Source organism: Lutra lutra, chromosome 7, assembly GCF_902655055.1.
Source record: "Lutra lutra chromosome 7, mLutLut1.2, whole genome shotgun sequence".
Taxonomy (NCBI): Eukaryota; Metazoa; Chordata; class Mammalia; order Carnivora; family Mustelidae; genus Lutra; species Lutra lutra.
The window spans coordinates 88,171,998-88,316,176 of NC_062284.1; the positions used below are offsets into that span (position 1 = coordinate 88,171,998).

Consider the following 144,179-nt stretch of genomic DNA (forward strand, 5'->3'; position numbering starts at 1 on the left):
TGGCTCAGTGGGTTAAAGCCTCTGCCTTCGGCTCAGATCATGATCCCAGAGTCCTGGGATCAAGCCCCACATCAGGCTCTCTGCTCCGTGGAGAGCCTGCTTCCTCCTCTCTCTCCCTGCCTACCTCTCTGCCTACTTGTGATCTCTGTCAAATAAATAAATAAAATCTTAAAAAAAAATAAATCAGATCAAAAGAACTCTACAGCTGAGCCCATACTGCAGAACTATAAGAAAATTAAGGGGTTTTTTTTTTTAATTGTTTTAAGACACTAAGTTTTGGGATTTATTATGCAATAATGGATAACTGAAACAGGTATTTGGGAAAAATATTTGTTGAGGGTGTCTGGGTAGTTCAGATGGTTAAGCATCTGCTTTCAGCTCAGGTCATGATCCCAGGGTCCAGGGATTGAGCCCCGCAGGGAGCAAGGAGGCTGCTTCTCCCTCTGCCTCTGCCTGCCCCTCCCCCTACTTGTTCTCTCTCTCTCTCTTTCTCTCTGCCAAATAAATAAAATCTTCATAATATATTTGTTGAATGAATGAACAGAATTCATTTTTTTATTACTTTTGCTAAAAAACTACCATAGCAAATGTGACATTAAAAACTCATAAAGAAACAAAACAAATGAACAAACAAAACAGAACTCATGGATACAGAGGACAGACAGGTGACTGCCAGAGAGGAAGGGGGTTGAGGGTGAAATGGGTGAAGGGGATCAAGAGGCACAAACTTAAAGTAATAAAACAAATAAGTCACGGGGATGTAATGTATGGCATGGTGACTCTTGTTAATAATATTATATTTCATATCTGAAAGTTGCTAAGAGAATAAATCTTAAAAGTTTTCATCACAATTAAAAAAATTTAAATTTAGATTTTATAACTTTTGTGGGGATTGATAGTAACTAGAGTTATTGCAGTGATCATTCCACAGTGTGTACAAATATTGAATCATTATGTTGTGCATTTGAAACTAATATGTGAGTTGTCAATACCTCAATTTTTAAAAAGATTAAGTACCATTCGGTCCATCTGAAAAAAATTTTAAAAACTCAAAAGAGTGGATTGAAAAGAAGGAGAATGCATGGAGAAAGAGAAAAAACACATTTCTTGAGAACCTTCTATGCCCCAGGTGTTACATACACCAAGGCATTTTCACATTCACATTTCGTTTTCTCAACAACAACCTAATGAGATAGATATTATTTTCCTGCATTTTCTACTGATGAGAAAACTGAAGCTCTTACTAACTTGGTCAAACGGTTGTGAAGTGTAAAAACTTGGATTCAGGGGCACCTGGGTGGCTCAGTGGGTTGAAGCCTCTGCCTTAGGCTCGGGTTGTGATCTCGGGGTCCTGGGATCGAGCCCCGCGTTGGGCTCTTCGCTCCGCGGGGAGCCTGCTTCCTCCTCTCTTTCTCTGCCTGCATCTCTGCCTGCTTGTGATCTCTCTCTGTCAAATAAATAAATAAAATCTTTAAAAAAAAAAAAAACTTGGATTCAAATACTAAACTTGGTACTGCCAATGACCTTGTTGTCCCTACTCCATCACGCTGCCCACATCAAGCGCCGCATCATCAACAGCGCCAGCTTCAGCAGTGGTTTTCCACCGGATCTTGATCTGCTTCCGTGACCCCATACACTCAAATTTCAGATCCCCATGCATGACACTCCTGTACTGACACTGCCTCCTCTTTCCTAAAATCCATCCCAACTCCCAGAATTGTTACAAAGTTTCAACAATTCCTTCTCGAAAGATAGTCGCTTTCCCTTCAGGACAGTCTGGGTGAAAGGGGCCCTTGGGACCAGGAGACTAGACCCAACAATCCCTCTGGGCCAGATGTAGTTGTAAGGACAGTGTCTCGGAATCCTAGAAAAGCAAGAAGAGAGACTCTATGCCCCAGTGCAATGCATAAAAGTGCATACATATCCTGGTACCCATGGCTATGCCGGCTCAGTAAGTCTGGGTGTGACAGTGAGTAAGTCTGCATTTTTCACAAGCTCCCCAAATGATTTTGATACACAGTCAGGTTTGAAAACCACTGTCCTGGTCCATTTAAAAATATAACTAATTGAGGAAAAACTGGTAGTTTTTACTCCTCAGGGTACCACCTGTCCTACTAATGGTATGTGAAAGATGATACATTTTTAATTACGTGGACTGTCTATCTTGACATCTTCAATTCACTAGATGTCATCAACTATCTTCTTTAATGCTGAGGCATAAAACCAATTTAATATCTCAAAAGGTTTTAAAAATCTCAGTAGTCATCCTAAAATGGGTACCATTACCCCATAAAATGACAAGGTAGATTTAGATTTGATTCTTTCAACAGGTCTTCATGCATCCTTACTATAATGTTTCCAGCTGATACAGTTCAGTAGATTTAAGAATATATACCTTGCCTTCATATTTTCTACTTTGCTAATTAAATGTAATGTTATGGCTTCCAGGTCAAAGTAGAATCTGGTTAACATTTTCCCATAGAGCTGCTCCTATGTTTGCACTGCCGAAAGAGCCATGAAAATATAAGACAAAACCCACCACACATATAACTTAGTGATCAATAACCTCATGGCTGACTCTTAGTGGAATCAAACAAAGCCCAAGGCATGTGAAAATGCATAAACAGAAAGACCTATTTGTTGTTCATCACACCACATACTCTGATTTGCATCATGAAAAAGAAGCTGCTTGGGGAAAATAAAATACAGATTTTTTTTACTGAAACAAACAACAAGATTTTTTATTAGAGTATAATATAGATACAGAAAAGCTCACGTATCATAAGTTATGCATTGGATTTTTACCAACTAAACTCCTCTGTGTACAGACCACCCACATCAACAGATGACCAGCTGCCCAAAGGGTGCCCTCAGGCCCCTTCCCAACCACTACCCCAATCCCCCAACAGCAGGCTTTGCCCTTCAGTTAAAAAGAAAGATCTTTCTATTCCCCCCACCTTCAGTTCATTGACTCAGAGTCCAAAAGAATGTAACAACTGCATTTGTGTCCTCCCTTCTTGCCTGTCACTGTGAGGGTCCCTCCTGGAGGTGCCGGCTGCGTGCCCCACCACCACCCCGCACCCACTGCTCCCTCCCTCCCCAACCCCAGACATGCCTTGCAAAACCGAAAACATCAAGGACTTTCGGCTCATACCCTGGCGAACCCATCAAGACTGATAAAATAAGGATAATGTGAAGCTTAAAGTTCGATAAGCAGCAGATAACATTTATACCCTGGTCATCACATACCAGAAGAAGGTAGAGACACTGAAGCCGTCCCTGCCCCCAAGTCTGGGAGTGATGGGCTGAAATGAACCTGGCACAATGATTTGAACTGTATTAAATTTTTAAATATTCCTGGGGTGCCTGTGTGGTTCAGCCATTAAGCAGCTGCCTTCAGCTCAGGTCATGGTCCCAGGGTCCTAGGATCAAACCCTGCATTGGGCTCCCTGCTGGGCAGGAAGCCTGCTTCTCCCTTTCCCACTCCCCCTGCTTGTGTTCCATCTCTTACTGTGTCTCTATCTGAGAAATAAAGTCTTTAAAAAAAATTTTTTTTAATATTCTTTAAAAAAAAAAAAAAAGAATGTACCAACCAGAGAAAAAGGCAGCTGCCCTCTCTGTTCCCCTGGGTGCTCCTCTGTGTGCCATATACAGTATCACACAAGCCTCTCCTTCCCTACCCTGCTACCCCAAATCTCTGTACCCAGGCAGAGACTGCAAAGGGCAGGCAGAGCTGGGTGGTCAGTATGTGTGCAGAGCTGTGAGAAGATGCAGTGAGGGACTGGGGGCAGCTGTGGCTTCTGCTATAGGAAGCCTGACGGCTGGGAATTGTAGTTTTTACATATCATGATGCTTCATGTATCACAGAATCAAGCATTAGAGATAGATGGTGTGTCAGTGAAACAAATGCCTACTTAGAAATGGGGAGCTAGGGGCACCTGGGTGGCTCAGTGCTTAAGCCTCTGCCTTCAGCTCGGGTCATGATCTCAGGGTCCTGGGATCGAGTCCCACATGGGGCTCTCTGCTCTGCGGGGAGCCTGCTTCCTCCTCTCTCTCTCTCTCTGCCTGCCTCTCTGCCCACTTGTGATCTCTCTCTGTCAAATAAAAAAAAAAAAAAAAAAATCTTAAAAAAAAAAAAAAAAGAAATGGGGAGCTAGGTGGAAGGCTCAGTGCATTAACCTGCCCTTCTCAGAAAGAGAGACCAGAAAAAACATTAATCTCCTCTGAAAAAGAGACCATATCAAAACGTCTTTGGGGGCGCCTGGGTGGCTCAGTGGGTTAAGCCGCTGCCTTCGGCTCAGGTCATGATCTCGGAGTCCTGGGATCGAGCCCCGCATCGGGCTCTCTGCTCTCTCGGGGAGCCTGCTTCCTCCTCTCTCTCTGCCTGCCTCTCTGCCTGCTTGTGATCTCTCTGTCAAATTAAAAAAAAAAAAAAAAAAACACGTCTTTGGACCGTATCAATACATCAACACATTTTTGTGGGAGATACAGGCAAGGGGAAAATAATAAAAGGCCTCCTCACCGGCCTGATGACAAATACACAGTCTGGATTCATCTCACCTTATTCAAGGGGGAAAAAAGAAGAAAAGCCAACATGAGTCTATGGGAAGAAATTACAGGATAAAGCAAAAGAGAACCATATGGAAGAGACCAGGAAAAAAAGAGCGAACCTCCGAAAATAAAATCTTTTTATATTCCAGAAGAAAATTTCCCAACTCTGACTAGCCTTTTAAGGACAATGTAAAAAGGCACAGGGTTAACAAGAGAAGAGGGACAAGAAAGGAGCAGGCAGAAATGAGATGGCAAAATGATGAATGATCTGAAAGAGACTGAAAGCACTCTGGCCCACGGCACTGTTTTGGTGAAGAGTTTGACAATATCTACGGGGTTGATTATATGCATGCCCTATTACCCAGTAAACCCTGTCCTAGATAGAATATTTACCCAAAGAAATGTCACAGGGACATCAGGATACACATTTCAAGTTAATAATACTATACTGAATATTGGAAATTTGCTAAGAGAGTAGATTTGGGGGGCTGTAATCACATACAAAAAACTGTATGTGAGGAAAAGAGATGTGGATTAGGGGCACCTGGGTAGCTCCATTAGTTGGGCAACTGACTCTTGGTGGCAGCTCGGATAATGATCTCAGGGTTGTGGGATTGAACCCTACATCAGGTTCCACGATGAGCACAGAGTCTGCGTGGGATTCTCTCTCTCCCTCTCCCCCTACCCCTCTCCCAAATAAATAAATAAGTCCTTTTTTAAAAAGATATGTTGATTAGCTTGACTGAAGTAATCATTTCACTATGATATCTCAAATCACCATGTTGCATAGCTTAAATATATACAGTTTTATTTTTAAAAAGTTTTTAAAGAATGTTTGTAGCAGCATTGCTTGTAGTAGCAAAAACAAACAACCCAACTGTCCAACTGTAGATGGGATAATATGGTAGTATACACAAACGATAGAATACTCTTCAGAAATGAAAATGAGCAACATAAAACTACTCACCACGTCACACATGAACGTCACAAGTATCCTGCCTTGTGGAAGAAGCCAGACAAAACCTTCATATTGATCGATTCCGTGTATATAAAGTTCAAAAGCTAAACTACAATATTTAGGGATACATATATAGACAGTCAAACTATTAAAAAAGAAAAAGTAAGGCAGTGGTTATCACCAAAGTGAGAAGTACGTGATCTTTGAGGAAAACAAAGGCTTTGTGCTTGGAATGAGGTCTGTGGGCTGCCTGGGAGTGTTGCGGTGTTGTATTTCTGACCTGAGCTCGTACACACAGTTCATCCTCTTATAATTTCTCCAGCCATACATTCAGGATGTAGATACTCCTCTATATGTGCATCATAGTTCACAACTTTAAAAAGTGTTGCAAACATATTAGCAGAATTAAATCTAGGTTGACAGAAAAGGTAGGTTTGATAAGAGAAAAAAAAGGAAGGGAAACTTGTATCCTCTTATAAAATACAGAGGTAGAGACCAAAGATAAAAACAATGAGAGGTGAGATGATGACCATGGAGGAAAAAGAAAGAGGTTGAAATTTAGACAAATGATATCACCAGGAAAAAAAAGTCCAAAATAAAACAGAAGGGGAAATCCAATAAACGGTAACTGAGTAACGTAAGAGGTGCTAGGCCAAGTACTTTAGATAAATAGCCCACTGAATCCTTACAATATAGGAGGTTAAATATCAACATCAGTTCTCTTCTTGATGATGGTGGGAAAACCAAGACCCAACTTTCCTATGATCTTGTGGCTCGGAAGCTGTAGGCAGGTAAAAGGTAAATAGAAGACTTGAGCCTCTGTCTGTGAGGTACCGAAGTCAGGCCTATGAAGCATTACACCAAGCCATCTCCTATTTTCCCTGCTCTGGATTAAAACACAATGTACCTCAACCTCAAGGCCAGAGGTCAGTGGAGAAAATTGTTTAAAAGATTTAAGGAGGGGCACCTGGGTGGCTCAGTGGGTTAAAGCCTCTGCCTTCGGCTCAGGTCATGATCCCAGGGTCCTGGGATCGAGCCTCGAATCCCGCTGTCTGCTCAGCAGGGAGCCTGCTTCCTCCTCTCTCTCTCTGCCTGCCTTTCTGCCTACTTGTGATCTGTCTGTCAAATAAATAAATAAAATCTTTAAAAGATTCAAGGAGAGGGGCGCCTGGGTGGCTCAGTGGGTTAAGCCTCTGCCTTCAGCTCAGGTCATGATCCCAGAGTCCTGGGATCAATCCTCGGATCGAGCCCCACATGGAGCTCTCTGCTCGGCAGGGAGCCTGCTTCCCTTCCTCTCTCTGCCTGCCTCTCTGCCTACTTGTGATCTCTTTCTGTCAAATAAATACATAAAATCTTTTAAAAAAAGAATGCTTTTGGAAAACTAAGTACCACTAACAGAATTTAAATATGTGTGCGAGTACCTCCAAAAGAAGATCAAAGCAAAGCAAATGAGATCCATACTTCAAAACAATGAAAACGCAAAAAAGGGGGGGGGGGGGCGGGGGAGAATAAAACATGAAACAAGATGAAAAGTAAAACCAAATGTCTTATAGTCAAATGGCTTGCAGATTGTGTTTAAAAGTCCCATCTAATATAAAGTGACATAAAGGGATAAAAGAGGGAAGAAAAAATGTTGGAAAGACAAAGGCAGGTATAAAAGAAGCAGCGATCGGAGCACCTGGGTGGCTCAGTCCTTAAGCATCTGCCTTCAGTTCAGGTCCTGATTCCAGGGTCCTGGGATCGAACCCTGCATCAGGCTCCCTGCTCAGTGGTGGGAAGCCTGCTTCTCCTCCTCCCACTTCCCCTGCTTGTGTTCCCTCTCTCACTGTGTCTCTCTCTGTCAAATAAATGAATTAAATATAACTAAATAAATAAAGCAAGGAAGCAAGCAAGCAGCAATGAAAATACTAATATCAAATTAAAAGGGGAACTTAAGGCCAAAAACCTCACACGGGGCAAATAGGATCATCTCATATTAGTAAGTAAGATGGCCCTGAGTACCAGCACAGCAGTCAAATCACTACATGCTGACTAGGATTGCACTGAAACCCATACAGGGAATATGTCCTCAGAAATACAAGAATACATTTTCATCAACTCCTTAGTAGCAGGGGACTTTGACACAATCTCTATCCTGACAAATCAAGTAGATAAAAAATAAACAAGGACGATGTTTCAAGAAATCCACAATAAGGGTGCCTGGATGGTTTAGTCAGTTAACTGGCTGCCTTCAGCTCAGGTCATGAGTCCCACATTGGGTTCCCTGCTCAGCAGGGAGTCTGCTTTTCCCTCTGCCCCTACTGCTGGTGCTCACACTCTCTGTCTCTCTCTGTCTCTCTCTCTCTCACACACACACACAAAAATAAATAAATAAAATCTTTTTTTTTTTTTTTTTTTTTAAGGAAATTCATGGGGCACCTGGGTGGCTCGGTCGTTAAGCTTCTGCCTTAACCTCAGGTCATGATGCCAGGGTCCTGGGATCAACCCCACATCAGGCTCCCTGATCCTCGGGAGGCCAGCTTTCCCTCTCCCACTCCCCCTGCTTGTGGTCCCTCTTTCATTGTCTCTTTCTGTCAAATAAATAAATAAAATCTTAAAAAAAAAAAAGAAATTCATAATAAGATCATGTTAATAGGTATGTATATCAAGTTACATAGCCCATAAACCAACACCACCCCCTTAAAAACCTACTACATAAAAGAAAAATTTGAAAAATCATCTACGATCAGGATCAATTTAGAGATAACCAAAATGAGAACACCACATATAAAAGGATATACTACCAATGAAATACTCAGATGAAAAATATTAATAAACATTTTAAATATTAAGCAAGAAAACATTAAAATAAATGAACTGAGGGTGCCTGGATGGCTCAGTTGGTTGAGCACTGTCTTGGGCCCCGGGTCATGGTCCCGGGGTCCTGGGATGGAGCCCCACATCAGGGTCCCCCTGCTCTATGCGGAGCCTGCTTCTCCTTTTCCCTCTGCCTGCTACTCCCCCATTTGTGCTCTCTGTCTCTCTCTGTCAAAGAAATAAATAAAATCTTTAAAAAAATAAATAAATAAAATTTAAAAAATAAATGAGCTGAGCACTTACAAGAAAGCAATAAAGCAACTCAAGGGTAAACACAAAGAAGGAATTAATAAAGGAAGACAATAATGAATAAGAAAATGGAATTGATAAATAACCCCAAAGATGATTTGTTTGTTTGTTTTTTAAGATTTATTTACTTATTTGAGAGAGAGCACGCAAGTGCATGCGTGAGCAGGGGGAGGGGCAGAGGACGAGAATCTTGAGCAGACCGCCCCTGAGCGGGGAGCCCTATGCAGGCTCCATCTCACCACCCTGAAATCATGACCTAAGCCAAAGCCAAGAGTTGGACACCGAACTGACTAAGCACCCAGGCGCACCCCAAAGATGGTTCTTTGGAAAAACCCATAAAATGGATAAAATTCTGTTGACTCTAATCAGCAAAGACAGAAAGTACTCCCAGAGGATCAGGAATTGAGAGATGAGAACTTCTTTAAAATACAAGATTAAAAGTCTTGAAAATCTCGCTCAAACAATAAAATACAGTTTCACACTGGTGAGTTTGGCAAAAAATCAAAAAAAATCTAACAATAATCAAGGCTGCACATGGGCAGTGGCTGCACTAGGCTAGACAATTTTAAAGTTGCTTTTGTTTTGAGGTGAAGGTAACACTGAAGATTTCCAAGTGGCTTAAGTTTTTTTTATTTCGGTCTAGTCCCAACACAGCAAACAGTCAGGACAAAGGGTATGTAGGTGGCTAGACGCAGCTCCCCAATACTTCCCTTGATTTTCACGGTGGCACACTAGAACTTTAGCTCGGCGGGTCAGAGAAGCCTAGAATAGATGTCTCCCTGATTTGTTAATATCCCAAGCACATTAAAATCCAGAAACAGCTTTTGCTCCTCCAGAAGCCAAGTTGCCTGTCCCTACTGTTTAGGTTCCGCGCCTTGACATTCTTGCTGTGTCAGCTCTAGAGCACTGCCCTTGTCTGCACTGCAGGATCCAGGTGGTTTTCATTTATGTCTGTCAGGGAATTTATGTACCAAGTGTTGGCCATAACTTTTCACAGTGTAAGACCCACTATTCTGGTACATCTATTCATTTGTTCATTCATTTATTCAACAGATATTTGATAGCCTTTCATGAGCCAAGCAATCTAATAAACCCTGGAAATAGAGAAACTGGCAAAAATTACTGCCCTCAATAGGGACAGCACATTCAAGTGGGAAAGAGACACAGGTAAAAAAAAAAAAAAAAAAAATTATAATACCAACCATGTACCAGTATCTACAGGAGCAAGCCATGGGAAGTCAGGGAAGATTTCACTGGGAAAGCATCCTTAAGAACAAGTATGCAGAGGGGCTCCTGGGTGTGGCTCAGTTGGTTAAGGGTATGCCTTCGGCTCAGGTACTGATTCCGGAATCAAAGGATCAAGCCCAGCATCTTCCTCTCCTTCTGCCCCTCCCCCAACTACCCCCCAACATTCTCACTCGCTCACTCTCTCAAATAAATAAATAAATAATTTTAAAAAGAGGGGGGGACACCTGGGTGGCTCAGCTCTTAAGCATCTGCCTTCGGCTCAGGTTGTGACCCCAGAGTCCTGGGATCAAGCCCCACATTGGGCTCCCTGCTCTGCAGGAAGCCTGCTTCTCCTTCTCACATTCCCCTTGCTGTGTTCCCTCTCTTGCTGTCTCTCTCTGTGTCAAATAAATAAATAAAATATTTTTTAATGAAGAATAGTTAAGTATGCATTATTTGTCTTTCTGGGTCTGGTTTATTTCACTTAGTGTAATGTCTTCCAGATTCATCTATATCATTGAAAATGGCAGGATTTCCTACTTTTTTAAGCTGAATAATGTTCGATTTTATACATATATTACACACACACACATAACAAATTATTATTCAGCCTTTGAAAAGAAGGAAATTGCAACAATACTGCTTGTATACTTGAAATTTGCTAAGAGGATAGATCTCAATTTAAATCTTTCACCACACACACAAATACAAAATGGTAACTACATAGAGATGATGGGTAAGTTATTTAGCTGGGTTGTGATGGGTTTTTTACAATGTGTACATATATCGAAACATCAAGTTGTACCCCTTAAACACATACAATTTTTATATATCAAACATACCTCAATAAAGTTGTTAAAAAATAAAGAACACGGGACGCCTGGGTGGCTCAGTTGGTTAAGCAGCTGCCTTCGGCTCAGGTCATGATCCCAGCGTCCTGGATCGAGTCCCACATCGGGCTCCTTGTTCTGTGGGGAGCCTGCTTCTCCCTCTGCCTCTGCCTGCCACTCTGTCTGCCTGTGCTCGCTCACTCTCTCTCTCTCTCTGACAAACAAATAAATAAATAAAATCTTTAAGAAAATAAAAAATAAAAAAAAAAAATAAAGAACACAGGTGAATTTTCTAGCTACCTCTAGGTACAGTGAGATACCTCCAGGCACAGGCTGTCTGTCTCCTCTCCCTCCCGCACCAATTTCCAGGTAGTCCTACTACTTCCACTACCCTCCTCCAAGCATCACCGGTCTTGCCTAGATGACCACAAGTCCTTCCCATGTGCCCCTCTGTTGATTACATCCAGCCTTACCACCCTTCAGACTTTTCTGCTCTGATCATATATTGCCCTTCTGGATCGGACCCCCGTCTATCTCACCAGTTTTATCTACTGTATTTTCCCAGGGTATTAATTGGGAGCAGAAATTACCCAAATGAAATGAGCCCCTACAGTCTTCTAGAGAATTTCTTGTTAGAGTTTCTTGCAGGTCCCAACATTCTCTTTGCTACACATGTCTGACATAGTACCAGGGCCCGGGAATATGCTGTTATACTCTCATTGGGCCTGAAAACACTGATGGCAGCGATAGTGGGGGAAATAGACTATATTTCCATTAAAAATAGCAAAATTGGGGCACGTGGGTGGCTCAGTCGGTTAAGCGTCTGCTGGCTCAGGTCATAATCTCAGGGTGCTGGGATCAAGTTCCACATTGGGCTCCCTACTCAGTGGGGAGTCTGCTTCCCCTTCTGCCCCTTCCCACCACTCCAACCCCCCACCACAGCTCCTGCGTGCACGTGTGCATGCTCACTCTCTCTCTCCCTCGCGTGTGCACAAAAATAAATAAAATCTTAAAAAGAAAAAAAAAAAAGGAAATCGGGAGCTTCGGAATTGAGGAAGTGGAAAGTAGGAGATGGGTAGTAGTAAAAGAGGGAGATTTAAGACATGAATGGGAAGCCTTGGCTTTCAGCCCAGCACCAAAGTGGTTGGTGGAAGGTATAAGTATTAGAGATCCAAGTAAGTATAAATCCCCAGTCAAAAAAGCCTTGAGTCTTTGTTCTATTCTACAGGTGATTACAGTAAAGTAGATAGGGGTGTGGAGAAGGCCTGAGAGAACAGAGCTTCAGTCCTGCTCAGGTGTACCGGGGTTCAGGCAGGGAGCTGGAAAGAGGTTTCAAACCGCTTAATGAAAGGTGCAGAAGGTGCTTGAAAATCAGCACCTGAGCAAGAGGTCATCTCCGCTTAGAGCGGCATTGGCCTGCAGCCAGTGGCCAGTGCGGACTGGCTGGCTTTGGGACGGCCAGGAGGACCAGTGTGAGCAGGTGTGGGAGGGAGCCTGATCGGCAAGGGGTCACAGCCGGACTTTCCCGGAGCACCACCAAGAGAAACAGCCCAGAAGTGACAGGAGCGACACCCAGCAAGGAAAAGGCAGAGGGCCAAAGAACAGATGGGACTGCCTTCCAGCCAGAAGCCAGTGGCGACCAAATGACCGTTTGCGGGGTTTGTAAACTTGCCCCCCTACACCAAGGGCAAGGAGAGACTGAAAAAAGAGGCAGGCCACTCCAGCTAGGGAAGTGGCCCTTATAATAAGCAAGAGAACTTACTTATGAAGCTCGTCTCTAGCGGTCTCGAGCCAAGGAGATCTCTGCACCCACTCTCCAGAATCTTTTAAGTTTCTACAACCGCCTTAACTGGGTTCAGTTAACACCAATCAAGGCTGTGTTACAGAAACCGGCCCAAAAGAGAGAATGGCGGGAGAAATCCACATTATAAGGACAAGGAGGATGAGGAGCCTCCAATTGCCTGGGGCTAGCTCACAGGTCAACTGGAGGTCACATCCTCCCAATGACCTCTACCAACATACTTCCCTGATCTCTGGACCACGACAAAGCTCCACAGGAATTTTAACCACCCTCAGGGAACTGAACAAAGAAGGAGCATGGATTCTGGAGCAAACTCTCTGGACGTACATCTCTAGTCTACCTCTCAGCAGCAATGTGATCGTGAGTAAGTTGGTTAACCACTCTGTGCCTTAGTTTCCCCTTTGACAAACTGGGAATTATAATAGTGCCTGTCTTAGAGGTTATCCTTAGCACAAAGAACACTGCCTAGGGGGCACCTAAGGGGCTCAGTCCCTTAAACACCTAACTTCTGCTCAGGTCAAAATCTCGAAGTTCTGGGAAGAGCCCCACAGGGCTCTGCACTCAGTGGGGAGTCTGCTGTTCCCTCTCCCTCTTCCTCTCCCTGGTTCATGCCCACTCATTCACACTCCCACAGTCTCTCTCTCTCTCTCTCAAATAAATAAAACCTTTAAGGAAAGGAAAAAAAAAGAACACTGCCTGGCACTTACTAAATGCCCTGCAATTGTTGGCTGTCATCATTGTCATGGGAGGCCTGACTCTGCATGTTACAAGCCCTCAATCATTTATTCCTCACACAACACTATATGAGGTAGGTAACTTGATTTTAGAAGGATGTGAAACAAAAGTTGTCAAGAGACGGGCCATCTGGGTGGCTCAGTTGTTAAGTACTGACTCTTGATTTAGGCTCAGGTCATGATCTCAGGATCGTGAGATGGGAGTCTAGCATTAGGCCCTGAGCTCAGTGTAGAGTCTGCTTAAGATTCTCTCTTCCTGGGACTCCTGGGTGGCTCAGTTGGTTAAGCAGCTGCCTTCGGCTCAGGTCATGATCCCAGCGTCCTGGGATCAAGTCACGCATCGGGCTCCTTGCTCGTCAGGGAGCCTGCTTCTCCCTCTGCCTGCCATTCTGTCTGCCTGTGCTCGCTCTCTCTCCCTCTCTCTCTCTGACAAATAAATAAATAAAATCTTTAAAAAAAAAAAAAGATTCTCTCTTCCTCTTCCTCTGCCCCCCTCCCAATGCATTCTCTCCCTAAAATAAACAAATCTTTAAAAGAAAAAAAAATGTGATCACATCTAGAGATGCCAGGATGATACGTGACCTCAAAATCCCAACCCAGCCTCTCTTATTGTATCACAATTGCTGCTTTTAAGAGAATTGATTTACAGAACAAATAAAAAAGTCAAGTATTTATAATTTTCTTCTGAGAACTCAGATTTTGAAAGCTTGTCATGCATGATGTGGAATTAAAGTCATACTCTCCAATTTTGTACCCTTTCAACAAACTATGTTTTTCTTTTAGGGTCCAATTATTTCAGACAGTAATAGGGATTAGGTTTCAAAAAACAAATACTAAAGCATGGGTGTTGATAGAAAAAAGAGTCACATAAAAATTAGAAAAGTTCAGAATTGAAGTTGAAAGAGAAAGATACTGAAAGCAGTATTTGAGTTTCCAGTTATGTAGTAGCTACTGCCCCCCTGAGGTGAAAAAGTGTTAGGGCCTTCAAGCTGTAGTCCTCTTGATTGAAATTTATTTTATCCTTAGCATTTCCTAACCTGTTTCTCTGAAATGCTCTCTTTGCTATTTTTATTATATTATTATTTATTTCTTCCTTTAGTGATTCTCTTCTTCGTTCACTGGAAGCTTAACATAAAAACTCAGAGTGAATTAAAATGTTCACTCAATTCAAGAGCTAGTTCAGCAATTTCATGAATAAGTAGAAAATGAAAATAATAGAGAAATGTAATAACACATTCCTCAACAGAAAAAAAAGCACAGAATAATTTTTTTTGCATGTCTAGAGGTTTTTTTTTCAGTGTTCCAATATTCAATGTTTATGAACCACACCCAGTGCTCCATGCAATACGTGCACACTCCTTTTGTCTCTTGACAAGTTTTTTCTTAAGATTTTATTTATTTATTTTAGAGAAAGATAAAGAACAGGAGCAAGGGGAAGAGCAGAAGATGAGAGAATCTCTGAAGCAGACTCCCAGCTGAGGGCAGAGCCCAAAAGGGAACTCGATCTCATGATTTAGAAGGATTGTTTCACATCCTTCTAAAATTTATTGGCTAGAAATACAAGTTTATTAATTTTGTAAAATTGCAGGATTCAGAAATAAATGACAAATATACTCTACTATATGAGTCATCGAACACATAGCAAATCTTTCATTGATAGGATAAATGACTAAATATGCCTTCCTCCCTGAAGATACCTGACTGGCAGGTTAGTTCTATTTCTAACTTTCTAGAATCATCAGCAACTGGTATTTTTAGCACAAAGCACTGCTCTATAAATCATTTCTATCTCTAGTCTCTGAGCACTTAGGTAACCTACATACTATTGCATATAAAGTGATTGAAGGGTAATATCTCTGAGCTATTTTTTAGCTACAACTGCCAAGAAACACTGATGCTACACAAGGTGTCATAGAGTTGTGAGAAGGAGTGTCCGTTCTTAGTCCTGACTCCAGGCAGGGAGGGACTCTCGTCACCAAATACACTTCCCAGGGTTCCAGCCCACAAGGAATCCCCACCCAGCAGGACAGACCCAGCACACAGAAAAGAACATAACCGCACAACATTCTACAGAAAGCTGCTGCGTTGTGTCACCACCATTCTCATTAATAAGAAAAGCAGGCTGATGGCTTTGTGCCGAGTTTTAGAGGCCAGCATAGTTTTTCGTAAGAAATGGTTGGTGAAGATTCAGAGCTTAAGGTTTACTCTGAGCAGTTTATAAGCAATTCCTGTAAGTAGGAATAAAGGTTCTACAGTCAGAACTTATATATCACGAAACAGACTGTGGAGGAAGAGTTGAGTGGGTGGGACCCGGGAGAAAATCTGGGCAAAGAATGTGTCAGAAAACAGAACTATTTCCAACACATGCTGATGAAGAACTATCTGTGAGAGAAGAACCAGAGACTGACCATGGGATTCTCTGTGCGTATACCGCTCGCGCCCTTCTTATGGATAAGTATGCGGTGAGTGGCTTGGACTAAGATGTCAAGATAACATAGACAGCAGGTTCCAAAGGGAGCTGTAAGGCCATCGGGCAGAAATATAAATGAGGTGATACATATTTCCCACCTAGCATAGGACCTGGTCACTAGTAAGTGGGGCTATGTCTATGACTTAGAGTGATCTTTGAGTCTATTTGGTGAGAGTCACCCCAAAATGATCAGTCTCCAACAAGGGGCTTAGGGGTGGGAAACTACATATGTTGAACAACTTTAAAGGGACAGAGACAAAATACAATAGCTTTCATACTTATGGCTCACAATCCTACTCATTCAATGCACTAGTTACAAAGATGTGGAGTGAATCATATGTAACTCCCATTACTCATTGATACTAAGGCTTCTGTTGTCAGAAAGCTGTAAGTTAGGAATCCTGCTGGGTAGTGTTAGACACCTAAACCAGGTGCCTGGACAGATAAAACACTGCATCTTCTGGGACTGTGTCCAATGTGCCATACTCTTGCTTCGTCTGATGAGTTTCAGGAATACTGAATCCCTATTCTTTGCAATATCAGCTCCAAAAGGTAAATCACTGTGGCTACCGTGATCTTTGTTTCATCAGTAATTTAATTCTTCTCAAATAGTGGTGATTTGTTGTAAGGGCACATTTGGCAACCAGGGTGAAAGGATTCCAGAAATAGCCATTGCACAGGATTCAAGGCAATCTAGGAACAATTTCCCAGCCAGAGTTCAATGAATCTTCGCCCTAATGTTCCACTGTCAATGTGCCTCTTCCACTTATTGTTTCTTCTCTATCATTTTTTTCTCTCATTACAGAATGGCTGCTGTTCTCTGGAGTTTTCTAATCAGCTTTTAGAGGAGGAGAGTATAATTGGTCTAGTTAGTTACCGTTATCCTTACAGAGGGAAGTTTTTCACGCCAACTCACTTCATAGCTCACCAGCCAGTCCGTGGTTTAGGTGCCTTTAGAAAATTTGATCCCATCTCTTTGCTTAGGAAAGAGACTGGGGCTGGCTGCCTAGCTCAGCAGAAGGCTGCCACCAGGAAGGCATCCTGAATGTAGCGGGCGCGATGATTGACGTGTCTCCAGTACTACGGTAAGGATTTGATTTTCTTCCTCTGGAGTGGTAACTTTAGGTTTTCTTTATAAAAATGGGTTTTAACATCTATGACAGAAACAGAGCTTTATAGAACACATATCATAGCTACATCATTATTAAACACGTCTTGTGATTATGTCCTTAATAAATAAAAGTATTCTATGGACATGTTTAAATATATCTGTTTGACAATCACGGCCTCATCATCTACTTAATCATAAGAAATCCCCACATCATTCCACAGAGCTGTTATTTTATGGAAGGTCCTGCAGAGAAGTGGAGACTTTTTTTTTCAATCCAGTTAGTTTCCTAACTGGATTGAGTGCATTAGGTACACTCAGATTCTTAAGTGCATTAGGTACACTCAGATTCTTAAGTTTTACAGACAGCTAACAATAGTGACTCAGAACTGCAAGGTGCAGATGGAGAAGCAGATGCAGGTGTCACCAGTAGAAGCTGAGTAAGCACAGTGGGTGCCGTGAATGTTCCAGCCAGAGGACCGGCAATAATGAAACATCAGTTCCCTGAAACCGTGCTGGACTTTAGACTCCAAATAGAAGCTAATCATTAGAGTCATTTACAACAAGCCATGTCAAAAGCGTGTGTGACACTCAATAAGTAAACATAATTGAAAAGACTCACTATAAATATATAAGCAGATGAGAAGACACAACACACATGAATCAGTAGCCTGTTGGTCTAAAGTCTGCTCAGGCTGTCAAAATTTATTTTTCTAATTCTAGAAAGATCCGTGTCTACCCTAATCCATAATGGTTCTCTAAGCAACTAATAAACATATCTAATTAAGAATATTTCATAACAGGCCTTGGCAGTCTATTTCATGGTCATAAAAAAAAATGGGATGTATCTTCTTAAAATAATTAAAGGTGGGGCTTCTGGGTGGCTCAGTCGGTTAAGCGGCTGTCTTCAGCTCAGGTCATGATCCTAAGGTCCTGGGATCTAGCCCCACCTCGGGCTCCCTGCTCAGTGGAGAGCCTGCTTCCTCCCCTCTCTCTCTGCCTGCCTCTCTGCCTACTTGTGCTCTCTCTCTGTCAAATAAATTAATAAATAAACCTTTTTTAAAAAAATAATAATAATTAAAGGCAGTTGTTAATTAAACCATTTCATAGTATATTAGTCAGGACCTGATTTTTTTCAAAACCCCTCTTAAAATACAGAACCTAATTCTGGGTATTACCAAAACTCAGGATTCAATGAAAACATTCTCTTTGATCATATGATATTGTACTACTATTAATATTTTAGTAACCTGATAGCCTTTTTAATAGAAATACTTCCTTGCTGAAAAAGATATATTTGATAAATCAGTTGGCTTAATGTTCTCATTAAAAATAGAATTTTAGAATTAAACACTGCAAGAGACCATACATGATGGCATAATCCACACTCAGCTGAGGAAGACTGTCTGATGTGCTCCCTATATACCTTGTTAGCACTTCATAAATAATTAATAAAAGCGACTTCATCTAATCTCCTAGCTTCAGCTATCAATTCTAGGCTTATGGTTCCCAGACTTGTTTCCTGATTCCAGAATGCACATTTCCAACCAACTGTTGGGTTTCTTTGTATGGAAGTCCCAACACATGGTGAAAATGTTGCTTTTAGCAGAACTTGCTATTTAAATTGTGGTCCAGAAAGCAGCACTGGTAACCTGGGGAACTTGCTAGAAATGCAAAATCTCAGACTCCATCTCAGACCTACTTCAAAATCTCCATTCAATGACCATCGGTAGGTGATTCCTATGTGTGTTCAAGTTTGAGAAATACTGCTCAGGGATTCGTCTCGGTTGAATTTTACTTCTTCACAAATGTTTTCAAACATGCAAACTATTTGACCTATCAGCATTTCACAGGGATTTTATGGAGATTAATTTTTAAACCTTTGCAGATTAAGTTATTTTTACACTTCCTCAAAGGCAGGAACTATCTGCTCTAATGCACTCAATAAAGTGAAATGTGATCCTTCACTTTTGGAGGGTCTTTAATCAGTAGACTTAGCACTTCAAAATGACATCCTGACTGTAACTCAAAGGTAATCTCCAGATTTGTTTCTCTTAGAAAAATCTCTAGCCCCTAGAAAAACTGTTGATTTTATGGATCTCCCTACTTTGCCAAAACAAATAGTGCAGTCCCCAGAACAGGTTAAGCAACTACATAAGGATCGTTCTGCGGCTGCTTCACTCCAGGGAAGCAGCTGAGCGAGATCTTGACACAGATCAGAGAACAGCATTTTCCCCAGCAGAACAAGCCACATTTCCTATAGGAAACAGATTCACGCCACTTTTCTCTGCAATGCACGCTTCTTTACCTAAATACTCTTGCTATTGCAGTTGGAAAATACAGAATGCTCTGTTAGAAAGTGAGTGCACGATGTCCTGCTTAGAAGTGTTTTTCTAAATTGGCAAACACCTCCTGCATTATGGGCTGCCCGCTTTCTTTTAATGACAGTATCAGAGAGTGCCAGATGGCTTTGTAGGTCAATGATTATCATCCTTCAGAATGTGTTGTGTAAAACAGATTTAAAAGTTCTCCATCAAATTCTGGTCAGGGCTTATTTTGGTAGGTGGCATGTTATTCCTTCCCAATTCACTAACATTATCTTTTCTCTAAAAGGGTTAAGTCATCTGTAGCATTCAGCAATTTACAGCTATCTTGTTTTACTTGTCATTGAAAGTGTTCTGTATACAGAGGTCAGATGATCAACCATCCAGAACAGTGACAGAGAATTCTTAAATTGGATGAAGAGATAGGGCTTGACTTCAATGGACTCTTTGAACTCCAAGATTCCACAATTTCTCTAGTTTGAAACTACTTCTACATTTCTGAGTAGTAAACACATGATTGTAACATCTAATATTCCCTGAGATTCACTGGAGGAAAAATTTTAGATGGCTTGGTCATTAAACAACTAAACAATTACACTTCTTAATTGGCCTGAACAAAAATTTTTAAAGGATTATTAAGTCTTCCATTTTTTAAAAAAATACCATTTTACTATTCAGAGGATGAGCAGATACTCAATTTCCTTCTCAGCTTTAAAAATGGGCTTAGCACTTTAAAGCTTTTCTCTTTTGTTTTATGGAAAATCTCCATTGATTTTTGTTTTGTTTTCTCATTAAAAATCAGATATCATTATTTCCTTTCTTCTTTTTTTAGATTTGTTGTTCTTTATTTTCTTGAGTTGAATGCGAAGTTTATTTCCAATCCTTTTTCTCTGGTTGCATTTAAAATAACATATATCCCTCTAATAACCTTTTTTCCCATACCACAAGTTTTGATACATAGCATTTTTATTTTTCAGTTCTAAATATTTTATAATCACTGAAATTTCTTATTTAATTCGTGAGTAAATCAAACTTTATTGTTTAGTTTCCAAACACAGTGGTGTAACAAAGACAGTTTTATCATTCTATGCCAGCAATTACAAATAATGTCAGTGACAAAATATTCCAAGCTGAAAAAAGGCTTTTATTGGCCTAAAATCTAAAATCTAAAAACTTGGGAAGAAAAAAAAAATCTGTACATTTTCTATGGCTACTGCTGAGTTTTATTTTTTTTTTTTAAGATTTTATTTATTTATTTGACAGAGAGAGATCACAAGTAGGCAGAGAGGCAGGCAGAGAGAGAGAGGGAAGCAGGCTTCTTGCTGAGCAGAGAGCCCAATGCAGGACTTGATCCCAGGACCCTGAGATCATGACCTGAGCCAAAGGCAGCGGCTTAACCCACTGAGCCACCCAGGCACCCCAACTATTGCTGAGTTTTAACATGTTTGTAACCTTCCAATTAGCACATTTTTATTACTTACCCTTTCATAAACATTGTGTTCTGTATGGAACTTAATTCAGAGAACTTCCAGTTAGATAGAGTCCAGTCCCAACATACATAGACACCCTTAAACTTGGAGGGTAAGTTAATAACACATTTTGAATCATTTCAGCTCCCTAGGTGGGGGTGGGGAGAGTTTATTTCTTCAATACCCATGGTAGTAAATATCCCACTGCTTAAACAATAGGTTCAAGTAAACCACACTAGCCTAGTAATCACAAAGACAAAGAAACAATTCTCTCAATCTAAACTTGGGAGTTTTTGTTTGTGGAGTTAAAATAGCAAAACGGAGTGTGAACTTTGAAGTGTAATTTTTCCAAGTGCACATTTGTAGTGCCTGCATGGAATCTTTTACTGAATTTGAATATCTTTACAAGCCAAATTTGTCTTTTTAACTGCTGCTTGTTTTTTTTTTTTTTAAACTAAAAGACCAACAAGAAAATAAACCATTAAATCAGTGGCAAAATTTAGAGATTTCTCTTGGTGTAAAGTTTTAGATGAGGTTAATCAAAACTCAAAGTAGACGCAGTCTAAATCAGGCTTGTACGATGTAGAGTAAGACACTAGGCTTTAGATCAGCACATAGAAACTGTAGAGAAGGCAATTAAATATGCAATAACAAAATGTAAGGGAATAGACATTTACACTGAAGAATCAAATTTCAAAGAACACATGTAAAGTAACATAAGATGTTTGTCTTACATGGCCTGAAGAAATTAAAACAGCAATATTCAAATGTCTTGATCTATAACTGAACATTTTTTCAAAACCAATTGATCAAATAATGCCAATGTGCACCATCATTCAGCCATTTGCACTCATTTTTGCAAGACCTTGGAGGGTTTTATCAAGCATAATAGGAATTTATCTTGAATTGTCTAGCTTATATATCGCAGTGGAAATCTACTAAGAAACTTTTTGAAAGCCGCTAGCATCAGTTTTGAAGAAAGTTTTAAGAATTTAGGAATTCATGAAATTTGTGAAAATAGTTTATGAATATATCAAACCTACCTTTGAGCATTTTCCTATTTGGGTATCTTTTGCTTCAAATGAAAAAAAAGCTTTTGAAATGTATTCTTCACAATCAATGGTGAAAAAAGATTGACAAGTCTGACTATACTCAGTAAAGCATGGATACATGAACAGATCAATTTTTATGAAGTCTTAAGACAAATTTACAGAAGGTTCAAAATACTACATATGATTTTGTTCATTACAGTGAAAGACCATTAAATATTCTCAATTTTATATTCTCAAGTACAAATATTCTCATTTATATTCTCAAGTATTAATCCAGGATGCCTGGGTGGCTCAGTCGGTTAAGCCGCTGCCTTTGGCTCAGGTCATGATCCCAGGGTCCTGTGATCTAGTCCCACAGGGAGCCTGCTTCTCTCTGCCTGCCTCTCTGCCTGCTTGTGCACACACTGTCTCTTTCTCTCTCTCTCTGACAAATAAATAAAATCTTTAAAAATAAGTAAAAAGTATTAATTCGGGTGTTTTTTTTTTTTTTTTAAGATTTTGTTTGACAGAGAGAGAGAAGAAGTGAGAGCAGGAACACAAGCAGTGGGAGTGGGAGAGGGAGAAGCGTGCTTCCCGCCAAGCAGAGAGCTCAATGTGGGGTTCGATCCCAGATCCTGGGATCATGACCTGAGCTGAAAACAGATGCTTAACGACTGAGCCATTCAGGCACCCCTCATTTTTTCTTTTTTATGTCTCTTATTTACCATGCTTTTCTTTTGCTGCCTTTTTCACCTTTTTTGTTTGTTTTTTTTTTTTAAGATTTTATTTATTTATTTGTCAGAGAGAGAGAGGGAGAGAGAGCAAGCACAGGCAGACAGAATGGCAGGCAGAGGCAGAGGGAGAAGCAGGCTCCCTGACGAGCAAGGAGCCCGATGTGGGACTCGATCCCAGGACGCTGGGATCATGACCTGAGCCGAAGGCAGCTGCTTAACCAACTGAGCCACCCAGGTGTCCCTTTTTTTTTTTTTTTTGATGAGATTGCTTTTATCGCTTCTTTTCCTCTACAGGTTTGGAAGTTATATATTCAGGTCTGAAAGTTTTATATCCTGGTTTGATCTTTGTTATCCTTCACTTTTAAAAATACATAGCTAGGAGGGCGCCTGGATGGCTCAGTCATTAAGCATCTGCCCAGGGTACTGGGATCGAGCCCAATGTCCGGCTCCCTACTCTGTGGGAAGCTTGCTTCTCCCTCTCCCAGTCCCCCTGCTTGTGTTCCCTCTCTGGTTGTCTGTCAAATAAATAAAATCTTTAAAAAAAAAAAAAAAAAAGCTAGGGGCACCTGGGTGGCTTAGTTAAGTGTCTGCCTTCTGCTCAGGTCATGATCCCAGAGTCCTGAGATGGAGTCCCGCATTGGGCTCCCTGCCCAGTGGGGAGCCTCCTTTTTCCTCTGCTTGCCACTCCCCCTGCTTGTGTTCTCTCTGATAAAATCTTAAAAAAAAAAAAAGATGTAATAATAAAAAGACAAAAATACATATCTAATTCTATGTTAATTTAACAAAGCCTAAAATTAATACTTCTTTCAGATGCTTAGACATTTTACAGTTTTGGGGGGCTTTTTTAATGTTTCCTTAGAGGAAAAACTTCCCCAGTGTCACATTCGCAACCCAAATAATTGGGCTTTATGTCAGTATAATCCATAGATGGGGAAGAAAAAAATTCTGAATTTATTTAGTAATGTGACTTCATTATTCCATATCTAGTATTGCATACCGATTATTATATTCACCAGGTATTAATATATTAAGCCTAGACCAAAGTTTGTTTCCCTATTAAAGAATGGAAGAATGAACATAAGGAAAATGTTTTAATTTCATAAGGTAAGCTATTAAAAAGCAAACAAGAGAAACATCTGAATTACCTGATAAAATGCTCAAGATGAATACAAATCAAACACATAAAAGTACAAAATGTATGCATATATATTGGAAAAATGAAAAATGAAAATACAAATGCAAATATAGGGATTAGAAAGCAAATAATCCTAATTTGTTGGTAGTGTTTGAAAAGTAACTGAATAATTATTTTCATTTAAAATAAAATCAAGTTCAGGGGCGCCTGGGTGGCTCAGTGGGTTAAGCCGCTGCCTTCAGCTCAGGTCACGATCCCAGGTCCTGGGTTCGAGCCCCACATGGGGCTTTCTGCTCAGCAGGGAGCCTGCTTCCTCCTCTCTCTCTGCCTGCCTCTCTGCCTACTTGTGATTTCTCTCTGTTAAATAAATAAATAAAATCTTAAAAATAAAATAAAAATAAAATAAAATAAAATAAAATCAAGTTCAATAAGCCACAGCATTTAATTTGTAACAGCCAGTGAAGAATGCATTTGCTTTTGTCACTGTATTAAATCCCAAATGCCACACCTAAGACTAAATGCTTAGGTAGAACTAGAGACCCCTCTCCAATACTGTACCTTTTCAACTGTGTCCTTTGTGCTAATTTTCTAAGTGAGATCTAAGATCCGATTGATTTGGTAGTATCCAATGCTACCATGTCAGAGTGTCTGGATTTCACTATGAGGGCAAAGGGAATGACATAATCAGATCTGTATTTCAGTGAATTGAAGAGAGGGCTGGAGGAGACTGGGGAAAACATACTGGTTAGAAGGCTGTTGTACCAACCACGTGCGATCTGATGAAGGTAGAAGAGCAATAAAATGAAAAACAGCAAATACAACAGGGAGGTGTTAGAGAGGCAGAACTGGTAGAGTCTGGTCATTAAAGATGTTGTAAAGAGTAAGAAATGAAAATGATTCAGTGGTTTCTGGCCTGGACAGAACAAGAAGCATTCATTAAGTGCAGTCCATGGGTTAGGGAATGTAAGAGGGAAGTTTATCAAGTGGGGCACTGGATAGAGAAAATATCAGCTCACTTTTGGAATCAGCCAATAAAAGAATAATTTTATCTTGTTATAACAAAATATAAGTGTACACAGATGACGTCTAAAGTTGCTTTTAGAAATAAGGCCACTAGGGGTAGTAGGTTCAACAGTGAATTCCAAAATAGTTGTGGACATACCAAAGCTTCTCCGTGCTGCTAACAATTTAGCAAATACTCTTTATCCACTCTAAATTTTATTAAAAGGGTTAAACATTTCTTTCTTCAACAATCTAAATAGTTAGCAATTTAGTAATAGCTAAATTATACACAAAGATCTCAGGTGCTTTCTTTCAAAAGGTAAGTTAAAAGGGTATGATGCTCTCTTTGTTCCTCCTTATCCTTAAATACAGAGGTACTTTAGCAGCTTCAGCTGTAATTGATTTGGAAGGAAAGCACAGTGTGGGGGCAAGTACTGACTTATCACTCAAGAATAGCAATGTGTTCTTAAAGAGCGTAAATTAAGGGGCCACGCAAATTAAACATGTATCACCATCACGGGGGCTTAATTCAATTCAAAATATGCTAACTCCAAAACACAATTTCCTTATAGCAAAAACAACTACTTTGGGGAAGATGAAAATGCTCTAAAATTGATTGTGGTGATGATCACACAACTCTGAGTATTCTAAAAACCACCGAGCTGTACACTTTAAATGGGTGAACTATGTGGTATGTGAATTATATCTCAATAAAGCTGCCATTTAAAAAAAATGAACACTTTGTAATCTATTCATAGCAGGTTTTATAACTGCTCTAATTCCACATTAGGCTTCTCAGGCTTTACTAGACTTCGAAATAAGCAGGAAAACACAGAAAAAGTATATTTTATTGGTTATTTAGGCCTAGCACAGTTCAAATCAAATAAAATGGAACAGAGCAATTTAATTGAAAATAACATATAAACATTTTTTTAAGTTTCTGTTTTATCATATGATTGTGTTCATGCAAGTACAATCATCAAACTGTCCTTCTAAGCATTTATCATAGCACCACCTTTTATTTGCAGTACTTGATATAAATTTCATTGTCAAACATCTGGCTTTAGCAATGTAAACATTTGCTACAAGTAAACTTTAAAAGGTAAAAGTGAATGATACTAATGAATAAATCAAAATAAAACTGAGCATCACATGATATCATTCAACAAAATATTATATAATACTGTTTCAATGAGAACAACTTAATACATTTCACAAAATGGAAGCAAAAATAAGAAGTAATATGTAAACTCCCAAAATAGTGTTAAAATACTGTAGGATATAATGTAAAATTTACCTCAGAAAAACAAGGGGAAACAACATAACCATGCAGTAAAAATCAATTTTGGTTTAGTAGTGACAACAGTTATTTTACTGCAGACTTCCTAAAATGCATTATGACAAAATGGTTTATTTTCAATCACCCTTCTTAAAAAAATTATCATGTTTAATCATGTAAGTTGGGTACTTTACAGGAATTCCACATTTTTTGTCAGTTATGGAACTGTTACCCCAGAAACTTTTCATCTCTAAACTATTTTTCCAAATGACCAAAAACATTAAATTATCTTCATGAAAATTACCTTATATAAAGTCAAATAATTCCTAAACAAATCATCATAAAAATAAATCTGCCTTAACAGAATAAGTACAGAAAAAGTATATGCATAAGTGCTTGAAAATCACAGATATATTTCAATAAACAGGCAAAAATGTTCGCATTTATCACTACTGTTGATGATTTTGTTTACTTTCTGGTTAAAACCAAGAAACAAGTTTTCAAAAAATCAGCAAGGACATTCAGTGCCACTTTGGATTTTTCTGCAATACACAAATGAGTTCTATCTCTGTAGTACAAGGCCAACTCTATTTTTACTCTTTAACATAATTAAGTTATAAAGATCTCAGATTTCTAAACCCAGTCATAATACTGTGGCAAGCAAAATAAATTTGTTCTTATTGCTCTTATATTCCAGCTTAATCTACAAATGTGAACATTTTTCCACATGTTGTCTTAAACCATAGAGTCTAGAGAGATACCTCTGTTGGTTTCCACAGATAAAATGAAAAAGGAAAAAAAGGAAATTGAAATATTATTTCATCCTCTTAAGAGTCCTTAATATGTTTAGCACTTCAAGCAGCACTTGACACAGCAAGTTTCTTCAAGTGATCCATAAACACTTGTAAACTAACATCATCTGTAAGAATAGGTGCTCCAGACTCCTAGAGGAAAAGAAAGATACTTGCTATGATTAAAACGTCCCTTAAAATGTAAAAGCAAATGTTTGCAACAGACAAGGAATCACTGTAAGCAGACTAATGCCTATGCTCCTGTTGTAAAAATAATCTGACTGGCCTTTGCCCCTGGCTCCTCTGAGAAAGTCTCTACATCCTTGGAATGTCCTAATAGTGTCTTATTATTCATGAGCCCCTCCGATCACACCTGAGTTCAGGCTTTAAGATGAGATGAATCAGGATGGGGGCCAGTCACCAGAAAGATCAACATGTGATCAAAGGGTTGGGGATTTAAGATAGCCTGACCTTTAGGGAGAGAAAGTGAGGTCAAGGGAAGGGAAAGAAGAGGAAGGGAACTGGAGATTCAATCAATCAGGCTTGGTAGTAAAGGAACAAACTCTGGATACCAATGCTCAGTGGAGCTTCCTATCTAACAGATTTATCAATATGCTAGGAGGATAACACATTCTCATTCCATGGGGAAAGAACACAGAAGCTCTGTATCTGGAGCCCTCCTAGATCTCATTCTGTGCGATCTCTTTGCTGGTCTTTATTTGCAATCTTTGTAATAAAACTGTGATCATAAATACAGTGCTTCTGTGAGTTGTTCTAGGGAGTTGTCAAACATGAGGTGGGGGGAGATGTGGGGAGCACTAATAACCCCCAAACACACACACACACACAATTTGTAGCTAGTTGGTCAGAAGTGCAGGGATCCCACTTGCAGCTGGCATCTGAAGTTGGGGACAGGTTTGCTGTGAACCATGTCCATTAACCTGTGGAGCGTGCACTGCCCCAAGGGGTCACCACCAGATTTGCACTACAGAATCAGAATAGCTATGTAACCAATTTAATCTTTACAATAGTAAAGTGTTCATTTGTCTTGAATGTATTGGAGCTTTATCACTACTAAGGAGTAAATACATGTCTTGGTGAGATTACTGCTGCTGACTACTAAGTAAAATTGAAATTGCACATATTTTGGGGTGCCTGTGTGGCTCAGTCGATTGAGCATTTGACTCTTGAATTCTCGAACTCTCTGAGTGGTTTCCACCCAGGTCATGGTCTCCGAGTCTCGGCATTGAGCCCCATGTCCGGTTCTGTGCTCAGTGAGGAATCTGTTTAAGAGATTCTTTCTCCCTCTCCCCAGCCCCATTGTTTCTCCTCCTGTTCATATGCTCTCTCTCAAATAAATTCTTTAAAAAAAAAATAAAAACAAAGAAATTGCACATATTTTAACAGACATGCCAGCTGGAAGGAAGCATATTTACAGTATTTTTTAAATAAACTATGCTGGGCACCTGGGTGGTTCAGTTGGTTAAGCGACTGCCTTCAGCTCAGGACATGATCCTGGAGTCCTGCATCAAGTTCCACATCAGTCTCCCTGCTCAGTAGGAAGTCTGCTTCTCTCTCTGGCCCTCCCCCTTCTCGTGCTTTCTCTCTCTCTCAAATAAATAAATAAAATCTTAAAAAAAAAAAAACTATGCTTATTTTCATTCAAGTCATTTTAATTGATCTCTGTAGGTTCTAAGTAATTAACAAGAGTTAAGGAAAATTCCTAACTTCTATTTTAATAAAAACTATGTTGGTAGGATGACTTTGGTAATCCAAACCACTAATAGTGAAATCTATTGTAGCAAGAAAAAAGTTTTCTGAAAGATTTTCTATGTGGATTTTTAAATTTTTCACCTGATACTCAAGTTCTCATTTATAAGTAAATATAAAAAAATCTAAAACAAGTAATTTTCAGAGATCAGCAACTAAGTAACAAATAGGAGACTAGGATTTATATCTTTCGAAAATTCTAGTCTGGTATTGCCACAGACGTTCCATAACCTCTCCTGATTAAAGAAAAATCAATTTTATTATGTTTTTTCAAATTCAAAAAACTTGAAAAACTAGACAATGAAGGGAGACAACAGCACTGGGAATAAGAATTTGGAGTTCGGAGACAGAGTGCATTGGCTCAATTCTTTACTCAGCCACTTACTGCCTATATGACTTTGAGGAAGAGAAGTGACATAACCTCCGTGTGTCTGAGTTTCCTCATTTGTAAAATAAGGATAACAAAAGGACCTATTTCATATGGATGTTATAAGGATTAAATGAGTTCAACTGTGTAAAGAAACAGCACAATGCCTGACATACACAGCAGGAATAAACATGTGTGAGCTATTATTACCTCTTCTGAGAAATATATTATAACACTGAAATATTTTTCCTTATTATACATTCACAGTTAACACAGAGAAGCAAAAGGCCTCAAAAATATAACCTAGACTAATAATAAGCTGGTAGCTCTTCCTTTTTTTTTTTTGTAACTATTCCTGATTTTCTTTCAATTTACATTTTCCACCTCAATTCACCCAATCCCAGATCTATTTCAACCAGTCAAGACAAAATACACATCAATTTTCTAATTTATATACTGTAGAGATCTTATTTGAAATTACAAATACTAATGCTCAACTCAAACTTATCAAAAATTTCCAGCTGATCTTAATTTTTCAACTGCACCTTTTTTCTTCTTCAACTATATCCATGATTGGGCAGTAAGATCCAAGCTTTTCTATCTCTCAGTGTATGAAGCGCAGCAGCAGTGGGGAAGCAGTGTTGCAGTGGTGCCCTCTTCAGGCCATCTATGGATAAAACTTACCACTGGGTACTTGATTTCTGACAAAAAGAAAACTAAAGTGCAAGATTGTATAATTTTTAGTAAAATGCTTGGCTACCAAGTTAACTCCCTAAACTGCAATCATCGATTTAGCTTAATGGTTAAAAATTCATATTCTCCAGTCAGATGGCCTATAGTCAAGTCCAGACCCTGCACGGTTTAGCTATGTGATCTTGGATAAGTTATTTACGCTATTTAAGCCTAATTTCCTCTTCTGAAAAATAGAGTTAATAGTTACCACCCCATGAGAGTGTTTTAATGATTAAACAGAAGTGCATAAGAAGCTCAGCATGGGAACTAAAATAGTACGGATTCAGTTTATCAATTATTATTATCTATAAAAATACTAACACTGGGGCGCCTAGGTGGCTCAGTTGTTAAGCATCTGCCTTCGGCTCAGGTCATGATCCCAGACTCCTGGGATCCAGCCCCACATCAGGCTCCTTGCTCAGTGGGGAGTCTGCTTCTCCCTCTCCTACTCCCCCTGCTTGTGTTCCTTCTCTCGCTGTCTCTCTCCGTCAAATAAATAAGCAAATAAATATTAACATAATTTCTCTTACAAAAAGCATAGGCCAATAAAGACCTTAGGGCTCTCATTTATGCCTCTAATGCCTCTACTTGTAGGTCATAATAATTAAACTTCAAAGTTTAAAATAGGTTTTCTTTCCTATTTTAAAAAATCTTTGGGCCACCCAGGTGGCTTTAAAAATCTTTAAAAATAAAATATCTTGGGGCATCTGGGTGGCTCAGTTGTTAAGCGTCTGCCTTCGGCTCAGGTCAAGATCCCAGATTCCTGGGATCGAACCCCACATCCAGCTCTCTGCTTGGCAGGAAGTCTGCTTCTCCCTCTCCCACTCTCCCTGCTTGTGTTCCCTCTCCCTCTATGTCTCTCTCTGTCAAATAAATAAATAAATCTTTTTTAAAAATTATTAAAAATAAAAATAAAATATCTTAAGACTTATTTTTCCCCATTGATAACAAGGAAAACTAATACCTAATATTTACTGAGTCTTACTGCACATATTATTAAACTCTATAATAGACAAAGAAGAAAAGGCAACGATAAGTAACTTATAGTTTTCAACTACCAGCCCAGAATGATGCCTCTCCATGTTTACCAGCTCAACAAGTTCTTTATAAACATACCAACTACATCTCCATGTTATAATTTTTTTTTTAATAGGCCCCAAACCCAATATGGGGCTTGAACTCACAACCCGAGATCAAGAGTCACAAGCTTACTGACTGAGCCAACCAGGCACCCCCATGTTGTAATTTAAACCCAGAGAAGCAAGAACCAAATTTTATCTCCATGAACTAAACCATGCTTTTTAATAATGTACAAATTCAGCCATAAGATGTATTTTATTTGATCTGCATTAATGTGGGCTCACAACACTTTGTTAAAACAAATTATGTAAATGACAACAATCAGCTAGAGGGGAGGAACAGCTACCCCTTCTAAAAAAGGATATCTGTGTTTTTCCTACAAACCCTAGTCCACCCGAGCCCCCTAGCCCCCAAGTATTGCCTCTTCACACTGACAGTATGAGATTTTCTAAAAAGAACTTCACCCATTTGTTACTCCCCTGGCCTCTAAGGGCAGTTGATAGGGAACCCCTGATGAATACTATTTTAAAGCGTCCTTTAACTTCCCCTTCTTCATTATGACTAATCACCATTTCCATGAACTTTAGTAATTGGTCCTACTTTCCTATCTTCTTGCAATTTTCTTTTCTTAAGTAAGTTTCTCTTAAGTTGTGAGATCCAGAACTAAGTCCAATGCCCAGATGACTCAACCATAACAGAAAGGCTGATTCATGGTACATTCTGTATACCAAACTTCCATGTCATAATGGTATACTTGACTTTTCATTTCATAGCAAGTGGAATGGCAAAGTTGATATTGATAATGTGTATATGCATTACACAGGCATAATTTTTTTCTCTCACATGCTATACCCCTTCCACACTTCCCAAGAATAAGCTCCTTTCCTTGCTATAAAAACCTTACCTTTCAGGAGTTTTAGATCATGGATTCAATTTTTTTTATCTATATCATAAAGGCTCCTTAACTCTTAAATACCTCCACAAAGCTCCTATACTCTAATCTCTGTTCTCCTGCCCAAATCTACTATACTCAATACATGCTATGTTAAGGCACTGTGGAAAGTCAAAAATTAAAATGACACAGTCATCATTCCTTAGGGACATCAGAAATGGATGAAAAAAAAGGAATGAAGGGGCAGGCATATTATACCAAATTAGTCATGTAATCATCGAAAAAGTTTCATGGATGGTGCCTGGGTGGCTCAGTCAGTTAAACGTCTGCCTTTGGCTCATGTCATGATCCCAGGGTCCTAGAATTGAGCTCTACATCAGGCTCCCTGGTGAGCAAGGTGTCCACTTCTCCCTCTACCCCTCCCCACTGCTTGTGCTCTCTCTCTCTCAAATAAATATCTTTTAAAAAAAGAAAAAAGAAAAAGAAAAAGAGAAAATTTCGTGGAGTCAATGAACTCTGAACTCAGCCTTAAACAATGGCTACCATGTGGTGACAGGGATGAGTCACAAAGATGGTAACATGCTTACTGTATTCAAAGAATAAGAAATTCTAAAATTGTAGCTAAAAGTGAGAAAACTTCTTTGGATTATGCAATAAAGAACCCTCAAAAGCAGTATAAAGAGTCTGTATGTAATTCCAAAGGGGATTATTAAAGATTAAAGATTCCTTTTTTTTTTAATTTTATGTTATTTATTTATTTAAGAGTGAGCAAGCACATGAGCCGGGGGAGGGGCAGAGGGAGAGAGAGAATCTTCAGCAGACTGCGCTGAGCACAGAGCCCGACCCAGGGCTTGATCTCACGACTCTGAGATCATGACCTAAGCCGAAACCAACAGTCAGACACGAAACCAACTGAGCCACCCAGGTGCCGCAAAGATTAAAGATTTCTACACAGTTCTCTTGACTTAGAACTGCTTCCAGACCACTGTGGCCACTGTCAAAATGGAAGAAACAGGGCTAAAAGCACTGACAGTCTATGTTAAAAGTAACAAGTGCTTGACCTCAGTTAGTGACAGAAAAAGGAGATAATGGATAGGAGAAAGAGACCAAACCATTTGTGAATAATTAGGGATAGAAGGGAGAAAATAAAATGCAAATGACTAAAGTTCCAAGTCTTGGGAACTGAGAGAGTAGTGTCGCCCTTTGTAAAAATAGGAAAGTCACGCAGAATAAGATGGCATAAAAGAGATAAATTCAAGTTGGAACACGTTGCTTATGAAATGTCTATAGGAAGCTCCAGTGATGTGTAACAGACAGTTACAGAAATTCCAGTCTACAGCTCAAGGTGAAGTCAAACCAAAGATGGAGATTTGTTAAGTTAGCCTCAGATGAGAGCTGAAGGCATAGGGGTGTATGTAATCACCCAGAAAAACAATGTATGCAAAGAAATCAGGGCAACTTTTTGAAGCACCTCTGTATTTAGAGGGAAGGGGCCTTAATCCTAATTACTACATCTTCTACCCAACCTGGACCTCACAGTCATTTAACATTGCTCTAAATTATTGCACTCCCTTTAATGTGTCCATCTTTCTTATCTCCAGCGCTAAATCACCCCCAAAATCTTCCACCTTTGATGCAATGCCTGAACTACAAAGCATGGTTAAACATAATGGAAGCAAACTCTAGAAACTGTTAGGAAATAAAATGGGCCCTCACTGCTATAAAAGCCTTTTACTCGCCTGCTGTTGCTTTCTATTTCTATTTCTAAACAGCTATTCCGTATAGCTGTTTTTAAATCTTTCCTATTTTCTAGTCCTTTAGCCCTAGCATGTCTCACTCTTAATGAATAATCCACTATTATCTAAAAGAAACAGGCAATTACCCAATATGAGCATTCTGTCCCCAACATCTTTCTCTGTCATTACCCTTCCTACCATTTGGTTCCGTAGAAGGAATGTCCTGCCTCCGTACCAATGCTTCAACTCCACACAGTGCTTGTGATCACACTGTCTGCTTTTGAAGATCTTAAACATCTATAAGCTGTTCTTTGGTCAGCACCTTACACTTGGACTACAAGTAAGTTCTGTGCCCTTATCCTAATAAGAATCATCTTTCTATCCTACCACCCGAACTCAAACTAGATTGCAACCTCCTTACAACCTCCACTCCTTTACCGCCACTAATTCCTTATGATCTGCCTTGTACTCAACTACTACTTAAAACTGCTTACCAGGACCACAAATGACCGTCTAGTCTTCAAAGCCATCCACCTTTCTAAGTCTTCACCCTCCTTTAAGGTCTGCAGCATCTCAGAATTTGTTAACCCCCTTTCTTCTTTCTATAAAGCCCTCCTTCATCTATTATGACATGGTATGGTATTCTTTTTTGTTTTTCTTTTAAGATTTTATTTATCTATTTGACACAGAGAGACACAGCAAAGAGGGAACACAAGCATAGGGAGTGTTAGAGGGAAAAGCAGGCTTCCCGCCGAGCAGGGAGCCCTACATGGGGCTCAATCCCAGGACCCTGGGATCATGACCCAAGCTGAAGGCAGACGCTTAACAACTGAGCCACCCGGGCGCCCCATGGTATGGTATTATTTTCATTTTCCTTCCACCTCTCTATTTATAAAATACTCCAACCACTTGTAATTCCTCAAGGTTTATCTCATCCTTCTTTTGCCTCTTTACTCCCTCTTGAACAAGTATCCGCTGTGATGACTTTAAGTATCACTTGTCCATGATCAATTTTCACATCCTTGCCCTGATCACCAAACCCAAATTTCTAATAGCCTCCTCAATTTGGCCATCTAAATGTTATCTCAAATTCAGTGTACCTGAAATCAAACATTTCTCTCTGCTTTCCCACTCCCTGGCACACGTTCTCCTAGTTACCCAGGCTCAAAATCCTATATTACCTTGTTCTCCCTCAACTATTTATTTTTTAAAAATTCAAACTTGTAGAAAAGTTGAGAAAAAAGTACAATGAACACCCATATACCCTATACGTAAACTCAATGATTAACATTTTGCCACATTTGCTTTATGTTTCTATATATGTTTCCTTTTCTTTTCTTTCTTCTGTTGAGTAATTTCCGTAAGTTGAAGACATCATGATATTTTACTCCCTTTAGGATAGATCTCCAAGGTCATGGACAATCACCTACATAACTACAACAATAGTATCACAATCAAGAAACGTGATAGTATTATACTAGTAATGGATATACAGTCCATATTCAAATTTCTCAAGTTATCCCAATTATGTTCTTTATAGTTATTTTCTCTAATCCAGAGTCCAATCAGAATTCAGATTTGGGGGGCGCCTGGGTGGCTCAGTGGGTTAAGCCTCTGCCTTCGGCTCAGGTCATGATCTCAGGGTCCTGGGATCAAGTCCCGCATCGGGCTCTCTGCTCAGCAGGGAGCCTGCTTCCCCCTCTCTCTCTGCCTGACTCTCTGCCTACTTGTGATCTCTCTCTATGTCCAATAAATAAATAAAATCTAAAAAAAAAAAAAAAAAAAAAAAAGAATTCAGATTTTGCATTTAGCTGTCTTGCTCTAGAGTAATTTTTACTTTCCTGCAACTTCTAACCAAATCTCACTGGTTCCACTCCTAAAATATCACCAAAATATATTCCTTTTCACCATCTTGCCTTCATTCCCCCTCATCTGGATTACTTCAAAATATAGTTTCAATCTACAGGCTGCTCTCAATTAACCCTAACATTCACCTATATTATCTAAGACTCAAATTTGACCCTGTCCAAAAACCTTCAGTAACATTTTATTATTTACTAAATAAAGACTCAGCTCCTCAGCATTCAACCTGGCATGTAAGATCCTCCACAATTTAGCCACATGATACATTTCCAGTTTATTGTTCTATTCATCCTGTGTGCTCTGTGCCTACCTCACACAGTCTACACTGCCCTCTACCTGGAATTCCTCGCACAATTTCTACTTCCTGAAATGGTAACCATTCTAAAAGGAAATGTTGCCTTTTCTGATCACAGACAGTCTCCTGCTGCCACCATGTGCTCTCTTCAAAGCCCTCTTCCTCTGCTAAACCCTGTAATATTTTTCTAAATATCTTTCTAAAAGGAACATATCTCATACTGACTTATATTTTAATTACTTAAAGATACGTATATTATCTCTAATGCTAGATTACCAGCTCCTTAAAAGCAGAGATGATCAAAGTGATGAATCACTAAATTCTACTTCTGAAAGCAATATTACACTATATGTTAACTAGAATTTAAACTAAAAAGTTGAAACATTAAAAAGAAAAAAAAAAAAAAGCAAGGATGATCATTATGGACTGGAAAGTACCAATACAGAGTCCTGTATATTGGATACTTGATAAATGCTGATATATTGTACCAAGAGGTAGGACTTGTAACAAATCAAAATATATTAACAGAGATTTCCAGGCCTCCACCTCTCTTGTTCAATTACAATCCCTGACCTCTTCCAATTTATTATATGTGGCCTTTTATAGTTCATGTCCTAGCATTAAGCTTAAATCGTCACTCCCTATATTATACACTATATTGCTTTTTATCTCAAGGGCATAGTCCTAAACTAGGAATATGAAGGAATTCTACCTATTTGATATGATCACTTTTTATTTTCTCTGATGCCACCAAATGCTAATTCTATTCTACTCATTTTTTCATTACTCTGCCAAAAGAAATCATTAGCAAATACATAGGGGAAAATATAGCTCTCACTAAAATAACAAACTATAAATACACAAGAAGTAATTTCCAATATCCACTATTTACACTTACCTGTCCCCAGGCATACATATTATTATGAGTCTGGGAAGGGTTGACTTTTGAAAGCAGGAAACGGGCCTTAAAAACAAAGATGAAATAACGTTATCCATCAAAAATAGATCTAATCAATATGAACTGAACACATTATGCGATCTAAAATCAACTTTATTTAATATGTTTTGGTAAAATTAATTTTATTAAAAGGCAACTTTCAAAAAAATAAACTAAATTTTGGAAATATGTGGGCCACTACATGTTACAAATAAATAAATGCAGTCTCTTCTCTCCAAATCATACATTCATAACAACAAATAATAAACTGTTGAATCCAAAACTGAGCAGATAAAATTTATGTGTGCAACAAGATTAGTGCGGAATGTACTAAATACCCGGTCTGAAACATCATCAGAGACTTGAAAAAGCAAAGGGTACCTTATACATTCTTTTAGTTTAAACAATGACTCTCAAAGTTTCTTAGACTATAGGCTATTCCATAAGACAACTTACCCAACATTTTAACCATCTCTCCACTAAGACTTATAATCATGAAAACAAGAATAAAAGAGGAAAATAGCACCACACATGATGAGACATCAAGGAAAGAACTAGGCATAAATTATTATTTCACACTGGAAAAACACAGGCAGTCATATCTTCTGAAATTTAGTATCACACAAAATCTTTTTCTACTCTATGAGTAAGTAGTTTAACACCAGAGCACTGGCTCTGAAGTGAGAACACCTAGATTCAAATACTAGCTTCTCCATTTACTGTGTTTCCTTGGCCACAAGTAACCTAAGTCTTGGTGTTATTATCTGTAAAATGGAGATAACAATAGCACTGTTATGAGGATCAAATGAGATAAGGTGTATAAAGTATTAACAGCTTTACAAATTCTCAATACATGGTATCTCTTATTAGAAATATAATAAAGCTCTAAAAATAACTGCTACCATTTCTGAATAATAGCTACTAATATTTACCACCTATTTTATAATACTGTGCTAAGCACTAGGGAAACAATAAACAAAGCAAGGTCCCTGCCTTTAGCAAGTGAAACAAACTTACAATAACCTATAATTAATTTATTATAGTTCTAATAAAATTACAAGGAAGAAATAAAAATTATTTTAAGAGTATATGTTAAGGGAATTAAAAAAAAAAAAGAATATATGTTAAGGGATAGCCAAACTATGGAAAGAACCTAGATGTCCATCAACAGATGAATGGATGAAGAAGATGTGGTATATATATACAATGGAATACTATGCAGCCATCAAAAAAAACGAAATCCTACCATTTACAATGATGTGGATGGAACTAGAAGGTATTATGCTAAGCAAAATAAGTCAATCAGAGAAAGACAATTATCATATGATCTCTCTGAAATGAGGAATTTTGGGGGGGTTGGCAAGGAAAAAATCAAACAAGATGGGATCAGGAAGGAGACAAACCATAAGAGACTCTATCTAACGAAACAAACTGAGGGTTGCTGGGGGAAGAGGGGTAGGGAGAGACTATTTGGGTTATGGACATTGGAGAGGGTATGTGCTATGGTGAGTGCTATGAAACGTGTAAGCCTGATAATTCACAGACCCGTACCCCTGGGGCAAAAAATATATTATATGTTAATTAAAAAATTAAAAATAAATAAATGAATAAATAGATAAATAAAACAGTATATGTTAAGGGGTCTTAAGCCTAGCCTTCTGAAAGGTCCTGAAGGGCTGTGTGTATATGTACATGTACCTTATTAAATCCTCCTAACTCTAAAAACCACAAAGCCTTCTGTAATATACCTTCCCATTACATGACATTTTCTAGAGCACTGAAATGACAAAATGAGGAAAACAGAAAATGTTACCGTGAAGTTCATATTCATAGACTTCTTCACTAAATAAACAGAATTAACGGAATTATACTAAGAAAGGTACACTACATTTTCTTCCAAGTTGTTCTTCTTGCTCAACTAAAGCAGACATGCCACCATAACATCATCCTGGCTCCGTTATTAAATGTGGGCTGGTGGCAGAAGGTGGTGGAAATTGCTAGCTTTAGGCAGCTGGCCAATAATCACTGCTTTGCTCTCAATGCTAAAACAAAACAAAAAAAAAACCTTTTACCCATCTTCTTCCCCTTTCCTTGCCTTATGAAGCAGTCTTTTCAAATTAAAGTCAAGAAAGCAAGTAGGAACAACTCATTACAATACTAACAACAAAACATTAACTATACTCACCTGGCTACCTCCATGTTCAGTGTCAATGTATCTCGGCATCGGAAATCTGGAGTGAAGAATCTCCTGTGCATCATCCACCGGGGCTTGTAGAAGATGGCGGAAATTTTCATATTCTGGCATGTCCTGGTATCCTGACTTGCGCCACTGTGCAATGGTCTAATTTTAAAGCAATTAAAGGAATTATTAATTTCTTGCCAACCCAAAACCTTTAAGAGGTTTTTCCAAAGGAATTGATCCTCAGAAAATAAGAAAATTATAATCATTGTTTCATTTATCAGTTATCAAATCAAGAACACTAATTTTGGTATCCTTGGGTAAACAGATACAAAATTAGAGCATTTCTTCTCCTTTAAAAGTAAAAAGAAATTGGGCGCCTGAGTGGCTCAGTTGGTTAAGCGACTGCCTTCAGCTCAGGTCATGATCCTGGAGTCCCGGGATCGAGTCCTGCATCAGGCTCCCAGCTCCACGGGGAGTCTGCTTCTCCCTCTGACCTTCTCCTCGCTCATGCTCTCTCTCACTGTCTCTCTCTCTCTCAAATAAATAAATAAAATGTAAAAAAAAAAAAAAAGTAAAAAGAAATAATAAACCAGAAAAAATTTTAAACATTATATTATTAGCTAAAACCTATTTATTTAAGTTTATGATGAACAAGGGGGATTTCTGTTAACAGAAGATTTCCCAGAGACTTCAAAATTAACCACCTACTATTATAAAGTCTTTATCAATGGCTTTACATTCTGGCAAGATAGATAAACAGAAAAAATTTAGTGATGATAGCAATAACATTATAAAGACAACAGACCTGTAGTAGAGCATCTCAATCAATTCTTTTATTAAGGCAAATGGCTCCAAAAATCATGTAATTAAATCATCCAAAAATTTAAATTTGTCTTCATTTCTAACTTAACTGCATCAGTCAATATATACTCTATATGGCTTTATATTCCTGTATTTAACAGAGGAACAGTGATGTGCATTTCAGATTTCTCCTTTAAGCACAATAACAAGCTATTAAAAAAAAAAAAAGCAGGGGCGCCTGGGTGGCTGGGTGGATTAAAGCCTCTGCCTTCGGCTCAGGTTGTGGTCCCAGGGTCCTGGGATCAAGCCCCACATCGGGCTCTCTGCTCGGCGGCAAGCCTGCTTTCCCCCTCTCACTCTGCCTGCCTCTCTGCTTAATTGTGATCTCTCTCTGTCGAATAAGTCAATAAAATCTTAAAAAAAAAAAAAAGGCAGCAAAATACCTCTCTCTGTCATGTAATAGGCATTATCCTTAAAAATTAAAGTACAGGGGCACCTGGGTGGTTCAGTGGGTTAAAGCCTCTGCCTTCAGCTCAGGTCATGATCTCAGGGTCCTGGGATCAAGCCCCACATAGGGCTCTCTGCTCAGCAGGGAGCCTGCCTCCCCCTCCTCTCTGCCTACTTGTGATCTCTCTGTCAAATAAATAAATAAAATCTTAATATATACATATATATATTAGTACTGGTACCAATTAAAAATAATAATCAATAAATCTTTTAAAAGGCCTAGATCATATTACTTAAAAGGATATTTTGAGTACACCTCCACAATTACTGTACAAGTCTAAAATCATTTATAATTAAAATAATAGGAAAAATAAGTCTGCACAAGTTACTAGAATTCTAGACTAGAAGTTTGAGTGTGGGTCTGTAAAAAAAGAATCTTTGTATCTTTCAAGGCATCCAGAATACAATGCTTTCTTACACAGAGAAAGCATTTTAATTACTGGCTGAACAAATAATGAAGGAATGAACAGAGTTCTGCTAAATACTTGGACTAAAGCTTAATGGCTACTCAGATATTCTGCTCTTTTCAGTCATGTACCATTCCAATTAAGTAAAGGTATAAATTTTACTTCTAATTCACTTATGATTTTTTTTTAAGATTGTATTTATTTGACAGAGATCACAAGCAGGCAGAGAGAGAGAGGAGAAAGCAAGCTCCCCACTGAGCAGAGAGCCTGATGCAGGGCTCAATCCCAGGACCCCGGGATCATGACCTGAGGCTTTAACCCACTGAGCCACCCAGGTGCCCCTCATTTATGCCTTAAATGAGTTTTCAGATCATGTGGAATAAATTTTTTAAGTACTTTCAGTGCATTAAATGGAATACTTTTTAAATGATTACATCAAATAATGAAAGGGAGACCCTCCCTACTGACAAAGGCTTTTCCCTTCTCAATGTCTCAGGTAAAAACCAGAAGTATGGCATGCCTATGTACACATCAATGCTTTTAATTTCACAGCACTATGCTTTGTGTAAAATCCATTTATCAAATCGTACATGGACAAATGGACAAAACAAGCACAGGTAGGTCAACTGCAAATGAAGTCTAAAAACCTGTGGCAGGAAGAACCATATTTTATACCTATTATATAAAAATGGAAATAAAAGTTTATTAGAGAAGAAACAGTAGTCATACAGTAAAGAAGAGAAAGCTTCCATGAATAAAAAGACTCTATTGCATCTATGTGCATAGCTTTCAATGTCATGGAATCTTACCTCACCATGATAAATCAAAATCTGGAAGAACGTGTCCATGAGAAGAATGCGATCTGCAAGAATGCTGCTGCTATCAAGAAGAACCGGCTAACAGAAGAAAACAGTGAGAGAACAGGAGGATGGAAAAATAAATAAAGTTACAAAACAGATCTTTTGAGAATATCTTTAACATTTTAAATTTATATCTTATAACTCGAAAACATCTTGCTATCATGAATTCTTTTTTTATGTTAAATTTTTAAATTTTTTATTAACATATAATGTATTATTAGCCCCAGGGGTACAGGTCTTGTGAATCGCCAGGTTTACGCACTTCACAGCACTCACCATAGGCTATCATGAATTCTTGCAGTACATTTTAATTTTCTAAGAAGTCACAAAAACAGAGACAACAATTAAAAAACAGAGTAGAGCCAAGAGGAAATCAGGAAATTTCCACTCCTAAGCCTGATGATGGCCCCACTGAGTAAGAGGGGAGAGGCTTGGGAAAGAGCAAATTTAGAGATGGAAAAACAGTTCAGAGTAGGAAATGTAAGGGAGTGGCCAGAACTAATGACATAAATTTTGATATCACATGCATGAAGATGGTAATGAAAGCTATGTGATCATATCGCATCACAGTATGTATCTACACCACAGAGGGAATACAGAGCAAATGCCAGAGACTGGGCCCCAGAGCATGCCTACACTTCAAAAGATCTGAAAAGGAGAAGTCAGCAAAAGGAAACTGAGAAGGAACAGGCAGTGATTAGGAGGAAAACCAGTAGGTATTGCAGGTGTCAGAGAAGCTTTAAACAAAAGGTTTTCTTTTTTTTTTTTTTTTAAAGATTTTATTTATTTATTTGACAGAGGGAAATCACAAGTAAGCAGAGAGGCAGGCAGAGAGAGAGGAGGAAGCAGGCTCCCTGCTGAGCAGAAAGCCCAATGTGGGGCTCGAACCCAGGACCTGGGATCATGACCTGAGCCGAAGGCAGCGGCTTAACCCACTGAGCCACCCAGGCGCCCCGTAAACAAAAGGTTTTCGAGGAGAGTCCTCATTAGGTAAATAAATGCTGTCGAGAGTTCTGGCAAGACGTAGGCTATTGGTGACCTGGTAAGAGTTGTTTCAGTGTAATGCTAAGGACAAGAATCTGAATAATGTAGGTTGAGAAGAGAATGTGAGGTGAGATCATCATAGAGACAATAGGTAACTTTCTGAGTTTAGCTGCAACTGAGACCAGAGAAATGGGTGGCAATTAGAGAAAATGTGAAGTCAAGAGTGGTTCTGTCTGTTGGGTTTTTTTTTTATTTCTTTTTTTTTTAATTAACATATAATGTATTATTAGCCCCAAGGGTATAGGTCTGTGAATCATCAGGCTTACACACTACACAGCACTCACCATAGCATATACCCTCCCCAGTGTCCATAACCCAGTCACCTTGTCTGTTGGTTTTTAACGTGAATGTGACTCAGATTTCTTTGCTAATGAGAATGATCCAGAGGAAGAGCAAGGGATGATGGAAGAAAGAGAATAACCCCAAAAGCAAACTCTTAAGTAAATGAAGCTAATGGGATTCATGGATTAAATGGGAAGGTTGGAATTTAACAGGAGCAGACAGTAGAGACTGTGCAATTCCAAATTTCCTCTAAACACTAATGTACATTTTTCAAGTATCTATAATTTACATGTATTACTCTGAAATAAGAAAAAATAAATCTCTAAAACTTTCTTTCCTGATTCAAAGAACTATAAAACCTAATACATAGCTAGACCATCACATTAACAATACATATTTTCCAGGAAAGAAGACGCTATGACAAACTACTAAAAACAATTATAGTAACAAAATGCTTTATACAATATTTTTTACAAACACAATAATAAAGGAATCATGAGAGATCATTAATCAGGTGATATTATAAATATTCTCTTTATGCTGACCATTCTTAAATATTTTTAAATACAGTCATTGCATACTTAAAAGTGGTAAAACAGACAATTTTAACTTCAAAATAGAAAAACTGTTTATTTAATAGTTGGTTAAAGTAAGTGGAACAGTTTGCTAAGAAATCTAAATGTATGACTTTATCATTACCTTTCTAAATATACATCTTTATAATTAACTGTATCTATGTTCAAAAAAAGCTACAGGAGAATGAGATGATATTTAAGCAAGAGATTTTCTTTGGACAGAATGTCCTAATTATTAGACACCATACTCTGGAATAAGCTACAGGTTCTAGAATCATCATTACCATCATATCATTAAAGACATAAGAATAATCAAAAACCTAGAGGATTTGATCAACGAAATTACACAAATTTATCTTAAAAGTCTCTCCCACCTCACTTTTTATATTTTTAAAATAATTTCCTAGTGCAACCTAGCATATAGTAAGCACTCAAATATTTTTAAGTGAATATATGAATAACCTAACTTCTTGAATTAAATTCCTGCATTTAGTAACTCAACCTAGCATATAGTAAGCACTCAAATATTTTTAAGTGAATATATGAATAACATAACTTCTTGAACTAAATTCCTGTATTTAGTAACTATATTCCAAAAAAACTTAGTTGTTTTCACTTTTTAATCATATACATCACATTAATGAAACCAATTTTTGTTTTCTGTCTCTCTTACCTCTGGGGGTCCACTAAAAGAATATGCATACAGAATAGGCTGAATCATAATTAGAGACTGGGTCAAATCTTGACGCATAAAATGGTGACGATAATATGAACTCTCATCAGGACTATTGTTAAAAACTTGTAAGAAAGGAGATCTTCTTAAATGAAACATAAACTACAAGAAAAAACATGTGAGATAGTTTTTACTGATTTTACTGCAATAGGAGTTTACTATTACAAAAGCATTTGATTAGAACTATCAAGACAAAACAAGTTACGATAAGGACATTCTAAATTGTATTCTTTTTTTTTTTTTAAGATTTTATTTATTCATTTGACAGACAGAGATCACAAGTAGGCAAAGAGGCAGGCAGAGAGAGAGGAGGAAGCAGACTCCCTGCTGAGCAGAGACCCCCCCCCCCCCTCATGCAGGGCTCGATCCAAGGACCCTGAGATCCAGAGGTTTTAACCACTGAGCCACCCAGGCGCCCCTCTAAATTGTATTCTTAAGAATCTTATTCATGATCTTTATAAGTTACTTGAAAATATGAAACAAAAAAATTAAAGGAAAAGAGATGACTCAAAAGGACATGACTAGGAACAAAAAACTCCTTGCTCAGATCTAGATTATTCAGAGGCTGATAGTACATGGTGCTTTATCAGCATTGTTTTTATCCCCCATCTCTCTGGCCACATCTCTGAACTTCTTTATTACTATTCCTTACCATCATCAAAAGACTCCAAGAGAATATAAAAAATAGATTAACAAATTTTCTACTTTTTGAGAGCTCCCAAAAGTTGCACTGGGAAGGGTCTGCAATGATTTGGGGGAGGGGAAAAAAAAAAAGGACTTAAATACACCCACTTGTTTCTTAACATTTAAGTTCTTCCTCATTCCTAAGAAACATTCTTTAGACTGGTCTCATTACTTCTTTCTCCTTTCACTTTCCTTCCACCCACTCCTCATATGAAAGAGATCAAAATGGGGAAGAGTCTGGCCTGAATAAAGGACAGCAAAATTGTGCTTTGATACAATCAAAGGGTCTCAGATACAATCAATAGAATCAGCTCTCCAAAGAACTTTTTTCTTTTTTTAAAGATTTTATTTATTTATTTGACAGAGAGAAATCACAAGTAGGCAGAGAGGCAGGCAGAGAGAGAGGGGGAAGCAGGCTCCCTGCTGAGCAGAAAGCCCGATGTGGGGCTCGAACCCAGGACCTGGGATCATGACCTGAGCCGAAGGCAGCGGCTTAACCCACTGAGCCACCCGGGCACCCCACTCTCCAAAGAACTCTTACTTGTCTTTCAGTTACTTCTCTCCACTTCCCTCTGCCCTTAGGGCTCAAGTGCCAAAATGATGCCCCTGCTTGGGACTCCCAGCATATGCTACTCAGTGACACTTTCATTCCTTTTCTGTTCAGTGATCAGAATTCACTGAGAGGCTCTCTCAACCCTTACCACTTCAGCCATTTCTGTTTACTCACAGCAATGTGTAATTGGTAAATCTGGGGGTAGATATTTCAGAAATAAAAACCTTCTCTAAATTTAGTCTATGTTACCTTTTAGAAGAGCATTAGGCTTTGAAAGCCCAAAGAAAAAAATAATTTCTGGGTCCTCTGTGATTTCCAATAGAGAGGAAAAAATAAGAGGCCCAGATCTCTCAGGAGATCTATCAACTGTCAAAAGCCTAAAAAGAAGGCTTGGAGTTGGGAGAGAAGAGAAAGAAAGGAAACAGTTCGGCATTCAATCAAATACTGAGGCTAATGCCCACATTCTCTTTCCTATTAGTTTCTGCTACTAATATGAGAGGCCTGAGACAGGGTTTTGCCTGCCTTAAGACAAAGAGACTCTGCCCTTTCCTAGTTCCAAAACTGCAACCAGAGGTTTAAGGACATCTCCCTGTATAAACATGAAGTTTCTACACTACAGATCAATAAAAAATGAGAGTGGTTCTGAAAACAAAGTTGAAGCTTTGAGCAAGGTGTTCGTGGGCTAAAATTTGAATTTCCACATCTCAATATAATCATCCTTCCAGGCTAAGCTAAAATGACACCTCTTCTATAAAGATGTATCACACCATTCACTTGGAAGGATTCCTTTAAATTTCCTTTAAATTTTGTATATCTCTCATATCATCTCCCTTTCTGTTCTGTGTTATACATATTTCAGATCTCACCCTTCAGACTGAAAGCATCTGGAAAGTAAGATCTGTGGCAATCATCTTTATTCTCCTAAAGTTCTTTTCTTCAAGACCTCAGCTGAATAAATGTTCTCTGTTACTTATCACATAAAAAACCTAGACTTTCAAAAAATATCTATCAAAATAAGACAGGTAGAGTCTACAACACAAGTGGAAAAAGTCCTGTAAGATAAATCAAATTAGCTTCGTTTTTATTTACCTGGTATATCCCCATAAAATTGTTCTCAGGTAATGGTACCACACTGTAAGACTAACTGGTCAAGTTACTACCTTTTGGTACTATTGTAATTAGATAGATCCCTTATATCAGACAGAAAGCTAATCTACCTCACACCTAATTCTATTCCAGAGTAGAATTCCAGTGTAAATTTCTTTCACCACAAATAAATGACTATTTTGAAGGCCCTCATAAACATATTATATGCTTTTCAATGACTACACAAGCACAATATTAATTTCTCAGCTATCCCAAAACTTAAAACACTACCAAAAGAATAACCCAATACAACAGGTCCTATATTCTTATTCAACAGAGAAACTAAGAAAAGAACATGGACTTTTTTTTTTTTTTTTAAGATTTTATTTATTTATTTGACAGAGAGAGATCACAGGTAGATGGAGAGGCAGGCAGAGAGAGAGAGAGAGGGAAGCAGGCTTCTTGCTGAGCAGAGAGCCCGATGTGGGACTCGATCCCAGGACCCCGAGATCATGACCCGAGCCGAAGGCAGCGGCTTAACCCACTGAGCCACCCAGGCGCCCCAAACATGGACTTTTTATCTACTCACCTGTGGATAAAGGGAGAAAGTTTCTGAAAATCTGAAGGAACTTGGATCATCTTTGTGATACTCTCCAAATTTCTGACACTAAATAAAATAAAATAAAATAAAATGTGTTAGTAATATATTCCCTGGAATACAACTAACTCTCTTCCCCATAAATATTCTATTGTTTAAAAGTTATTACTCTTGGGGTTCCTTGGTGGCTCAATTAGTTAAGCGTCTGCCTTTGACTAAGGTCATGATCCCAGGGTCCTGGGATTGAGCCTCTACTCGGGGCTTCCTGCTCAGCAAAGACTCTTGTTTCTCCCTCTTCCTCTGCCTCTCCCCTCTTCTAGCACTCTCTCTCTCTCTCAAATAAATAAATTAAAAATATTTTTTTAAAAAAGAGCTATTACTCTTTAGAAGGCAGATACTTGATATGGGATAAAATTGGAATTTACTTACCAAGAGAAGGATTACACCAAAAGAAATACATTTGAATTTAAGCAGCAAACAAAACATTGCTCCAATGCAGTAACAACTCATCTTCAATGTTTGGATTTTTTTTAACTAAGCATCTCTGACAGCAAATAAAGAGTTCTTAGATAATGGCCAAAAGAGCTCAATACGTGCCCCTTAAGACTCTGCCTATGAAGGACAAGAGCCTACTGACAGGAAGATGCAACTATCAAAATACCATAGTGGTTATAACAAAAGCAAGTCGATGATATAAAATTGTACAATAGGAACAATGCCAAAAGAGAAAGAAGAGCTAAGGAAAAAATCTGAGATGAACAGATAAACTGGTAAACAAAGAAAAAACACAAAGGCTGAAATTAGAAGGAAATAAAGTAAAGGGAAGCACATACACTAGCAAGCAAGAAAGCCCTCCATGAGATGTGACAAAAGGCAACTAAATAACTGAGATAATCCATGAGAAAGTGCTTAGCACAATGACTAACACTGAGCACTCAACAAACATTAGCTTCCTCTTCTTGTTCTTGTGCAGTCTCTGATCTGAAAAAATGTTTACAGTACTTATGTAATTGGTCTATATCCTGGCAGTGTTCAGCATGGCACTCACATAAGATCAAGGGCACAAATAACAAGTAAAAACTAGCAAAGAGTTCGCTGCTATAGTTAGTGCAGTTGCTTTTGCTTCCTGGAATGTTCAACTATATGATTTGTGTAGTCATCTGTGCTGTATAGAGCACATAAAAAGGCATAATTAGTTTGATCACATTTTTGGCTTCCAAGGAAATTCATTTCAGAACCACTGTCATGCAAGAAAAGCTATAGTTGTAGAGCTAATCCTCCGAAAATAGATCTTGGTATCTGGAAATAAGAGTATTGTTTCTTTAATGCCCCTAATATTATTTCACTGACGAACTTACAGATTAAGAGAGTAATCTCCACTGTACAATATGATAGCCATAGCTATATGAAGCAATTTAAATAAACTGAAATTAAATAAAAGTCCAGCTCCTCTCAATTGCACTAGCCATATATCAAGAGCTCAACAGCTCTATGTACATAGTGAACACTTCGGTAAGGGACAATGCAGATTACACATTTTCATCACTGCAGAAAGCTCTCCTGATTTGCTGATCTGAGTATCAGATACTCTTGAAATCTAAAATGTCAAATACACTGAAATACACTGAAAAGATACTGTGAGCAAAACCAGTAGTCACACATTATTCAGAACTACTGATAGCATTACAATATATACATTTTAAACTGTGCCTGGAATTCTGTTAAAGTGTTGGGAAAATCTGATGTTATGGTTAATAAGGGTAACAAAAACATTGTTGACTTTTATGCTTAGATAACCAGGGACGTCCAAAAGGCTGATTTTTAGAGTGGGATGCATTTGATACTTATGTCCATTTTTGCTTGTATTATGAATATTTATTTTCATATCACTAAATATAATCTATCATTTCATTTTTAATGGCTGACTAGGATTCCACTATATTAAAATATACACCATAACAATCTTATCCAATCCCTCATTATTAGCATTTATATTTATCCTGTTTTATCTCGAGAATAAATTCTTAGAGGTAGAATTTCTAGGTAAAAGGCAGATTTGTTTTATTTTCTTAAAGATTTATTTATTTATTTGACAGATCACAAGTAGGCAGAGAGAGAGAGAGAGGAAGGGAAGCAGGCTCCCTGCTGAGCAGAGAGCCCGACGTGGGTCTCGATCCCAGGACCCTGGGATCAGGACCTGAGCTGAAGGCAGAGGTTTTAACCCACTGAGCCACCCAGGCACCCCTAAAAGGCAGTTTTTAAGCTTCTGTTGTATGTCATCAATTGCCTTCTACATATAAGGTAATACAGATGTTTACAATACAGCTCATACTTCAAACCTACAAGCTGTCCGTTACCCTGAATACTAACCAACTTTTAAGCTTTACTGTGTTTTTCTAATTCTTACCAGTTTAACAGATAAAAATTATTATCTTCTATTTTCTAACATTGATTATAAATAAGATTGGTAATTTTTTCATATGTTGACTGGTCATGTGCATTCCTTCTTTGGCTAATTCCTTATTCATGAACTTTACTGATTTTTTTGCCCAAATCTTACTGATTTGAAGAGCATATAAACATACATATACATATATGTATATGAAAATTTCCACATTCTGTTATACATATAAGAATATGTCAAAGATGTAAGCCATACATACAAGTTGGCATTAAATTTTGATAATGGTATTTTTACCACACAGATTTTTTTTTTTTCTCTTTTTACCACAAAGATTTTATTTATTTGAGAGAAAGAGGGAGAGGGTACAAGCTGGGAAGAAGGACAGAGGCAGAGGGAGAAGCAGACTCCCTTGCTGGGCAGGGAGCCTGACACCAGGCTCCATCCAGGACCCTGGGGATCATAACCTGAACCAAAGGCAGATACTTAATCAGCTGAGCCACCTAGGTGCCCCTACCACACAGATTCTTTATTCCATTTTAATGTAATAAAACCTTTTATTTTTTTTTTAAGATTTATTTTTATGAATCTTGGAACACTACATCAAAAAGTAATGATGTTGGGACGCCTGGGTGGCTCAGTTGGTTGAGCAGCTGCTTTCGGCTCGGGTCGTGATTCCAGCGTCCTGGGATCGAGTCCCGCATAGGGCTCCTTGCTCAGCAGGAGCCTGCTTCTCCCTCTGCCTCTGCCTGCCATTCTGTCTGCCTGTGCTTGCTCTCTCTCCCTCTCTCTCTGACAAATAAATAAAATCTTAAAAAAAAAAAAAAAAAGTAATGATGTAGGTGACTAACATAATAAAAAGTAATAACAAAAAAAGATTTATTTGTTTATTTTGGAGAGAGAGAACAAGGGCAGAGGAAGAGGGAAAGAATCTGAAGCAGACTCCCTGTTGATTTTGGAGCCTGATACAGGGCTCAATCCCACAACCCTGAGATCCTGATCTGAGCCAAAATCAAGAGTTGGACATTTAACCAACTGAGACATGCAGGTGCCCCTATAATAAAATCTTTTAATATTTTTATTTAACAGTTCCTGCTTTTTATTTCATGTAAAAAATCCTTCTGCATCAGGGGTACCTGGGTGACTCAGTCAGTTAAGCACTGGCTCAAGGTCATGATCTCAGGGTTGTGTGATCCAGTCCTGTATCAGGCCCCACACTGGGTGTGGAGCCTGCTTAAAATTCTCTCTCTCCCTCTGCTCCTCCCACCCTCCCTCTAAAAAAAAAAACAAAAACAAAAAAACTGCATCCAGAAGTTAAATGTGGGGGCACCTGGGTGGCTCATTGGGTTAAAGCCTCTGCCTTCAGCTCAGGTCATGATCCCAGGGTCCTGGGATCAGGCCCCACATGGGGCTCTCTGCTTGGCGGGGAGCCTGCTTCCTCCTCTCTCTCTGCCTGCCTCTCTGCCTACTTGCAGTCTGTCAAATAAATAAATAAAGTCTTTAAAAAAAAAAAGAAGTTAAATGTGTATTAACCTATTTTTTGATAAATATAACCAAACTTTACCACAGATAACAATATAAAATTTGCAAAACTTCTTAAAAACATACATTTCTAATCGTTGAGTTACTTTTTTTTTAAGGTTTTATTTATTTATTTCTCAGAGAGAGAGCATGCACGTGCAAGCAGGGGGAGTAGCAGGCAGAGGGAGAAGCAGGCTCCCAGCTTAGTAAGGAGCCTGATGCGGGATTTGATCCTAGGACCCTGGGATCATGACCTGAGCTGAAGGCAGACACTTAAGAGACTTAACAGCCACCCAGGCATCCCACTTTGAATTACTTCTTAAAAAAATTTTTGAACACATATCAAGTGCCCTAGCATTAATTATTGGAATCATGAGGAATAGTCCTTATTAACAACCTAACCAAAACACTAACACAGGTGGGAAAAAAAAAAAACAAAACAAATTTAAGAATAAAGGAGGTATATCAAAGATCCATGGCTTGAGTTATTTAGAAGTAATAAGATCAGGCAGAAAAAGCAATAATAATATAATTTTCTTGAGGAAAATAACAACACTTATAAGAAATCTAGTCCCGACTTTAATTCAGTTAACTATTTACACACAAAGGCAGACATATAAAAGGGCCCTAATGGTCAGTGCCTAACCTCTAAAAGAATATGGTATGACAAATGTGGTCATCTTTAACAACAGCACAACAGGGGTGCCTGCATGGTTCAGTTGGTTGAGAGGCTGACTCTTGATTTGGCTCAGGTCATGATTTCAGGGTTGTGAGATCAAGCTCTGTGTCGGGCTCTGACCTAGCTGTGGAAACTGCTTAAGAGTCTCTGTCTGCTCCCCTACCCCCACTCGCTCTCTCTAAAAACACACACACACACGCACACACACAAAAGAGCACAACTAAAGTGCCTGGTCCCACTGGTATAACAAGAAAAAACCTGGCAGGGGTAGGATTTGCTAAGAAAGTCCAAGGGTCTTAAACAACAGCGATTTCCTGAGCCAAGTCTAATCAGATGAACTGTTTATCCACTGTAGCTAGCAGCACAGCTAAAGGGAAAATACAATTTGTGGTTAGTGGGTAAACCAAAGGTCAAAGATGGGGGGAAAAAAATCAAATTATCAGGTTTAAGTTGTAAAAAGGGTGTCATTCAATAGAAAAGGTCAGGAGTCAAAAAAGGCACAGCAACAAAAAAAGGTAAGGAACAGATCCATGGAGGTGGGCACAAGAGGAATCCAAACAAGAGACTCTGGATGGAGGTGACAGATCAAATGTTGATACCAGTATCTTAAGTGATTATGACCAAGGGGAGCAAGGACTTATACTAAAAGGGTCAGAAGCAAATGTGCTACAGCACCAATCTGGCCATAATTTTCCCATTATCTACAAAACAGTTTTTAAAAAGATGACTGGCTTTTTAAAAAGATTTATTTATTTTACAGAGAGACAGAGCATGAGCAGGAGTGGCAGAGGGAAAGGGAAAAAGAATCTCAAGCAGATTTCGCACCAAGCACGGAGCACAATGTCGAACTCGATTTCATGATCCTGAGATTTCGATCTGAGCCAGCCACCCAGGTGCCCCCAAAGAAAAGAGATGTTTATTTTTAACAAAAATTAGTCTAAGTCATCAAGAAAAAAGAAAACATTATATTCACTATGCCAAATTGAGGAAAGAAGTTAGTGTAATTTCACAGATTTTTTTCATTAGGAAAAAACTTACAGAAGTATAGTACCCTAAAGGTATTATTAACTCCTTCTCTATTTGTGTTGTTATCACTGTTAGAACTAAAATTTTAGCAATGCGAAATCAGTACAAAAAATGAATCTTAGAACAGCCTCTGTAACTAAGGTTCACTGGTCATCACTGGGAGCTTTACTTCAACTGTATGCTAATTTGATTCAATCAATTAAAAGAATGTAAAGATCATATTCTCACCACTTTTACCATAGATGAGGGCCCCTCAGTAGCTAGGGGTTCCACAAGAAATTTTTTTTACAAAATTTTATTTATTTATTATACAGAGAGAGAGAGGGAGAGAGAGAGTGTGAGAACAAGCAGTGGGAGCGGCGGGTAGAAGAAGAAGCAGGCTCCCCCTGAAGCAAGGAGCCCGACACGGGGCTCGATCCCAGAATCCCGGGATCACCACCTGAGCCGAAGGCTTAACCAACTGAGCCACCCAGGTGCCCCGAAACTTTTTTTTTTTTATTTGTTTTCTGAACTTTGCATACCATATGACGCCAGCCACAGGACAGACAGTTTCCAAGTTATCCTGTTAGCAATTTCTTTAAGCCACCTTTCAGTACCATGTGTCAGTATGCAGTAGCACTATGTTCATTTGGAGAACTCCATTCTCAGTTTTTGACATATAAGGGAGGCCACCAGTAACTGGTGAAAGCTATTTTGCACAGAAAGCAGGGCACTAGTCTGGTAATGTCAGCCTCTCCTTCAAATTACCTCCACCAACTTCCTCTTACATACATTTGCCAACTGACTGATAGGAACAAAGAAGCTACACTGGTGTGGCAAAAGATAAGAGTAAAATTTTCATCATCTCATGACTCATCTATTCTCTATCCTCAGAAGCCTCGTGCTCCTGTTTTAATGCTACAAAATTACAGAATGCGTAGAAGTGAATTATGTTGTAGGTTTTGTAATTTCATAGTTTTTTTAAGTATCTCATTTAGTTCTTTACAAAACCATTCTGTTTTATATATTAATAGTGTTTATGTTTTACAAGCATGTCAAACAATACGGCAAATTTTGAAGTTCAGGTGTGAGATAGAAGACAAAGATTCAACATAAGCCCACAGAGAATTCCTAAGAATTACAATCTTCTGAGTTATTTCACTACACTTAGGCAATAAGGGACACAGAAAAGGTTGATCTTTACAATGAAAGCTACTAATAAATGGGTTTTGTTTTTTTAAAGATTTTACTTATTATTTGACAGAGAGACAGAACGTAAGCAGAGGGAATGGGAGAGGGAAAAGCAGGCATCCTGCTGAGCAGGGAGCACAATGCAGGTCTTGATCCCAGAGAGCCAAAGGCAGACGCTTAACGAATGAGACACCCAGGTACGCCATCAATGGGTTTTATGAGGGCTGATAAGCCAAGCTGTACTACTCAGTTTTGTATCACGTGTGATAACCTAAAAATGCAGTTCTACCAAAACAGCAAAAGCATTTTATTACAAACCACAGTCATCTGGCAAATAAAGGTGATTACTTCAAATACCTTCTTAAAACAATAAAGTATTTATTAAAACAAAGTCATGTTCATTGAAAAGGTTCAGGAAGCAAGAATCTTCAGATTACTAAATTCTTACCCAGAAAAGGAAAAGTCACAGAACTAGTGATAAAACCTAATAATACCAATATGTAAAATTATAATAAGTAAAATGCTGGGATGAGATGCAATCTGTGAGGTATCTGGGTGGCTCAGCTGGTTAAGCTTCTGTCTTGGTTTTGGCTCAAGTCATGATCTCATGACTCATGAGACAAAGCCCCATGTCGGGCTCAGTGCTCAGTGGGGTATCTGCTTTAAGACTCTCTCTCCCTCTGCCCTTCCCTCCACTCACACAAGCACGCGCTCTCTAAAATAAATAAATCTTGGGGTGCTTGGGTGGCTCAGATGGTTGAGTGTCTGCTTCCAGTTCTGGTCATGATCCCAGGGTCCTGCTGGGAACCCTCTCCCTCTGCCTCTCCCCTTGCTCATGCGCTGTCTCAAAGGAATAAATTAAATAAATAAATAAATAAATAAATAAAAATTTAAAAAAATAAAAAACAAAATAAATCTTAAAAAAAAAGATGCAGTTGAGAAAATGAAAAAGTTCCATTTTAAAACACTACAATAAGTGAATGCATTGATAACATGTCACATGATACTGAAGAGATTTATACAATCAGCTGAAAAATAATAGCTTTTCTATTCAGGTTGATGAGTCAACAGATTTCACTAATGTCATGTCAAATTGCTAAATGATAGTGTGATTCAAGAAAATGTTTCTGCTGGGGTGCCTGGGTGGCTCAGTGGGTTAAAGTCTCTGCCTTTGGCTCAGGTCATGATTCCAGGGTCCTGGGATCCAGCCCCACATCGGGCTCTCTGCTCAGCAGGGAGCCTGTTTTCCTTCCTCTCTCTCTGCCTGCCTCTCTGCCTACTTGTGATCTCTGCCAAATAAATAAATAAAATCTTAAAAAAAAAAAAAGAAAGAAAATGTTTCTGTTGTTCTAAACTAGCAAAAGTCAAAATATATTTAATATTTTATCTTCCTATCTAGAAATAATGGTTCATCTTGGAGGAAATGAGTTGGCATTTGTACCGAGGGTGTTCAATCAGTGATTAACTCTATGAGAGGTTTTACGCCTCTTCTTGTAAAAAAAAGACGTGCTGATACTATAACACTGCTTTTATCACAGAGAAGTTAGTATAAAAACCCCCTTGAAGGTAAAGGGAAAAAAAAGTCCTGGATGATGCTACAAAAATGACTAATTATACCAAACAAAGACTAGTTCACTCAAGAATGTTTTAAAAAACTACCTGAAAATCTAAACAAAGAGGACAAAAACCTCCTGTTACAAACAGAAATCTGATAGTTTAGCAGAGAGAGTTCTCAACAGGGTGTTTGACTAAAATAATAGGCCAGAGTTTGCTGAGTAAAAATGGAGCACTGAATGTGGTACATGAACAATGAATCTTGAAACACTAAAAAAATTAAATTAAAAAAAAAAAAAAAAGAACAGAATTTTGAGGGGTGTCTGAGTGGTTCACTTGGTTAAGTTCTGCCTTTGGCTCAGGTCATGATCTCAGCGTGCTGGGTTCGAGCCCCACATTGAGCCCTGCATCGGGCTCTCTGCTCAGTGAAGAGTTTATTTCTCCTTCTCCCTTTCCCTCTATGTGCTCATGCTCTCTCTCTCCCTCTCAAATAAATAAATAAATCTTAAAAAAAAAAAAAGACTAGAACTTAATTAAGCATTCTAGGTCAAAATATAAGTATTGGATTCCTGCCACATTAAAAACCCAAGTAAATCAGCATTACCAGTAACTGTACTAACACTAATTTGCTAATATAGATTCAAATAATCAAGACTTACCTATATTTTTGTATGTTAATGTATACAATTTTTATGTCACAATTAACTTCTCTTAAGTAAAAATAAACTAAAATCATAGCAATGAAAAAAAATATCCAAAAAGGCACCAAGAAAAAAACATTTCAATAATTTAGGATTAAATCTGGAACAATATGATTCTAGCCCCAAAAAAAGAAAGAAAAAGAATAGGTTACTTAAGTGTCACTCTTTCGTTTTAAGGAAAAAAATGTATTTTAGTTTACTGGAAGAGATAAATGTACTATGCCTTTCTCAGCAACTTGATTAGGAATCTCCCATACAGTATTTCAGTTAAACTGTTAAGTATGTTGAAAGAGATACTTAACAAAAGCAACAAATACGACAAACAAAAGCATTCAAATTGAGAAAAGCGCTATGTTTACTTCTTACCAGTCGAATGAGCTGTCTATCTAGCCATCTGAGCACATCTGGTCCTTCCTCTGTTTCTGCTCTATAGATTGCCAGCCGGGCCATAAGAATGGCAGCTGCCTCCTGGTCAAAAGATGCAGCAATGTTTTGGATTTGAGTTTGAGCATCTGCCCAGCTAAAGGCAAGAAGAAAGCATAGAGATACTGTTGAATTACTAAAGTTACAATATCACAGTTGGCTACTACACAGACTTAAATTAAAATGATGCAGAAAATTACTTCAATACTTGAAAACTCCAACATTACCTAGAAAACGAGCATTTTAAAATCACTAATAGCAGTTTCAGTATAGCATCATTTTTCAGAAAAATATATCCAAATCTAATAAAGCCCTCAAAAATAATTGTAAAGACAGATCTCCAAACACATTCCTTAAAACATTAAGACTTTACAAGTAAAAGAATGGCACAGGTATATGTGTTTGTGTGCATGTGCACACAGATACACAAGTCTCTATGTCAGACTTTGAAATTATTTCTTCAATTTTCTAAAGGCAGCAACATGGAAATAAAACAAAAAATAAAAGTTTTCCCCCAGCCTAAATAATTCTCATTTACTAACCTGGAAAATGAACAAAATTATTTTAAAAAGTTTTCTCATTTGGTCTTTAATTCAATTATTAATGATAAAAATGATATAATTGAAGTTTCTATGTATTCTTTTCTCTCCATGTTAATACAACGACCAAAACTAATCAAAAGTTAGCAACTGAAAATTTTACTTTAAGGGACTAATTTGCTATTATGTATAAAAATAGCAGTAATTTATTAAATTCACATGTTTTATAAATCCAATCCAGTCAAATTGCTTTTGCCTTTCTGCCTGCCTCTCTGCCTACTTGTGATTTCTCTCTGTCAAATAAATAAATAAAATCTTAAAAAAAAAAAAGAAAAGCTAGACCACTTTTGCATGACTCAAAGATGTAAGAAGTGATCCCATGAAAATTTAGGCAGTAACATATTCAAAATTCTTCTCCCTACTTCCTCTATTTTTGTTTCAAACAAACAATTTAATATTTTCTAGATGACTAACAACTGTTAAGTATCTCAGTCTAGTGAAACAGGCAAGAGGCAAAAAAAGAATGAGAATGAGAAAAAGAGTAAGAACTAGTAATTTTGAAATTATTTTTAATACAACTTAAACAATGGTTATACTAATAGTTCAGTTATTTTTTTTTTCTTTAAAGATTTTATTTATTTATTTGACAGAGAGAGATCACAAGTAGGCAGAGAGGCAGGCAGAGAGAGAGAGAGGGAAGCAGGCTTCCTGCTGAGCAGAGAGCCCGACGCGGGACTCGATCCCAGGACCCTGAGATCATGACCTGAGCCGAAGGCAGCGGCTTAACCCACTGAGCCACCCAGGCGCCCCAGGTTCAGTTATTTTTTAAGTTTTAATTTAAAAAACTCAAAGAACTAAAAACAAAATTATCCAAATCAGTATTTTCCCAGCTTGGATGACCATGATATTCACTTGCTTCAAAATGAAACATAAAGATGACATTTTAACTACATTGACAAGTAAGCACATGCATATTTACTAATTAAAACTTATTTAGCTATAACTTAAAAATTATGCCCTTAGAATCAAGTTTTTTTTTTTTCATTTTTTTTTATTTGACAGAGAGAGAGGGATCACAAGTAGGCAGAGGGGCAGACAGAGAGAGAGGGAGAAGCAGGCTTCCTGCTGAGCAGAGAGCCCGATGTGGGGCTCGATCCCAGAACCCTGAGATCATGACCCGAGCCGAAGGCAGAGGCTTAACCCACTGAGCCACCCAGGCGCCCCAAAATAGGGTTACCTTTTGACTGTATCTCAGGAACCTGAGTCCTTTATTTTCACATGGCTTATTCACTTAAACAATTACACTTGCCTAGGCCCCTAAAATCATACTCCTAATAAATAAAAAAATAAGCGCTGATTATTTTCAAAGTTAATTTGAAAAGATGGGTGTTTTGATGAGACATAATGACATAAATGGCACCAAAACACACATAATATATATCTCTATAATAACCTCATAAATTCTGTACAAATTGAAAATATATAAACCCATGAAATTTCTCACAAGAGAGTTCCCTTTCTCTTAAAAAATTTACCTAACTTTTTTTGTTGTTTTCAGATTTTTGTTTAAACCCCAGTTACTTATATAGTGTAGCATTATTTTCAGGAGTAGAATTTAGTGACACATCACTTACATGTAACACCCAGTGCTAAACAAAACAAGTCCCCTTCTTACTGCCCATTACCCATTTAGCCCATTCCCTAACCACCTCTCTCCTCCAGCAACCCTGTTTGTACTCTATAGTTAAGAAAATGTTTTAGGGGCACCTGGGTGGTTCAGTCAGTTAAGCATTAGACTCCTGATTTCAGCTCGGGTCTTGATCTCAGGATCATGAGTTCAACCCCTAGGATGGAACCTACTTTAAAAAAAAAGTCTGCTTTATGGTTTGTCTCTCCCCCTCTTTCCCCGCTATACTCATATGTCCCATTTCTTAAATTCTACATATGAGTGAAATCAGAAGTATTTGTCTTTCTCTGACTTATTTCATTTAGCATAACACTCTAGTTCTACACACATCATTGCAAATGGCAAGATTTCATTCTTTTTGAAGGTTGAGTGATATTCCGTGTGTGTATATATATTTATATCACCTCTTCTTTATCCATTCATCAGTCGATGGGCATTTGGGCTCTTTCAATGATTGGGCTATTATTGATAATGCTATTATAAACACTGAGATTCAGGGCGCCTGGGTGGCTCAGTCAGTAAGTGGCTGCCTTCAGCTCAGGTCTTGATCCTAGGGTCCTGGGATTGAGCCCCACATCGGACTCCCCGCTCTGCAGGAAGCCTGCTCCCCCCTCTCCCATTCCCACTGCTTGTGTTCCTGCTCTGTCTCTCTGTCAAATAAATAAAAATCTTTAAAAAAATAAAAATAAATAAACATCGGGATGCATGTATTCCTTTGAATCAGTATCTTTATATCCTTTCGGTAAATCCCTAGTAGTGTAATTGCTGGGTGTAGGGTAATTCTATTTTTAACTTTTTGAGGAACCTCCACACTATTTTCCAGAGTGGCTGCACCAGTTAGCATTCCCACTAACAGTGTAAGAGGGTTCCTCTTTCCTTAACATCCTCGCCAGTATCTGTTGTTTCCCGTGTTGTTAATTTTAACTATTCTGACAGGTGTAAGGTATATGTATCTCACTGTAGTTTTTGTTTTTCCCTGATGATGAGCGATGTTGAGCATCTTTTCATATGTCTATTAGCCATCTGTGTGTCTTCTTTGGAAAAATATCTATTCAGGTCTTCTGCTGCCCATTTCTTAACTGGATTATTACCTACCTTTTTAAAACTTTTCACTTTAAGAATATTTTAAATAGGAATGCCTGAGTGGCTCAGTCAGTTAAGTGGCCAAGCTTGAGATGTGGGCTCAAGTCATGATCTCAGGGTCCTGCCATCAAGTCCTGAGTTGAGCTCCGAACTAAGTGGGGAGTCTGCTTAAGGATTCTCTCTCCCCTTCCTCCTCTGCCCGTCCCCCTGCTCATGTACATACTCGCTCTCTCAAATAAATAAATATATACTCTTTTAAAATGTATTTTAAACATAAAAGCTATGACTAGAGGGGTGCCTGGGAGGTCAGTTAAGCAACTTGAGTCTTGGTCTTGGCTCAGGTCATGATCTCAGGGTTGTGAGATGAAGCCCTGTGTCCAGCTCCACGCTCAGTGCAGAGTTTGCTTGAGATTGTCTCCTGTTCTCTCTCTGCCCCTCCCACTCATGCTCTCTTTCTCTCAAATAAACAAATAAATCTTAAAAAAAAAAAAACTATGATTAGAATAAACTCCTATACATCCATCATCTAGATTTATCAATTGTTAGCATTTTAACACATTTGCTTTATCATTCTCTCTTCCTTCATACACATACTCTTTCCTTTGTCAAACTTCTTGGGTAAGTTAGAGATATGACCCTCTCCCTTGAAAACTTCAGTGTGTACCTCTTAAGATCAAGAAAATTATCTTCTATTCTTATAAAGCCTTAATTATCAAATTCATGAAATTAAACCCTGATGTAACATTATCCCATATATGAACCACATTCAAATTTGTCTAATTGTCTCCGTTGTGTCCTCTACAGCAAAACTTTCCCTGACACAGGATTTTACCCAGAATCACATACTGACTTTAGTCATAACATCTCTTCCGTCTCCTTTAATCTGGACTGGTTACTAATGCTTTTCTTGCCTTCTAAGACATTTTTGACAAGTCTAAGTCAGTAGCTTTATAAAATATCCCTCAGTTGGTATGTCCAGTTGTTTCCTTAAGTAAATGTATTGAATGTCCAATTTAAGTTGCACATGCATGTGTGTGCATGCATGTGTGTGTGTGAGGGGGCATAAATAAATTGACATGGGGGTGCCTGGGTGGCTCAGTGGGTTAAAGCCTCTGCCTTCAGCTCAGTTCATGATCCCAGGGTCCTGGGATCAGGCCCCACATCGGGCTCTCTGCTTGACGGGGAGCCTGCTTCCTCCTCTCTCTCTGCCTGCCTCTCTGCCTACTTGTGAACTCCATTTGTCAAATAAATAAAAATCTTTTAAAAAATAAATAAATAAATAATAAAAAAATAAAAAATAAATAAATTGACATGTTTGCCAAGAATCAAAACTTCCAAGAAACTGGTCCAGGATTTTAAGTCAAACCAAGGTAGCAGAGCAGGACAACAAACCTATGTACAATCCTTTGCTAACCAAAAGACAATTCAACCAACTAATACTCAGTTTAAGCATAAGACTAATGTCCATCACTCACCAAAACAATCTCATGGTTTTCAGGAATGAAGCCAGAGTTTAAGTACAGTTCAATAAAACAAGCTTTGATGCCTTCTGTGTCCATTTTCTAGCCCATGCTTAAATCAGGTAAGTTTATCCTAATCAACTCTCTCTTTTGCCTTACTCAGAAAATACATCATATAGCGATGAGCAAGAAAAGGGATCTGGTATATCTTATCACTTTCTTTGGGAATTGTAACTACCTCAAGAAATATAGGACATTACTTTGTTACATAAAATACTACCTTATAATATTAACTGTTGAAAGACTTTCACCTTTTGTGGTCTCAAGCAGTGCTATACAAAGTGTGGTATGCAAAATAGTGTCAGTTTGCCATGAGATAAGAACAGAAACTGAAAATAAATGTTTAGAAATTTTTAAGCAATTTAATAAAATAATTTTTTGTCTAGTAAATCTAATAATAAAAATAGAGACTTATATTTTGAATTTGTAGTTATATTTTCTAATAATTCATTTTTATTGTATTTAATAAAAGTATTAGTCTCCAAAAAATTGGAAGAAAAAAAAAAAAACATCTGTCCCTTCACTACAGAGAATTCTGAGGACTGGACTATTCTGTATCATATAGCAGACCAAGTATGTTCAAGTCCTTTGCATTCCATAGCCTGCCCCAGAAGTACCTAATCACAAAGAAGACAATGAATAAAGGTTTGGTAAATGAATTAAATAGCTAATAAAAACTTGAAAAAAATATACAATGATAAAAGTAGCTAAGAACTTTATTATCAATTGAAAAGTAATGCTATTATTATGCTATATTATTCTACACGTATATACATATTATTATTGCCTATTATAGGATAATGTTTATTAGTTTTTCTCCTCCTCTCCGAGGACTATGGTAAATACAAGAATATTTTGAAGAATGTGTCTTAGGAGTCATTTTTTTAAAATTATGGTTCCTAACAATGAATATTTTAGCCAATAAGCTGAATTAAAAAAATAAAATGCTATTAATCATAAATGTCCAGTTTCTAGTTAGAGATAAAGCTCAAAACAGAAACCCAGTTTGGAAACATGACCCAGAATAGTTTTGATATGTAAATTAAGTGTCTAACAAATACAACTCACTTCCTAGCGATGGTGGTCACTCGGATACGTCTCTGCCCACTTGAATGCTGATACTGAGTCACGAACTGGATTGCACCACGTCCTCCTTGAGGAATTGGAGCATTATGCTATTTAAAAATAAGAGTAAAAACTAAGTAAAATCTATTACAATGTTATACAGTTTCCCTAGCATTAATGAAAGTCATTCTAAAATCGATTAGAAGGATGCTTATTTCCAGTGCATACCAAACAGTTGTGATTTACCACATAAAAGAGAAATGGATCTGGGAAAGGGGAAAAAGGACCAAAAAAAAGAGAAGTGAGTCCATTTAGGATATCAATTTCAAGTAATATATAATCGGAAGATGAAAAAGAACAAAATGAAGGGGGAAATGTAAAGAAATTAACAGATAAAAAGGCATAGCAAGGCAATTTTGCCAAATCATAGCTGGATAAAGAGAAACTGAACAAAGTCCTTCTCCCCTCAGTATAGGAAATGAAAACAGAACTTTTAGGAAGATAACCACATGATGAACAGATGACCAATGGAAAACTATTAATAAGAAGAGCCCAACAGTAATTTATAATAATGATCCTTAGAAAGAAATAGCAGGTGGTCAATACAAGGAACTTTCATGACCTTTAATAATAAGGATTCTTGCTTTATTGACTGACTGGTCAGTAAGAGCCACCTCTTTTTCACAAATTCTGATGGTTAAACAAAAAAACTTCTGTATCTTGGGAAGGCTAACCATGAACCTCTGTGGTTCATTTTATGCCTAATCTCTATTGGTATGTAACGCAATAATTTGTACATTACATCATTCTTTAATATAAATTCTTCCTATATCAGAAAGAAATTTTTCTTTTTTTTTTTTAAGATTTTTTTTTTTTTATTTATTTATTTGACAGAGAGAGATCACAAGTAGGCAGAAAGGCAGGCAGAGAGAGAGAGGAAGGGAAGCAGGCTCCCTGCTGAGCAGAGAGCCCGATGCAGGACTCGATCCCAGGACCCCGAGATCATGACCTGAGCTGAAGGCAGCGGCTCAACCCACTGAGCCACCCACGCGCCCCAGAAAGAAATTTTTCACATATTACTTTACCTCCAATCTTTTTCTATGAATTTTGATATATTAAACTTTCTTGTAGGGACTTCATATATCTTTATATACCTTGTGACAACTAGGAGGACCTCAATCACTAATTACAAAAATGCATAACTAGAACAGAATTTAAGATTTTATTTATGCTTCAATTTTATATTAAGACAGAAAAAAAGAAAAAAAAAAACTGAGACTAAAAGTTGGGTTGTCCAATGTTGGGCATTTGTGGGTTTCCCTAACATCTCTATTATAGTTTATCCTCTCACCAAGAAGTTTAGCCTTGAGAAACAGAAAATGAGTAACAAAAATTCCAAAACAGATTAAGTTTCAAGTCATAATTACTACTGGAAAAAATATGAAACATTTATGGCCTAAATTGAGTACTTATAATATAAAAAGTCATACCTGATTAACAACCTCAAAATAGATAGCTAAGGTTGTAGTGGGACTGAGTCCACATATTTTCCATTGACAAGTGCCACCTGTTCCTATCTCCTGTAAAAATAAAAGAGTATATGTGAAAGCTAGAGAACACAATTTTTCTAAAGACTGTACTTTTAAGTAATCTATATACCCAGGGTGGGGCTTGAACTCACAACCCCAAGATCTACAGTTGCATGCTCCACTGAATGAGCCAGCCACGTACCCCCAATCTAGTACTATAACATATAGTAAGGTAAAAAGGGGAGGAAAAACCTGAAGTAAGAAAAACTGTTTCACATTTCTTTTTTTTTCTTAATATTTTATTTATTTGTCAGAGAGAAAGGGAGTGAGAGAGCACAAGCAGGGAGAAGAGGGAGAAGCAGGCTTCCTGCTGAGCAAGGAGGCTGATGCAGGACTTGATCCCAGGACTGAACTGACTGAGCCACCTAGGCATACCTACTACTACAATATATAGTAAGGTAAAAAGGGGAAGAAAAAACTGCAGTTAAGAAAAACTGTTTTGGGGTGCCTGTGTGGCTCAGTGGGTTAAGCCTCTGCCTTCAGCTCAGGTCATGATCTCAGGGTCCTGGGATCAAGCCCTGCATCGGGCTCTCTGCTCAGCAGGAAGCCTGCTTCCCACTCTCTCTCTGCCTGTCTCTCGGCCTGCCTGTGATCTCTCTCTGTCAAATCAATAAATAAAATCTTTAAAAAAAAAAAAAAATTCACATTTCTAATTTAATGAATGTTAAAAGCTTAAGATTTTTTGAAGTCATATAAATATATCATTAAATAAAATTAAGCAATTTTTACAAAATAAAATTATAAAATAATTCAAGTTCTTGCTAAGTATTGATACAAGCTCTTCATATTGCAGACTTAAAAAGTATACATCATTTACTTTTTTCCTAATTCTTAAAGATTTTTATTTATTTGACAGAGAGAGAACACAAGCAGGGGAAGTGGCAGGCTGAGGGAGAGGGAGAAGGAAAAGCAGGCTCCCCACTAAGCAAGGAGCTCCACGCAGGCCTTGATCCCAGGACCCTGGGATAATGACCTGAGCTAATGGCAGACGCTTAACCAACGGAGCCACCCAGGCAACCCTAAAAGTATATACCATTTAGGGGTGCCTGGGTGGCTCAGTGGTTTAAGCCTCTGCCTTCGGCTCAGGTCATGATCTCAGGGTCCTGGGATGGAGCTCCGTGTCGGGCTCTCTGCTCAGCGGGGAGCCTGCTTCCTCCTCTCTCTCTCTGCCTGCCTCTCGCCTACTTGTGATCTCTGTCAAATAAATAAATAAAATCTAAAAAAAAAAGTATACACCACTTAATGACTTTTATGGGCCCAGCACGCTTCCGCTGCGCTACTCTGCTCACTTAATGACTTTTAAAAAGCATGTACCATTTAATGAAGTAATTACAATTAACACTATCCTTCTATCCAACTAATTGATCTGTGTAAAGTGATATCGATTTAACTCATAATATATGGACATATGAATACAGGTTCTCTAGATCAGAATTCCATAATGTAAACAGTCTGATTAAAAAAAAAAAAAAAAAAAACAGGGGCGCCTGGGTGGCTCAGTGGGTTAAGCCGCTGCCTTTCTGCTCAGGTCATGATCCCAGGTCCTGGGTTTGAGCCCCACATCGGGCTTTCTGCTCAGCAGGGAGCCTGCTTCCTCCTCTCTCTCTGCCTGCCTCTCTGCTTACTTGTGATTTCTCTCTGTCAAATAAATAAATAAAATCTTTAAAAAAAAAAAACACTTTAGTATCAATTTTTACCATGAAAATTGCTTAAAAGTAACTTTTAAAGATTTTGTTTATTTATTTATTAGACAGAGATCACAAGTAGGCAGAAAGGCAGGCAGAGAGAGAGGAGGAAGCAGGCTCCCCACTGAGCAGAGAGCCCGATGCGGGGCTCGATCCCAGGACCCTGGGATCATGACCTGAGTCGAAGGCAGAGGCTTTAACCCACTGAGCCACCCAGGCGCCCCTTAAAAGTAACTTTTAAACTCTATATTTTTAGAGATGATTACTCACTTTGTTATCTGTCCCATCATCCTCTCTATAGCTATATTAATTCTACCATTTTAAAGTGCATTATATGGCCACTAGATGGGATAACAAAAAAGAAAGGAATTGAAACTCAAATCTGGCTAATTTGGTTACTTTCCTGGAAATCCTACTAACAAAAAAAATTTCGGATTTGACTTTCAAAGGTCTCCAAATTTTTAAATCACAGTTGTTCAGTTTTTCTAGACATAATGGGACAAGGAATAACTTGGGCAAAAAAAAAAATAGATTGCTGACAGTACAAATTTAAACAAGGTTTAGATTTAGGGGTAAATGGTAAAAGGGATATGCAAAAGGAATGAGCACAAGTAGATTATACCAATGGAAATGGAAACTGAACCACATTCTACTGAAACTTAGCCCACACAATAATTTTGAAAGGAATGCTATAGGCTGCCACTCTAAGTCTCTTATTGGTCTGCCATTTGAATTAACTGTATTTTCTTTTTAAAGATGACTTACATTTTCAGATACACAAGGTCCTTTAGAATTGAGAGACACACAAGGTCCAATAGCTCCTGAAATCTTTATTTCCCTTGAGGTCTGCAAAGTAAGAATACAGTGAAAACCTCAGTGTACTCAAAGACAAACTCAAACATATACACTCAACTACAATTATATAAGAATAGACATTTTTTCCATATTTAAAACTCAAAAGTCAACGAAAAAATATTAATATTAGAAATAATGAATCATCAGGTACTTCTAGATTGATAATGCCCAAATTTAAAATCTAGCCCTGACCTAACTTTAATACTCTATTTCCAACTGCCAATAGGAGGACTCCATTTGGGAACCTCACCCTCAATTCAAAATAATACCATATCCAAAATTCATACATCCTAATTCAAAACCTTAAATGCTATCTTCTGTTTTTCCTCCCTTAGAAAATCTGTCACCAAGATTGGTTTCTTTCCAATTTCTACTGACACCAAAATTCAAGCTATTGTTACTTTCTATCAAAAAAATTAGGGGGTGCCTGGGTGGCTCAGTCTTTTGAGTATCTGCCTTCAGCTCAGGTCATGATCCCAGGATCCTGGGATTGAGCTCCACATCAAGCTCCAGGTCAGGCTCTCTGATCAGCAGTAAGCCTGCTTCTCCCTTTCCCTCTGCCACTCCCCCTGCTTTTGTCACTCTGTCTGCCAAATAAATAAATAAAATCTTAAAAAAAGGAAAATTAGGTAGCCTAGTTCACTTTTCTTGAGATTCTTTTCCCCAACAAACTGAATATCACAGGCAGACAAATTTTACTCGAAAACACTGTTCTTCATTAATTTACAATGGCTTCTTCGGCCTAGAAATGCATCTCCAAACCACAACCAACCACATAACTGAAACTATTTCCCTTACATTGCAATAAAAACCATTCACTCACTGGGAAGTTTCCCCAAATATACCATGTTGATTCTCACTTCTTTACCTCTCCTCAAATGGGATCCTAACTAAAATGTGCTCTCCTCAACCAGCTTTAATTCTGCCATCTTTCAAAACCACTGTAAGTTACTATAAAACCATTTATCGGGCACCTGGGTGGCTCAGTGGGTTAAGCCTCTGCCTTCGGCTCAGGTCATGATCTCAAGGTCCTGGGATCGAGAACCACATCAGGCTCTCTGCTCTGCAGGGAGCCTGCTTCCTCCTCTCTCTCTCTCTCTCTCTCTCTGCCTGCCTCTCTGCCTACTTGTGATCTCTGTCTGTCAAATAAATAAATAAAATCTTTAAAAAAAAAACAAAAAACCATTTATCAAGAGTAAACTGTGTCCTGCGTATATTTGTGTTTCTTCCCTAAACCTTTGTAGGACTTTTATAATCTGTTATTTCACTCTATCACAAGTGTTAATCTTATCTTTCTATCAAAACTTTTTTTTTAAGTAAGCTTCGCATCCAAGGTGGAACGTGAATTCAAGATCTGAGATCAAGAAATGCACGCTCTACTGCCCAAGCCAACCAGGTGCCCCAAGATTGAGTTTCTTCTAAATAAAACCTGTGCCCTATATATCCCTTGAGATCTCTATAATTTGTAATTTCCTTTTTTAATGCTGGACATAGAGCAAGCATTCAAATAAAAAGATTAATAAGAAACATTTAGTGGAAATTCAAAATCAATGTGTTTGTAATACACTTGTAACTAACACTAACCCTTTGGGGTTTTGTTTTGTTTAAAGATTTATTTATTTTAGAGAGAAAGAGGAGAGGGGAGGGACAAAGGATGGCAAGAGAGAATCTCAAGCATACTCCCCTCTTAGTCTTGAGCCCAACACGGAGCTCAATCCCACAACCTGAGCTAAAACCAAGAGTCCGATGCCCAACCGACTGTGCCAACCAGGTACCCCCAAGCCTTTGGACTCTTCAAATCCAAATTTGAAGTGAATGACAGAAGTGACCAATATCAACAACCTACCAACCATAAAACAATTTCTGATTACCTAAATAGAACAGAACAGGTTTCTTTTTAGTTACTAACTCCTACAATTAAAAAAATCTAGCATTAACAATAGCAAACACAACACTAAAAAGATAAAGCACAGTTAAAATGGAAGTTTACCTATATAGTATCTTTCTTTCTAACAATTATTTGGAAATGCCCAAGTAAAATTTCATGTACATTTAATGATGACACATTTTTCTGGTAAAATCTCTAATTCTGGTTTTTGAAACAAAACCACCACTATTTTTAATACATATATTGAATTTGATTAATGATATTTTAAAATCACACTCAAGCCTACAAATTTCTTTGATAACATACCATACATATCAAGTTTTGGCTCTTACCTTTATTTCTAATGTACCACCAAAGCCCATTTTAAATTGTCCATGCATATCTTTGGTAAAGACTCTTTGAAAAGTCTGCTTGAATAAGGAAGTGTTGAAAGAATCACCCATTACCATGTATCCTCTGCATGGAAAGAACAAAAAATAATGTAAGTGACACAAGTATTGGGTCCATGTGTTAAAAACAGAAAAGTAAATTACCTCTCAGTACTACCAACAAATTTTGAAGATGCTTTCCAAAATGTGCTATATTATCATCAATTTTTTAAAAAGTCAAATATATGAGACTATCTTCACCCCACAAATAATCTCAATCCCGAGGGTATATGAGTGCCCCTAACACTTGCATTGGTCCTCAGTAATTTACTAACATTCCTTTATAAACAGATAATACAGCCACACATTACAAAATTCAAAAGGTACAAAATGATGCATGGTAGCAAATATGTCTCTCCCATTCCAGCCACCCAGTTCTCCATACTGAAGATACCTGACCCTTTTAGGGCCCACGTTCTCATTCTTAAAAACAAATATATACCTGTGTATGTATATATTTGCATATACTGTCCCTGTGTATATCACATCAAACTTAACAGGATCACACTCTGTTAGACTAGGAGACTTAAGGACCGTTTTCACTTTAAGCTCTTATATACTGCTTGATTTTTTTCAGTAAGCATATACCTATTTTAATTTTTTTTAAGTTTTAAAAAACATTAACTGTCAAAAATAATTCTGAGATACCATTTTGTTCTAACAGATCGGCAAAAATCACAGTTTGACAACATATTCTGTTGATGAGACTATGGAAACACAGATGGGAGTGCAAAACGATGGAACCTGAATGCAGAAGAATTTGACAATATCTAACAAAATTACCTATGTGTTTTCTCTTTACTCTAGCCAACCCACTATTGGGAATCTATCCCAAAGATATTCTGGAAAACAAAAACAAAAGAAGAATATACACACGAGAGTATTCACTATTTCTAGTAATAAAAGATCGGAAACACTCCAGATAACAATCCGGATGATCATCTATTAGAAGCTAGTTGAATAAAATATGGTACATCCACACAATGAGGTAATAAACTCCTACAGACCACTTTGTAGGGTATAAGTGAAAATGCAAAGTTGGTAAAGATATGTAGAACTTTCTGCTTCTCATACAAAAAGAGGATACACACACCCATATATTCTCATGTATACAAATATTTACATATATTTCCTCATATTTTTAAAATACTTTAAGTAGCTTTAAAACAAAATATAATCAAAATTTAAAATAGGCCAAAGAATAAAACTGATATGTCATAATTAATTAATGATAATTTTAATTTTGATACTATGAAACTCTTATCTCTGATGCTACTATACATCCTTTTTTTAAAGATTTTATCTATTTGAGAGTGAGAGAGCATGTGCACATGAGAGAGAGAACATGAGCTAGGGGAGAGGCAGATGGACAAGGAGAGGCAGACTCCCCGTTGAGCAGGGAGACAGACATGAGGCTCGGATCCCAAGACCCTGGAATCATGACTCGAGCTGAAGGCAGACACTTAACAGACTGAGTCACCCAGACGCCCCTATATTATACCTTTGTAAATGCTGTTTTCTGTTTGTCACCAGTATACAAAAATATAGTTGAATTTTGTATGCTGACCTTTATCTAGAAGTCTTAACAACTTAACATTTTAATTCCAATAGCAATATATAAATTCTTTCAGACTTTCTATTTCAACAAACATGTCCATCTATGATGTTCTGTTATCACTAAACCTGGTAATGCATAATACATTAAGGACAACTTATACCACCCCACTAATTTTTCCCCGTTTACAGCAAACCACTATGAAAGAGCTATCTATACCTTTAACTACTCAGTGTGGCCCCTAGTCCAGCAATATTGGCATCACCAAGGATTTTGTATGAAAAGAATTCCAAGTCTCAACCCACGCACAGTAATTCAGAATCTGCACTTTAACAAGATACCCAGCTGACCTACATATGTGAAAGTTAGAAAAGTTGTAATCTATACCAGCTGTTACCAATCCCGTCTTCCTATTCTTCTAGTTCATTCTAAGTCAATTTTCACTGCTCTTAGGAAGGTCACCAATCATCTTTGTGGTGTTAAATTGCAAAATCTTACAACCCTACCATTTTTATTGCTATTTAAAAAAAAAGAAACACCAAAATTCTGACAGTTCCCACATTTTTATCTCCAGCCCAGACCTATCTCCTGCACTCTGTGTTGTAATATCTGATTGCTTACTCAATACCTCCTCATGGATGTCAAATGCCATCTGAAACCAAACATATTCAGAACTGAACTCCCAATCCTCTCCTCAAATACTCTTCTTTCCACAGTCTTATTCAACAAAAGGCAATCCTTCCAGTACACTCCCTCTGATTTTCCCAAACCCCAAATCCAACCTATCAGCAAATCTTCTAAATATACCCAAAATCCAACCACTTCTCAGCCACCACTTGGTATTTCTGTATCCCTATATATCTCTACTGTAGACAGCTGAAGTCAAATGGTCCCTTTAAAACATTACATCAGATCATATCACATCTCAACTGAAAACTCTCCAATGACTTTGCATCTCACTCAAAGTAAAATCTGAAGCCTTACAACAAGTCAAAAGACCCTCACAATCTGTCCTTCTCACTTACCCCACTCCAGCTACAAATCTAACACCCTTGATGAAAAAAATCTCAACTAAGGACAGAAAATTCTTCAACCTGATAAACCTATCTACAAAGCCCCACAGCTAACATCACACTTAACGGTGAAAGATGAAATAGTTTCCCCCTAAGATCAAGAACAGGCAAATCTATAGACAGAGAGTAGATTAGTGGTCCAGGCTGAGGGGTGGCAGCGGAGGGGGGGGGTAGGGAACAAGGAAGCAGGAAAGGGAAATGACTGCTAATGGGTACAGAGCTACTTTCTGGGGTAGCATAATGTTCTAAAACAAAACTTGATGATGGTTGCTTGACCTGTAAATAACCAAAAACAAAACATTAAATTGTAAGCTTTAAACGGGAAATTTTATGGTGTGTGAATTATATCTCAAAAAGCTACTACAGGGGGGCCTGGTTGGCTCACTGGGTTGGGCCTCTGCCTTCAGCTCAGGTCATGATCTCAGGGTTCTGGAATCGAGTCTTGCGTCAGGCTCTCTGCTTGGTGGGGAGCCTGCTCCCCCCACCACCCCGCCTGCCTCTCTGCCTACTTGTGATATCTGTATGTCAAATAAATAAATAAAATCTTTTTAAAAAAAAAAAGCTGCTACAATAATAAAACAATGCACAATATCAAGACAGCTTTTCAAACAGAACTTGTGTCTTTATAACTGAATTTCAGAAAAAATTTAAAGTGAGCTTTACTGAAAGGAGTATCAAAAACTGTTAATAGTTGTCCTAGAGTGGCAGGATGATGACACTTTTTCCTAAACTGTCATTATCAGTTTATATTTGTAAACTGTAATTTATCAGTCTATAATTGCAAAAACCGTAAACACTGTAAATACATACCCAGTAAGGTTGGGACAGCATTTCATCTCCAGGAGACCTGTCTGATCTAATGCACATGCATAGATATCGATAACATGACCAGTCGTAGCAGCTCGATTAGCCAATGCTTCAAAATGCTACAAAAGATTTTTTTAATCAAAGCAATGCACAAACTTAACCATCCTATAAATCATTTTTCCATAAATAGATCAAAATAACATAAAAAATTCTAAAAGAATAATCCATTAGAATTTAAATATGATGTTCTAATTTAATTTTCTATGATAAAAAATTATTCATAAAGTGATATAATAACTTCTATAAGTGTGACACTTTCACATTTTAAGAATTCTTTCTAAATATACTCCTAAATGAAGCTAATTTTGGAGAAAAGGCATACCAAATATCTTGCTCTTCATACATGAACATAGTAGAACACAGAACTGGTTTTCCTGGCTAAATCCACATCCAGGCAACAAAAACATCAAGTACAGAAAGACAGTAACAAAAGCTATTAGATAAACAATAAAAGAAATACTTTTTGAAGCTCTAATAAAAATTCCATGCTCAAAAGGGAAATTAGGTAGCAGGGAAAAAGCATCCAGTAATAGTGACAAAAATCATGTTATTATACTTTTAAAAATATTATATATAATGACTACCAAAAAGAAAAGTGATAATACAGCAAAACTAAAATAAAATTGTGAACTCCAGAGAATTTCTTTTTTAAAAAGGGACATTAACAGCAAAACCAATTCAAGGGAGTCCACAGTCAAAAGTGAGAATATATTGCCACAAACCCAAATAAAATTGAAGTAACATGAACAGAAAACAACTCACAAGAAAATAATGGACTATTCATGCTATGAACAATATATGTATCTACAAGACAGCCTCTTGGAAATGAAAAAGGAAAATGCAAGGAATTTTTCCAAAGCAGGCAGAATATTCTTTAAAAATGAGTATTTAAAAAGGCACACAGAGCTTCTCTCTAGAATATTCTTTAAAGAGATACTTATTGGTGCTATTAAGTCTTTAAATATTTAAAACCAGAAAAATTATCAAGGAAAAAAAAACACTATTTCTCCAATTCTGAATAGTAGTAACAATATCAGACTTCACAATATCAGATCACTTATCATCAAGTATTTGTATACTTCCTCTTCCATAAAATGAATTTTTCTACTAAAGCAAAAAGGCTTAAAAACCAAAATTACCTTAGTTCCCTTTTTAACATATTTGGCATTGTCTTTTTCAATATCATGCCATGATCTTATAGGTGTCTTCAGTTCATCACCAACCACCATTCCAGGCCCTTGAGTGGCTGGACCACCAATGAACATCATGATACGAGCACCAGTGTTGGGAAAAGTACACTATTGGGAAAAAAGTAATTTGTCAAAAGAATTTAAAAGAAAATATAAGGATATACATTTCTAAAAGTGAATTTTGATATATTCTCTCCAGAAAACAGGAAAGCATATATTTTTCAGGAAATAACCAAATGTTGTAAAGTGAAATTTAAAAACAATGTATTTATTTGAATACCTTTCTTTTGAAATCCTATCCTAAACAATAGTGCCTTCCTAACTTTAAAATAATCTATAAACCTGATCTCTCTAAACAAGGATGCTTCCTCCTACTACTTTAAAGCCTGACTGGGAGGAGTAGAGAAAGAGTGAAAGAAAGCATCTTTTTTTTTTTTTTTAAGATTTTATTTATTCATTTGACAGAGATCACAAGTAGGCAGAGAAGCAGGCAGAGAGAGAGGGGGAAGCAGGCTCCCTGCTGAGCAGAGAGCATGATGCAGGGCTCGATACCAGGACCCTGAGGTCATAACCCAAGCCGAAGGCAGAGGCTTAACCCACTGCGCCACCCAGGCGCCCCAAGAGCACATCTTCTATTTTTTGTTGTTGTTGTTGTTTTACTTTTTATGTTTAAAACACAAGCATACCTTATGTTTCTAGTTCAAGATGATTGACTAAGCATTCCAATCTACCTCTCCTTCCTACCAAGGTACCAGTGACATGAGAAAAAATGGTATTATTTTTAAAATAAGACTGCTATCAGTAGACCAGAAATTTTGAGGAATCCAAACACAATGGATAACAAAGTTGTCATTTCTTTCTTTTCTGAAGCTATAACATAACATGAAAAATGTGCTCTGTATTTTTGTCCAGTAACTGACTAGGGAAATTGCAAATAAAAGCATTTCTAAAATGATTATATAAATTTTTCTAATTATGGGACAAAGTAGAGTAACTATACACAGAGAGAAGGAGATGTAAACTCCATAATGGTATTAATAAATAAACTGAAAGTTTGATGAAGAATGGGATATTTGCATGGTTTCAAGTTCCTTACCATCTAATGTTTATTAATCACAAAAGGAGGAGAAATTTTAAAAGTAATTCTACAGTGGAGAAACCTGCAGACACAATCTTAGTAAGTGATCGTGGTGATTATATCACCTTGAATAGGGCAAATGAAAATCATGGGTCACCTCATAGGGTGTAATGAGAACACAGCATTATTTCTCTGATACTCCTGCCTATCATGCAAGACCTGAATCTAATTGTGAGGATACATCAAAACAAACCTCATTTGAGAGAATCTATGAAATAACTGGACTGAATCTTCCAAAGCATCAAGGTCATGAAAGGAAACACAAAGCTGAGGAACTGTACCCGACCGAAGGAGACTAAATGGACATACCACTAAATACATGTCTCTGAACTGTATCTCTTTTGTAAAAGAAATTATTGAAATAATTGAATGAGGTCTGAAAATTAGGTGGTAGTAATGTATCAGTGTTAATACTGTGATTTTCATAATTGTATTGTGGTTATGTAGGAAAACATCCTCATTTATAGAAAATACAACTCAAGTATTCAAGGGATTGAGAACATACTAGCAACTTAAATAGTTCAAGGAGAAAAAAGTTCTTTACAACTTTTCTGTAAATTTGCTATCATTTCACAATTTTAAAAAGCATTTTTATAATTATGAAGTTCTAACTATAATTACAAAGCCTAAGAGATGTGTAAAATTCTCAAATACTACTTAAAAGCGAAATTCCCCTTATTCTACCACTGTTAATATTTGGACAAACACCCTTCTAGGTGCCTCTCTGGACACAAAAGGATACCCTACAGGTCCAACTTCAAATATAATTATATACTTGCTGTCCTAATGACCTGATTTCTTCACTCAACATTACCTTGTACATATTACTGACACACATACATACACATTTACATTCCAAAACAGAGCTATCGTCACTACCTCAAGTAGTCCCACAGCTATGGAGAGCGCCACTCCAGAGGAACGCAAGGGTCTCTTTCCCTGTGGTACAGGCCAAGGGTCTCGCTGCAGTTCTCCCAGAAGATCTGTGAGATTCATGTCTATTTTCTGAACTGGCTGCAAGAATCTGTAAAACAAAATTAAATAAAAAGTCATTTATAAATGTTTGTGGGTGAGAGTTTAAGAACCAAGCTGTCTACTTTTTTAGAAAGAGAAAAGCATGGGGTGCCTGTGTGGCTCAGTGGGTTAAAGCCTCTGCCTTCGGCTCAGGTCATGATCCCAGGGTCCTGGGATTGAGCCCCGCATCAGGCTCTCTGCTCAGCGGGGAGCCTGCTCCTTCCTCTCTCTCTGCCTGCCTCTCTGCCTACTTGTGATCTCTGTCTGTCAAATAAGTAAATAAAATCATTATAAAAAAAAAAGAAAGAGAAAAGCATGGGGCGCCTGTGTGGCGCAGTTGGCTAAGCATCTACCTTTTGCTCAGGTCATGATCCCAGGGTCCTGAGATCAAGCTGGGCACAGGGCCTGAAGGTTCATGACCTGAATGGAAGACAGATGCTTAACTGACTGAGCCACCCAGGTGCCTCTGTTTAAGCTCTTTTCTATGAAATAGGAGACAGGTATTCATCATATTAAAATAACTCATATTAACCTCTAACTGAATGGGCTTGTGATGACTAATGAAACACGGTAACCAAAAGCTCGGGGGAGCCTGCTTCTTTCTCTTCCTCTGTTCTCCCCCCACCTCCCCCAGCTCACCTGTTCTTTTTCTCGCAAAAAGAAAAAAAAAAAAAAAGAAATAGAAAAAAGTAATTTAAATACATAGCAGACCAATGGTTTCCTTTTTTGTATTATGATTATTTTTATTAACATATAATGTATTATTAGCCCCAGGGGTGCAGGTCTGTGAATAGCCAGGTTTACACACTTCACAGCACTCACCCCAGCACATACCCTCCCCAGTGTCCATAACCCCACCACCCTCTCCATACCCCCCCTTGCCCCTCAGCAACCCTCAGTTTATTTTGTGAGATTAAGAGTTTTTTATGGTCTGTCTCCCTCCCGATCCCATCTTGTTGCATTTTTTCCTTCCCTACCCCTCAACACCCCCCACCCTGCCTCTCAAGCTCCTCATATCAGGGAGATCATATGACAATTTTCTTTCTCTGATTGACTTATTTTGCTCAGCATAATACCCTCTAGTTCCATCCACGTCGTTGCAAATGAGACCAATGGTTTTCTAACTTTTGTGTGCATCAGAATTGGTGGGAGGATTTATTTTAATAGATTGCTGGTTGCACAGCTTTGTTTCAGTAGGTCAGGGGTAGGGTCCAGGACTTTGATTTTCAAATAAGTTCCCAGGTGATGCTATCTGCTGGTTCAGAACCACAGTCTGAGTACAACTGCTATAAGGGAAACGCTCTCACACTGAGTATCAGGACTGCATCTTTTATTTACCAGTCGAGAACGTTTTAAGGCTACTGAAATAATTATAAGAATATACATCAACTCAATTTTAGTAATACCACCTCTGATTAGTAAGTTTAGGGGGGAAAAAACTACCTCAAAAGCTTAAAAAGCAAAATGAAAGCTTTTTTTTTTTTTAAGATTTTATTTATTCACTTGACAGAGAGAGACAGCGAGAGAGGGAACACAAGCTGGGGGAGTGGAAGAGGGAGAAGCAGGCTTCCTGCGGAGCAGGATGCCTGAGTAGGGCTCGATCCCAGGACTGAGCCTAAGGCAGACTCCTAATGACTGAGCCATCCAGGCACCCCTGAAAAGCTCTTGAGGCCCTATTTTTTTGCTTGGCGGCCTTCAACCAGAAAAGTTTTTATGAACTTAAAAACAGAAGATTAGGAACATATCAAAACTAAAGTAACTCCTTAACATTGTAATGATGAGAAACCATTTTGGTGACATGATTCTGCCTCATCTCTTTAGAAAATATACTAAAGCAATGTATTTATATTACTAAAAATATTTAACAACATAGTATCACTGAATGTCTATGTTCAAATTAAGGGTACGGGATGCTTAAAAGAGCTGCACAAATTGTAAAATTAACTTTGCCATATTTAATTATTACCTATTGGAAGGAGGTGGCTGCTGTACCTGAGGACCACGTGTTGCTTGAGTAACAGGTACTTTAGAGAGTCCCAGCATTTCCTGTAAAGAGATGATTTCTGTGATATCCATTCAATTACTCCTACAAAGATGTATCAACTACTTAACATGTGCAAGGTGCTATGCTAGGTAGTAGGAACACAAAAATTGAAGAACAAAAAGTCTCTTTCCTCAGAAAGTAAAAGGTCCAGGTGGGGAGACTCTCAGGTAAACAATAACAGTACAATGAAATAATCACAATAAGAGAGCAAAGTACAAGGTGCTACAGAAGCAAAGAGGGATACTAGCTCAGAAATACTTTCTTTCTAATTAATAGTCAAAAAGTTACTGGGTAACTTGAATGTATTTCTTAACTTATATCTATCCACCCCTTTGAGCAACTATATCTCAAGAGTCTGCTATGTGCCAGAAAATCTAGTGGTAGTAAAATATATACAGTCCCTGACCTTATGAAATTAAAATCTGACAAAACAAATAGCAGTTAATAAAATCAATACATAAAAAAGTATAAAACTGCAATTGTAATAAATGTTATAAAGGAAAGGTACAAGGAATCATATAAATGGGATTATAAGGTACATATACCTTGTATGTCTATATTTTTTAATTTTTAACCTACTGCCTAACCAAACTGCCAGTTTCATTTTGAATTTTAAATGTGCACGAAATTCCTTTCTAGACACATGAAAATATTATTTTACTAAAGTCTTCTTGAATTTAGAAATGCTTAGTCATGAAGTGATAGAGTAAAAGTATGTAACAGAAAATCATAAAGTCTAAATATTTGGAAAGAAAAAATACTGAACTAGTACTACAGTATTTCCTATACTCCTAGCAGGAAAAACAACTTTTTACTAACAACTTACTGCATGTTAGATTCTGTGCCAAATTCCTTATATACACTATTTCTTCATAGAACAATAATGAAGTAGATTTTTTAATCCTTACTTTAAAAATGAAAACTGACACTCAGAAAGGCTACATAACCTGCTAAAGGTTACACAACTAGTAAGTGGTAAAGCAATATATTAACCCAGGTTTTGCCGGAAAGCCCTGTAAGAGTTTATACAATTCTGAGTATTCTCATGTTACTTCACTTAGTACTAATAACAGCCTTGTAAAACAGGTATTTATCCCTTTCCACAAAGGATAAGAAAACAAGCAAGATCAAACCAAGACCGTATAACTGGAAGAGTTTAAGATTTGAATCCAGGACTATTTGGGGAGCAAAGACCAAGCTCTTTTTGAGAAAATAGAGAAGAAAAATAAAAACACTTTAATGGAAAAAAAAAAATTTAGTCTATAGGCATTTATTGCCTGCTACAAAAAAGGAGGAATATTATGTGTTACGTATGTATTATTTAATTTAAGTAAAATGTACTCTACAATCAGAGGTTAACATTAAACAACTTAAAAAAAATTTACAGTTAAAAAAAAACAACAGCAAATACTTACAGGCACAATCCATTTAATTTTCATGACCACGAAGTAAGGTAGATACCATTATTACCTCTCTTCTACAACCAAAAAAAACCTAAGGCACAGAAAAACTAAAACTTGCCCACTTTCTCTCCTGTCTCATAGAAACAAATGATCCTGCACTCCAAGGTACTCTGCCTCCTATGCTCCTGAAGGAATCCCCATCACCTCTTCTGAAACCTCACCTCCCTCCTGCTTTCACTCACCCTCTTTAATTTCTCTTTCCCTCCTGTGTGTAAACACATTCAAGTGTCCCTCCTAGAGTAAACCCGTGAACTCAGTTCCCTCTCTCAAGTTCCCACACTATTGCTAAGCCTACCTTCAACAAACCTCTTAAAAGACCAGACTCTAGGGGTGCCTGGGTAGCTCAGTGGGTTAAAGCCTCTGCCTTCGGCCCGGGTCATGATCCTGGAGTCCTGGGATGGAGCCCCACGTCGGGCTCTCTGCTCCTCGGGGAGCCTGCTTCCCTCTCTCTCTGCCTGCCTCTCTACCTACTCGTGATCTCTGTCTGTCAAATAAATAAATAAAACCTTTAAAAAAAAAAAAAAAGAACAGACTCTAATTTTCTTCACCTCCTCAAATCTTATTCATGATCCTATTCACTGTTCATTACCCTCCCCATCCAAACCTGCAAATTTCTCCACTATTTTCTATCTCAATTAACTGTCGCACCACTACCCCAGTCTGCCAACCTTCAAATTAGAATCATTTAAATCCATTCCTAAAATCTTCTTTTCTTTTTCATTTTGGACTACCTGGATGCTCCAAAGTCTGACTTCATGTCTGTCTACTTTGTACAAGGCTTACCTATCATCTTCTAGGATAACTATTCTTAACTGGGAGTTGTATCAGAATCACAGAGTTTTTCAAAATACTTATGTGAACAATCTTACCCTCTTAATAACCTCCCAATACAAGCACATGTTCATTCACACTCTTAGAGTCTAGCAAAATCTCTAAGCAAAAATATATATTGAAAAATATCCCCACATGATCCAAGTAAGCCACATATAACTCCCTATCTTGGAAGAAAAGCTTCAATTGCCCCCAAAATAAAGAAGCCCTAGTGTATGAAAAAATATATACTCTTAGTTCATACATTAATAACCCTCAAGCCTTAAAATATTCCCTTTGCCAAACCTAATAAAAGTGTTTGGGTCATGGGACACCTGGGCAGCTCAGTCAGGTAAGCGTGTGTCTTCGGCTCAGGTTATGATCCCAGAGTCCTGGGATGGAGTCCCACATCGGGCTCCCTGCTCAGCAGGAAGCCTGCTTCTCCCTCTGCCTGCCACTCCTCCCTCTGCTTGTGCTCTCTCACTGACAAATAAATAAGATCTTTTAAAAAAAAAAAAAAGTGTTTAGGTCCTAAATGAGATGTCAAGAAGCAAAAGGATATTTTCTGTGGTTGCTTTCCCTCAGTCTTCAGCATGAATTCCGTAAGCCCTTCAAATCTCTAGCAAAATACCTTCAGTTTCACCATTAAAAGTGAGGGGTTCAATCTGTATAATAACAATTTCAGACAACTGAAGGAAAACTGATACCAACATTAAATTTAAAGGCTTTGTAATATAATGATAATAATACAATTAGTCATTATTATAAAAATATTTTCTACAAACTTCTATCCAGAATGCATTTATGGACATTTATGGAGTGGTGCCCACAGACAAGGTTCAAACTACCATTCTTGCTGCTTACCTGAAGTTGTTTGGCAGACAGGTCTTTTGTTCCTCTGAACACGTAACTTTTTGAAATGCCCTCACATCCAAGTTCATGAACCTGTACCATTCTCCCAAAAGTAATAAGTCCAACCAAGGCTGTAGGTGGTAAAAGACTTAATGACATCTGCATAGATTCTTTCAGGGCTTGTAAATCTTCATCTTCCATGCAAGTATCAACCACATAGAGGAATATCAAAGGCATCTGAGGACCACGCTTTTAAAAAATGTTGCAATAATAAGAAAATAATGTTAATGTATTAACACTCAGCACAATATACAAGCATAATTAGTAGAGGACTAATTAAATAATTTACAGTTCAAAAAAATAATTTACAGTTCGTTCATATAATGCAATCTTAAGTTATTTCAGAAATGAAACAAGTTATATACACACAGAGACATCTAAGACATATCAAGAGAAAAGCTAAATTTACAAACATTATTTATAGTTTCAAAAGCTTTTGGTTTCATTTAATTGCATGAGGCTTCATCTCCTATACAAGTATTTATTTCTCTCAAAATAAGAAAACAATAGCTATAAAGCTTAAAAACAAAATAAGGTGATTTTTATAAAATAATTATCTAAACCTGAATTTTACTGCAAGAGACCTGGAAACCAGGTAGGCTGGACAAATTACTTACTGGCTCAAGTGATCCATATTCTGCTTTCTCTACAACACTCACAAAGAATATTTTTTTTTTTAAAGATTTTATTTATTCATTTTACAGACAGAGATCACAAGTAGGCAGAGAGGCAGGCAGAGAGAGAGAGGAGGAAGCAGGCTCCCTGCTGAGCAGAGAGCCTGATGTGGGGCTCGATCCCAGGACCCTGGGACCATGACCCGAGCCGAAGGCAGAGGCTTTAACCCACTGAGCCACCCAGGTGCCCCACACTCACAAAGAATATTATAACTTTAATACTTATATATGTAAACAACTATGTAAAGCCTTTCAGGAAGGAAAGAAAAATGACTTTCTTAACAAGGACCAATGCAAGAGTAACTTTATTAATTAGACTTGGAGATATACCGTCAGGTTCTAGCATCATATTGACTTAAGTATTTCTGAACTAACCTTCCAACTACACAGCAACACTGACTCTGTACTATTTATTGATCTACTCAATACAGCAAATCATCCCATCACCCAATATCCTGGCCACCGATTAAATGACTACAACAGAGAGATTATCTTATTCAAATTGACCAAGACAGTTCTTACCTCTTAAAAGCTCCATCAATTCAATGTGAGAATCAAGAATGATGCCCATTAATTCATCTGAATTTAACAATTATTTTGGTATAAAGTAAATTACTAGATATTTAAAACCTTCTTAAGGATTTATTCTTGTGCTCTTACCAGAACTACATATTCGATGCTAGAAAACTGAGGTAAAAGCTCAGCGGGTTGATTCAGTTCAGATATACCAGCATAAGTAGGTGGAAACTATGGAGGGAAAAAAGAAATTTTTAACAAATTACTTGCCAGAAAGGATAATGAAATTCTAAACTGCAAATAATTTTCTGATCATTTAGTTACTAAAAAGTGTTTTTCATATGGAAATTTATTTCATCTTTTTTTAATACACATTTTTCTACATATTTAGATTAGTACCAAAGCATTAACATCTGCATTGCGAGTTTTCTTACCTGATTCCTTTGATAACAAAAGTTGCAAGCCCAGAGTTTTGCTCGATAATCCACCTGACTGTTTTAAGAAAAGATAAAACAGAGCTCATGTTTCAGTTCAACTGTACAATGATTTAATTTTAATAAATTAATTTTTCTGAATCATGAAAACATTCAAATAGTTAAAGAGATCTTTAAAAGCTATTACTTCTAGATGTTGCCAGTATCTAATTCATACTTTTAGCAAAGTTTACCTAAATGAACTTTTAATACATAGCAAATATCAGTAAAATTAAGATAATCCTTTTTCTTCAAATAATTTAGTAACTTCTACACTCAGATCTAGAAAATATTTATTTAATTCAGAAGTATATTTCTTGAATACTTTATATGTACCCGCCATTATTCCAGGTACTGATAATACAGCAGTAAACAAGAGATCAAAGGTCCCTGTTATCACTGAGTTTATAATCTAGAACAGAAAAACATACAATAGAAAAGTAGGTGCATAAATACAGAAGATACTTTCAGACAGTGATAATAGAGATTAAAGATAATAAAGCAGGGTATAAGAATGTGTTTGGGAGGGTTACTTTAAAAGAAAGCCTTCTTAAATAAACAACTGAAATGTGATCTAAATGAAAAGGAACCAGTCAATCCAGGCAGAACAATCCAGGCAGAATATATAGCTATTGCACAAGTTTCAAGGTAGAAATAAATTTCGTATGTTCAAGGATCAGAAAGAGGGTAAGGTATAATGTAGATAAGAATAAAGGAAATGGATAAGATGAAGGCAGAAATATACAAAGGCTAGATGATAAAGGGTTTTATAAGTCTTGACAAACAGTTTGGATTTTCAGTCTACAAGACACTATTAAAGGATTTTAATCATCTGATATCCATTTGTAACACTTTAGCTTCTGGATAAAGAATAAACTGCTAAAAGACAAGAATGGAAACAGGGTGTCCAGAAAATTGTCCAGAAAAAAAGATGGTATACTTTGAAGTAGAGTGTACTAGCAGAGACTGAATATGAGAGACAGAATCAGTAATGTTCCAGGGGCAGATTCAGAGTTGTTAGTGGACTGAGTAGGGAGAGAGGGTGGAAAGAGGAATAAAAGATGATTCTTGATATTCTGGTTTATGCATTAAGAAATCATAACATTTTCAGGGGCGCCTGGGTGGCTCAGTGGGTTAAGGCCTCCTCTTTCCCTGCCTGCTTCTCTGCCTACTTGTGATGTCTGTCTGTCAAATAAATAAATAAAATCTTAAAAAAAAATCATAACATTTTCAACACCATACCACTCAATTATGACTTTTCTAATGACACAAGATGGGTCTAATGATGCACAGCCATCACCAGTACCTAGCAATACTAGTGATAGGATCTAACAGTTCATATAGTGATAATTTTACCTTTGGTCTCTTATCAACTCACTACAACTAGAATATCCTTCAATTTTACAGCTCCTTGGATGTGACTACCCTAATTTGAAAAAATAACTATAACAAAACAAACACCTTCATATAAATGCACAAGAAACTATAATCTTAAATAGGATTGCAACATTAGTTTTTTCAATATATTTTAATTACCATAAAGGATTCAAAACTGCACGGCAAGTGGTCCTACTACACAGAACAGGTTCATATTGAATAGGCGGTAAATCAGGTCTCTCCTTCAGTGGTGTAAATAGGGCTGCTACTGGAACGACCATTCTTGTAGCTTCCAGTCGACTTGATGGCCAAACATTCCAACTAAATCGGACTCCATCTCGTTCTTCATTTTGTTGGATGAATTCCAAATACGTTGTCATCGTAGTGCGTGATGCTTACTTCTGTGACAAAATTAAAGATGTTTAAAAATCTTATTCTTTTTAAGGTTTTATTTATTTATGGGACAAACAGAGCACAAGCAGGGAGAGCAGCAGGCAGAAGGAGAGGGAGGAGCAGGCTCCCGGCTGAACAGGGAGGCCTGACACTGGGATCACACCCTGAGCCCCTAAGCGGAAGACAGACACAACCGACTGAGCCATCTAGGCGCCCCTAAAAATCCTCTTAAAAAACTAAAGTATTTTTTCCACTGTCCGCCATATTCATCCAAGAAAAATGAGAAATCTCAGAAAAAAAATTAGCAAGCAACAATAACCTCACTTATAACAAATGAATGACTCTACAGAACTAAGTGTTCATTAGGCCCAGTATGAGGTATTTCATCCTTTTTCAGTCATTCTTAAAAAAAAAAAAAAAAAGTATAATAGGTGTCCTATTTATTTAAGGTGTATAGGAAAGAAAGTCAAAGATGGGGGTAAATTTAGAGCCTATGTTTTCGGTATCAGCCCTCTAAGTTACATTATTCTAATGAACAGATTATCAAAAACATTAAATTCTAAAGCTCATATGGTTTTCTAACCAGAAGATGACAAGTTTCCACAAAACCTGCTAGAAGAGAATGCTTAACAGTGCATAACAAAAACATTTTTCTAAAACTGAGTACTTCTGTTTGAGACAGGTAAATTTTTCTATTGTGTGAATATAGGACCATTTGTAGCACAATAAGTAAAATGCTTGCTAAGTGGTGTTCTACATATGCCATTTGACTTCTTTTGCAGAAACTTAATTAAGAATATTTTTAGGGATGCCTGGGTGGCTCAGTCAGTTAAGCGGCTGCCTTCGGCTCAGGTCATGATCCCAGTGTCCTGGGATCAAGCCCCACATCGGGCTCCTTGCTCCGCAGGGAGCCTGCTTCTCGCTCTGCTCTGCCTGCCACTCTGCCTGCCTGTACTCTATCTCTGACAAATAAATGAATAAAATCTTTAAAAAAAAAAAAAGAATATTTTTAACATTCAAACTTAGGAGAGCATTTTTTTTTAAGATTTTATTTATTTATTTGACAGAAAGAGAGATCACAAGTAGGCAGAGAGGAGGCAGAGAGAGAGGGGGAAACAGGCTTCCTGCTGTGCAGAGAGCCCAATGCGGGGCTCGATCCCAGGACCCTGGGATTACAACCTGAGCCAATGGCAGAGGCCTAACCCACTGAACCACCCAGGTGCCCCAAGGAGAGCATTTTAAACTCCAATTTGATACATACAATTTCAATATACTCTCTTAAATTTAATAGAAGGAGGATTCCGCTCTCATTAGGGCCCAGTATCAAGACATTATCTCCATCTCGTTACTCTTCTTACTGCCTGTCTAGAATGCCAGCCTTCCTACCTAGACAACAGTTAGTTCTATCTCACATTCTCAAACTGCAACAGTGATTTGTAAAGGAAGGAAATTGTAAAATTTAAAGTTCTGAGAGGATAGAGAGTTTAAATTGTTATGTGGCTGGCCAAAGATTTGAAGGAGAGATGAAAGATATCAAGAACTGAAGAATTAGGAAGGTAGGGTACCAAAAGAGCCAACAGGAATACTGAAGTTGCTAAGAATGACAACAGCACGAGGAACTGATTCTAAAATGTAACTGAGAGAAGAAAAGATATTATTTGAAAAAAACATATTGAATATAATGGTTTTAATTTTAGGAACATTTTCAAATAGATTTTGTTAATAAGTATTACAGAAAGCGAAGCTTAACAAATCTAGGTTATTTCTCTTCCTTGGCAGCTAAGAATTTTATTTAAAAGACATAAGAATGTTCTATATTAAATATATCTTTGTTTAAAAAAAAGAAAAATTAGGGGCACCTGGGTGGCTCAGTTGTTAAGCATCTGCCTTTCACTCAGCATGATCCCAGTGTCCTGGAATGGGCACCCCCCGCCCAATTGGGCTCCCTGCTCAGCAGGAAGCCTGCTTCTCCCTCTCCTTCTCCCCCTGCTTGTGTTCCCTCTTTCACTGCCTATCAAATAAATAAATAAAATCTTTAAATATATATACACATACATATATTAAAAAAAAATTAAACACTGTATTCCTATCAGAATCTCACAGACAACCAGAAAACTGCTAATCAAAAGCAAACACAGATTTTTCAAAGATTGGTAAGGGATAGAGAGGAATCCTAAAATAACTAACCTGGGGCACCTGGGTGGCTCAGTGGGTTAAGCCGCTGCCTTCGGCTCAGGTCATGATCTCAGGGTCCTGGGATCGAGCCCCGCATCAGGCTCTCTGCTCAGCAGGGAGCCTGCTTCCCTCTCTCTCTCTCTCTCTGCCTGCCTCTCTGCCTACTTGTGATCTATCTCTGTCAAATAAATAAATAAATTCTTAAAAAAAATAAATAAATAAAATAACTAACCTGTTTAGAAAAGCTGATCTTCAAGGTAAATACAGAAGCCAGATTCAAGAAGGACAGTACAAGTTTCCAAGAAAAAGTAGGTGTTGAAAAATCATGATAAAACAAAAGTCTGGAATAGTCAGAGGACAGTTAGATGCCAACCTCAGTTTTAAAGAAGAAACAACCTCCTCTGGGAGAGAAATCATTCTTACCAACAGCTTCCAGGCTATGTATGTGAATATAAATTCCAGGACTATGCAATCCCTCCCATTATTTCTACAGAACAAAAACCAAATGAAGTTTTCCATTTTTGCATATATAATAGAATCTATGTAATCTAAAATGTATCATCAAAAAAATTTTAGGGGCATCTGGGTGGTTCAGTGGGTTGAGCCTCTACCTTGGGCTCAGGTCATGATCTCAGGGTCCTGGGATCCTGCCCACATCAGGCTCTCTGCTCAGCGGGGAGCCTGCTTCCCCTTCTCCCTCTGCCTGCCTCTCTGCCTACTTGTGATTTCTCTCTCTGTGTCAAATAAATAAATAAATAAAATCTTTTTTTTTTTAATTTTTTAAATACAAAAAAAAAAAAAAAGCATCACCAAAAAGCATTACAATACCTAATAAAATACTAGACCAATCAGGGTTTTTCATCTGAACCATAAAATCACAAAAAATGTTTTGACTATTTTCTCAATTCTCCAAAAATAGTACATAACTAATACTTAGGTATTTGGCATACATTTTCTCAACTGATGAAGTAAGTCTGTCACCTGGAAAATAACGACAGTAGTTATTAACCAGGATAAAATGTGAGCTTTCAAGCAAATATAAAGAAAAAAATGTTTAAGATTTTATTTATTTCTTTGACAGATAAAGACACAGAAAGTGTACAAGCAGGGAGAGTGGCAGACAGAGGGAGAGGGAAAAGCAGGCTCACTGCTGAGCAAGAAGTCCAATGTGGGGCTCCATCTCAAGGTCCTGGGATCATGACCTGAACAGAAGGCAGATGCTTAACCCACTGAACCACCCAGGCACCCTGCAAATATCAAAATTTATGAAAACCGGTGTCCATGACCCTGAGCTTCACAGCCGGCTAATATGTAAAGATTTTTCTGATATGATCAGTGCTGATACTAATGTGAATTTTCTATTGTATAAGGAAACATGTCAACATTTGGAAAATATACTTTATTCAGTAAGGCAAATCTCCCAAATGATCAGTTCATGATATTACAAAATCATGCATGGATAGAGATCCATTCAAAGTGCAGGACAGACCAATGAATTTCAATGCAATATAGTACAAAAAGTTCATTTCTAAGATTTCATTATTCACACTGCTATTAACCCTTGATTTCTGAATTAAAACTGTCAGGTTGTAGTGTAGTATGAAAAAAAGAATATGCAGGGGCGCCTGGGTGGTTCAGTGGGTTAAGCCGCTGCCTTCGGCTCAGGTCATGATCTCAGGGTCCTGGGATCGAGTCCCGCATCGGGCTCTCTGCTCAACAGGAAGCCTGCTTCTCTCTCTCTCTCTCTCTCTCTCTCTCCCCGCCTGCCTGCCTCTCTGTCTACTTGTGATCTCTCTCTGTCAAATAAATAATAAATAAAATCTTAAAAAAAAAAAAAGAATATGCACAATTATCTGGAAAAGTTATTAAAATATTCCTCCTTTTTCCAACTATGTATCTAAATAAGGCAAGACTTCTTTCATACAATTTAAGCAAAATAACCTATTACAATAGACTGAATGCAGAAGTAAATATGAAAATCCACCTGTCTTCTATTAAGGCAGGGTGGGTTTTTCGGGGGAGGGGAGTAGTTGGGTTTTTTGGGGTTTTGTTTTGGATCCTCAACAATGTTCAAGAGTACAAAGGGGTCCTAAGAAGCAAGGTCTTAGGACATTAGGGCTCAATTCAATCAGAGAGCCTAGTAGAGAACGGCTCTATTAGATTTAACATAAAGACATTTACACACAATAGACAGGTTTAAGTTTCTACAAGTAACAAGGCTGTATCCTAACATCCGTGCTTTTTATTATGAAATACTAAATATCACCTGTGTGATATCTGAGCACAATTACCCTCCTTTTCCTCTCTGCTCTAAGATCATATTTGTTTACTAAATCACATCTATTGTATTTTGTACATTCTCACTTTTCAGCAGTATTTTGAAAAAGTCCCACCTACTTCTTCTTAACTGGTCCAGTTACATGGCCATGCACAACACCTCCCCAACTTCCCTCACGTTTCCAAGGTAGGAATGGCTCAATTTTAAAATCACTAATTCTAGTACAAACCTTTCCACGCTGGACCCCATATCCAACAATGGCATATCTAAAATAAATTCCTTTCACAAACTAGTTTTTTTTTTTTAAAGATTTTATTTTTATTTATTTATTTGACAGACAGAGATCACAAGTAGGCACAGAGGCAGGCAGGGAGAGAGAGAGGGAGAGAGAGGAGGAAGCAGGCTCCCCGCTAAGCAGAGAGCCTGATGCGGGGCTCCATCCCAGGACCTGGGATCATGACCCAAGCCGAAGGCAGAGGCTTTAACCCACTGAGCCACCCAGGCACCCCACAAACTAGCTTTTTATAAAATGGCATTATTTCATCAGCACTCTTATCATCTACTCTTATGTTAAAACCAAATAAATATGATTCAGACACTGTATTAGGATGGAGATTTAAAATACTAGTCATAAAAAAAATAAAATAGTAGTCATAATATTTTTTAAAGTGGTACAAAACACAAGACTATGCTAAAGAAATGTCTCATTTCCCAGCACAACTTATGTATAATCAGCAGAACTTACTTTAGTTAAATAATTTCTCATGATATAACTAAAAGCAAAGAAGCAAAACATCATATCTCTTTAACCTACCACATCAAACACATGCCCACAGTACTTTTAAAGCTTTTTCTATTCAATAAAAATCAGGAGTTTGCAATATTCCAATTATAGCACTTTTACAGATCCCAAGTGAAAAATATCCTAAATTGCAAGTAAAATCTGAATTTCTTCCAATCAGATGTGTTTACCAATTAAGTGTGCCTCTCTACTTTCCAGTTGTAAAATCCTCAATGAAGTGTTTTCAACTGCTTTCCATGACTAAATTTATGATCTTGAACAAATAACTTAACTTCTCTGATCCTCAATTTCTCAGGTAAGATGAGGGGTTGAGGTTTTTTACTACAAGGCCCCTTCTAACTCTAAAACTCTATGAGTCAAATAAAAATGGTCGGACTTCCAAAACGATGTTAGACTACTGGAAAGGAAGAGAAGGAAAACTTAACATTTATACTTAAATCCATATTAAACCTAAAACTTTTTTTAACCAAGTTAATTTGTCTGGTTATACGCGGCTTTACCGGGTGGAGGTTGAGGAAATTCACGTGAATTCAACATACCCCAGAGACTACATGTAGACTGTACTTTTCCTTTCCCACCAAAACGGGAAAACGCTAGCACAACATAAAAGACTGGTCCGATCTGAAAACTGCACACCACTTGTAATCGAGGCCTAAGGCGTTAGCTTGGCCTGCCACTTAATTCTCCTTATCCTCTTCGACTCCCAAGGCCGAACTACCCGTGACGAAGTCACCTGGGTTCAAAGTCTAGGGCACTTCAGATCAGGGAAGGCATGAACCGAGAAGCCAAGTGTCCAGAAGCAGTGATAAGCTGGGGCGAGGAAGGCAGGTCGCCCGGGATTCGGGGGTGGGTGCTGGGCGAGATGCTGAACTGCCGTTTTTCACCCGACTCCCATCTTTCGTACCTTACCCAGGGGAGCTTGGTGAGGGGCCCGGGCCCCCAGGCCCGGAAGAACGAAGCGGAGTGGTGGGTGAGAGGGTCAAGAGGTCAGGATTCAAAGGTGCCCCCGCCGGCCAGTCGCTGCCGCCGGCGCCGCCGTCTGTTCCGGAGCACCCCAAGAGGGCAGAGCGGGCACCAGCCCCAAGAGACCCCGGCCCACCCGCCTGCCGGCCCACAGCAGCACAGCTTCCCCTCCCCCGCTTTCCGCTGAGCGCCCGCGGCCTCTCCGGGGAGCCGGGAGGAGGAAGACCCGAAGCCGGTCCTTACCCCAGGGCCTCCAAACGAGATCCGCGCCGGCCGCAGCCACCACCTTGCAAAATCGGTCCCTTCAGCCGACCCAGAGCAACCGTGGCACTGCAATCACGGCCGGCGCCGCCCCGCCCCCGGCCTCCGCGCAGAACACCGCTGGGCCAACATGGCTGGTGCCGCCTCTGCCACGTCAAGGGGTGGAGGGGCGGGGCGACCGCGCCAGGGAACCGAAGGGGAGAGTGCGGGACCCGGCGGAATGCAGCGGAGATAGGGCACTAGGAGGAGAGAGGGGAGGGGAAGGGGCGTGCACGGAGCCAGGGCGGGGCTATCGGATGAGCGAACTAATGGGAGGGCGCGGCACCCGGGCGGAGCCGTGAGGGTGGAGACGAGAAGGAGAAAGGGGAGGGAAGGGGCGGTGACGGAACCTGGGGGGCAAGGGAACCGAAACTGACCAGGTTAGGGACCACCTGAGGGGAGAGTAGCCCCAACGGAATTGGAGCGCCTTAACCCTTTCCACGGATCTAGGGCAGATCCCACTCCCTGAGGGCCACAGGCGAGAGTAGGAACTTCTGTCGCTATTCAGACTCAACTCGAGGTGGGGCGGGGGCGGCGTCCGGTAGGACATCCCCTCATGTAGAGCCCTGGTTGATTGCTAAAACCACAAAACTACATCTCCCCTAAAAAAACAAAGTGAAAAGTTCGTTTATTCACTTAGTACAACAAATATTTCCTGAACACTATGTACCAGGTACAGTAGCAGTGCCTATGATATGACATAGGCAAAACAGGCCTATTTATAAAACTAAAAATACAAAAAATTTGCAATTATAGAGCAAAAAAAAGATGGCTGTCGTCTTTTCAACAAAAATTACGAGACTTTAAAGGTCTCAAAAAAGTCCTCAAGTCCTGTGTTTTAATGATACAAATGCATGAAGAACCAAACGTAACAATTAGCTAGGATATAGTAGTGATGCATTTGAAATCTGCAGTCACTATTTACAAGATGGGTATGTTCCATACTCATGCATCGCAGTTGCATTCAGAGGACATTGCTCATTTTGGGTATGTCTACAAAACCAGGAAAATATGGAATAAGAATTGGGATTTGCTATATTTACATAATTAAATTTCCAATACAGTTGTTTTCCATTATGCCTTTACTCTTTTTATACAAGCTTACCTTTTTTATAACAGCTTTGAATATCTCTTTACTCTAATTTGTATAAATATCTCATGAAGATGTAAAAATTATAGAGTCCATTGGACTCAGATTATAAATGGTAAAGACTATTTTTCTTGGTATACTGAAAGTTAAGAGGTTTTGATTTGAGGAAGAGAAGAATAGAGAAAGAGTGGAAAATATCTTGAGCTACTGGGAAAGGAGAGTTAGACTAGGAATTGGAGAAAGGGAAGACTCTCCTAAAACAACCTTCTCTGGCTTTCTAACATAATCTATAGACATCCCTGGCCCAAGGCATTTGGGATTAATCTGTGAATCTGAAGGTTGTTAAACATTTACCAACATGCAACTGACTATAATTGTTTACTTTCATTACACCACCTTGTACAGGTCCTGGCACAAAATAATTTTTTTGAGCATGGAAACCTAAATAATCATATATATTATTATTATTATTATTATTATTATTATTATTGGGGTGCCCGGCACAGTTGGTTAGGTATCTGACTATTGGGATGCCTGGGTGACTCAGTGGGTTAAGTGTCTGCCTTCAGCTCAGGTCATAATGCCAGAGTCCTGGGACTGAGCCCCACATTAGGCTCCTTGAGGAGCCTGCTTTTCTCTCTGCCTACTGCTCCCCCACTTGTGCTTGTTCTTTTTCTCTCTCCCCCTCTGACAAATAATAAATAAAGTCTTTAGGGGGAAAAAAAATCTGACTATTGATTTCAGCTCAGGTAATGATCTCAGGATCATGAGATCAAGCCTTACATTGTTGGGCTCTGCAGTCAGCAACAGAGTCTGCTTGAGATTCTTTCTCTCTCTCCCTCTGCCCCCCCACCCAGATAAGTAAATAAATCTTTAAAAAATTATTACTATCATCATTTTTAAGCTTTGGCATTAACTATAAAAATATAAAATCTGACATAAGCCCCCCCAAAAAATTCTTTTTTATTTTCATTATCTTTAAAAATTTTAATTCCATGGGTGCCTGGGTGGTTCAGTTGGTTAAGTATCTGCCTTCAGCTTGGGTCATGATCTCAGGGTCCTGCGATTGAGCCCTACATCGGGCTCCCTGCTCAGCAGGAAGCCTGCCTCTGCCTCTCCCACTCCCCCTGCTCGTGTTCCCTCTCTCGCTGTCTCTCTCTCTCTCTGTGTCAAATAAATAAAAAATTAAAAACAACAACAACAAAATTATACTCTCTAGATCCAACCATTTTGTTGCAAATGGCAAGATTTTATTCTTTTTTTATGGCAGAATATCCCGTTGTGCGTGTCTTTGTGTGTGTGTATGTGTACATACACATGTCCTTGACCCATTCATTTATCAATAGACACTTGGGTTGCTTCCATAATTTGGCCATTGCAAATAATGCTGCAATAAACAAAATTCCTTTTTTTAAAACCCAATACTGTAAGATCATTACTTTTTCAAACTGGCATTTTCAAAATGCCAGAGAATGTTAAAAAAGAGAGGGAGGCAGAGAGCCTCTTCTCTGCTGTCCTACCTGCTGCTCCCTTGCAGTGTATTCAACATTCTATCTCCTCTTTAAAAAAAAAAAGAGAGAGGGGTACCTGGGTGGCTCAGTTGGTTAAGCGACTGCCTTCAGCTCAGATCCTGGAGTCCCCCGATCGAGTTCCGCATTGGGCTCCCTGCTTGGCAGGGAGTCTGCTTCTCCCTCTGACTCTCCCCCTTCTCACGCTTTCTCTCTCGCTCTCAAATAAATAAATAAATAAATAAAATCTTAAAAAAAAAATTTAAAAAGAGAGAGTAGGGCTCCTGGGTGGCTCAAAGGGTTAAACATCTGCCATCGACTCAGTTTGGGTCATGATCCCAGGGTCCTGATATCAAGCCGGGTTCCCTGAGTCTGCTTCTCCCTCTGCCCTGCTCCTGCTCTCTGTCTCTGTCTCTCTCACTCAAATAAATAAATAAATAAAATCTTTAATATATATATATATATATAAAAAGAGAAGGGGCGCTTGGGTGGCACAGTCAGTTAAGTGTCCACTCTTCATTTCAGCTCAGGTCAGGATTTCAGGGTCTTCTTTTTTTCTTTTTTTAAAGATTTTACTTATTTATTTGACACAGAGAGATCACAAGTAGGCAGAGAGGCATGGGGAAGCAGGCTCTCCGCTGACCGAAGAGTGTAATGTGGGGCTTGATCCCAAGGCCCTGAGATCATGACCTGAGCTGAAGGCAGAGGCTTAACCCACTGAGCCACCCAGGTGCCCCATGATCTCAGAGTCTTAAGATCAAGTCCTGCATGGGGCTCTGCACTCAGGAGGGAATTTGCTTGAGATTCTCTCTTTCCCTCTCTCTCTCTGCCCCTCTCTCTAAAATAAACAAATCTTTGGGGCGCCTGGGTGGCTCAGTGGGTTGAGCCGCTGCCTTCGGCTCAGGTCACGATCTCAGGTCCTGGGATCGAGTCCCGCATCGGGCTCTCTGCTCAGCAAGAAGCCTGCTTCCCTCTCTCTCTCTGCCTGCCTCTCTGTATACTTGTGATCTCTCTCTGTCAAATAAATAAATAAAATCTTTAAAAAAAATAATAATAAAATAAAATAAAATAAACAAATCTTTAAAGAGAGAGAGAGAGAGCGGGGGAGAGCTTCTAGAGTCAAACAAGGTCTGGTAACACCAGTGAAATTATGTAAAATAGATCTCCTGACTTGTCAGGGGTTTTAATATGCTAATATTCATTGTGAATCTTTAAGCACAGCATTTTTTTTTAAGATTTTATTTATTGGGGCACCTGGGTGGCTCAGTGGGTTAAAGCCTCTGCTTCGGCTCGGGTCATGATCTCAGGATCCTGGGATCTCTGTCTGTCAAATAAAATAAATAAAATAAATAAAATCTTTAAAAAAAAGATTTTATTTATTTATTTGACAGAGATCACAAGCAAGCAGAGAGGCAGGCAGAGAGAGAGAGGAGGAAGCAGGCTCCCCGCTGAGCAGAGAGCCCCATGCGGGACTCGATCCCAGGATCCTGAGATCATGACAGGAGCCGAAGGCAGAGGCTTAACCCACTGAGTCACCCAGGCGCCCTAAGGACAGCATTTAAATACACTTCCTAGGCCGCCAGGGTGTCTCAGTGGGTTAAAGCCTCTGCCTTCGGCTCAGAGTCCTGGGATTGACCCTCACATCTGGCTCTCTGCTCAGCGGGGAGCCTGCTTCCTCCTCTCTCTGCCTGCTTCTCCGCCTACTTGTGATCTCTGTCTGTCGAGTGAATAAATAAAATCTTTAAAAATAAATAAATAAATAAATACATTTCCCAAAGATATTTGACCTTGAAACTTTTTTCCCTAGGACTATCTAGGATCAAGTATTCTGAACACCCTATGACTTTGTTTTCAGTCATTAATTACCTTAAATAATAGTTAGTGTGTAACAACCAGTATTTTCCTGCCTACTTCTGAACCCAAAGATGTTTCTTGTTTTTTTAAAGATTTATTTATTTATTTATTTATTTGACAGAGATCACAATTAGGCAGAGAGGCAGGCAGAGACAGAGGAGGAAGCAGGCTCCCCGCTGGGCGGAGAGCCTAATTCGGGACTGGATCCCAGGACCCAGGATCATGACTGAGCCAAAGGCAGAGGCTTTAACCCCCTGAGCCACCCAGGTGTCCCCCAAAGATGTTTCTCAACTGACGATTCCAGAACTTTGAAGAGTCAAGGGAAATAATGTAATTTGCTTGGAATTTCATATGATCACCACCAGATGGAGCTTTCCCCAGTTCTTTTTGTTTGTTTGTTTAACACATTTTCTAATATAAATCAAGTGCCTGCAGTTTTTTCTAATGTGGATTCTCTTCCATTTGTTCAGACTGTGACATTATAAGGCACTCACAAACTATTTTTGTAGTACTCACTAGAAAAAGCAATACTCAGATTGTTCTAACTTTGAATTTTCAGCATCAGTAGTGCGTCAAGTCAATATATATTGGACTAGTGTGCTCTAGTGTGTGCACACACACTAGAATCACATTCAATATAGTAATTATAAATAAGGCTAATTTATAAATTACACACGAGAGTTACAGAATTCTAAATTCAAACAGAACTTAGTGATCATTTGGTCTAACCCCTATACATAACAATGAAAGTAAAGATAAAAGAGGTTAAATAGCATATCCAAGGTCAAGGTGCTGATGCCCATTTAAAACCTATAACACTGAGTTTTCATTTCATGTCTGTGTTTTCCCCTTTAAATGTTAACAAGACTTGCTTTCAAAGTTTCTCGCTCTTGGGGCGCCTGGGTGGCTCAGTGGGTTAAAGCCTCTGCCTTCAGCTCAGGTCATGATCCCAGGGTCCTGAAATCGAGCCCCGCATCAGGCTCTCTGCTCAGCGGGGAGCCTGCTTCCTCCTCTCTCTCTGCCAGCTTCTCTGCCTACTTGTGATCTCTGTCTGTCAAATAAATAAATAAAATCTTAAAAAAAAAAAGTTTCTCGCTCTTGTTCAAACAGCAGGTGTTTCTGTTCCACAGAGTGACACACCAATACTATATTTCAACATCACTTCATCCTGCCACTCTGATCAAGTCCAAAATGATTACTAAGAGTTTATTTAATCAGGAGTGCCTGGGTGGCTCAGTCGTTCCTTAAGCGTCAGCCTTCTGCTCAGGTCATGATCCTGGGATGGAGCCTGGTGTCAGGCCCCCTGCTTAGCAGCGGAGTCTGCTTCTCTCACTCCTCTCCCTCTGCCCCTGCTCCTGTGCTCTCTCTCGCTCTCTCTCTCAAATAAATAAATGAGGGGAGCCTGGGTGGCTCAGTCGGTTAAGTCCTCTGCCTTCGGCTCAGGTCATGATCCCAGGGTCCTGAGATCGAGCCCCACGTCGGGCTCTCTGTTTATCAGGTAGCCTGCTTCCTCCTCTCTCTCTCTCTGCCTACTTGTGATCTCTGTCTGTCAAATAAATAAATAAAATCTTTAAAAATAAATAAATAAATGAAATCTTAAGAAAAAAGAATTACTAAGATACCTAATCACAGAATTTGTGCTCAGATGAGCTAGAGAAAGAATTCAGCTGCTTGGATGTCAAAGTAGGCAATTAAATCAACAATGAACCAAAACGGAATTAATGGTGAAGCTACTAATCACTTACTATGACTGTATAAGCAAGAGCCTGTTCATCACCCCAAGGAACAAACTCTCCCCCTATTTGAGGGCCAGGTGGATCAGTACAAACTTGTGGGTCATCTTACTGTTGAGGGAGTCCCTAACAAGTGCAGATTTATAGAACCAGAGCCATTGTGAGGGTTGGGGAGGAAAGGGTGGTAGGAATGGAAAAGTACTAGGTACTGAGGGAATGGGTCATTTTCCCGATAGGGAGACCTCCAAATGAGGACACCTGGCTAGGAATGCAACTATGCTTAAGAGCACTGCCAGCTAGGAGGGACTGAGTCTGACTGCAACTCTCTTCAGAGACTGCCATGCACTGGCTGTGCACCAAGTCTGGTATGGGTAGGGCAGTTTTCGCCTGTGAAGCCTGCCAGGTAAAGCCTTTTTAACTGCTATTATCAGGCATGAAAAATCACCCATAGGTTTTAAACCAGCAGTCAGACTCAGAATTACTCCCATTTCCTGACAGTAAAGCTGCATCACAGCCCCAAATCACCAAGGCCCAAATCCTATGATAAGTAAGTTAGTTTTAGCATCCTTTTACTGAGACATAACCCTAGTCTCAATAATCATGTGACTACAGGAGTGTTCTGGTAGTCTGTGGTTGGAGGGCACTGAGAACCCCCAACACACCGTAAGAAGGTGCCGCATACATAACTACATACAGCTATGTTTCTCACAACCCTGTCTAGCACCATTCACACCCTACTCTCTATGCGTCAACCATATTGACCTCCTTCCAACTTTTCCAACATGACCTATTTCTTCTAGTAATAAGGTCCTGAACAGTCTTTCATCTACCTGCTAAGATTCAATATACAAATGGACAATGGCCAGACCTACACACACACACACACACACACACACACACATATACATATATATATATATATATATATGTATATATATGTGTGTATTATATATAGGACTCTGACCTATAATCTGCAGTAACCAGCCAGGAAAAGCAGCCTAGAAGTTAAATTTGTAGTAGGTCATACTGCTATCTCTAGAAACAATCAAGGAAGCCAAACAAAAACCTCATAATAATTGTCCCATGATAGCCACGACTTGATTAACAATTGACAGCTCTCCTAATATTTTTCCCTGCTTCCAATTTAGGACCAACCAACCAAAGAAAGCCAAATATGCACCTTTAACCAATTTCATGGAATGTCCCTCTTCTAGGTAGAATAGTGGGGTCAGAGCATGCTATCCTAATATGCTACCTTAGCATATTAGTTATTTTGAGTTAAAGGTTCTTGAAAAAAAGCATATGCAAGAAAGGCACCTCTGACCTTCCTTTTTTTCCCTGAAATCAGGAAATAAAACTGTCACGTGAAGGGTACCCTCCCTATACCAGCAGGATTTTCCTATTAGGAGAGATGGGAAGTTGAAGCTGAGATAAATGTGTACAAACAAACCTTATTAAACTAAACCCTCGGTGTGCCTGGGTGGCTCAGTGGGTTAAAGCCTCTGCCTTCGGCTCAGGTCCTGATCCCAGGGTCCTGGGATCGAGCCCCACATGGGGCTCCCTGCCCTGCTTCCCTTCCTCTCTCTGCCTACCTCTCTGCCTACTTGTGATCTCTGTCTGTCAAATAAGTAAATAAAATCTTTAAAATATATATATATAAACTAAACCCTTATCTTCCTGGTTACTTTCCCATAATTAACCGCCCCAGCCCAAATTCCTTTGTGTTGTTACATTATAAAAATTTACTTTTTTTTTTTAAAGATTTTATTTATTTGACAGACAGAGATCACAAGTAGGCAGAGAAGCAGGCAGAGAAAGAGGGAAGCAGGCCCCCCACCAAGAGCCCGATGCAGGGCTTGATCCCAGGACCCTGAGATCATGCCCTGAGCTGAAGGCAGAGGCTTAACCCACTGACCACCCAGGTGCCCCTAAAAATTTACTTTGTGCAACCCATTATATAAGCTTTCAGTCCAACCTTACTGGGGTCTTGATTTTTCTTTAAAGGGTTCCACATATGTGTAAGAAATACTCAATAAAATTTTTATGCTTTTCTCTTGTTAAGCAGTCTTATGTCAGTTTAATTACTAGGCCCAGTCAGAGACCCTAAGAGGGTGGAGGAGAAATTTTACCTTTCTTACAGTAGCCCACCTAGAGCTTTCCCATGTCACAGTCTCCAACCAGGGCATATCTGAAGCCTTCCCTTTTTTTCCAGTATAAATCTTTCTTACTCCACTGCAGTAGCAGAAAGCAACCCTTATGAATTTTTAACTTACTTTCCTCTTTCCTGAATGAGTTCATTCCTGTGTATTTTAAATTTTAGAACTATTTCAAATCATTCGAGTACTTTATTACTCATCCCTTCTTTTGGAAAATAATTACTGACAACCTGTGTTCCATTCTGCTATTCTTCTCCTTTCTTCATTCATCTATGTGTAGTTACACCATGTACCTATACATGAAATCCAGTGTTAAACATAGTTCCTTTGGTGGTTCATTGGTTTCCTAGGAAGTTATTTGTTCTTGTATCCAAAAAGTGGGTGGAAAATGCTAACAAGTAAGGTTCCCCCCACACCAATAAAAAGTAAGAAAATCCAGAAATGAAGGGGTGCCTAGGTGGCTCAGTCGTTAGACGTCTGCCTTCCGCTGCGGTAATGATCCGGGGGTCCTGGGATCAAGCCGAGCATCCAGAGCTCCTTGCTTGGCAGGAAACCTGCTTCTCTCCCACTTCCCCTGCTTGTGTTTCCTCTTCCACTGTCTCTCCCTCGGTCAAATAAGTAAATAAAATCCTAAAAAATAAAAAAGAAAAGAAAAAAAATCCAAATGAAGTAATTTATTACATTTCCTAATTTTTTCTTGATTTTTATCAAAATGGGGACAAGAATCTTCATATGTCTCTTTAACTTTATTTCTTCCAAAATCAGTAAAAAAATTTTTTTAAATGCACATCTCAGTAAGTGTAGTTACCTTTTGTCACCAAAGTTATTACAAAATCAGTAACATTTTTTAAAATATTTTATTTTTATTTATTTATTTGAGAGAGAGAGAGAGAATGAGAGCACGAGAAGGGAGAGATCAGAGGGAGAAGCAGACTTCCTGCAGAGCAGGGAGCCCGATGTGGGACTTGATCCCAGGACCAGGACTCCAGGATCATGACCTGAGCGGAAGGCAGTTGCTTAACCAACTGAGCCACCCAGGTGCCTCCAAATCAGTAACATTTTTAACCAAGTAACATTCCAGTTTGCTGCCAAGCAGTATGTTTACGAGTCTGCCAATTGTTTAGTTACTGTTCATAAACACAAATTTCTTTAGCTCTTAACCCAAGAACTTGTCCTCATTTTATTTTCAAATGAGAGAGTTACATTCTGGTTTTGAAATCAATTGCTTGCAAACTAAACGCAGTGCTTTAAAAAAAAAAAAAAAAAAAAAAGTCCTGGGGCGTCTGGGTGGCTCAGGGGGTTAAAGCCTCTGCCTTCGGCTCAGGACATGATACCAGCGTCCTGGGATCGATCCCCGCATCCAGCTCTCTGCTAAGCAGGGAGCCTGCTTCCTCCTCTCTCTCTCTCTCTGCCTGCCTCTCTGCCTACTTGTGATCTCTGTCTGTCAAATAAATAAATAAAATCTTTTAAAATAAATAAATAAATAAATAAAGCCTTAAAAATAAACATAATGTTAGAAAATAAAAGTCAATTATACTCACTTAGAGCTTGTTTAGAAAGAATGAAATATAATACTTTCATTGTTTCTTGGCATTTGTCACTCAGCACAAGTTACTTAATTCATTTCTGGCTTGTTTCACCTGTAAAATGGAGATAATACTACCTGCGTCACAAGATTGGCCCTAAGATTAACCATGGTAACTTTTGGGAATTAGCATTAGTTTTACCCTTTTACAATTCATATTTCTCCAAAGGAAAAGAAGAAAGTAATGGCTACTCAAGAACTAATACTTACTTCAGGCAAGTATAAAGCGATCTTTCAAGTAGCCAAGCACATGAAATTCTTCTGGAAAATTAATTTCTCATTCATTTGGCATCAGATAAATCCGGGTTGAAATGGCTCTTCCCCTTTGGGAAAAAGTCACAGTTGTAGTAATTAAACCCATCGATTTCCTCCTCTAACAAAACCGGGATAATACCACAATACCACTTACTTCAAAAAGTTGGTTTAAAAATTAAACGAGGAAATATATGTGATGTGTCTACCAGGGGCACTGCTCGTTAATTAAAAAAATATTCAAGGATTCCTCACTCCTGCAGATGCATAAAGATTAATAATCCTCAGTCTTTACCCTCGCCTTGTACGAGAGAACAGGGAAAACAGAAACACTTCAAAACCACTTCTTCGAGGAACTAAATTCACTGTCTTCTTACACCACCGGACCCTTAACCTTAGGGACAACCCGCAGGATTCCTCAAGTGCAATTACGCCTCCTAAGCCCTGCGTCCTTTGACTCCGCGCCGAAGGTGCCTACCTCTGCGCCTGCGCCGTGACCTAGATTTGGCGCATGCGCTGAGTGGGACTGGTTGGATTAAAAACCATGGCGTGGGTACCGGCAGAGTTTGCAGTAGAAGAGTTGATGCCCAGGCTGTTGCCAGTGGAGCCCTGCGACTTGACAGAAAGTTTTGATCCCTCCGTACCCCCGAGGACGCCTCAGGAATACCTGAGGCGGGTCCAGTAAGTGACTCGGTCCTGGAAGGGTGGGCTGGTCGTCCGCTCTGCCCCTGGGCACAGCTCTACACCACCCCTCCCCGCCTCTGTTTCCCTTCCCAGTCTAACGCGAGGTAGGGTCGAATCAAGATCACTTGATTACTTCTTTATCTGGGCGAGTTTTTATGAACGTAATTCTGTTTACCCATGTCAAGATGTGTACTTTCAGATTTCCTTGCTTTCGATCCAGTTAATTTCGGAAATATATTGTTTAGTACGTCAACTGCAATTCTGTACTATTATTCAGATTTCGTAAAGAACCGTAGAAATGGCTCGCTCCTTTTACTGCCCATGAACAAAGCACAGCCGTAATCACATTTCTTGCATTTATTACTTATTTGTAGGATCGAAGCAGCACGATGTCCAGATGTTGTGGTAGCTCAGATTGATCCAAAGAAGTTGAAAAGGAAGCAAAGTGTGAATGTTTCTGTGAGTTTTATTACCCAGCCCGGGATTCTTCCCTTTTCCCCTCCCCCGCCCAAACGGAAAGATCAATGCTTTTCCTATGGTCTCACAGTATCTCTATGATATATGTAAGATTTCACTATTCCCTGTAACATTAGACATTAGCTTGTACATTTTCCCCAAAAGGACAGTTGGCATTTACTGCCTCCAGAGAGGTTTTCAGTAACGCTGGCATTCGTGGAGACTCCTCATACTTTAGGGCAGTCCTAAAGGACTCTTTAAATAGGTTACTTACATTATCGTTTATTTTTAGGGAACCTTTTTCCACTTGCTTTCATAATCATTCTTAGACTAGTGTTTAACGTTATTTAGTGTAGTTTGCATGTTCTGAATTTGACTGGGTTTTGTTTTTTAAGAAGGGAAACTCAAGTATCTTAAATTTTTTCTAGTTACTTGCACACCAGAAACATTTTTGTTCTTTTATTTAACCAGCACATTTTTTATTAAGCAACTAGGTTGTGCCAGGCACTGGGAATACAACAGAGAATGAGACAGAAAAATCCCCACTTTAGTAGAGTTTACATTCTCCTGAGGAAGACAGTAAACAAGCAAACAGAGTAATTGTATATTGCGACTATTGATATGAAGAAAATTAGCATGTGTAATGACCAATATGTAACAAGGTAGAGTTGTTGCAGAAGGTCTCTCTAAGGTCATGTATTTAACCTAAGGTCAAAGGAGAGCAGCAGCTTTTAAATTTTGATAGGTCCTTTTCCTTTTATGTTCTAAGTAATTTCTTTGTCTAGTGTTTATTATCGGGATATTTTTAATTCAGATACTATACTGTTTCATATAATTTCTTCTCAGAAATTTTTAGGTGATGGATGAGAATGTCTTAGATACCTAGCTTTTGAAATAAACACTTTTATTTCAAGGCAATCTGTCATCAGTTTTGAACTGTTATGCTGTGTTAGAAAGTTAAAGTAGCCTTTGTAAAGTCAAGTGTCTTAGATTATGAGTACATTCTTCCTATACCAACATTCTTTAGTTTGGGCTATATCTCTTCTGTTTCAAACTGTTTTTTTTTAATTATAGAAAGGTAGGACTAAATTATATCTTCAGGGCCCATATCATTTAGATTTCTTAGGTTAGAAATTCCAACTATGAACCGTTTCAGATTGCTCTTATTGAAATGACTCTACAGGGATCTTTTCCTAATGTTTAAACTTGGACATAAAAAAGAGAAGGGCCTACTTTTTTGCATCTGCAAGTGTATAGTATCTTTCTTATATAACCTTAATCATTTATTACTCTTCATTTTGATTCTGCTTTTACTTTGTAGAGGCATGAGATTCTAGTTATAACACTAACATTGATTCTAATATTTATGAACTGATCTCCAGCTTTCAGGATGCCAGCCTGCTCCAGAAGGATATTCTCCCACACTTCAGTGGCAGCAGCAACAAGTGGCACAGTTTTCATCTGTTCGACAAGTAAGTGTACTTTAATTATTTAATCAAATTAAACCCCTTCCATCAGAGAAAGACCATTATATGGTTTCACTCATATGTGAAATATGATACACAGCACAGAGGATCAGGGGGGAGGGGAGGGAAAACTGAATGGGAAGTCATCAGAGAGGGAGACAATCCATGAGAGACTCTTAACTATAGGAAACAAACTGAGGGTTGCTGGGGGGGGGAGGTGTGTGGAGGATGGGGTAATTGGATGATGGGCTTTAAGGAGGACACATGATGTGATGAGCATTGGGTGTTATAAGCAGCTGATGAATTATTGAACTCTACATCAGAAACTAATGATGTAATATATATTGGCTAATTGAATTTAAAAAAAAAAATTAGACCCCTTCTATCTTCCTCCCTCAAGATTTATTTCTGTTCTTAGACTATATTTGGAAAAATAAGATTCCTGCTCCTCCTTCTTCTTCTTCTTTTTTTTTATAGATTTATTTATTTGAGTGAGAGCGCACACACATGCAGGCAGGCATGTGAGTGGGGGAAGGAGCAGGCAGAGAGAATCTTTAGGCAGACTCCTTGGTGGGCAATGAGTGTGGAGCCCGAGGAGGGCCTCAGTCCCATGACCCAGGAGATCATGCCCTGGATCAAAACCAAGAGTTAGTCACTTAACTGACTGAGCCACCCAGGCACCCCAAGATTCATTATTCTGAAGGATAAAGTTAAAATATTTATGAATCAATTACCAGATTATGATCATTAGACATAATACAGTTTGAAACCCAGCTTCCAAGTTTCAGGATTGTTAGGATGTTGCACAATTGTTTTCTTTTCAGGTATCCATTCTCTGAAGACCACTTACCTAACTTTTCTTTCTTTAGAGTGTGATCAGACACAGGAGTCACTGGAAATCACAACAGTTAGACAGTAATGTGACCATGGTATGTAAGTTTCTTTGTTTAAATTGTACAGTGTGTACCTATTTGAAATAGTCCATATTTACTGCCATACTTTAAAGATTCACTTAGTTAGTTTATATTACTTTTGTTCTTTTTCATTGACCATTAGTAGAAATAATTCTGTTGTATTAGTAGCCTTAAAAGTAGTATATAATTGGGGCTGCGTGGCTCAGTGGTTTAAGCCTCTGCCTTCAGCTCGGGTCATGATCCCAGGGTCCTGGGATTGAGCCCCACATCGGGCTCTCTGCTCCACCTGGAGCCTGCTTCCTCCTCTCTTCTCTGCCTGCCTCTCTGCCTACTTGTGATCTCTTGTCTGTCAAATAAATAAATAAAAATCTTTAAAAATTAAAAAAAAAAAGTATATAATCAGTAATGCAAGTTGTTATTTTTTTTTTGCAAGTTGTTATTTTTATAACAGTTTTAATCCACAATTTTTTTTTTTAAAGATTTATTTATTTATTTATTTGACAGACAGAGATCACAAGTAGGCAGAGAGGCAGGCAGGGAGGCGGGGGTGGGGGGGAGAAGCAGGCTCCCTGCTGAGCACAGAGCCCGATGCGGAGCTAGATCCTAGGGCCCCCGGATCATGACCTGAGCTGAAGGCATAGGCTCAACCCACTGAGCCACCCTGGCACCCCAAGCCTCTACAAATTTTTAAGGGTTCTTCTAGACCTTGATTTTTTAGAAAATAAATGCATTTTCAGTATTTACAAAAAGATTGAATAAAGGCTTATTGGATTTTCCTGGTAAGGTAATGGTGCCAATACCAGTGACATTTTAGTAAAGCCTGTTGTGCATATTAGAAAGTAGTATTTTCTGTGCTTTAGCAGCTTAGATACAATTGTCAACTTCAGGAGGTATGTTATATCTGGACTACTGAATAAAAAGGGGAGTTGGAGAAGAGATGGATACATTGTTCTAGGATAAGACTTCTAACTTTTTTTAGGGAGTATGATATTCTTCTTGAGAATCACACAAAAGCTGTTTATGTTCAGAAAAAAAAATTGTGTGCAACCAGGGTTTTGCTCCCAGTTTCATGTAGTTCATAGATTTCAGATCTTAGAAGCTTCCTCTAGGCAGTGCTTCCTAATATCTTTTACATGGTAACACCTTCGGATAAATGGAGGAGACTGCTTGCATAGCCCTAGACTGGAACTGAAAGCTGAGAAATTCAGTATATGGACTCTACTTGCTTCTTCATGCCAGTTGAAAGCTCTGCTCTAGGAAAAGTGTGAAACAAACTAACATCACTTGCCTAAGATCATTTAACTCATAAAAGGTATAGCTGAGATTGAAACCAAAGTTTGTCTATAAAGCTTTTCTCTGCTTTGAGGCCTCCTGGGAAAAGGTAGTGGAGGGAGAGGGGGTAAGTGAGTAGACACATTTTTTTCTTGCTCAGTATAAGGACTTTTGGGTAGATGCTTACTAATTCAAAAAGAAGCTGCATCAGTAACATGACAATACAATTTTGTCAAAAATGTAAATGACTGAACATGGTTGAATAAATCATGATCCAAGAAAACAGTGAAATAGTAATACCATGTTCATCATGGCAAAAATAAATGTTATGTAAATAATAAAATGAATTTTTTAAGTAGAGCACTCTAATAGTTTATTTAAAGCAACAAGGTAAATACAAACATTTATTTACTGATTTAGTCAGTCATTTATTAAGTACCTATTTTTAGTAATCAGGGTATTCAGTGTTACCTGAAATAGAAATAGTCTCTGACCTAATGGAGTAAAGGAAAGGGCAGATACAGTGTTCTAGTACAATAGGTTTTAATCTTTCAGGGGTCTCATGTTTGTCCTGAGACTCTAATGAAAGCTATTTGTCCTCAGAGGGGAAGACTACACCTGTGCAAAGTAATGTGCAAATAAAATTTTTTATCAGTGCTTCTCCCCCTTGGAACTGCATTTGGTAGTGTAGAATAAATCTTTCTTTGGTTGGACTGTCCTTTCAAGTATGTGAAGCATATAATTCTGTCTCCTTCCCTGGTATAAACGTCCTTCATTCTTGTAAGTGTTTTTAGTGCATTTTTTTCCCGTACTAGTTTCCGTCTTCATCATCCTCTTGAACAAACCCTTGTTTGTCAGTATCCATTAAAGTGTGATCCAAACTAAACACATCCCACATGATGTGTAACACTTGGGCACTTTATTAATTTGCTAGGGCTGCCATAATAAAACACCACAGACTGGGTGTTTTAGCAAACAATAATTTATTTTCTCACAGTTCTCTAGGCTACAAGTCTAAGATGAAGGTATTAACATGTTTCGTTCCTCCTGAAGTCTCTTTGGCTTGCAGGTGGCCATGTGGCTGTGTCCTCACATGGTCTTTCCTATGTGCACAGGCATCTTTAGTGCCTCTTGTTATGTCTACATTTCCTTTTTTTTTTTTAAGATTTCTTTTATTTTAAAGATTTTATTTATTTCTTTGTCAGAGAGAGAGAGCAAGCGAGCACAGGCAGAGTGGCAGGCAGAGACAGAGAGAGAAGTAGGCTCCCTGCCGAGCAAGGAACCCAATGCGGGACTCAATCCCAGGATGCTGGGATCATGACCTGAGCTGAAGGCAGCCGCCTAACCAACTGACCACCCAGGAGTCCCAGATTTATTTATTCTAGAGAGAGTGTGTGTACATGTGGGGAGGGGCAAAGGGAGAAGGGGAAAGAGTCTCAAGCAGACTCTGCACTCTGAGCATGGAGCCCAACGAGGGGCCTGAGATCACCACTGGCACATAAACCAAAAGTTGGACACTTAACTGACTGTACCACTCAGGCACCCCTAAATTTCCTCTTCTTAGAAGGACATTGGTCATATGATGAAAGCCCACCCTAAAAGCCCGATTTTAACATAATCCATTATAAAGGCCTTGTCCAAATACAGTCACATTCTAAGATACTGGAGGGTAGGGCTTCAACATACAAATTTTGGGGGGACAAATTCATCCCATAATAGGCACCATATCTTTCTGTTGAAGTGGTAGGAATATAAAAGACTTCACTTTTTTTTTTTTTTAACTATTCGGTTAAAAACAAAAACAACATAGATATAAGATAATTTTTTTTTTCTTTTAGCCAAAATCTGAAGATGAAGAAGGCTGGAAAAAATTTTGTCTGGGTGAAAGGTTATGTGCTGAAGGGGCTGTTGGACCAGCTACCAGTGAAGGTCCTGGAATTGATTATGTGCAAGTAGGTGATCTGTGGATAAACCAAAAGAGTTCTACTTTTGGTGTATGATTTGATACAAAGATTCTGAAACTATAGCCTAGGCCAAATCTAGTTTGCAGCCTGTTTTTGTGTAGCCTATGAGCCAAGAGTGTTTTTAAAATAATACTAAGTTACTGAGTGTATGGCCTGCAAAGCCTAAAATACTGTCTGGCTCTTTATAGAAAATGTTTGCCAAGCTATGACCTAGCTAATTGGCTCTCTTACTTAAAAATGTGCAGCCCAGTTTCTGAAACAATGTACTGTGACCTACCTTTCTTTCTTTCTTTTTTTTTTTTTAAAGATTTTATTTATTTATTTGACAGAGGTCACAAGTAGGCAGAGAGGCAGGCAGAGAGAGAGAGGAGGAAGCAAGCTCCCTGCTGAGCAGAGAGCAGGATGCGGGGCTCAATCCCAGGACGCTGGTATCATGTCCTGAGCCGAAGGCAGAGGCTTTAACCCACTGAGCCACCCAGGCGCCCCCTCTTTCTTTCTTTTTTTAAGATTTATTTATTTGACACAGAAAGAGTACAAGCAGGGGGAGTGGCAGGGAGAGGGAGAAGCAGGCTCACAGGGCAGGAAGCCCAACGTGAGACTCCATCCCAGGACTCTGGGATCGTGACCTGAGATGATTGCAGATGCTTAACCAGCTGAGCCACCCAGGCGCCCCGTACTATGACTTTTCTTAGGTGGGCTTTGTATCTCTTAAGTTTTAGCTATGTGATAACTTCCTGAGTTAGATAGGATTCAGGGTTTTTTTTTTAATGATTAAGCATTAAAGGGTTATGAGTTTTGCGTAGTCCAGGAAACAAAGGAAAACATGACACAGGGGCTTAAAAATGCTTAGTAGCTTTCATATTCTGGAGATGAACTTTTGAAGGTATACTTATATTTCTCATGGCTTTATTCTAATCATAAATCATGTGCCAACTGCTTCTTGGCCCTACAGTTTGTGTGTTTATCTCATTTAAAAGTAACTGATCCAAAAAATGTAAAAGCTCTAAAAATTGCGGCACCTGGGTGGCTCAGTAGGTTGAGCATTCAAGTCTTGATTTCACCTCAGATCTTGATCTCAGGGTTATGAGTGAAAGCCCCACACTGGGCTCCATGCTGGGTGTGGAACCTACTTTAAAAAACAAACCAAAAAACATCAAAAATCACTGAAAGACCAGCAACCAATTAAAACAGAAAAGGCAGGGGCACCTAACGACCTGCTCAGTCGTTAAGCATCTGCCTTCGGCTCAGGTCATAATTCCAGGGCCCTTCATAGGGCTCCCTTATCTGTTGGGAAGCCTGCTTCTCCCTCTCCCACTCCCCCTGCTTGTGTTCCCTCTCTCACTATCTATCAAATAAATAAATAAAATCTTTTTTAAAAAAAGAAACGAAAAACAAAGAAAATGCAAAGGCTATAAATAGCTCACAGAAAGAAAAATATAAATTGCTCTTATATGAGAAGATGCCATATTCACTCACCATAGAAATGTAACTCGTAACTCCACTGAGCTGCTATTTTTCAGGTAACGTTGGCAAAGGAAATTTGATAGCTCTTTTAACAAGGGCTGAGAAAATAGGTACTTTTATACATGGTGGTGGGGTGTAAATAGATTCAGGTCTGTAAGCAAACTAATTTGGCCCTGTTTCTTACACAATCTGTTGTTTTTTTTTGGATAATACCCTAATGGATGTTATATTTCAAAATGTATTCTAATTGGACAAAAAATTACAACTTACTTAGCTTGTTATTACAAAATATATGAAAGTAAAATACACCATGTGGAAGAACCATTTAAGGAGGCAGAGTTAATGCATATCCCCTTAACTTTATCTAAAGTCAATGCTATTTTCTTTCTTTTTTTTTAAAGATTTTATTTATTTATTTGACAGAGAGAGATCACAAGTAGGCAGAGAGGCAGGCAGAGAGAGAGAGAGGGAAGCAGGCTCCCCGCTGAGCAGAGAGCCCGACTCAAGACTTGATCCCAGGACCCTGAGATCATGACCTGAGCTGAAGGCAGGGGGTTAATCCACTGAGCCACCCAGGCGCCCAATGCTATTTTCATAATGAGGGCTCCCAGCATTAAAACTTCAAAATACCTTTTTTTTTTTTTAAGATTTTATTTATTTATTTATTTGACAGAGACCACAGCGAGAGAGGCAACAGAACCAGGGAGAGTGTTAGAGGAAGAAGCAGGCTTCCTGCCGAGCAGGGAGCCCAATGTGGGGCTCAGTCCCAGGACCCTAGGATCATGACCTGAGCCGAAGGCAGATGCTTAACAACTGAGCCACCCAGGCGCCTCTCAAAATACTTTTTTTTTTTTTGAAGATTTTATTTATTTATTTGACAGAGGGATAGAGATCACAAGTAGGCAGAGCAGCAGGCAGAGAGAGAGGGGGAACCCAATGTGGGGCTCAATCCCAGGATCCTGAGATCATGACCTGCACCGAAGGCAGAGGCTTAACCCACTGAGCCACCCAGGCGCCCCACAAAATACTTTTTTAATTGAATCAGCTTAGGTTTGAAAAAAATTCTGAGTGCCCTTTATTCCTGAAAATGTTAGCTTTAGCTGCAGATTTTGAAAACGTGTGTGCAGCATATTAATATAGTATCAATAGTATCATAGTATTAGTTTAGGAAATTTCATATTTTAATTACGTCATTTTTAAATTTATATATTCAAATTGCAAAATATTTTTTGAGGCATTACCAACGTAATAGTTGATAGAATGTTTTATTATAATGGGTAATGAAGGAATTTCCTGTTAGTCATTCTTTGTTTTTAAAAATTGTGATAAGAAACTCACGAGTTTGGGGGTACCCGAATGTTTATACCAGCATTATTATATATATATAATATATAATAATATATATGCCATATCTTCTTTATCCATGCACACGTATATATATATCTTCTTTATCCATGAAAAAAATATATAGTTATATATATAAAATAGAATACTGTGGAATGGTATATTATAATATATAATGGAATACTATAATATATATTATATATATATATTAAATGGAATACTATCCAACCATCAAAATACGAGATTTTGGGGTACCTGGGTGGTTCAGTGGGTTTAAGCCTCTGCCTTTGGCTCAGGTCATGGTCCCAGGTTCCTGGGATTGAGCCCCGCATTGGGCTCTCTGCTCAGCTGGGAGCCTGCTTCCTTCTCTCTCTCTGCCTGCCTCTCTGCCTACTTGTGATCTCTGTCTGTCAAATAAATAAGTAAAATCTTTTTAAAAAACCCCAAAACTCAGGAGTTTGAAAATAATGAAGCACCCTTTATAATACCATTTAGTAAATTTCAGTCTCATTTTTCTTTCAGATTGGTTTTCCTCCCTTGCTTAGTATTGTTAGCAGAATGAATCAGGTAAAATCCATCCAATAATACTGATGTATGTATTTTGTTGTTTTAATGTGTATGAGAGTATATAAACACATTCATTGAATGCTTATAGTACATAAAGCCCTGTCCTAACCTCATTAACAGTTGTTATTTAATTCCCAGTACAACTCATATTGAGAATTATTATTAATATCCAATTTTTATAGATAGGAAATGAAATTGAAAGTTAAGTGACTTGCAGGTGGTTTCAGCAAGTTCTAATGGCACCCTGGGATTTAACCCCAGTTTGATCTAATTCCAGAGCTCATGCTACATCATGTTGCTCAACTCTTCAATTGTGAATATTTCAGTTTTAAGTCTTAGATTCTGGGGTTTGAAGTAAAACTGAGGTTAGATCGTTACTTCTAGTTCCAGATGTCCTATATATCCCATTAAGAATGAAATAGATAATTTCTTGGATCAAATGCTTCTTCACTCTTTTAGGATGAAGAACTCTGTTATCCATTTAAATAGCAGATGAGAAATTTGATTATTTTGCCTTCACATAGCTTTGGGTGCCCTTGAAAGATAAATTTTTTAAGTGTAGTGCTCTGTTGTAAATCCTATACTGGCTAATAGTCTCACTTGATCATTTGCTTTAAAATACTGTAATCATAGTAAATTCAATGAGTGACTTTTGTTAAGTGTCCAATTATGCTTGAAGAAGCAAGAGAATATTTTCAACAGTTTGATAAATTCTATCTATATATCTTTAAAACAGATCTTTCTCTAGCCAACTTTCTCCTTATATTTTTACTTTGACTTAATGAAAATAACTTGAAGGTATTTATGCAAAGTTTTTTTTTAAGAGCCAGGGGAATTTTTTAAGTATTTTTAAACTAAGTTAGTGGTTACAGACTAAATCCTCAGGTTTAAACCAAGGTATTGATACTTGAAAGTACTTAAAAATATTTGTCTAAAAAGCTTCTTCTCTGAGTGAGCCATCTAACCAAATTACTAAATACAGTCAGTTTCTCTGGAAGTCTAAAGAATAGGACTACTTTTAATATCAGAGTTGCTTTTTAACTAAACTTAGTGAAACCCATGTTGAACTTGCCTTTGTTTTATTACTAATACATTTCTTCTACCTCCCCTTTCCCCTTTTTTTAGGCAACAGTAACTAGCGTATTGGAATATCTGAATAATTGGTTTGGAGAAAGAGACTTCACTCCAGAACTGGTAGTATTGCATTTTTTTATTTTTATAATGCAGACAAAATTGTGTATACTTGTTTTATATATAAGATATGACTCTAAGGAATATTTATGGATATGTGTGGATACACTTGCACATATAACTATGTGTACAATGCAAACTATGCTTGCTTGCAGTGAAATAAGGAACTTAGAGTAGAATGCAAATCAATATTATACTTTATTGAGAAAGATTTGCCTTGGAAAAAGTCAGCTAGAGTTTATTTATATCTTGGGAGAAGCAACTTGTCTCACTGCAGTCCAGTAACAAATAGATCACTGACTGACATCCAGTTTGGACATCCCATTATAAGTTAAGTGCTGGCTTAAATAAATTTAAAATGCATTTTCTTTTTTGTGTGTGTTTTGTATATATGTGTTGTTTTTGTTTGTTTGTTTTTTAAGTAGGCTCCTTGCTCAATGTGGAGCCCAGTGTGGGGCCTGAACTCATGACCCTGAGATCAGTCAAGGCCTGAGCCGAAATCAAGAGTCAGATGCTCAACCTCTACTGAGCCACCCAGGTGCCCAGAAACAGTGACTTTAAACATTAATTTTTTTTCCCCTTAAGTGCACCTGTTATATAGTAGAGATTTAAAAGAATAAATATAAAAATAAAAAATGAAAATCTAGTGATTTTCACATAAGAATGTGATACTTAAGAGACTTCCCAAGCTACCGAGGTGAATGGCAGGCTTAAAAATTTATACATTATATTGCAATATTGGTTTATCTGTTTTTCCCAGCAGACTATAAGTTTCTGCAGGGCAAAGATTATATCTTATCCTTTGACAGGGAGCTTTGGAACCTCAGGTACGCTCTTTTGCAAATATCCTTAACTATAAAAAATATATGTTTCTAAAAATTAGATCTAACTTCAAAGGATAATAAAATTTCTTATTGGGTATTAAGCAGATAATTCATTTATATAATGCCCACCAAACTGACTTTTTTGACCCAAACTGAAGATGAAAATGAGCTGTGAATATAAAACTATCAAGTAGAGGGGCAGTGCAGTGTAGTTAAGAGTATAGAGGATTGATGGGGTGTGAATCTCAGTTCTACCAGTTAGGATATGTGTCACCTTGAGCAAGTACTGAATCCTTATATGCTCCAGTCTCGTTATCTGTAAAATGCAAATAACAGCTCATAGGTTATTGGAGGATTCAAGGAGTTACTATATACAAAGTTCTTAGTGTAATGCCTGGCACACAGTGCTTGCTATTTTGTTGGTATTTGATATTCTTTTGTGAATTGGATTTTAAGACCATGGTTAAATATCCAGCTCTTGAGCTCAGCCCAGGTCTTGATCTCAGGGTTGTGATTTCAAGCACCACACCCAGCATGAAGCCTACTTAAAAAATAAGTAAAAATAAATAGAGATAAAATCACTGTTTCTGATTCAGTGGCCACACATGTCTTTTATATACTGTAATATGTTATTCTGGGTTTTTTAGCTCCAATTTAATATATATAGTTTTGTATGATAATGTAACTCATATAATTTCCATTGTCTTAATGTCTCATGGTTTACTTGGTTCTCTCATTATTGACTATTTGGGTTCTTATATTTTATAATCATGACTAAATTACAAACATTTATACTAATTTAATTTAATTACCATTTTCTCAGGATATTGCTAGAGTAGAATTATTGAATCGGGGTTTTATAACCTTTTGTTACATTTTGCTACATTGCTTTCCAAAAGGAATGAACCAGTTAATAGTGCCATCAGCAAAGTTTTCTTCTTTTTCTCTGCAGCTCCACTTTAAGTTGAACCATGTACATTTGCCATTTTTGTAGGTTAAAAACATTTGATTATCAGTAATTCCATATGTTCAATCTAATGATTATAATCATTTTATAATTTGCTTGTTTTCAAATTTAGTGAATTTACAATAATACTTTAAGTAAATGTAATTTGTATTCCTTGAAAAAAGTGAGTATTTTTCCCCATCATAGGTATATTAGGTATACCTTCAATAGATAACTTTGTATATATTCATATTACTTGTTCGTTGGAATCTGGATGTTGAACTCTAAATTCTACATCGATTCTTTCTCTCTGATAGTGACCTTTTAGCAGTATTACCTGACCTGTTTTCCTTCTCTTCCTTAAATCTTTATTTTATTAACTTTGTTGTAAGATTTTTTTAGAATTTTTTTTTTAACTTCTGAAGATTTCCCAAGGTAATAAGGTGATAAGCTTGGCTTTTCCTATTTATTAGTGAGAGCATATTACCAAAAAGTAGCTATATTTGTCAGAGGAACTGACAGCTGATTTACTAAATCTTAACCTAATGAATGAACCCTTTGCTTCTAACCTTGAGTCAATATGTCTCTTAAATCAACAGTATTCAATTCTTCTATCCAATTAACCATGTTATCAGAACTTTCCTATTAAGAATATCAGTGTATAAAAACCTATATTACAAAGTTTGCTTATCATAAACTAGCAGAAGGAAAAAGGATCTCTTTTCTTAAATGTCTTTACTTGGGATTACTTTAATTTCTTCTTGAGAAATAAATACAGCCTTGTTATTCATCCAAATGTGAAGGTATTAAAGAATATGTTCAGCTCTTTTGTTTTGGGTTTTGTTTTTACATTTTAGTATCGCTACAGTGTGTTCACTGACTTTGAGAAAAGGTGCCTCTAAATATAAATATATCTTAGACCATCAGTAGAGGTTTAGGAGCCATTTGAATACTTGAGTGCCAGTATATATGGTAAACGCAGCCCTGAGAATTCGAGCCAAGTTTAAATGTATAATAGTTTTTTTGATGTAGAAGAGAATTCCACTTACTATTTATAAAAGAAACTTGGATGTGAATCTTTTGTTTAAGAAAAAGTCTTACTGATTTGGGGTAGCTTGAGGAGCTAATTTAGTTTGTTGCATGAATTGCTATGTAAACATTGTTTAATATTCTTTAGGTTTCTCCAGAGTGATTTGTTCCTTAGAATAAATTCAGTCATATACACTGCTGGTGGAAATATAATTTGATATAATTTTTCTGGGGTACAATTTACTGATTATATCTCAGAAACATTTATGAACATACATACCCTTTGATACTACCATTTTATTTCTAGGAATTTAGCCCAAAAAACCAGAGATGCTCTAAAATTTATGTTCAAGGATATTTATCACACTATTTTTTATATAACAGCAACAAATTAAACCTGAGTGCTCAACAATAGGAAATTGGTTAATTATGGTGCATTCAAAATGGAACATTCATTCCATAAAGATTTTAATTTAAGCTCCTGTTGTGTTCCAACTCTAGACTTGGTCCTAGGGGTATAATATCTATCATTATATTCTCACAGAGTTTGGGGAAAAAAAGAATAAACCAGCAGTGACAGGGAAGTGTTTGGTTAAGGAGTATTTATATAAGTGTTATGTTGAGATGTTATTAATCCCATTTAACAACATGGGAGATACTTACTGTGTATTGCAAGTAAAGAAGATGGCTACACAAGGTTACTACCACATTATTAATGTTACTGCAATAATGGAACTTTATTTTTTTATGTTGTACATATAAATATGCTAAAGATAAAAATTAGCACTTTTTTAAATTAGAAATTTTATCTGGATGGGGTTGTGGTTGTGTTTTTTACTTTGTGCTCTTTGTATTCTTTAGTTTTTCTTCATTGAGTATTTTTTCCTTTTGTAATTGAAAAAAAAAACATTTCAAAAGAGGATGGGGATGGAGTGTCTGGGGGGCTCAGTCAGTTAAGTGTCCGACTCTTCATCTCAGCTCGGGTCTTAATTTCAGGGTCGTGAGTTCAAGCCCTGCATTGGGCTCCATGCTAAGCATGGAGCCTACTATATATATATATTTTTTTTTTTTAGATTTTTATTTATTTATTCAACAGAGAGAGAGAGATCATAAGTAGGCAGAGAGGCAGGCAGAGAGAGAGAGGAGGAAGCAGGCTCTCCTCTGTGTAGAGAGCCCGATGTGGGGCTCGATCCCAGGACCCTGAGATCATGACCTGAGCCGAAGGCAGAGGCTTAACCCACTGAGCCACCCAGGCGCCATGGAGCCTACTTTAAAAATAAGTAAATAAATAAAAAGAGTGGGGATAGATTGTTTGCCATGGTACTTAACAGAAGTATCAAAACATTTTTTATTATTTTTTTAAGATTTATTTTTTTAAGTAGTCTCTATTCCTAGGATGGGGCTTGAACTCACAGTCCCAAGATCAAGAGTTGCATGCTCCACCAACTGAGCCAGCCAGGTGCCCCTCAAAACATTATTTCATCTAGAGTATAGTTCCTTTGTATAGACAAGGGGCAAAGTTATAAACTTATAAAATTATTTATTTGTATATCTGTCTATAAAGGGCAAAGGAAAAATATGTGTCTTAATTTTTGCAAGGATTATGCACATCTTATTGTAGTTTTCTGCCTAGAAATCAGGACTTCCATTATAGTAAGAATCTCTAAAATGAACTCTTTAGAACTAAGGGTATTTGAAGTGTCCAATGTCCTATGTCTGTGGTAAGAAGATATAAGAGATATCAGCTGGCTGTCTAGATGATCCCTTGTTGTCTATATCCAAACATAATACAGTTAATGTTACATTAATTTATTCATAGCAAATAACCAGACACAACTTTGGACATTTTAAAAAATAACTTAAACTTAGGGTACAGTATTTGCTACTTACTACTTTTTCTAAAATCCTATTTAGGGAAGGTGGCTTTATGCATTATTGGCTTGTCTTGAAAAACCTTTATTACCTGAGGCTCATTCACTGATTCGGCAGCTTGCAAGAAGGTGCTCTGAAGTAAGGCTCTTAGTGGTAAGTTACAGCTTACTATTTCAAATTGAAAGTGCTCATTGATTTATGTAGTAATAAAAAAGGATTACATTGAAATAGGAAAATGTGGAATATTTTATTAGTCAAGATTAGATTTGGCCACATAATTTTAAAAAGCCCAAAATAACAGTAGCTTAAATAAAATGGACATATTTTTCTTAGATAAAGGAAGTCTTCAGGTGGACAGAGGAAATCTAAGATGGCAGTAGCCCAGGCCTTTGAGTTCTGCCTCATGTGACTTCGGTTGCCAAGCTCACCTCATGGTCCAAGGTAGCTGCTGGAGTTCAGCCATTATATTTGGTTATAGGAACTAGAAAGAAGAGAAGGTTATCCTTTAACAAAGCTTCCCAGAGGTTTCACAAGCACATCTGGCTATATATCTAGCTCATTTAGCCAGACTTTAGTCACATGGCCATTAGGAACTATGGGTAGTGTTTACTTTTAGCTGGGGGGACAGGGTGCCTAGGTAAAAATGAACTTCTTTGCTAAATAGCAAGGGAAAACAAGAAGCTGGAGTGGTCAACTAACAGTCTCTGGTGCAATGATTGTTTTGAATACCTGCAGCATTATAATATAAATAAACTTTATGCCAGATTAAGTCCACCTGTGATTTTTTTTCTTTCATCCCTCCTTTCCCTTCCACAAAATGCTTACTCGTTCTCTATTGACTACTCACAAATATTTTTGTTAAACCGTGATACGGCCCAAACTAGCTTCTGTGGCTTGTACTCCAAGCAGAATATACTTGCAACTCAGTAAATATTTCACATGTTTTGTTCCTAGACCTTATTTCGTCTCCAGAAGTGCCTTTTCACTCTTCCAGTCTGCATCTAAATCCCATTTAGTTTTCGTAATCTGGCTCATATGCTTTTTTTTTTTTTTTTTAAGATACCAATGAGTTTATACGTAATTACTCTGTGACATAATATTTACATTTTTATCTCAGAATCAGCTCATTATATTTTCCCCCATAATATTTCCTGATTCATATAGTTTTTCCCCAGGTAAAATTGCTTTGTACACATCTTAGCCTTATGTATGAAAAGGTAAAATTTGACATGTATTTCAAAAATTGTTTTTTTGGTTTTTTTACATTTTATTTATTTATTTATTTTCAGCATAACGGTATTCATTGTTTTTGCACCACACCCAGTGCTCCATGCAATCCGTGCCCTCTCTAATACCCACCACTTGGTTCCCCCAACCTCCCACCCCCCGCCCCTTCAAACCCCTCAGATTGTTTTTCAGAGTCCATAGTCTCTCATGGTTCACCTCCCCTTCCAATTTCCCCCAACTCCCTTCTCCTCTCTAACTCCCCTTGTCCTCCATGCTATTTGTTATGCTCCACAAATAAGTGAAACCATATGATAATTGACTCTCCCTGCTTGACTTTTTTCACTCAGCATAATCTCTTCCAGTCCCGTCCATGTTGCGACAAAAGTTGGGTATTCATCCTTTCTGATGGAGGCATAATACTCCATAGTGTATATGGACCACATCTTCCTTATCCATTTGTCCGTTGAAGGCCATCTTTAGCAAGACAGGAAACAACATGTGTTGAAGGGGATGTGGAGAAAGGGGAACCCTCTTACACTGTTGGTGGGAATGCAAGTTGGCGTAGTCACTTTGGAGAACAGTGTGGAGATTCCTCAAGAAATTAACAATAGAGCTTCCATATGACCCTGCAATTGCACTACTGGGTATTTACCCCAAAAATACAGATGTAGTGAAAAGAAGGGCCATCTGTACCCCAATGTTTATAGCAGCAATGGCCACAGTCGCCAAACTCTGGCTCATATTTTGCCACTTTCTATGATACTCTCCCTGATCCTAACAACTAAAAAGAATTTCTTCATCCTGTTTTTCCAGTATACTTCACATTTTTTATGGGCACTTTACACATTTTTCTTTCATTAAAATTAATGTGGATATTTCATCTTCCCTGCTAGTAGCAGGTAATATGTTTTATTCAGCTTTGTTTCATGTAGTGCTTGACACATAGATTTGAGTACACTAACATGGAAGTGTGTCCCAAGTTTGAATTAACATGTGACATGTCTGTTATAACATTTCTCGATAGGTTATTGTAACTTTATCCTGAAATGTATAAAATTAAACTTAACATTCTATAACATCACTTTGTAAAATATATAGTTCAGCAACTACCTCCATATAATTGAGAACCCTGATCTGCTGGACTATTTTCTGGTATGTCTTAGGCTAGAAGCCACGATTTCAGTCCTCAATTTTAAGTTCTTTAAAATATTTTAAAATAGTTTTCCGTACTGTGTAGTTAGGACTTTGGGCGGGGGGGGGGGGGGTTGCTCCCCTACTTGGGAACCGGGAAAAATCTTTCTTCCAAGTTATTCTCCTTTGAATCTTCAACTCTTTATTTCTTTTCCCTATTGAGGACCTTTCTTTAAAAGTTCATGTCAGGGGCCACCTGGGTGGCTCAGTCGTTAAGCATCTGCCTTCAGCTCGGGTCATGATCCCAGAGTCCTCGGATCAAGTCCCACATTGGTCTCCCTGCTTAGCGAGGTGTCTGCATCTCGCTCTGCCTGCCGCTCCCCCTGCTTGTGCCCTCTCTGTGACAAATAAAATCTTTAAAGATCATGTCAGATGTTTCTCAAGGGTTGTTAGCTCTCTAGTTTTCTCCTTTTTCTTTGAGGTTTTCTACTTCCAAATGATTATTACTATTATCTAACAAAAGTTTCATGTTTTGCGTATTGAAATTTGTTTCAAAAATACTAGGGAGAACACTACATTTTTCTGATTTTTTTTTTTTCTTTAGGACAGTAAAGATGATGAGCGGGTTCCTGCTTTGAATTTATTAATCTGTCTGGTTAGCAGGTAAGTAATCCTTGATTCCTTGCTTTATAATAGTGTTACTAATGGAAAATACTGTTTTCATTTTCAAGCAGAGGAAATTGAGGTATAAGGAGACAATATCATATGTATCTCAATTCCCTATATTTCGAGTTTTCTCTATAAATAATGCTGCAGTGTAGATCCTTATACGTTATAGCTCTGTTATTTCCTAAGGGCAAACTCCTAGAAATAAGTTGAAGGGCATGCATGTATTTTAAAATTGAGATATTTATTAATAGTTGGCCTTCCAGAAACTCATATCTTTCTGTGTTCCCAGGAAAGTGTCAGTGAGACTGCCTGTCTTCTATTCAACACTGGGCATTTTCAGTTGATACAAATATTTCCATTCTAATAACAAAAAGATACAAATTATTTTTATTTGCATTTGTTTAATTACCAGTGAGGGTAAAAAAATACTTTATTTTATTGTAATTTTTTTTAATTGCCTGTGTTCTTTATTCATTTTCAGTTTGGACATATTTTTATTTAGAATGTGTTTGATTTCATTTCTTAATGTTGAAATTCTACCTGGAATTTATCTAAAAACATTCTCATATTCTGAATTCGTGTGTATGAGTGTATGTGTGTACTATACTTACACATATTTATTTCAGGTCTCTTTCTGGACTTGATATTTTCATACATTGGTCAGTGTTTTTAATCTAATGCCAATACCTTTCTAAAGCTTTATATTATGTTTAAATATTGATAAGGGAAATAATCTGTGTCCATTATCCTTCCTCAAACAAGACACTTTTTCAGAATACACATGTATTCAACATATAGTTTCTCAATCTATAATAATTATGCTGCTGGTGATAATTAATACTTAACTAGGCACTTTGTGCCACGCATTTTTCTTAGTGCTTCATAATAGAAACTCATTGAATCCTTAGAAGGTAGGTGCTATTACCAATTACAGATGAGGAAACCATGGCAGAAAAAGATAAAACAATTTTCCTGCCATCACAAAGCTAGTAAATTGTAGGGCTAGGATCCAAAAACAAGGCAGCTTTGCTCCATAGCTAAGCTCTGGACTATGCTCGTATCAAACTACCTATCTCTTGGTAATAAGGATTAAATGAAAGCCCTAGGCGCTATGTATACTGGGTCTTTAATCCTTGGAACTCAAGAGTTTTTTCTTTGACTTTCACAGGTGAAGACACAGGTTCAGAAACATTAATTAGGGTTCAGTAAACTAGTACTGAATGGAATCAGAGACTTAAATATAACATCTGACTACTAATCCACTGATACTTTATAATGTGCAGTTATGAGAAAAGCAATATCGAGTAATTGGTCATGGTTATTTTTTTTTTTTCCCTCAGAACATTACTTAGAAATGAAAAATAAGTTCTAGGCCAGAAATTTTTCTTAGACTATATAGGCTTCACTTAAGAAAACCTGCAGGGGCCCCTGGGTGGCTCAGTGGGCAATAAGTCTCTGCTTTCGGCTCAGGTCATGATCTCAGGGTCCTGGGATCAAGCCCTGCATTGCGCTCTCTGCTCAGCAGGGAGCCTGCTTTCCCCTCTCTCTCTGCCTGCCTCTCTACCTACTTGTGATCTCTGTCTGTCAAATAAATAAATCTTTTTTAAAAAAAGGAAAAGAAAACCTGCAGAAGAGGGGTGCCTGGGTGGCTTAGTCAGTTAGGTGTCAACTCTTAATTTTGGCTCAGGTCATGAACTCAGATGGAGCCCCGTGTTGGCCTCTCTCCCTGCCCCACACATAATAGTTTCAGAATAAATATACTAACAGTGTTACTGATAGTACAACTACTAAAATCAGTTTAAGAATTCTTTGCAGTTCTTTTGTCTCTGGTATATCTCACTAGGGACATATACCAGAACATCACATGTAAGATCACTTGAAATTATTCTCCTCTGTGTGGTTGGTTATGCCAGCAACCTGATAAAGATTCATTTGGTTGGGTTTAGGGATTTTCTTTTTTTTTTTTTTTTTTTTTTTTTTTTCATTTAATCTTGTTTTATAATTACATAGAATATTTACATTGTTCAAAGTTAAAATTTTAATTCAGGATGCATTTGAAATATTTTAGAACCCACCTTTATCCTCTCTAGCCTTTCTCTTTTCTGTAGTTTTCCATTTTATTAATTTTTGGTTTACCCTTCTATTTACTGTTTCTTTCTAAAAGTATAAGTATATATAAATATATCTGCAATCCTACACATCCTTACAAAAGGTAGCATAGTAAATATACTATTCTATACCTTGTTTTTTTCACTTAATAAATCCTAGAAATCACACTATATAGCAGTGTATTTTCCTCATTTTTTAAAAAAGATTTTTTTTTAAAGATTTTATTTATTTATTTGACAGAGAGAAATCACAAGTAAGCAGAGAGGCAGGCAGAGAGAGAGGAGGAAGCAGGCTCCCTGCTGAGCAGAAAGCCCGATATGGGGCTCGAACCCAGGACCTGGGATCATGACCTGAGCCGAAGGCAGCGGCCCAACCCACTGAGCCACCCAGGCACCCCTTTAAAAAAGATTTATTCATTTATTTGACAGAGATCATAAGTAGGCAGTGGCGGGGGCGGGGTGGGGGTGGAGCGGTGGTGTAGAATGTGGAGCAGGCTCCCTGCTGAGTAGAGAGCCTGATGCAGGGCTCACTCCTAGGACCCTGAGATCATGACCCGAGTTGAAGGCAGAAACTTAACCCACTGAACCACCCAAGTGCCCCTCATTTCTTTTTATAAAAAAAGAGACTTATAAAAAGCCTCAGTCTTCCACTATGTAGATGTACCATAGTTTAGTCAATGAGTGCCTTTATTGATGGATGTTTGGGTTGTTTGTGGTGTTTTGCTATTATAAGTAGTGCTGCTATTAATATTTTTAATATACATGAAATTCTTTTTTTTTTTATTAGGTATTTTGACCAACGTGATTTAGCTGATGAACCATCTTGATTTGGCTGGTCTCTCTGGGATAGAAGATACTTGTGATGAAGGCAGCCTGAGTCTGAGGATGTACAGTGACAACTCAAGTGAGAATTGAATCCCATCTTCAACATTATTTGAAGGGTCTTCATCTTAACCTGTGCATTTCAAGTTCACATTCAGAAGATATATTGATTTGAGTGTCTGAAGTATTCTTTGGAAAATCCCAACCAGCCAGTTTGTGACAGAACAGTTTAAACAGTTTTCTATAATTACATATTTTTAAAACAAATTCAGTGCCATTTATTGGTGAAGCATCCTGTACAGAAACTGTATAATAAATTTTAGAGATCATTGGTGCTTTTACATTGTTTCTTTACATATATACACATAAACTCTTACTGAAAATGTGTTTTGGTTATTAAAATCTTGTTTGACTCTTTTTTTTAAAGATTGTGTTTGTTTATTAAACAGAGAGCATTGGGGCGCCTGAGTGGCTCAGTCTTTAAGCGTTTGCCTTCCGCTCAGGTCATGATCCCAGGGTCCTGAGATTGAGCCCCAGGCTCCCCGCTCAGTGGGAAGCCTGCTTCTTCCTTCCCCCCTCCCCCTGCTTGTGTTTCCTCTCTTGCTGTCTCTCTCTTCCCATCAATGAAATGAATAAATAAAATATAAATAAATAAATAGAGAGAGTGCACAAGCGGGGATTGGCAGAGGGAGAGAAGTGGACTCTCTGCTGAGCCACAGGCAGTCGCTTAATGGACTGAGCCACCCAGGGGCCCCTTGTTTCACTCTTGAGCAAAAGACAATGAATAGATGTCCTTAGAATTAAGATAATCTTGGTTAAATAGCAAATGTTTTTATAGTCCGCAACAAACTAATCAAATGTTTTCCCTTTTTTTTTTTTTAAAGATTTTATTTATTTATTTGACAGAGAGATCACAAGCAGGCAGAGAGGCAGGCAGAGAGAGAGGAGGAAGCAGGCTCCCTCCTGAGCAGAGAGCCCGATGCGGGCCTCGATCCCAGGACTCCGAGATCATGACCTGAGCTGAAGGCAGCGGCTTAACCCACTGAGCCACCCAGGCGCCCCAAATGTTTTCCCTTTAAGCTCAATACTTTTTTTTAAGATTTTTTATTTGTCAGAAAGAGAGCACACATAGGCAGAGTGGTAGGCAGAGGCAGAGAGAGAAGCAGGTTCCCTGCAGAGCAAGGAGCCTGACGTGGGACTCGATCCCAGGACCCTGGGATCATGGCCTGAGCCGAAGGCAGCAGCTTAACCAACTGAGCCACCCAGGTGTCCCAGCTCAATACTTTTCTGCTTTATTACATAAAACTTTTTCTTAAATCATTTTCTGTTATACCCTAATAAGTCATCTGTTTTGTCTGTTAGATTTCTAGCTCATACCACTTAAAATTTTTCTATTTCTTTATCAGATAGGAATGTTTTGTACTTTAACAGATGATTCACATAGCAACAGTTTTTCAGTAGGGATTTTTCTCACATGCCCAGAAGTCAGGAAGAGCTGGCTACTGGCATTGGGTCAATGACTCCACAATACCAATGTCTCTGAGAGTCTTGTGGCCTTTCCCTTATGGTAACAAGATGGCCACTGCAGTTCAAGATAACTCGTCTGTATTCAAGACCAGAAAAGGGGGAACGACGCAGAGCCTTCCACATCTGATTTTCTCATAAAAGCAAAACTTTCCCCAGAAATTCACAGCAGATATATGTTCATCTGTTGGCCACAAGTGGCCATGATCACCTCTAGCTCCGAGGAAGGTGGGAGAAATAAAATTTAAGTCTTTCCAGTAGGAGGTGGGGGATGGGGGGAGAGAAAAGGAAAAGAGGCTTGGAAATATCTGCGGATCTGGGGCACCTGAGTGGCTTAGTTAAGCATCTGCCTTCCGCTCAGGTCATGATCCCACAGTTCTGGTATCAACTCTGGCATCCAACTCCCTGCTCAGTGGGGAGTCTGCTTCTCTCCCACTGCCCCTCCCCCCTGCTCATGGGCATGTGCACACTCTCAAAATCTTTTTTTTTAAGTTACGGTCTTTTGACATGGGGTGGATGGGGGGAGCAAGCACAAGCAGGGGAAGCAGTAGGCAGAGGGAGAAGCAGGTTCCTCACTGAGCAAGGAGCCAGATGCGGGACTCTGGGATCATGAACTGAGCGGAAGGCAGATGCTTAACTAAGCCACCCAGGCACCCCCTGCCAAATGGACAGATTCTGGTGACATCTCCAGTCCTAAGTCTTCTTATGAGGTTTGATCACTAGACCTAGGAGATCAAGCTGTGTCATGGTTAGTAGAAGCCACTGACTAAACAGTTTATGTATACAGTACACAGTATAGTTTTGGGTTTTTTAATTTTATTTTTTTTTAAGATTTTATTTATTTATTTGACAGACAGAAATCACAAGTAGGCAGAGAGGCAGGCAGAGAGAGAGGGAAGCAGGCTCCCTATTGAGCAGAGAGCCCAATGTGGGGCTCGATCCCAGGACCCTGATATGACCTGAGCCGAAGGCAGAGGCTTAACCCACTGAACATCCAGGCGCCCCTAGTTTTTTCAGAGGGAGGAGGGTGGGGCAGAGAGAAAGGGAATCTTAAGCAGGTTCCATGCCCAGTGTGGAGCCTGGACCCAGGGCTCGATCTCACAACCCAAGATCATGACACGAGCTAAAGACAAGTCAGACACCTAACCCACTGAGCCACTCCATCACAACCATACAGTATAGTTTTCTACTTTTGAAAAAACTATCTCTTTAATTAAAAAAACAAGTATGCTGTTCATTAAGAGGCCTTGAGAACTATAAGATGAAATAATGCAATTATTGGAAACGGAGCAGGTCAAACTCATGATCCAGAAATCAAGAACATGTTCTTCACCTGAGCCAGCCAGGCACCCCTTGCCAGTATTTTATTTTTATTATTTATTTTTTGACCTCTCACCTATATTTTAAAAATATTGTCTTAATATAAAGTATTACATTTAAAAAAATATTTTCATAACATCAGTACAACTGTTTCCTTTATAGTCTTAATGTATTTTATTTGTGCATAAACACATTGTGAGGAGTTCATAAACAGTCAATACACTACTGAATAGGCATCCATGGCCCCCAAAACTTTAAAAAAAAAAAAAAAAAGAAAGAAACGGAACCTTATACCATAAGGAAATGAGTTTTCACCACTATCCCGTCCCATCCCAGGTATGGGTCCTGAGAGTTTTCTCCAATATTCCTCCGAAAAACTCCTGCTTCAAAGAAAGGGTTATTATTCAAAAAGGGCAGTTTGGATGGGATTGATACAACTTTGTGCGAGAGTGGAGAAGCATTCCTTCTTCTAGGCAGTCTATAGCTGATGACCCAGGGTCCCCCTTTTGAAAGAGGAAACAATGGCGTACCTGGTTCCTCAAGCGTACTGGCTTAAATACTTGATGATGTGTATCACTGGCTTGTCTTTTATGTAGTAAACAATCTCTTCTCTGTGGCTCTGGGCATCCTGAGGTATAATAAATCCTCTCTGCTGATGACAGTCTCTATAATGCCTTTCTCCCTAATTCAAGGCCTCTACTAGGTGGCCTCCCAACTTCTGCTAGCTTCATGCCTGTACCCTGCCCCTACCAACTCTCAGCCGAGGTCACCCTGTGAAACTTAGGACTCAAAAAAACACAGCTTAAAAATCACTGATTTATCTGATTTCTTACCTCAAATATAAATATCCTTATTGTGGCAAATGATTATTTTAAACCTAAATAATATTAAGCTAAAAAGTAAAAAATCTCCATCTACTTAAAATTTACTTTTATTTTTATTTTATTTTTTATTTTTTTAAAGATTTATTTATTTATTTATTTGTCAGAGAGAGAGTGGAGAGAGAGCGAGCACAGGCAGACAGAATGGCAGGCAGAGGCAGAGGGAGAAGCAGGCTCCCTGACGAGCAAGGAGCCCGATGCGGGACTCGATCCCAGGACGCTGGGATCATGACCCGAGCTGAAGGCAGCTGCTCAACCAACTGAGCCACCCAGGGGTCCCTAAAATTTACTTTAACTTTGCAGGCTGATATTCACAATCATGTATATTTATACATTATATCTGTAGTATCCTATAATAAACTTTTTTCTCTTAACATCAATTAACAGCATTCCATGTACATAAATGCACGTAGATTTCCTCCTTTTCAACAGCTGCACAGTATTTTCTTATATGTCAGTACCATAATTTAATCAAATGCCATCAGTAAACACATAACTAGGGAAAATCCTTATATATACAAGTTTGCATACTAATTTTTACCAGCTTGAGATATACTTGACATATAACATATTTTAAGCTTAAGGTGTACAGAAAGTAACAAAATACAGAACCAAAAGTAGATTGAACAAGTTAAGGAATTTATTATTTCATGTAACAAAAAGTTCAAAGGAAAGCAGTTCCAGGATTGGGAATTCAGAAGCACAATAAGGTCCTTTCTCTCTCTGCAACCCATTATCCTCAATCTGATGGTTTTCATCTTTATGCTTGTCCTCTTGGTATCAGATGAAGAGATGATGGGCGTACAAGGTGAGCACTGACCCCAACCACTGAGAAGATAGTGTCCAGTGAAAGTTGGTGTGCATAATCCAGTTATCCACCACCCCTCTGCTCAAGTTGGTGTGCCTAGTCCAATTATCCACCTCTCTGCTCTTGCAAAATAGTAATTAGGGAATAAAGATAAGGATTTAGAACCTTCACCAGCCCTTCCACACATGGGGAGAGAAGCTGAAAGTTCAGACTGTAACAGGAGTAAGTATAAAATTCCTTCCTTAAATATGTAATATTCTTTGGCCCTGGAGTCACTGACTTCACACTTAAACTAATCTATATTTCACTTTTATTACATTAATGGAGCTCTCAAGGACCGAATTCTATTAAAGTAAAATTAAGGACAAAATTCTGTTAAAGTAAAATGAACTTTTTAAGCAATATAGGTGATTACATAGGATATATATATATCACACAAACACATAATACACTATGTATATAATAAAATCCTCATAGGCATAAAAGTTCTTAATAGAAATAAATTATAATAAAATAAAAATTGTTTAATTTAGTGTCTGTTTGCTTTTCTTAAATAACTAAAACAAATTCATAAAGCAAAACCAAAATTTGTTCACTCTTACAGAAATGATTCTGATTGATGCATACTTTTCTTAATGCTGACTTATCAAACCCTGAGTTTTGCTTCTCTCTCTATGGTTAAATACACACCACTATAAGCAAATAAGAATGTTTAAAATAAGGGTCCTACACACTGGGATGTAGTTATTTGAAATCAGGTTTTTTCATTCTGAATAGTTTCAATAAAATCTGTGTTACGGGAGAATGTCTCCTTATCTGCTTAACAAGGTCTGTGTTAAATTAATAAAATACAACATTACTCCTGCTTAAGAGTGCATCTTTCATTACATAAGTTAGCAATAGCTTATATCAAATGAAATGTCCAATAATGTAATTAAATCGTTGCTATTTGAAGTATTTTATACAGGAATAATTTATCTCTTTACACTGCTGAAGCCTTGCCTCGCATTTCAGTACGTTTTATAGCTTCTGTATCATTACCTGAAATTTACCTAAGGGGGAAAAAAAAAAAGAAAAAATTATTCCTGATTTTAGGTACAAAGAAAACAAGCCTAAACATCAATTTTCCTGTGACATCAGAAAGTAGTATCAATGAAGAAACCTGCTATGTCAAACAACTTTTCATAATACTCAATAAAGTCAATTTCATTTTTATGAGAAGATTATTTGTTTTGTGAATAGGTATCTTTGCTTCTCTTTGTGATTCCTACCTTTTAGGTATTTCACTGCCTATTATCATTGTAAATAGAAAGGAAATAGAGTGATGCTCAAGTCAATTTTATTCTTGGTTGGTAGTTTTGCTAAAAAAGATCTTTGGAAAGGAGTTTAGCAATAAAAGACGGTTGGCTTTATCTAGCTTTATTCTAGAAAACTGCTTTTTTTTTTTTTTTTAAAGATTTAATTTATTTATTTGACAGAGAGAGATCACAAGTAGGCAGAGAGAGAGAGGAGGAAGCAGGATCCCTGCGGAGCAGAGAGCCAGATGCGGGGCTAGATCCCAGGACCCTGGAGTCATGACCTGAGCCGGAGGCAGAGCTTTAACCCACTGAGCCACCCAAGTGCCCCTAGAAAACTGTTTTTAAAAAGACATTTTTAGGGGCGCCTCGGTGGTTCAGTGGGTTAAAGCCTCTGCTTTCAGCTCAGGTCATGATCCTAGGGTTCTGGGATCGAGCCCTGCATCAGGTTCTCTTGCTCAGCCTGAGCCTGCTTCCCTTTCTCTCTCTCTCTGCCTGCCTCTCTGCCTACTTGTGATCTCTGTCAAATAAGTAAATAAAAATCCTTAAAAAAAAAAAAGACATTTTTTAATGCTACAGGGAAATTTATTAAAGAATAATGCAGAAAATTTCCTTAAAAGTTAAGAATCACAGGGCACCTGGGTGGCTCAGCTGGTAGAGCATCTGACTCTTGGTTTCAGTTCAGGTCATAATCTCGGGGTTTTGGGATTAAGCCCCATGTCAGGCTCCACACTGAACATAAGTCCACTTGGGACTCTCTCTCCCCTCTCCCTCTGCCCTTACCCACACCCCAGAATAAATAAATCTTTAAGAATAATACATAGGGACACTTGGTGGCTCAGTTGGTTAAGCATCTGCCTTGGGCTCAGGTCATGATCCCAGGGTCCTCGGCAGGGAGTCTGCTTCTCCCTCTCCCTCAGCTTCTTCCTCCCCTCGGCCACCGCTTATGCTCTGTCACTCACTCTTGCTCTCTCTCACATAAATAACAATAAATACATAAATATATAAAAGAATCACCACTTAAACTGTCTTATACATTTGGATTACTTTAGCACACCTTCTTAAATCACTGTCCATATGAATTTAAAAATCATTGAATCTGAATAAAGTATTCTACATATTACATTAAATGTCAACATTCATAAAAGTAAAACCAAATGGCATTTAGCATTTTAAATTTTCTCTAAGTTAACAAAACAAACAGAAAAAGACCAGACTTGAAAAAATAATCACTAAAAACATTTTTAAGGAATGTGAATTCAACTTACAGGCTGGCATTGAAGACACTTCAGCCGTGACAATACTTTTTATCCCCAAGTTCGATAAGCCACCTCTGATTAGCCACACGTAAATGCTAAATACTGAAAGGAACAAAAATGTAAAGAATATTAAGAATTTACAGGGCACCTGGGTGGCTCAGTGGGTTAAGCCGCTGCCTTCGGCTCAGGTCATGATCTCAGGGTCCTGGGATCGAGTCCTGCATCGGGCTCTCTGCTCAGCAGGGAGCCTGCTTCCCTCTCTCTCTCTCTCTGCCTGCCTCTCTGTCTACTTGTGATCTCTCTCTGTCAAATAAACAAATAAAATCTTTAAAAAAAAAAAAAGAATTTACAAAGATAGCAATGCTATTGATAATATGAGATTTAGTTAAGCCTTGCTATTAATAAGTCATTGCTGGGGCACCTGGGTGGCTCAATCAGTTAAGCATCTGCCTTTGGCTCAGGTCATGATCCTAGGGTCCTGGGATTGAGCCCCACATCGGGCTCCCTGCTCAGCAGGGCATCTGCTTCTCCCTCTGCCCTTCACCCAGCTTGTGCTCTCCTTCTTGCTCTCTCTCAAATAAAAATAAAATAAAATAAAATAAAATAAAATAAAATAAAAATAAAAATACATAAATAGGGGCACCTGGGTGGCTCATCGTTAAGTGTCTGCCTTCAGCTCAGGGACTTGATCCTGTTGGGGTCGATTCCATGTTAAAACATGTTAACCCCCTAGGGCCTGCCTGGGCCTACTTAGCCATAGTGACTCCATGTTGCCTAGGTAGACATTTGTTGTTTAATAATGCCTCAACAGTTATTGAATCAGTTCCAGGTAACTGTTACTAAAACACACACCTAAAACAAGGCCATTTTGTTTATATTGGTTCCAGGTAACTATTACTAAAACACATACCTCAAACAAGGCCATTTTGTTGTTTAATAAACGCCTCAACAGTTACTAGTATCGGTTCCAGGTAACCGTTACTAAAACACACAGGTAGGAGACATCCAATCAGCCAAAGCCACATATGTAGATGCCTGCGATTGTGCCCTATAAAAACTAGCCTGTAAGACCAAGGGGCATTGCTCTCTTCAGAGGCAGCCCTGGCCGGTCAGTCTGACTTCTAATGCCTGGCATAGAATAAAGCTTTACATAACTTTCACTTTGTCTCAGCCTCATTTCCCTGGCCGGTCAGTCTAACTTCTAATGCTTGGCATAGAATAAGGCTTTGCGTAACTTTGTCTCCGTCTCGTTCCTTTGATAACGGACCCAACAATCCCAGGGTCATGGGATGGAGCCCCACATCGGGCTCCCTGATTAGCAGGGAACCTGCTTCTCCCTCTCCTACTTTCCCTGCTTGTGTTCCCTCTCACTGTCTGTCTCTGTCAAATAAATAAATAAAATCTTTTTTAAATTTTTAAAAATATAAAACACTGCTTAAAAAAATAATACATAGGGTGTCCTGGGTGGCTCAGTGGTTAAGCCTCTGCCTTCAGCTCAGGTCATGATCTCAGGGTCCTGGGATTAAGCCCCACATCAGGCTCTCTGTTCAGCATGGAACCTGCCTCCCCCTCTCCCTCTGCCTGCCTCTCTGCTTACTTGTGATCGCTCTCTCTGTCAAATTAAAAAAAAAAAAAAACCCATAAAGTTAGAATCACCACTTAAGTTGTCTTACATAATACAAACCCAGAAACACAGATTAGACAGATTAAGATTTAACACAAAAACATGTATTCTTTGAAACAAAATGTTAACAATATTAAAAAACTTTAACTAAAGGAGATTGTAAATATAAACTGAGGTGAGTAATTTCACACAACTAACGCCAGTTTTATAAGCTAGACTATCTTTTCTGATAAATCTATGCTATAGTTCAAGAATCTAACATTAATTTACATTTCAATGGCATTTGGGTTACAGTGTTTCATTAGTCATCATAAACCTATTCAGCTAGAGGTTAATATAGGCTACTTTAATATGATGAACACCTGTCTCCTATTTCATAGAAAAGAACTTAAACAGAGCACCTGGGTGGCTCAGTTGTTTACGCATCTGCCTTCCACTCAGATAGTGATCCTGCATCACTCTGTGCTATGCAGCGGAGAGTCTGCTTCTCCCTCTTCCCCTGCTCCTCCCCCGCTTGTGCGTGCTCTCTCTCTCAAATAAATAAAATCTTCATTTATTATTTAGATTTTATTTATTTATTTATTTGTCAGAGAGAGAGAGAGAACACAAGCAGGGGGAATGGCAGGCAGAGAGAGAGAAGCAGGTTCCCTGCTAAGCAAGGAGCCCAATTCAGGACTCCATCCCAGGACACTAGGATCATGACTGGAGCCAAAGGCAGACACTTAACCAACTGAGCCATGCAGGCATCCCAATAAATAAAATCTTTAAAAACAAGAAAGAAAGAGAAGTGCTTAAACAAAAAAGAACAACTTTAAAACCTAAACTCATAAGTCTGTTGTGGTTGGCATTATACTTTCCCTATGAAAACCCCAATCTTCTACTCTGTTAAATACCTTAGATGCATGTTCTAAATACTGTTTTCCTGCAGACATCTGAGTAAGCAGACGAAATTTGTTGTCCTGAAGTACATAGATGCCCTGTTTCAAAAACAGAAAAAACATCAAAGTCAGTGTAGTCTGTAGTCCTTAAAAATTATTTCTTCCCTTCAAAACAATTCAAGAGTTTTTTTAAGGTATTAAAACTCTCCTTTCCACTGGTCAAATTTCTTTAAATGAAGGAATTTTGCAATGCTCAAGCTGAAGAGTTGTTCAGGAACTTTATAAACAACAATATTTCTTGAATGCTTTAAGATACTAAAGATACAGGGTGACCTGGGTGACTCAGTTGGTTAAGCAACTGCCTCCAGCTAAGGTCATGATCCTAGGGTCCTGGGATGGAGCCCCACACTGGGCTCCCTGCTCAGCGGGAAGCCTGCCTCTCCCCTCTCCTACTCCCCTGCTTGGTGTCCCTCTCTTGCTGTGTGTCTCTCTCTAATAAATAAAATCTTTTTAAAAAAAGTAAAAAAATTGTTACTGTAAGTTACAAAAAATTTTTAAAAACAACTTAAAAAAAGAAGATAGTAAAGATAAAAAGAGCATAAAATAGTTTCCTATCCTTAAAGAAACCCGCAGTCTAGTGCAAAGGAACTCAGAAATTGCATGTCCAGGTAAAATTAGCAGTTATATATTAGCTAATATCAAGAAAGCCAATCATCAGTCACTTCTTCTCATCAGCATTTCAATATTTACAAAGATATTGGTTATATGAAAAAATTAAAGCTAGTGGTAGCTACAAGATAAATTATTTTCATTTTCTAATCCTTAATCAAAATGTCAATCCACTCTAAATATTTCCATGAGTTTCATAAAACAAAGTAAATCTACTTAGATGCATAATTTTCCATGTAATCTATTAAATCTTATATTACAAATTATTTAAGAGAAAAATGACATCAACTAAATAATGCAAGAGTTACTTAAGAGTTAAATATGTGCACGGTGCCTGAGTGGCTCAGTGGGTTAAGCCTCTGTCTCCGGCTCAGATCTGGTCTTGGGCCCTGGGATCTAGCCCCGCATGGGGCTCTCTGCTCAGCAGGGAGTCCTGCTTCCCCCTCTCTCTCTCCCTGCCCCTCTGGCCTACTTGTGATCTCTCCCTCTGTCAAGTAAATAAATAAAATCTTTAAAAAAAAAAAAAGTTAAATATGCTCTATAAATTAAACTTTAGAGACTACTCTAAAAACAAATGTGACATATCTGTGGTTCTGCAGAAAATTACCACCAAGTAATAATAACTAAGGAACCAAATCCTAAAACCTTTATCATTCTGACATTTGCTACTTTTTAAAAACTTAAGTTATTTAATTAGGGGAAAAAACCAGCTATCATTACCGATATTTGTCTCTTTGTTCTTATTCACTATATTCTATTACAGAAAAAAAGTAATGATATATTAATAACATATAAAAGAAACATTTCAAAGTTGACTAGAAATTATTCTGTTTTAGATATTAAATAAATGACTAAAATAGAACATTTATATTAAATTAAAGGCTTAAAAAATGGCCTTATCTGTCTAAATACCTGATGATTTGTCCTTAGATTGTCGATTTGTTTCTTGAATACTGTAGTCCAAAATCTTTACAAATGAACTTCATGATATCTAACTCATCCTTGAACCTTGCAGTATCTTTGTAAGACCTAAAAAAACCAACTGAAAGTAATTAGTATTTTTCCTCCAAAGAAAGCAGGAGGGTTATATTATTCACCTAATTTTGAAATGCCAGAACAGCAGTGAACATTTATTGACAGTCATAAAGTGATAAGCACCAAGAAAAGAAGATCCCGTCTCAATCACACTGTTATGTAATTATGGTGCTAAAATTAGTCTTAACAGTAAGCAGCAATTTTATGTATAATTCGTTCTAGCACATTAAAAAAAGGCTAAGCATAATCATGGTATTGTTATATAAAATATAACCAGATTCAGCTATTCAGATGAGAAAGGAATGCCTTATGAATTGATCTATAAATTACAAGATTATTAAACACATAAACACAGACTCTAAAGCATTTCCATCCCTTGCATTTAAACAAAAAAATCCATTTAGGTTAAAGAACCTACTAGACCTTAAGTAGAAAATCAACAAGATTTTAGATAGTTGTTTCAGTACACCAAATTTTTAGGAAAAAAGTCTAAAGTATATATATACATTTTCTTCAATATTAAAAACATGAAAGTTGGATAACAGAATTAAAATAGCATCAGACCTAAAAAGAAATTTAATCCGTGAATTAAAGAACAGAGAATAAATAAAATTTAGGAATTAAAGTATTTCAAATTTTATACAATCTTTTGAAATGGATCACCTTTGTTTATAACCTACCTGGAAGAAAATTTTCAAATCCATACTGCTTCACCTTTCTATCAATCCTTGTCCCACTCGAAACCCCATGTTTTCCAGCTTAGTAATACAGCGTCCATTTTCCTATTTTAAAAAATAATAGTTTGGAATATTTTTAGAATGCCAGAATGTTAATATTAAAATTGTTATAAGAATGTTGACTTAATGTAAGTGGTTACACCTTTTTTCACTAAAAATTTTCTTTTTTTTAAAGATTTATTTATTTGAGAGAGAGCAAGAGACAGAGCATAAGCAGTGAGGAGGGGTAGAGGGAGAGAGAGAGAGGGAGGAGGAGGAGCAGACTCTACTGCTGAGCAGGACGACTGCCGCAGGCTAAATCCCAGAGCCTGAGATCATGACCTGAGCTAAAGGCCAGATGCTTAACTGACTGAACCACGCAAGCACCCTCACTAAAATATTCTACGAAAAGTGAAATTATAAGTTATATTTGAGATTTCTTAGTACTATCATTTCATAAGGCAACAAGGTAAACAGGGAACTGTTACTTACTACTTTTCAGAAATGCCAACCCCTTTTCCTACTTACTCCTGCTAACCTTCCCCCCCAACCCTGGCCCATTTTCAACTTATCTCCCCTTAGTTGTAAAAATGAAGTCAAAATACCACCTTTCCATTAGTCATTCCCTTTGGGAAGTCATTAAATTCTACTGTGTTCCTTGCTTCAAAATGTCTGAGTCATCCAAACTTTCCTGTTCTCAGTGTCTTAACTAATGACCCCACCATCCTACTGCTAGGAATCAGTGCAGTTGAGTTTGGCTTGCTCTTTCTCTGACAATCTCATCTAGGCTTCAGGACTTAAATACTACCCATATGCTGAAGACTCTCAAATCCTCTGGATCATCTACAAAGCCGCCTATAATCCAGATTTCTCTATCTCGCATGGCTTCAACCTTCAACTCTTCTTCACTCACATGAGCTCCAGCAATACTAGTTTTGCTGTTCTTAAACATGCCAGGCATGCTCCAATCTCCGGTCTCCTGCACAGGCAGCTCTTCATCCAGATATCCAATGACCACACACCCTTGCTCCAAGTATTCATTCACATGTCACCATCTCAGTGAGTCCCATTTTTTTTTTTTCTTTCTTTTTTCAGGTGTACACTATAATCATTCAACAATTCCTATAGATTATTCAGTGCTTATCACAGTAAATATATTCTTTTTTAACATATAATGATTATTTGTTTCAGGGGTACAGGTCTGTGATTCATCAGTCTTAGACAATTCACAGCACTCACCAAAGCACATACCCTCCCCAGTGTCCAACACCCAGCCACCCCATCCCTCCCACTCCCTTCATTCCAGCAACCCTCAGTTTGTTTCAGTATGGTTTATCTCCCTCTCTGGTTTCATCTTGTTTCATTTTTCCCTCCCTTCCCCTATGATCCTCTATATCGCTTCTTCAAATTCCTCTTATCAGTGAGATCATATGATAATTGTCTTTCTCTGACTGACTTACTCTGCTTAGCATAATACCCTCTAGTTCCATTCACATCATTACAAATGGCAAGATCTCACTTTTAATGGCTGCATAATATTCCAGTGTGTAATACTACTTCTTCTTTATCCATTCATCTGTTGATGGACATCTGGTTCTTTCCATAGTTTGGCTATTGTGGACATTGCTACTATAAACACTGGGGTGCACATGCCCCTTTGGATCACTACATTGTATTTTGGGGGTAGGTTGTAGGATAGCTCTATTTTCAACTTTCCTGAGGAACCTCCATACTGTTTAGTATATTCTTATTACCTTTATGTATTTCACACCATCCCCCACCCACCCACATCAGTGAGGCTCATTTTAACTATCTTCTTTAAAACTGCAACATTATTCCCCCTTTAGAAATTCTCTATTCCAGTGATTCTCAAAGTGTGCCCCAAGACCAGTAACATTAGCATCATGTACGAACTTGTTAAAAACTGAGGATTCTGAAACTCAATTACGGAATCAGAAACTGTAGGTGTGGGGTTAGTAGTCCTGTGTTTTAAGAAGACCTCTAAAGTAGGGTGCCTGGCTGGCTCAGTGGGTAGAGCATGCAACTCTTGATCTTTGGGTTGTAAATTCAAGCCCCACATTGGGTGTAGAGATTACTTAAAAATAAAAAAAAAATTTTAAAAAAAAACAGCCCCCTAAAAGTGATTCTGATGCCCTATCCCATTTCCCTGCTTAATTAGTCTCCAAAGAACATCTTTCAACCATTTAACATACTATATACATTTTACTAATTTCACATCCCCACCCTCTGCTAGAATACAGCTCCAAAATGGCAGGGGTATTTTACGTATTCTGAAGCTTGTTAGGCTCCACTAAGTATATCATAGGCCTCATTATTTGGTTAACTTTCTTCTAAGGAACCATGTATTCTACTAATGAGATTGTGACTACTAAATCTGGCACGTTTATAGTAGACTTTATTGGACATAGCTATAGAGAAGTCCACAGCCCCCTCAAATTAGGCATATTCAAAATGGTATTTGGGGCACCTGGCTGGTTCAGTCAGTAAAGCATGCGACTCAATCCCAGGGTTTTAAGTCCAAGCCCCACACTAGGTGTAGAGATTATATAAAATCTTAAAAAAAAAATTAACTGAGGGAGGCCTGGTGGCTCAGTCAATTAAGTACCACTCTTGGTTTTGGCTCAGGTTGTGGTCTCAGGGTCATGGGATCGATCCCTGTGTCTGGCTGGCTGCTCAGATAAAGCTGACTTGAGAGTCTCTCCTTCTACCATCCTAACCCTGGCTCCTATGAATACGCTTGTGGTGTGCTCACACACATACTCTCTCTCTCAAAAAAAATAAGTAAAATTAAAAAAAAAAAAAAAGATATTATCTTAATTTCCTCAGCCTGTGCTGGCCTCTAAAATTCCCTAAATTCTTAATGGCACCACCATCCACCTAGTTACTGCAACAAAGAAAACTTCCATTTTCTTCACCTCTTACTCCCAACCTTCCACATGCACTGCAGTTCTGTGGAGCCTATCGTCTACACGCTCTCAAATCTAACCTTCTTTCTCCATCCTTACTACTTAAGTTAGCCCTTCTCATTCTCTCCTGGTTTCCAGTTAGAGCCTTCCAAATGATCTCCTTAGTCTCTAGTTTTTTCTTCCTTTTATTATATCTTCTGTATTTCTGCCAAAGACTTTCTAAAAACTAAATCATGTTATTTCTCTACTGAACCTTTCAGCACCCTCTCCCTTTCTTCAAAATAAAGTTTAAACTCCTTAGCATGGCAGTATGTGCTTTTCCTTAAATGATCCTGGCTAGTTAACCAGATTCACTAACAGCCACATCTCCACAAACATCTCTCCTTCTACCACTCTGAAATTTCTGCAACTCCGTAATTCCATGCTTTCTTCTGCACCTCACATACGGTGTATGGAACACCACACGCTGTTCCATACACAGTATAGCCTTTATTTTTTTTTAAGATTGTATTTATTAAGTTGAAGAGAGAGACAAGAGAAAGAGCATGAGCAGGGGAGAGGCAGAGGGAGAAGCTGATTCCCCCACTAAGCAGGAAGCCTGATGCAGGGCTCAATTCCAGGACCCTGGGATCATGACCTGGGCCAAGGCACACATAACTGACTGAGGCCACCCAGGCGCCCCTGTATTTTTAAAGATTTATTTATTTAAGAGAGCAAGCATATGCGTGCAGTGGGAGAGGAAAAGGAACAGAGAGAATCTCAAGCGGACTCTCCACTAAGCATGGAGCCTGACATGGGGGTTGATCTCAGGACCCTGAGATCATAACCAGAGCCAAAAAACCAAAAGTAGGACACCCAACAAACTTCGCCACCCAAGAGACCATATATGCTTTAAATTCAGCTCAAGTGTCATATCTCCTAAAAGCCTTCCTTGGCGCTCCTTTAGGCCCTATGCTGTCATAACACTCTGCACATAAATCTACTATTGTACTTAAAATCATGTTTTCTGTTTATCCTCTAGTTTACTTCAAAACATGCTGAGGTGGAAAAAAAAATGCTCAGGTGGAATAGTACTCGTCAGCCTTTGTGAATCATCCAAGAGTATGTTGATTAGCAGGGAATATGACTTTATGTAGACATTCTCAAATCCTAACTACTGATCACATAAGCTTTTAATGATGCCTTTGTAAATATCTTCTGATGTTGCTACTTGTTCACTCACTTTGGTATCTGTGGATACTCACAAGTGGGTACCAAGTTTTTTTAAAAAAATTAAACTTGAAAATATTTACTATTAACCTTTCAAAAAAAATCTATTCTCCATAAATCGGTAAATGCCCAATTATTCAGTTTTAAAAGATTTAATTCCTCCTTAAGCATAGTGTGAAAATCATTGATTTGGAGGGTGAGAACACTGGTTCTTTTCTTTATTTCACACCTCAAAATTTATGACTTCATCTCTTTGAAGATATATAAAAACCACTGTTTAATGTCAGGGTTATGGGACTTCTTATACGTTTATTTATTATGAAAAAATCTGAAGTACACTTAAAGTAGAGACACTAATACAACAAAACCTCAAACACCTAAATTCCAAAATGAATTCTAATCAACACCGCCACTTTAACTTTTTAAAATTCTTTTTGCTTGAGGCGCCTGGGTAGCTCAGTGGGTTAGGGCCTCTGCTTCGGCTCAGGTCACGATCCCAGGGTCCTGGGATCGAGCCCCGCATTAGGCTCTCTGCTCAGCGGGAGCCTGATTCCTCCTCTCTCTCTGCCTGCTTGTGATCTCTGTCTGCAAGTAAATAAATAAAAAACCTTAAAAAAATTTTTGCTTATATGCACTTTCAATTCCCCAGTATAAACAAAGTACAATAAGAAAAATATTTTTATTAAGTTCTAAAGATTTATTTTTAAGTAATCTCTACACCCAGTGTGGAGCTCAAACTTACAACCCAAAGATCAAGAGTTGCACACTCAGTTGGGGCACCTGGGTGGCACAGAAGGTTTAAGTGGTCTACCTCTTAGTTTCAGCTCAGGGTTCTGGGATCACACTCAGCATGGAATCCACTTGAGTTTCTCTCTCCCTCTCCCACCCCTCCCCCACTCCTGTGCTCTAAGAAATAAACATCTTTAAAAAATTAAAAAAAAAAAAAAAAAAAGAGGTCGCACATCTCTAGAACCAACTGAGCAGCCAGGCACTCCCAAAGTTATGTTTATGTTTTTTTAAGATTTTATTTATTAATTTGACAGAGAGCGAGAGAGAGGGGAGAATACAAACAGGGGGGCCAGCAGAGGGACAAGCAGGCTCCCCACCCCAACAGGGAGCCCAAAGTGAGGCTCCAGCCTAGGACGCTGAGATCAAGAGTCCAGGCAAAGACAGATGCTTAACCAACTGAGCCATCCAGGCCCCCCCTCCAAAAGGTTATTTTAGATTAAATAATTCAAAACTTACAGATTTCCTTTCCCTTATATGACTAGCACATCTCTTAATATTATCAGTCATGATTACAAACAGCTGTTTTGGTTTTTTTTGGTTAATCCACCGGAAAAAAGAGGGATTGAAAAAAGTTTTCCAGGTGAAAGTTGTAAGAGGGAAAGTAGAGAGAGGGGTGTAAAGAGAACTGATTGCACACATGATGGTGGGGGGGCAGGGGTTTAATAATAAAAGAGTGAAAGAGGTGTGTTACTCATTATTCTTTGGGAAAAGGGTAAAGGGAAGGCTAACTTTGCTTAAACAATAAATGTCTGCTACTTATCACTTAGCATAGATGCTAAACACTAATAACTATTGGTTCTTGATGATAATGAAGTCAAAAGTGTGTAACTTGGAAAAAACGCTTTAATTACAGATGTGTCTGAATAAGAACCATTCAGTCCTTCATTTCCAATACTCTCCCCTGGTATCTTTTTAATATCTCCGAATGCATCATGCTTTTCTGTCATAGACTGAACGTGTGTCTCCCTCAAATTCTTATTTTGAAATCCTAACCCCCAATGTGATAGTATATGAAATAAGGGCCTTGGAAGGTGATTCTGTCATGAGATAGAGCTGTTAAGAACAGGATTAATGCCACTATAAGAAAGACCCGAGAGCTAGTTAGCCCCTTCCACCATGTGAACACACAGGCAAAGACATCCATCCTATGAACCAGGCAAAGGTTTTCATCAGACCAGAATCTGCTGGTACCTTAATCTTGGACTCTTCAGCCTTCACAATTGTGAGAAATAAATTTCTGCTGTTCATAATTCACCCACTCTATGGTGTTTTGTTATAGCAGCCTAATAGACTAATACACTATCCTTCTTGTGGTTTACACATGAGCAGTACCTTCCCAGATTCCTACACACACCTCAGAAATCCAACATGTTCAAAAATAATTCTTTTTTTAAAAAAAAATATTTTATTTATTTATTCGACAGAGATCACAAGTAGGCAGAGAGGCACGCAGAGAGGAGGAAGCCGACTCCCACAGAGCAGAGAGCCCGACGCGAGGCTCCATCCCAGGACCCTGGGATCATGACCTGAGCGGAAGGCAGAGGCTTTAACCCACTGAGCCACCCAGGCGCCCCAAAATAATTCATTCTTTAAACTTTTTTCAAAGATTTTATTTGAGAGAGCGCGAGAGCGAGCACACATGCGTGTGACACACACACACACACACACACACACACACACACGCGCGCGCGCGCAGGGGAGGGGCAGAGGGAAATAGAAACAGACTCCCCACTGAGCAGGAAACCGGATGTGGGACTCAACCCTAGGATCGTGACCTGAGCGGAAGGCAGACGTTTAACAAGCTGAGCCACCCAGTGGCCCCAAATAATTCATTCTTTATCTCTTTCTTCTATTTCCTCTCCATCCAAGACAGCTGCTCAAGTTAAAAATCTGGGGATAATTTTCAACTCTCACTCTTATACCTAACCAAGTCCTAGAGAGTCTACCTCCTTTCAAACCATTCTCTCCTTTTCTTAGTTCAGATCTTCATCATCTCCTGCCGACTCCTGAAATAATGAATCTTTCCACTACAAGGATCTTCTCTCTCCAACCTAAACACTGGATTATCTTCTAAAATGCAAATGGACCACATCATTCCCCTCTTTAAAATTCTCACTGGGACACATGGGTGGGCTCTGGCGGTTAAGTGTCCAACTCTTAATTGGGTCAGGTCAAGACCTCAGGGTCATGAGACTAAGCCCCCACATATGGCTCTACACTGTGTGGAGTCTGCTTAAGATTCTCTCCTGCCCCACCCCCCACCAAGCTCGTGCTCTAGCTCTTAAAAACAAAACAAAAACAAACAAAAAACACCCCCCACTGCTAACGTCAAATTCTTTAATCATACAGCATACAGGGCTCTTTCCAGCTTCAGTTCTCAACATTTCTCACTCTCCATCCATTCAGTCTAGTCACAGTGAAATACTTAAGCATATTTAAATGCACTACACTCTTTCATACATACCCCTATGCCTTTACCTTTTCCTGAGATGCTTTCCCTTCCCCCACTGTCCACCCTTCTTGATCAACAGCATCACAGAGAGGGCTTCTGACTTAAGTATGACTTTGGAATATCCAATTTATAATATTCATTAGAACTCCGTGATTTTATACCTAATTACAACCTAATACATTAATTATTCATTGACATCTATTTCCCAATGACTGTGAGGTGGGGGATTTATCTCATTTAGCACAATATCAGGCTCACAGTAAACACTTAATAAATATTTTCTGAATAAATGATGTTTCCCACAAATTCTAAGTAACTCCCCTGGAGAATGGGGTCATTGTTTCATTACTATACCGCCAGCACGCAGAACCACCTCTGACTTATAATGGGCACTAAATAACTAATTTTTTAATTAAATTTGTTTCCTAATTATAGTAACGCCTGCAAACTTCCCTTTAATCTCAAATCGCATTACCCTTCTGTTTGAGAGGTGCGTGCAGTAATACTGATGATTATGGATAGGAGCTGGGGGTAGTTTCACAACTGTGCCCAGTGGATGGCTCCGTAGTGCTGGAGTGACAGAATTAAGTAAGGGTGCCAAAACCAGCTGTGCAGTTAACCATGCCATAAATCATGGTAGCGACAACGCTAAAAGTAAGAAAATCTGTGACCTGCAGGAACCAGATATGAGAATGGGAAAAAAAAAAAAAGTCAATATGCGAAAGTGAAAAGGATGAAAGACTGAATAGAGCTGACAGATTTTAGGCGTAGGATACTTGGCAGTGGACAAGTTTGTCTACACTTCGGAGGGCCTTCGGGGGCGATAGGACAAGGGCTGAAGGAAAGAAGTGAGAGAAAACAAAGAATGTCACCGCAAAAGGACCTCAAGGGCTTTTGGTATATGTGCTGTGGAAGCGAGCACCTCAAGGGCTTTTGGCAGCACTCACCACCTCCCCCTGCTCCGCGGACTTGTACACTCCAGACACCATCTCGTTATGGAGAAGCAAAAACAACGCCTCGTCCGCCATTTCCTGCTTAGTCTTCCAAACGCCGGGTTTCGGCTCTGGTTTGGGCCGGGCTCAAAGGTTCCGGCTAGCGTCTGAGCGATTTGGACGCCGGCTCCGCGACTCCTTCAGTCCACAGCCAGTTCCTGGTTGCTAGGAGACCGAAAAACTCGCTCCGCGTCCCCAAGCCTGGTACAAACGTGAGTCCGGTACCGGGACGAGCCCACTACAGGGCCACCAAGTCCTCAGGCCCAACAACACAATCTGACAGCACCCGGAAACAAACAGAGCCAGCCGAGACCCTATCCGGCCCCTGGGCGGGGGGCGGAAAAACAACTTCCGGTCCCGTTTATCCCGGCCTTCCGCCAGCTCTATGGTCACAGAATTACTTCTCTGGGTTGAACTGTTCGCACCCAGACGTGGGGAAGTTTCCTCTCACAAATGACTTCGGGGTGCAAGGGCGGGAGTGTGAAGGGGTAAAATAAGACAAAGGAGCGCCTGCTGAAATGTGTGTTAAGTAGCTATACGTTAGCACTGCCAAGAATTAGCTTCATCAAAAGCTTTCATTTCTGCCGTGTGTTCAATAGGAAGAGTAAAGAGAGTGAATGAGTAAATCATTTTTCAGGCTATGAAGTTTAGCTATATTAAGAAATTATCCCAATTCATTGTGGGTTAAACCTGGGTATGCAAAAGATTTAGTCATTTTGGCCACCAAAAAGTTTACTGGGAGTCAGGTATAAGTTAAGGGGGATGAAGTAAGCAAAGGGCGAGGTACATTTAAAACAAAATACAGAACCAGACGATTAGGTGCACGAAAAAGTGCGAAAGACCAGAAGAGCGACCTCACTGTGGGAAGTAGCTCATAGGAATCTACAGCAGGAACGCTTGGGTGGCCCAGGTCATGATCCCAGGGTTCTGGAATCAAGTCCCACATTGGGCTCCTTGCTCAGCAGGGAGGCTGCTTCTCCATCTGCCTGCAGCTCCCCCTGCTTGTGTGTGCACTCTCTCTGACAAATCAACAAAATCTTAAAAATAAAGGATCTATGGGAGATGTGGGATTTAACTCCTACAAAGATGCAAACACATACATAAGCACCTTCTAAATTTGGCAAACTCTGACTTAAAGGTGTTGCTTAGCTTATGATTGATTCTTAGTAATTCACAAGGAAGATTTTTTCCCTTGTGATATTAATATATTTAATTAAATGTTTCCCCCAAGTTTACATACTGAATTTTCTCTAGTTGTTAACAATCATCTCTCAACTCTACATATTCTTTCACAGGAATTTAAGATCAT

The 144,179-nt window shown here is 38.4% G+C and overlaps 3 protein-coding genes and 1 long non-coding RNA gene across 6 annotated transcripts; 1 reads left to right on the top strand and 3 right to left on the bottom strand.

Annotated features, from left to right (window-relative positions):
- Positions 1-25,308: 25,308 nt before the first annotated feature.
- Positions 25,309-90,521, bottom strand: SEC23A (SEC23 homolog A, COPII coat complex component). Of its 2 annotated transcripts, none has more exons than XM_047735668.1 (20): positions 90,308-90,521; positions 83,613-83,851; positions 82,038-82,095; positions 81,748-81,834; positions 80,366-80,602; positions 77,151-77,230; positions 75,050-75,194; positions 72,982-73,140; positions 71,786-71,901; positions 68,252-68,375; positions 65,942-66,022; positions 63,393-63,482; positions 61,906-62,012; positions 55,952-56,105; positions 46,525-46,602; positions 43,553-43,714; positions 40,928-41,014; positions 38,407-38,562; positions 36,183-36,248; positions 25,309-26,702 (listed from the first exon to the last, which is right to left on the bottom strand). In XM_047735668.1, exons 2-20 carry the CDS (start codon positions 83,831-83,833, stop codon positions 26,613-26,615), a joined length of 2,298 nt encoding a protein of 765 aa, XP_047591624.1. In that variant the 5' UTR covers positions 83,834-83,851; positions 90,308-90,521; the 3' UTR covers positions 25,309-26,612. The 2 variants fall into 2 exon arrangements, with proteins under 2 accessions (XP_047591624.1, XP_047591623.1); XM_047735667.1 differs by having other exon boundaries at positions 83,613-83,854.
- Positions 90,522-99,152: 8,631 nt separating this feature from the next.
- Positions 99,153-100,998, bottom strand: LOC125103810 (uncharacterized). Its single transcript, XR_007128502.1, has 3 exons — positions 100,700-100,998; positions 100,501-100,613; positions 99,153-99,335 (listed from the first exon to the last, which is right to left on the bottom strand). It is a non-coding gene; the product is annotated as an uncharacterized LOC125103810 (long non-coding RNA).
- A 43-nt stretch (positions 100,999-101,041) lies between these two features.
- On the top strand, positions 101,042-122,910 carry GEMIN2 (gem nuclear organelle associated protein 2). Of its 2 annotated transcripts, XM_047735669.1 has the most exons (10): positions 101,042-101,223; positions 101,601-101,685; positions 103,065-103,154; positions 104,018-104,077; positions 107,173-107,286; positions 110,629-110,673; positions 111,799-111,867; positions 116,578-116,688; positions 119,498-119,556; positions 122,458-122,910. In XM_047735669.1, the coding sequence occupies exons 1-10, from the start codon at positions 101,087-101,089 to the stop codon at positions 122,495-122,497; spliced, it is 810 nt and encodes a 269-aa protein (XP_047591625.1). In that variant the 5' UTR covers positions 101,042-101,086; the 3' UTR covers positions 122,498-122,910. The 2 variants fall into 2 exon arrangements, with proteins under 2 accessions (XP_047591625.1, XP_047591626.1); XM_047735670.1 differs by lacking the exon at positions 104,018-104,077 and having other exon boundaries at positions 101,054-101,223.
- A 3,925-nt stretch (positions 122,911-126,835) lies between these two features.
- On the bottom strand, positions 126,836-143,296 carry TRAPPC6B (trafficking protein particle complex subunit 6B). The gene is given in 8 exon segments (XM_053447858.1): positions 126,836-128,077; positions 129,589-129,660; positions 129,663-129,681; positions 132,097-132,180; positions 133,663-133,718; positions 133,721-133,776; positions 134,464-134,567; positions 142,826-143,296. Coding segments are annotated over 7 exon segments (345 nt in total). The 5' UTR covers positions 134,490-134,567; positions 142,826-143,296; the 3' UTR covers positions 126,836-128,045.
- Between the last annotated feature and the right edge of the window lie 883 nt (positions 143,297-144,179).

Bases quoted from the DNA above. Each gene is read 5' to 3' on its own strand.
- GEMIN2 (XM_047735669.1), top strand. From the start codon at position 101,087: ATGGCGTGGGTACCGGCAGAGTTTGCAGTAGAAGAGTTGATGCCCAGG. The intron at 101,224-101,600 runs GTAAGTGACTCG...ACTTATTTGTAG, and splicing joins GAATACCTGAGGCGGGTCCA to GATCGAAGCAGCACGATGTC. The intron at 103,155-104,017 runs GTAAGTGTACTT...TTCTTTCTTTAG, and splicing joins AGTTTTCATCTGTTCGACAA to AGTGTGATCAGACACAGGAG.
- SEC23A (XM_047735668.1), bottom strand. From the start codon at position 83,833: ATGACAACGTATTTGGAATTCATCCAACAAAATGAAGAACGAGATGGA. The intron at 62,013-63,392 runs GTATGACTTTTT...ATTTTTAAATAG, and splicing joins ATTTTGAGGTTGTTAATCAG to CATAATGCTCCAATTCCTCA. The intron at 46,603-55,951 runs GTAAGAAGTAAA...TATTTTATTTAG, and splicing joins ATAGACAGCTCATTCGACTG to TGTCAGAAATTTGGAGAGTA.